The sequence below is a fragment of the Antechinus flavipes genome, chromosome 4 (assembly GCF_016432865.1).
Source record: "Antechinus flavipes isolate AdamAnt ecotype Samford, QLD, Australia chromosome 4, AdamAnt_v2, whole genome shotgun sequence".
NCBI classification, from domain to species: Eukaryota; Metazoa; Chordata; class Mammalia; order Dasyuromorphia; family Dasyuridae; genus Antechinus; species Antechinus flavipes.
Genome location: NC_067401.1, coordinates 66,296,249 through 66,406,366, shown reverse-complemented (window position 1 = coordinate 66,406,366; position 110,118 = coordinate 66,296,249). Strand labels below are relative to the sequence as shown.

The following is a 110,118-nucleotide window of genomic DNA, read 5'->3' as shown; positions in this document are numbered from 1 at the left end:
CATAAAGAACGAGATTATAAATAAATTAGAGGAACATAGGATAGTTTATCTCTCAGACTTGTGGAGGAGAAAGAAATTTGTGACCAAAGATGAACTAGAGACCATTACTGATCACAAAATAGAAAATTTTGATTATATCAAATTAAAAAGCCTTTGTACAAACAGAACAAATGCAAACAAGATTAGTAGGGAAGCAACAAACTGGGAAAACATCTTTACAATTAAAGGTTCTGATAAAGGTCTCATTTCCAAAATATATAGAGAACTGACTCAAATTTATAAAAAATCAAGCCATTCTCCAATTGATAAATGGTCAAAGGATATGAACAGACAATTTTCAGATGATGAAATTGAAACTATTACCACTCACATGAAAGAGTGTTCCAAATCACTATTGATCAGAGAAATGCAAATTAAGACAACTCTGAGATATCACTACACACCTGTCAGATTGGCTAAGATGACAGGAAAAAATAATGATGAATGTTGGAGGGGATGTGGGAAAACGGGGACACTGATGCATTGTTGGTGGAGTTGTGAATGAATCCAACCATTCTGGAGAGCAATCTGGAATTATGCCCAAAAAGTTATCAAACTGTGCATACTCTTTGATCCAGCAGTGTTTCTATTGGGCTTATACCCCAAAGAGATACTAAAAAAAGGAAAGGGACCTATATGTGCCAAAATGTTGGTAGCAGCCCTGTTTGTAGTGGCTAGAAACTGGAAAATGAATGGATGCCCATCAATTGGAGAATGGCTGGGTAAATTGTGGTATATGAATGTTATGGAATATTATTGTTCTATAAGAAATGACCAACAGGATGAATACAGAGAGGCTTGGAGGGACCTACATGGACTGATGCTAAGTGAGATGAGCAGAACCAGGAGATCATTATACACTTCGACAACGATATTGTATGAGGATGTATTCTGATGGAAGTGGATTTCTATGACAAAGAGACCTAACTGAGTTCCAATGGATAAATGTTGGACAGAAACAGCTACACCCAAAGAAGGAATACTGGGAAACGAATGTGAACTATTTGCATTTTTGATTTTCTTCCCGAGTTATTTTTACCTTCTGAATCCAATTCTCCCTGTGCAACAGGAGAACTGTTTGGTTCTGCAAATATGTATTATATCTAGGATATACTGCAACATATTTAACATATATAGGACTGCTTGCCATCTTGGGGAGGGGGTGGAGGGAGGGAGGGGAAAAAACGAAACATAAGCGAGTGCAAGGGATAATGTTGTAAAAAATTACCCTGGCATGGATTCTGTCGATACAAAGTTATTATTAAATAAAATAAAATTTAAAAAAAAAAAGGAAAATACTTAAAAGTAAGGGAATGTGCAACAATTGGAGAATGGCTGAACAAATGACAGCATATGAATGAATGAAATATTATAATACTATAAAAAAGAAGGCAATTTCATGGTATCCTGAAAAGATTTACATGAACTAATTCAGAGTAAAGTTGAGTACAACCAGGAGATAATTTACGTTATATCATCAACTTTGTGAAAATAAACAAACTTGAAAGATGAGGACTCTGCTCAATGAATTGATCAACCATGATTCCAAGGGATTGATGATAAAGAATGCTACCTACCTCCTGATTAAAATAGGAAATGGACTAAAATGCAGAATGAAATGTGTACATTTAAACATGACCAATTTTTACAAAGTTTCTTTTTGTGTATGTGAGTGGGGATGTGGAAAGGAAAAAAAAACAAAAACAAATGCTTGACAACTAAAAAAATCTTAATTAAAAAAAACTTGTTGAATGAAATGAGAAAATTAGGGGGGAAAGTTGATTTAAATATATATAAAGCCCAGTTATCTTTATATCTCAAAGAGATCTTAAAGAAGGGAAAGGGACCTGTATGTGCAAAAAGGTTTGTGGCAGTCCTCTTTATAGTGGCCAGAGGATGTGGGAAAACAGGGACACTGATACAATGTTGGTGGAACTGTGAACACATCCAGCCATTCTGAAGAACAATTTGGAACTATGCTCAAAAAGTTATCAAACTGTGCATACCCTTTGATCCAGTGTTTCTACTGGGCTTATATCCCAAAGAGATACTAAAAAAGGGAAAGGGACCTGTATATGCCAAAATGTTTGTGGCAGCCCTGTTTGTAGTGGCTAGAAACTGGAAATTGAATGGATGCCCATCCATTGGAGAATGGCTGGGTAAATTGTGGTATATGAATGTTATGGAATATTATTGTTCTGTAAGAAATGACCAGCAGGATGAATACAGAGAGGACTGGCGAGACTTATATGAAGTGATGCTAAGTGAAAGGAGCAGAACCAGGAGATCATTATATACCTCAATAATGATACTGTTTGAGGATGTATTTTGATGGAAGTGGATCTCTTCGATAAAGAGAGCCAATTCAGTTTCAATTGATCAAGTATGGACAGAAGCAGCTACATCCAAAGAAAGAACACTGGGAAACGAATATAAACTGCTTGCATTTTTGTTTTTCTTCCCGGGTTATTTATACCTTCTGAATCCAATTCTCCCTGTGCAACAAGAGAACTGTTCAGTTCTGCACACATATATTGTATCTAGGATATACTGCAACATATTTAACATATATAGGACTGCTTGCCATCTGGGAGAAGGGGGGAAGGAGAGAGGGGGAAAATCGGAACAGAAGTGAGTGCAAGGGATAATGCTGTAAAAAATTACCCTGGCATGGGTTCTGTCAATAAAAAGTTATTTAAAATATATATATAGTGGCCAGAAACTGGAAACTGAGTGGATGCCCATCAACTGGAGAATGGCTGAATAAATTATGGTATATGAATATTATGGAATATTATTGTTCTATAAGAAATGACCAGCAGGATGATTATAGAAAGGCCAGGAAAGGTGAAATGAGCAGGACCAGGAGAGCATTATATACTTCAACAACAATACTATATGATAATCAATTCTGATAGACCTGGCCATCTTCAACAATGAGATGAACTAAATCAGCTTCAATAGAGCAGTAATGAATTGAACCAGCTACACCCAGCGAAAGAATTCAGGCAAATGAGTGTGAACCACTACATAGAATTCCCAATCCCTCTATTTTTGTCCACCTGCGTTTTTGATTTCCTTCACAGGCCAATTGTACATTATTTCAAAGTCCAATTCTTCTTATGCAACAAAATAACTGTATGGACATGTATACATATATTGTATTTAACATAAACTTTACCATATTTAACATGTATTGATCTACCTGCCATCTGGGGGAGGGGATGGAGGAAAGGAGGGGAAAAATAGGAACAAAAGGTTTTGCAACTGTCAATGCTGAAAAATTACCCATGCATATAACTTGTAAATAAAAAGCTATAATAAAAAAAATTTTTTTTAAGGAAAAGATAAGTTCAGTAAGTTCAAGCATATGGTCCAAATCAACTGTACACTAAATATTAAAAGAACCTGCAAATGCAACTGCTGGACTGCTACCGTCTACAGTTTTTGAAAAGTCATGGAGAGGGGAAAGTGTGGAGAGGTTTCACAAACCTGGAGACAGATATAAATTACCATTTTAAAAGGTGAATACTTTATAAGCCACTGAGCTTAGCATTGATTCCTAGTTAAATAACATAAGTTAAAATTAAAGGGAAGGTTTGAAATAATTTTGAAAAGGAAAAGGTGGGTACATGTTGTAGATATTAAACAACCAGACATTTCTTCTCTGTCAAGACCTCAGAGCAGATGGCTACCCACTTTTAAGCTACTCTCTTACCTGTGGAATAATGAGTTCTTACAAGAGTTTGGGAAGAATACGCCTGTCTTCTCCAATTAAGTCACTCAATTTATTTGTCCCATTCACCAGTTCAGTTCTATTTAATCACTTCACACTATTTCACTGAGTCATCTTTATCAATGGCCTAATTTTAGAAAAGTATTTATCAATGGCAAAATAAACACAAAATAAATCCAACAAAAAAAAAATTTAAACAGTGGCAAAATCTGATAAAATCCTACTCCAAGCACACATCCCAGATTGCAGTCTTTATTTAGTCCTACTCCAACTGCTCCAAGCAACACAAGAGCAAAAAGTGTGGAAAATTGATAAAGAAAAGAAAGGAAAAAAAAAGAAAATTGCTAAAACAACAACAATAAATTTAATTCTTGTCACTGGGACCCCCCCCCCCAAAATTTTTTCATTTATGAACTAAGTCAAAGCTTTTTAAACTTTTCCCACTTGCAACTCTTTTTGATCTGAGAAATTTTTATCCCAGGTATATATGTATAGAAAATAGATATACAAATCAAATAATCATAATTTTGTGACCCCCACATTAAGTTATATGGATATATATGTCATATATATTAAGTTGTATTTGAACTAGATAACTGTTCATCCTGTGCAAGAACCTATTGAGTGCTTACTAATTAATTAATCAATTGATAATAAATTAATGATTAAAGAATGTCTCTAGGAGCTTACATTCTAATAGGAGAGACAGAGAAGTGCTTAAGGTTTCTTTGTTTCTTCTATTAGAATGTAAGCTCCTACGGGCATTATTTTTGCTTTTTCTTTATATTCCCAGCAACTAATACAAATATATTCAATTCAATCCAATACAACATATTTCCAGCAATTAATGCTTGGCCTACACTAAATACTTAATGAAAATGTTTATTGATTGACACACATTTGCTACAATAAAGGAACTACTGGGGCTTCATTTTGCTTTCTTTGCTTCTTTCTGTTTTCAACTCCTTTCAACTCTTTTCCCCTTCACTTGAGATCAGATCCAGACATTCTTCTCTATCTCTGGCCCTTCAATATTGGGACAGAGTTGATTAGGTTTCTTTACAAGGAATCAGAGTCCTTCCAAATGCAAACAGCATGAATAGGAGGAGCAGACTGGCTCTGACTTGATCACCATCTTCCATAGGTTTCTTTGGAGATTTTTTGGATAGGATTTATATAATGGTAGAGCAAAGGATTATGATAAACAAGGTATTACAGACTTCAGCAAGATATTTTTAAAATCTTAATAGTATTTTTGTGAACAAGATGCTAATTTTATTTGAATAGAGTTAAGTAGATTTAGAAATGACTTGAATAAAGACATAGATGCAATGCTTATATTAAATGGTAGAATCATGATCCAAAATGTTGACAGTCTGAAATTATGGGCTAAAGTTAAAAGGATGAAGTACAATAGAGATAAAATAGTTTTCATTTGAATTTTTAAAAATCAACCCTATAAGTTGCGGGATGGGGGAAGAATGGCAAAAAAGAAACAAAAAGGCAATTTATGTGAGAAAAAAAAAAAGATCTAGGGTTTGTAATATGCTACAGGTTCAATGTGAGTCAGAAGTAGAATGTTTTTGAACTGATGCTAAGTGAAATGAGCAGAGCCAGGAGATCATTATATACCTCAACAACGATACTGTTTGAGGATGTATTCTGATGGAAGTGGATCTCTTCGATAAAGAGAGCTAATTCAGTTTCAATTGATCAAGGATGGACAGAAGCAGCTACACCCAAAGAAAGAACACTGGGAAATGAATATAAACTGCTTGCATTTTTGTTTTTCTTCCCGGGTTATTGATACCTTCTGAATCCAATTCTCCCTGTGTAACAAGAGAACTGTTCGGTTCTACACACATGTATTGTATCTAGGATATACTGTAATCTATTTAACATGTGAAGGACTGCTTGCCATCTGGGGGAGGGGAGGGAGGGAGGGGAAAAATCAGAACAGAAGTGAGTGCAAGGGACAATGCTGTAAAAAATTATCTTGGCATGGGTTCTGTCAATAAAAAGTTATTAAAAAAAAAAAGTAGAATTTTTTTTTAAAGTAGAATGTTTTGACAGCCAGAAACACTAATGTAATCTCTAGCTGCACCCATAGAAATTTGATATCCAGAATAAGGAAGGTGAAAGATCTGCTACACACCTGTCCTAGTGAGGACACATCTGGGATGTGATATTCACTTCTGGAAACAAATTTTAGAAGAAATAAGATGGTTTACATCTTGAAAAAAAGGGAATCAAGATATTTGTAAAAAGTACTAAATCTATTGGAAAAAGCCATCTGCATCCAGAGAAAGAACTATGAAGACTGGATATGGATCAAAGCATAGTCTTTTTACCTTTTTTGTTTCTTTGTTTTTTCTTTCTTGTGTTTTTTTTCTTTAGATCTAATTTTTCTTGTGTAACATGACAAATATGGAAATATGTTTTAAAGGATTGTACATATTTAATTCACATCAGATTGCTTGTTTTCTTGAGGAAGTAAAGGAGGAAAAAAGAAAAATTTGGAACAAAAAGTCTTACAAAAATTTTTTATAAAAATAAATACTATTGAGGAAAAAAAATCCATGAAATCAGATTTAAGCATACAGGATGTTCTAAAAGTCTTAGTTCATTTTAAGCTGTTAAAGACTAGGTTAACTATATACCTCTCAGATTGACTAAAATGACAAGAAAAGATAATGATAAACATTGGAGGGGATGTGGAAAAACTGGGATACTAATACACTGTTGGTGGAGCTGTGATCTGATGCAACCATTCTGAAGAGCAATGTGGAACTATGTTCAAAGGGCCATCAAACTGTGCATATCCTTTGATCCAGCAGTGTCTTCACTGGGTCTGTATTCCAAAGAGATTATAAAAAAAAAAAGGACCTATGTGTGCAAGAATGTTTATACTAGCCCTTTTTGTAGTGGCAAGTAATTAGAAATTGGATGCATGTCCATCAGCTGAAGAATGGATGAATGTTATAGGATATGAATATGATGGAATATTATCGTTCTATAAGAAATGATCAGTGAGATGATTTCAGAAAGGCCTGGAGGGAATTACATAAACTGATGCTAAGTGAAATATGCAGAACCAAGAGAACACTGTACATGACAACAACAATATTTTACAATGATCAACTCTGATGTCAGTGGCTCTGTTCAACAATGGGGTGATTCAGGCCAATTCCAGGGGTCTTATGATAGAGAGAGCCATCTGCACCCAAAGAAAGGACTGTGGGGACTGAATATGGATCACAACGTAGTACTTTCACCTTTTTTGTTGTTGTTTGCTTGCATTTTTTTTCTCATTTTTTTCCTTTTTGATCTGATTTTTCTTGTGCAACATGATAAATGTGGAGATATGTACAGAAGAACTGCACATGTTTAACCTACATTGGATTATTTGTTATCTAAGGGAGGGGATGGGGGGAAGGGAGGGAAAAAATATTTGGAACACAAGGTTTTACAAGAATGAATGTTGAAAACTATATTTGCATATATTTTGAAAATAAAAAGCAGCTTTTTAATAGACTAGGCTAAATGAATGTGGGGGCAAAGAAAAGGCATGAAAGATATCTTCAACAATTTGAAGAACTGTCATTGGAAGAAATAATTGGATTTGTTCTGCTCTGCTCTTGAGAGCAGAGCTAGAAGCAATGGGTTAAAGAATTGAAATTACTTTGGAATCAGAATCAGGTTCAATATTTTAAAAATAATTGAGTTGTTTAAAACCATAATAAGTCATATTGGAATGTAGTTGAGTATCATGACCTTGGAAGTCTTCAGGAAGAGGTTAATTGATCTTTCGGAAGGGGGGTCATAGATAAGATTCATGCTTTGGGTTGGGATTGGGCTTGACCTCTGAAGCCCTTTCTAACTCTTCAAATCTGATTCTATGGCTCAATGTTGCTGTTCACAGCTCTGTGTTAATCATGTCAGCAATAGCTGAAAAAAGAATATCTCTTGGAGCCTTTCTGGCAGAGCTACTGACCACATAACTGAAATAATTTTCTCAGACATCACTTCTGTTTTAGATGTCAGTGAGACAGCTGTGCCTTTCAGTTCTACAACTCCACACTTCTAAGAGGGCTATTCAAAAAATAGTACCTTGTATTTTACAAGGTACATTTAATCATAGCCCTTTCGCATATATTGAATTGCTTCATTTTTAGTCAAATCCAATACTGTATTAAGTTTAAAAAAAAAAAGAAAGAAAGAAACCGGGGTATAGAACAAGTAAACTATAAATGATGTTGTGTAGTGTTTCTCTAGCTAATCTTACTTAAACCTCAGAATAACCTTATGAGAATGCTATATTGGCTCCATTTTGCAGATGATGAAACTAAATCTCATAAGTACTAAAAATGAGAGGCAGTGTGGTATAACCGAAACAACACAAGATTTGGGATCAGTGATCTTGGGTTCAAATGCCAGTTATTTCTATTACTTATAACCTTGGTGAAGTCACTTAACTTCGAGACTAGCTTCCCAAACCATAAAACAAGGTAGTTGGGGAAAGTGAACTCTATAATTCCTTTCAGTTCCAAATATATAATTTTATGTTTTGGCCACAGTCATTCTCCTAAAGTGTCAGAGATGGGATTTGAACCCATATTTTTCCTGATTCTAATTTAAGAACTCTTTCTACCTTACCTAATTTGTAAAATCTCATACAAGGCTAGTGGGTACCTATAGAGAGGGTATTCAAGTATAGTTGAAACAAGGTGTTAACTCAGTGGAATTAATGAGACAATGGTTATCTAGTTTACATATACTTAGTACTTAGCATGGTGATGTAATAGTTCTCTAGTTCATACATACTCAGTATATTGTAATGATGTAATTGTAATAGAGTATATAAACTGGGGACAAACTCAGCCACAGTAGAGAAGACTTGACTAGCCTCATGGTTGCTCTCCTGCCTTCATCACTTCTCCAGTAAGACCAAGGACTAGGGCTGGTCCCGAGGTCCTCCAGAGAGTTAGTCTGGACATTATATTTTAATCTGCCCTGGTGTAGGGGCTCTAGAAAGCAATGGTACACTTTGTCATGCCAACCTGGAGGCTCTAGAAAGCAGGACATTACATTTGGATGTGCAGACTGCTGACTAGCTGGCTGATTGACTCAAACTGGGAGACTGAAGGAGACAATAAAGACTTTAGACTTTATCCCTGACTATTCTCATGTTGATTATTCTGCTGAGACCAAGGCTGGTCCCGAGACCTCCAGCTAACCAGAACATTACATTTTGGCTCCCAAACATGGACTCAACAGTTCAACTGACACAATCATGAGTTCAGTGAAATCCCCATGACCCAGAAATAGGGTGAGTACAAAAATAGACAAGCAGGAAACTTTAGTAAGGACTACACTAGTGTTTCAGCTGAAATGGGACAAATGCTTAGAAAAGAACCTTCCCCACCCCCAAGGGAAGTGTGTAGAGTGCATAGTTAAGCTAATAAAAAACCAAGGTTTGATTGTAACTTGGAAAGAGATCATTGAACTCTTAGAAACTCCTAGAGGGCACAGACTATTATTTTTAATATTTGTATTCTAAGCTCCTTACAATGACTGTTACATAGTAGGCACTAAATAACTGTTTAATTTAAGTCCCTTTGGCATTCTGTAATATTCTCCATTTCTCTCCACTGCTAATTTCTATCAAAGACTTATTCATCCTTCCAAAATATCTGACCTGGGTCTGATATCCAAGATATTTTGACAAATAATATACTATTAAGAATAAAAGGCATTCTCCAATAGATATATGTTAAAAGGATATGAATAGTCCTCTAAAGAAGAATTACAAATTATTAATGACCATATAAAGGAATACTCCAAATCACTAAGAATAAAAGAAATAAAGAAACCAAAATAATTAATATTAAAGTTTTACTTCAAATCTGCCAAATTGGCAAGGATGATCCCAGAAAGTAGAATTATTAAGTATTGAATGGCATTAAGAAAAATTAAATACAAGAATGCACTGTTGTTATAGCTTTGAATTGGCATAATAATTCTGGAAAGTAATTTGTAATTATTTGAAGAAAATTCCTAAAATGTCCATATGCTCTGTTAAGGAGATTATACTAATTGGGATATTGGTGTGCAACAGGTTCTTGAAAAAAAATATGTCCAACATATATTTTATTTTTTATCTATAGTACTAGCATTTTTCTACCACTTTCTAAATTCTAGACAATCAACAAAATAATACATAAAATCCTGTTCTTTTACATTTGCTGCTTTCAAAGACATAAACACTCAGAAATTTACCAAGCCAGTGTCTATTGAATAGTATACCCCTGCATAATACTAAAAGAAGGTTAATAGCAAAAAAGGACCTCATATACATCAAAATATGTATAGCAGCACTTTCTGTAGAAGCAAAGAACTGGAAATAAAGTGGGTGCCAAATAATTGAGAGAATGGTTAAATAAATTTTAGTACAGGAGTTTAAATATTACAGTGGTATTAGAAATAATGAACACAATGAATACAGATAAGTATGGAAAGACATGAATTGATGAAAAGTGAAACAAAATCACTATCCACAATGACCATAATGTATATAGAAAGAACAAAAAATGGAAACAGAATATTGCAAAATGATGTATTATAGCCAAAGAAGAAACATGAGAAAATATTCCCCCTGATTCTTTACAGAAATGGGAAGCCATGCATATGTAATGTTTTTGACATATTGGTTAGTTTAACAGAATGCTTTTTTCTTTCTTTCATTAAAAAAAAATCCTGAGAGGATTCAAAGAGATATAGCTTATATAAAACAAAAGATGCCAGTTTTAAAAAAAATATATTTCTAAAAAATCCTACTTACCATTCAATGCTCATCTCAAAAGCTTCCCCCACCCCCACCATAAGCAATAGCACTGAGCCTGTTTTGGTATATGTCTTATCTCCCTTCAGAAGCTCCTTAAAAGAAAATCTGTCACTGCTCCCTCATTGGAGCCTTAGTTTCTAGATCTGAAAATAAGAGAGTTGAACTAGATGATTTCTATGATCCCTTCCAAATCTATAACCCTAAAAATCTATGCCTGTTTCCATAATGTTGTTAATAACCAAACCAGAACTGGAATTTAGCTTTTTTCTTTTTTTTTTTCCCAGTCTAGAATTAGATCATCCTGTTTCAAGTAACTTCATTGAAATCCACTGACATATTATTATTTGTAGAGGGCCAGAAATTTGGAGAAGTATACTTGAAATAAGGTGTTAACTCAGTGGAACTGATGATATGATGGTTCTCTAGTTCACATATATCAAGTATGATATAATCACTATAGTTTGATATAATAATATAATTACTATAGATTGGCTTATACTCAGTATACTGTAATGATGTAATTGTATTATTTATTTATTTAAGGGTATTTAAGGGCTTAGAGAACTGGGGGCAAAATCAGACTCAGACTGAGATTGGTTGAGACTGCCAGACTGTCAGACTGCTGGAGGAGACTGGGTCAGATTGAAACTGGATCAGACTATAACAGACACAGACTGTTCAGGAGACAAACTGTGAAAGAGACAATGAAAGACTTTGGATTTTATTCTTGTCCATTCTTGTGGTGACTGTCCTGCTGAGACCAATGCCCTTCTGGAGGACCTCGAGAAAGCTAGCCCAGACATTACAATTATTACCATAAAATATCATATGTGTATCTATCTATATATATGTACATGTATAAATAAATTATGATTCTATTATATATAATATTATATATGTTCTATATATGGTTCTATTACATTATATATATACATATAGAGGGAGGGGAGGGAATATAAGGAAAGGGTCTCTCCTCTCAAAGAGAAGAGACAGAGACAGAGAGAAAGTATTTACTGAATATTTACTACATTCCAGACAATGAACAAAGTGCTGGAAATAGTAATATAATAAAGTAAAATAATTGGCCCTCAAGGATCTTACCATATAATAGGAAAAGAAAACATATAAAAGGGAACTGACCTCAGGGATCTTATCTTCTTCTTTAAAAATAATAATAGTTTTTTATTTTCAAAATACATGCAAAGATAGCTTTCAACATTCACTTTTGCAAAACTCTGTGTTCCAAATTTTTCTCCCTCCCTTACCCCCAACTCCCCTAGAGAGCGAGTAATCTAATATATGTTATACATGTGCAATTCTTCTATAAATATTTCCACATTCATCATACTGTACAAGAAAATTCAGATAAAAATGAGAAAAAATGAGAAAGGAAAAAAAAGCAAGTTAAACAACAACAAAAAATGAAAATATTACAATGTTATGACATTGAGTCCTGACAGTTCCCTTTCTAGATGAAGATGATTCTATCAAAAGTCTATTGGAATTAGCCTGAATCACCTCACTGTTGAAAAGAGCCACATCCATGAGAATTCATTATCGTATAATCTTGTTATTGCCATGTACAATGATCTCCAGGCTCTGCCCACTTCACTTAGTATCAGTTCATGTAAGTCTTTTCAGACCTCTCTGAAATCATCCTACTAATCATTTCTTATAAAACAATAATATCCCATTATATTCATACACCATAATTTTTTCAACCATTTCCCAACTGAGGAGTAGCCATTCGGTTTCCAGTTCCTTGCCACTACAAAAAGGGCTGCTACAAATATTTTTGCACATATGGGTTCTTTTCCCTTTTTTATGATCTCTTTGGGATACAGACCTAGTAAAGACACTGCTGGATCAAACTCTTTTCTTCTTTAAAAAAAAATTTTTTTTCAAAACTTAAATACAAAACAGAAAAAGAAAAAAACATTGACAAGCACACAGCAGAACATGAGAGGATGCAAATATAAAGGAATAAATTTACATTTCAAGATAGCCTATGTAATAAATACTACATATTGTGTTCAGAGTTGTCCAACTTTGCTTCTTGGTATATTGTCTTTTGTTCTCTGCTGTGCATTTTTTACTTTATTTTTTTCACCTTCCTCCCCTGCTCCAAGAAGCCTACAATTAAATATGTGTGTGTGTGTATTTATAGTATGTATATATACATAGGTATCTATAATCATACATATATATACACATCTATATAAGACTTTATCATATTGTTTGTTCTCTGTTTCACTAAAGGTAGATAACATTTTCCTTTATAAAGTTCAAGTCCTTTCTATATTTTTCTAAAACCACCAACTCATCATTTCCTACACTATAGTAAAATTCTAACCTTTTACTATCTAGTTATTTTAAATAATCTAAAACAATATTAATTAATGATTGACATACATAGTTTTCTTATTTTTTCTCTTTTGATTAAATCTATTTTACGATGTTACCTTCTAATAGGGAAAGACAATATATAAAGAGAAGCTGGAAATTAGGAGGCAAAGCTTTGAAACTCATTACTATCTCATCACTTGAGATGGAATTCCAAAGATGATAAAGGGAAAGGTCCCCTAGTGGAGCTCAGGGTGATTCCTAAGATAAAGTTTAAGGTTCCTGAGGAGCAATAGTGAGGATATTGGTGGGAATTTAGTAAACATGGTTTAGAATTGTGATTATATGATTGGAAAATAAATCCATTCCTGCACTTTTATGTGTTAGGGTTTCTAGTCAAGTCTGGGTCATTTTACATATTGATTGAGTATTCCTTTAGGCTTGTCCAAACTATTACTGCAAATCAACATACCTTTCTGACTGGGTATTGCTCTCCAGACAGATGAAGAGGAAGAAGGGAGCCTTATCTACCAGAATCAATGTTGTGTCTTTACCAATCCTTTTTATTGTTGAGTAACTTTGTTAATACTTATCTCTGTTAAAATTTTAAAGTCCATAAGTCATTACATTCTTATCTTGAATCTAAATTTACCAGTCTGACCTAAGTTAAGCTTAACTACAACACCGAGTTAACTGTGAAAGTTTTTTTTTTTTTTTTAAATCAAAACCCAGTCATTTAAGAAGTGTAGGACATCCTTAGTCACTGATCATAAAGTTTAATGTTAATCCTTCCCTTACCTTACCACATGGATTGTGGGAAGGGAAGAATAGCTCCATAAAGACATGTTTGATACTAAGGATTAAATATAGATATTAGATAGATTATATATATATGTGTATATATATATAGATTAAATAGATTGTTCACTTTCATCTAAAACAGAATAATTCAACCTGACAGCTAGTCACTTCCATTTGCAAATGGATCACAGAAAAAAGCAAATTAAATAAGTTAAGCACCTCAGTCAACACCACAGAGCTGCTGATAACCAGTGGAAATAGCAGATCAAATGAAAGTGATTTTCTTTTTAGAAGTGAAGTACTCTAGAAGGCCATGCAGAGGTCATAATGTCTGATAAGAGTTATCCAAAGGGAAAAGAAGAGGACTTTGACTTAGAGCTTCAAGACAGAGGAAGAAGTCTGTCTAAGAGGAATTGATGAGTTTGAGGAGAGTAACTGGCACCACATGATGGGGTTTGGTGAAGAATTCACAAGAGCTTTCTCCTTGCCAAAAGTTTCATTTATTTAAGAGAAGCGGTTATGGACACAATGAAGAAGTAAATAGACATCAGAAATGAAACAGATTTAGGGGAGCATATAGTTAGCAAGGAAAGGAATTTCAACAATAATTCCCCAGTGGAACTCACAATTAACCAGGAAAAAGGGAATATATAATGAGGTGGGAGTATGCCATTAACTTTCAAGGCTAAATCCTAAAAGGGATTTAGTACCCTAAAAGAATTAAATTAATTATAAGGAGGAGAAAGACACTATAAGGGAGGGATAGAGTAAGAAGAAAAAACGCCATGAAGCATGGGGAAGAGGAAAGACACCATGAGGCAATATGCTATGACCAGCTAACCCAAAGGGATTCAGCAAAGATGGCACAGGCCATGGACAGATTTTATAGGATGTGAGAAATGGAAGGGCATTTTAGTTTCCACAGTTATGAAAATCAAATTGAAGAAATGAAAATTAAATTAGAAAACTGAACCGCACAAGGAGATCAAGGAATAATCAAGGGTGGAGTTTATCTTCCCCAAATGAATGTAAACTCCATGGGGGCAGAGACTAACTTTTGTAATCAGGGATGGTGGCCTGCGACTTGAAAAGAATCTTTTGTTCTTGTTTCTTCTAGCCTCCTCTGTTACCTCCACCTGCTGGAATGGAAGCTTCTCTGGAGTAGGGACTGGCTATGTAATGAGGGGTGGAGATTTATTTCTGTAACATCCAATTAATGTGATAAGGGAGGGACTTGTGCTTCAAGATAGGAGATAAAATGCTGTCTTTGGAGTTTCAAAGTACGTCTACTCACTTAGACACCCATTCTTCAAGAATGTAAAATAAATCTTTCCTGCATTCATGAGTGAGGCAGTGGAGTTCTTATTTTATTATTTTGGCTCTTACATAGGGGAAATATTACCATGAGGGAGAGGAGAAGGGAGGATATGGAGATTGATATCATCACTAGGCATTCTACTTGGATACAGTAAGGTAGGATTACCCAAGACCTCCACAGGAATGGGACAGTAAAGGAAGAAGGAGAAGGAAGAGAAGAAGGAGGAGGAGGAGAAGAAGAAGAAAAGAAGAAGAAAAAGAAGAACAAAGCAAAGGAGAAGAGGAAAAGAAGAGGGAGGAAAAGAAGAGGAGAAGGAAAAGGAGGAAAAAGAAGAAAAACAACAACTTACTATTGCTCATTCTAGATCTTAGATCCAGGTCTTGTTGAAGCTATAAGATAATGGGGAGGGGGAACTCAACTAGAGGAGCCAGGTAGCTAAAGGGAGCAGAATGAAATAGTGTTAATTGATAAAGGGGGGAGGGTAGGGGCAGTGGAGAAGGGCAGAAAAGAAGAGAAGGGAGGAGATAGTTGTGTGAGAAACAAACCCCATGATTGAGTCTCTCCAGAATGGCAGCATAATAAGACCCATCTTCTCATCCCCAGTTATTTAGTCACAGTCACTGGGCTCATGGTACAGCCCACTCCTCTGACAGGTGCACATATCTCCAATGTAGTTTCATAATTGTAGCTTACATCCTAAGGCTTCACCTTACATCCTAAAAAGTTCACAGTTGTTAACTGTTTACAAATGTTATGCTTAGCTTGTGGAGTCAGTTCTAGTACTTTATATGGAAACACCTGATCTGATCAGGGCTGGGATTTTTTGTTTTTTGTTGCAAAAGCAAACTGATGGTTTCTTAGGGTGATAAGATTTAAGAGTTATAAAGTCCTTTTTCTAATACCTTCCTTTCCCTTTAGAAATATCCTCTTACCTTGAAATTCCCACTTGATTTTTTTCTTGCTGCCTCAAATCCCCCAAATTAAGAGACTACTCTTTTAAAACTGAAATAGATCTCTGGGAAACTGGACTATTCAGTACTTCCAGTGAATTGGATGAATAGCCTTAGATTTGTACTCCCTATTATTGACAAAGCCCTTTCACCTACTTTTTTCCATTCAATCCCCGCAAAAGTCACACAACCCCATAGGCAGCATAACTGGGACAGTGACCCTCCTCCTCAGATTGCAGGATGAATGTACTTTTCACTCCAACATCATACATTTTGACTGTTTTCTTCCTAATGTATAGATGAAATCATTGACAATAGAGTACTGAAAGAATCACAGTTTTTAGGAGTCAGGGGCAAAAAGAAAAAGGTAATTTTTGGAATGTGAAATAATGAAAAAATGCTTCAGGGGGAAATTTGAGTAGCATGTTTTGGGAAGCCTAAGGGTAACACTAAGCCAGAATTTCCTCACTGAGAGTTTCCTGCACCAAAGAAATCACAGGCCTGATTAAAACCAAAACAAACAAACCCTATTATTTTGCATGCAATACATGTCAGTTTTTTTAAAATTAACTTCATAGGTACATGGACAAGAAAGAAGTTATTAAGAAAATTAGAGGATTTAGAGCAAGGAAAACAATATCCCAAACATCAATCAATCCGTACCCAAATTGAACATGCTATGCAGTATCAGTTAGCATAAAAGAAAAAGACACAGCTCTGGAATCAGAGGATTTGAGTTACATCTTACCTATGATGCTTATTGCTCAAGTAACCTCAACTAAAACATTTTCTCTCTCTAAACTACAAAGTTTCTTCATCAGTAAAATGACAGAAAGTGGCCTTGATGGCCATTGAGGTCTCTTGCAATTCCCTTTTGATCTATGATCCTTTCAAGATCTACAACCTACATTGAATATCCCATATTAGAAATTGGGGCTTATACTCTTCCTATATTCAAAGAGCCAACAAAGTGAAATGGATATTGAACTGAAATAGAAAAATTGTCCTTGTACTCCGTGCAAACCTTTGAACACTATGCAAATGTGAGTTCTGAGGGAGGAAAATGTAAGGGCAACATAAGAAAAATGAACAATTCAAGATGTATAAAAATGGGATAAGCTGCTTTAGAGAAAGTAAGATCCCAGTTCCTTAAGGTCTTTAAAAAAAGATTGGATAACTATTGTTGGAGATGTAGTAAACAAGATTCATGTTTTGTGTAGAATAGTCCTCAAAGTATGGTCCAAGGATTCCAAGATCCTTGTATGGGGTCTATTAAATCAAAACTATTTTCATAACTATATTAGGATGTTATTTGCCTATTCAGACTTTATTCCCTTTTCCAATTGCACATCTGTCTGAGGCAGGATTTTTTTCATATATTTCAACCAAATCAACATATCTCAATAGAATGAATGCAGAAGCAGCTATAAGAATCCAGTTATTTCACATGAAGCCAAATATTAAAGAAATTTGCAAAAACAGATAAAACAATGTTCCTGTTCTCACCAATTATTTTTGTTTTGGAAAATGTTATTTCTTCATAAGTATATTTATATCAACATATATTTACTATTTTTATTTTAAATGAATTAACAAATGTCTTAAAATTTTATCATTTTAGGGGAAGATGGTGGAATAGGTTGATAAATTACAAACTCTCCTGATTTCCACCACATACAAGACAAATTTATGCCTTGGGGCGAACACAAACTGATGAAAAACTAAGAAGATTTAGAGCAGAACAAGGGTCCTCCACATAACAACTCAACAAGATCTGAAGATTCCAGGCTGGGGATTAACCTGTCTGAAATGCAAACTCTTCCAGGCTAGCTCCACAGAAATCTCAAATTGGGATTCCTCAAACTAGCTGGGTGTAACTGGAGCCTCAGGACACTTTCACCTCCTGGACTGCTTGTCAAGTCGGGGTTTAAGTCTGGGAAGACTGAGTGAACCTCAACTGATTGGGAACACCCCAAGTCCAGCTGTGCTATGGAATGCAGCCCTGGGCAAGAAGAAACCAGCACTTGTTGAGTGCAGAAGCAGCAAGGCAGGGTCACTACTGGCTGTGGGCACTTATAGAAAAGTGAAGCTCTTGGTTTAAGGTTCCTGGTCAGAGTGGAGAGCTAAAATGAAGATTAAGGTATCATTCCCTCTATCCCATAATTAGAGGTATTTACACAAATCTCTTATTAAAAAAAAAAAAAATGAACCAGCAAAGAAGAAAGAACCTCATCCTTGAAACATATTATGGGAACAGGGAAGACCAGGATTCATCTTCAGAGGTGGACACTTTAGTTAAAAAAAAAAAAAAAAAAAAAAGCTTCTACAACAAAGAGTAATGTGAAATGGCTTCCTGGCCAGAGAGAATTTGTAGAAATTCAAAAAAAGAATTCAAAATTGAAATGAGATACAATAAGAAAAAAACTAAAGAAAAAAATTTAAGACTATCCAAGAAAAAAAAAGATTATGGAAAAAAAAAGTTAACTAATTAGAAAAGGAGGTATAGATAGGCAATTAGGTGGCCCAGAGGATAGAGCACCAGCCCTGAAGTCAGGAGGATGTGAGTCCAAATCTGATCTCAGACATTTAACACTTCCTAGCTGTGTGACCCTGCGCAAGTCATTTAACCCTAATTGCCTCAGCAAAAAAAAAAAAAAAGAAAAGAAAAGAAAAGGAGGTACAGAGTCTCAAAGATGAAAATAATTCTTTAAAAATTAGAACTGGGTAAGGAGAAACCAGTGAAACTATGAGAGACCAAGAAATAACAAAATAGATTATAAAGAATGAGAAAATAAAACAGAATGTGGAAAATTGCATAAGAAAAACAACAGATCTGGAGAACAGTTCAAGAAGAGAAAATATAAGAATAATTGGACTGTCAGAAAGTTTGACCAGAAAGAGAACCTTGACACAATAATGCAGCAAATAATCCTAGAAAATTGTCCTAGAATGATAGAACATGAGGGGAAAGTAGAAACAGAAAAAATTCACCAAATACCATCTTAAAGAGATCCTTTGTGTTAAACACATAGGAATATTATTGCCAAAATTTGAAATCCCCAGATCAAAGAGGAAATTTTTCAAGAAACATGGAAAAAACAATTCAAATATGCTGAGCTACAATTAGAATTGTACAAGATTTATCAGCAATTACAATAAAAGACTGCAGGTCTTGGAATCATATCTACAAACAAGCAAAAAAAACCCAAAAACCTAGGCCTGCGGCCCAAATTATCATATCCAACAAAATTATCTATAATTTTCAATGAGAAAAAATGGACATTCAATGAATTTGCAGCTTTTCAGGATTTTCTATCAATCAAATCTGAACTTAACAGAAAATTTAACATATAAGAGCCAATATCAAAGAGCAATTTTAAGGAACTCAACATGGCCAAACTGTTTAAACATTGGACAAATTGCTTATGGGTTTTTTTTTACATGAGAAATGTATGCTTTATGTTTAAGATTTATATCAACAATATGTTAAGCTCAAAAGAAAGACTGGCAGAATAAAGGTAAAAACAGTAATCAATTTATATACATTTATATATAAGGAGAGAGAGAAAGTTTTTTATTTTTTTTATTAGTCAATAAATATTTATTAATCATCTACTGTATATTAGGCACTTTGTAAATCACTGGGGATACAAAAAGGCTTACAGTCTAATGGGAGAGACATCATTCAACAGTACACAAATAAGAATAAAGATAATGATAGGCTAAATTGAAAATAATCCAAAGAGGGAAGACATTAATATTAAAGGGGGACCTTGAAAGACTTACTGTAAAATCAGGATGATCTTTACATTACCTATCTCAAGTGGGTGTGAATTAAGTATTTACACAACAATTTATAGCATATAAGGATGTGACATTATAAGCATTAAGACTAAGGAGTTTCCTCACTTACAGTTGGAAAGTCTATTTATACCAGACAAGCTTTTCAAACTTCTAAGAAAAATTTTGTGTAATTTTTTAAAAATCCAACTATTCCTTCTTAGAAAGTGCACTGATGTAACAATAAGTAAATATAGGACCTTCTCTGTCAGCATAAATTGTTACTGATTTTAGCATGCTGACATTTATGTCCCAAAAGATAAGCCTCCCTTATACCGACAATTAGGTGAATTTCATGCCCTCTGTTTCAACTTCAATGGGCAAAGTTGAAAAATGGGTATTAATTTCAGCACAGTCTTCTAGTGTAAGGAATTTTAATTGAGGTTAATGAAAAGATTTCAGGTGATCTGGAAAATTTTTTAAAACATATTTTGATAGTATAATTTAATTCCTTTGTAATCCTATATATTTTATTTTATGCATTTGAAAATATTATGAGAATGGTCCATAGACTTAACTTCCAAAGAGAACTCTGAAAGAAAAAAGATTAATATCTGACACTTGATAAAAAAAAAAACTTGCAAAAGGAAGAATAAGAACTATATATGATATATATTTAGTACTTTAAGGTTTGCAAAGCATTTTACATATATTATCTCATTTGAGACTCCCAACAACTCCCAATGAGATACCTATACTACAAATGATATCCCTGTTTTACAGATGAAGAGAGAATTGGAAAGAGGTTAAATGATTTGCCCAGTGATCACACAGTCAACAAATATTTATTAAGCATTTACTATTTCAGGCAAGAAAAGCTATGTAGCTGTGAATAGAGTACCGATCGTATATGGTTTAAATAGGAGTTTAAATTTCAGTCAGTCACTAGCTATGTGACCCTGAGTGAGCCAATTAACCATGTTAATCTCAGTTTCCTCATAGTAAAATAAGACGGAAAAGGAAGTGACAAACTACTCCAGTATCTTTGTCAAGAAAACATGAAATGGAATCATGAAGAATCTTAACAAGGCAGGGACTGTGCCAGTATCCACTGATCCACTAGACATACTATATCTGTCTCCTCTGTATCTTAGGATGGAGACAAAAATGAAAAGTCTTTGTCTTCCGGTAGCTTATCATCATCATAGGTAACATTTATATATGATAGGGGTCAGGAATCCTTTTTCAAAAAGGCAAGGGCCATTTGGATATTTATAACATCATTGGTGGATCATATCAACTTAAAGAAATCAAACAGTAAAAATGGGTGTATCTAGCTTTCAGCTCATCATCCCTTGTGAGTGAAAGGGGAAATTGAGGACTTCTCAGAATAATAACTTTGGATAATTCAAGACTCAGCACCAGGATCTATTTAATCTCTATGGCTCTGGGAAGAAGAGCAAAGACTTGCTCTTCCAACAGAAGATACCTGAGATAACCCCCTTGACCTTTACTCAATTGCTTAGAGAAGAATCTGACTAATTATTTCATGGCCTGGAGATATTTGAGAAGCCTCCAAACTAGCTATCTCTATTTGTTGACTGAGAAAGCCTGAGGTAAACTAAGTCTCCTTAGTTATTTTAGAAACCTTTAACCCCTCTGGTTTAGATTATTTACCTCTAAATAAATCTCCTTATTGTGAGGGATTATGTCACATAAAATCATTAACTAAAATAGGTTGAACCTATAATCTAAATTTTAGTTTAGGAAGGTCTGATGGGTTTGGGAAAAATGAAATTCTTTGAATAACATTATAATAGAGTACTCATATCAGCTCACACCAACATTTGCAAACATTGTAACAAGCTGACCACAGTAAATTTAGGCAAACACATCTGCAATAAATCAATTATATTGGCTTGACTAGAAGTTAGCAAACCTTTGCTACTTCCACTTGAGCAGGCAGTGAAAATTAACCAGATGAGAGGAGGGCTCATGGGTTCTGGTGGTTTTAGACTATTTAAATCATCTCTTAGCCTTTGTAAAATCAGCCTCTTGTCTCTGAGACCCCAGTGAGTGGACTGCCCGCTTCTCCAGAGATTCTAGTAAAGTTTCTTATCTTCACTTTGAAAAATCTCTGAGTAGTCATTTTGAGTTAGGGGTTTGCCAGGCAGCTGTCCCACCCACTTGTGATTTCCTTACCAACCATTTCCTGGACCTTATATGCCTGGGAACCTTACTGTTTCCCATCCCTGATACAAGAACTATTATATTTCTTATGTGGAACCACCAGTTACAGCAAATGGAGAAGTTTTGAATGCTGTAGATAAGTTCTCTTACCTTGACAGTATGCTTTCCAGGGATGTTCACAATAATAATGAAGTTGACACACGCATTACCAGAGCTAGCTCAGTGTTTGGGGGCTCCAAAGGAAAGTGTGGGACAGGAAAGGTTTTAAACTGACTACCAAACTGAAGATCTATAGAGTCCACGAGGTGATCTATCTCATTGTGGTATGCTGTGAAACCTGGACAATGTATTAGTGCCATGCCAGGAAATTGAATCACTTTCATTTAAATTATCTTCAGAAAATTCTGAAGATCACCTGGCAGAATAAGATACCAAATCCTGAGGTCCTTTCTCAAATTAAACTGCCAAGTATTCAAACGCTACAGCTGACAGCTCAATTCCATTGGGCTGGCCACATTGTTCAAATGCCAAATGTATGCTTCCCCAAAAGACTATTTTAAGGAGAACTCACACAAGGTGGTGAGAAAAAGCAATACAAGGACACTCTCAAGTTGTCTCTTAAGAACGTAAAATTGATTTTAAATTGAATTTATAATATGGAAGACCCTGAAGCGCCCTAATCAGAGATGGTATTGTGCTCAGAGTTTGCGGGAATAGAAGCAGCTCAAACGAAATATGAGATGGGCAATGTTAGAGAATCCACCCCAAATGTTCATGGGGATATTTCTGTCTGGCGTTTGGAGCTTGTATTCCTCTGACCAACCCCAGTAAAACACACTAACTTGACTCTAATGTAGTGCTATCTTTGTGATCCTCTTTGAGAAACAAAATCAACCACGAACCAAGTGCCAGACACAGTACTAAGGACTTTACAAATACCTAATTTGGTCCTTAGAATCCAGAGTGGTGGGTGCTATTTTTAACCCCATTTTAAAGATAAAGAAATTGAGGCAAAGAAGTTAAATGACACAATCAGTTATGGCTCAGGTCTTTCTGCTTCCACGTCCAGCAGTCACCACTATCACCTAAATGCCTTTGGCTAGTGACTTAAGGGGTTATAGAAGGACTTAAATCTGTCTCCCTAAAACCAAGTCCCACACTAAGCGTCAGAGTGCAAACATTTTTAACTCTACAGCCCATCCCGGCTCTTATTTAAGTCACCTGGGGGAAGGGAGGACACTAGGGCAGGGGCAGTTCGGGCAGGGAACTATCTGCAAGTCTTTTTTAACCACATCCTCAGCCACTCGGGTGGGTTTGAAAACTTTGCTGGGCTCAAAGTGAGGGGTGAGATGTGGAAGGCCATAAATACCGTACCGTGGGGTTTAATAAACCCAGAACCTCAGGACTTTTAACTTTCCAAACACAAAGAGAGGAGGTCATAAGAGATAGAAAACTCTCCTCCTTGACGCGGTTCCTAGGCTTGTCTTTTTCCAGGGAAAAGGCTGGTAGACTTTCCGTTCTCCCCCTCCTCCCTGCCTCGTATGGTCCGACCCGACTTGGACTGGGCCAGCGCCTCGGCTACACTGAGGATGGGGGTGGGGGAGAAGAAAGCAAGCAAGCTCCCCATTCTCGCGAGACTCTGTAGCCCAGGCAAGTGGGTCTAGTCTCTCCCGGATATTGACCGTAAGACAAGCGGTCGTTCGCGGAGAAGACAGTGGTCTCAGCCGCAGCTCCCGCCCTCCTCCCTTCTGTCTGTCCCTAGGACCGCTCCGTGTGCGTGCGTGTATGCGTATGTGTGTGCGCGCGCTCCGGGCAGGGACCTGGGAGCAAGGGGCGGGGTGGGACGGAGAGGAGGGGCTACTTTCGCCGCCCCTCTCCTCTGAGCCCCGAGCTGGCCCTGCCGACTCTTCCCTTGCCCTTCCCGGCCTCCCTTAGTGTCCTCTGCGCCCCTCCCCCCTCCCTCCGTTCTCCGTATCCGCCCCCCACCCCAGCCACCGAAGCCCCGCCTACCCCTGCTTCCATCCCTCGGTGTGCCGGCGGCTGCACGTACTCCTGGCTCCCTGTAAGTGCTGACCTCTCGGGGATATAATGCCTTTCTATCTATATCTTTCCTTCTGTACATTTTCTATCTATGGAAAGCATTCCGAGGGTTGCAGCTGTCTCCCCTTTCCCCACCCCCTCGGCGACCTCCTGCCCGAATTTGGAGTCGGAGGGGCCATCTCCCACCTGGCATCTCTGGGCAGGCTGTTAGAGAGCCGCGGGCACAGGTGTCACTCAGAGGCGACCAGATTATTTGTCTCCCAGCTCGGGTCTCCTCTGTAGCAGATTGCATTTCCATGCAAATTCGGAAGTCTACATTAGTAAAAATCTGTGGGTTTCTTATTGCTCTGCCCCTGAGGCTGTAGGTAAAAGCTGTTCGGGTCCTGTTTGCAGGAATTATTCTCTTTAACCTATCTGTGCTAGGCTTTTGAGATCATGTAAGTGCAACCATCAACTCTACGGAGATTAAGGTAGCGGGGGTATTTTCTTTTCCTCTTTGTTTTAATTTTTTAATTTGTTTTATAGGGACAATTTATTCATTTTTGAAGTAGTTCTCTTCAAATCATTTGGAAGCCAAAATGGGTGTCAGTAAGCAAGTTCGTATTTTACTTTTAAACGACATGGAAAAACTAGAAAAGACTCTTTTCAGGCTGGAACAAGGTGAGTAGGAAGCTATTTGCATAACTTTGTTATCTTAATTCTATTGGTATGAATGAAAAAGAATAGACTTCCAAAATAAGTTTATCAGAGAACGGAAAAACTACATTACTGAATGACTTCCTTTGTAATAAATGATTAGTTGTTAACTAAAATTATTGTTTTGCTCAAAAAAAAAAAAAAGATTTAGAAGGGAATTATGATAATCATGAAGCCATTTTGTGTCTCTATATGCCCGCTCCTATTAAAGTCTGTTAAAGGTTACTTACATAGTGGTAAGAATTCTATTATTGATTTCTTTTTAAATGACACTAATGCAAATTAAATGATTCAACTCCTAATTCACATTTGGGACTATAAATGTTTGTGGAATTTTTAAAATATATTTTCTTTCAGTTCCCCATATTTATTCCTAAAATTGATGATAGTAAAAGAACAAATCAAATTCTTAAATCCTTGAAAGCCTCTGAAAGTTAGGATAAAGTTAAATATAATTATTCTTTGAGTTAAATGAAATTCTTTCTTAAATAATGTTAAAAGTTACTCTTGAAATACGATGTTTAAACAAATTATTTCTCTATGAATATATATTTTCTTATCTGGACTTAAGATCATTTAAAATATTTTTAAGATCATGGTTTTTTCCAAAGTTTTATAACCCTTTGATACCCTTTGCCAATTTAATTTCTAAAATTTAAATTTAGACTTACCAAAAAATCCATTTCTTCATTATTGCACCTATTAGCTATCTTGTAATGTATATTGTATCTTAAGGTGTATCTTGAAATTCTTCAAAATATGCTGAAAGGATTTCAGTTATTAAATCAATATTATTGAATATGTGAATATCTCATGACCATTTTAAAGTTGACTTTTCTTCATTTCTTTCTTAAAGGCCTTCAGTGGCTCACAATTGCCTAGTCCAATTGCTTGTCAGAGAAGTTAACATTGGTGCTATAATACTAATTCCCAACCTTATCTCATACCACTCCCTCCAATAGGTTATGCTATAGTCAAACTATTCGTTGTCTTATACTTGTTCTCTGCTGTACTCTGGGCCCTTCCCTAAACTCTTATCTTCCCTTTTTCCTGCTCATACCCCTTAAAACCCTTCCGTCTCTAAAATCCAAATCAAATACTCTTTTCATGAATTCTTACCTTATTCCTCTAGTCATGATCTTTACTTCCTCAGATCATTCATTGCTTTGTACCTCTTGCACATATATATCAGTTTATATTTTAGTTATTTGTATGTGTTCTATATTGTAGCTCTACTTTTAGACTATAAAATCCTTGAGGATAAGGACCATGCCTTATTTTTTCTCTCTCCTTCGGTAGTTAGCTTAGTGCCCTTTCATAGAAGGCATTTGTTAAATACCTTGACTTGAATTCATTGCTTGACATTGTTGAACCCCTATCCTTCAGCTTTCACAATGGCTGCATTTTTCTAGTTCTCTTTCTTGGACTTTTATCTGTCTCTCCCTGTCATTTGTGTTCCAGTAATATATTGCCAAGAGTATTTTCCCACTTGGATATTCACCCACTGCCTGTTCAAAGCCATGATTTTGTCCAACTTCTCTCCTACTCTTAGACTTGGTATGCATTCTAGCTGCTGTCTTCAATACACTAATTTTTCAGTCTCCTGGATTAGAATAGAAGCCTTGGAGTTTTCTTTCACTTAACCTTTATGTCATTAAGTCCTGCTAATAATTCCTTCAAATATCTATCTCCCTCACCATATCCTTGTGTATTACTGCAGAAACTGTTTTGGTAGTCTCCCTCTTGTCTCTCCCAGTATGATGTGCATATAGACACTGCCAGAATGATGTTTTTGAAATACAGTTTTTAGTTTGTTTACCTGCATTAAGAAACTACAGTGGTTCTTTATTGTTTACCACATGAAGCCGGGCCTCCTTTGTCTAGATCTTAAGACTCTCAGTAATTTGGTTTAATTATCTGATATGATAAGCCATTGCTCTTGAATGTATACTCTCCTCATCATGAATGTTGGTCTACTACTATCTCCTATATATTCTATATTCATCCTCTTTTTGATCATGCTGTATTTTCCCATGTTTCTAATTACCTTTTATTTCTCCATCTATCTAAATCCTATCTGTCCTTAAAACCTCAAATTCTACTCTTTCTGGTGGACCTTTCTTTAATACTCCAGTTTCATGAGTCTCACCTTTCTCCAAATATATGTGTATATTTATATGTTTATACATATATATATATTCACACACACATATATATTGCACTTATAGTTATTACACTTTGGCATTTTAATTGTTTTCCAGTTATTTTTTCTGTGTTAACTCTCCCCTCCTGAATATTAACCTCTCTGTATCCCCACAGTAATAGTGCTTGTCACAATAGTAGTCATTTAGTAAAAACTTGCTCATTGACAAAAGAAATAAAGTTAAAATAGTTTTTGATGTATTGGTTACTGCAGAAATACAGTTCTTATCACAATAGTTAATATTTCGTAAATACTTGCTTTTAACTTGGTCTCTGTTTGAAGAATAGATTTTGGAGAAGAGGGGAGCCGTCTAGCCACAAACCCATTTGGGGATTTCATACACACTATAAAACTGAAATAACCGTGGGAAACTACTATGAAGCAAGTTATACCATATTTTCTAGAAACCACCCAAGTCTTATCTGACTTCTTTTTACCTCTTTGCCTAGTCTGCTCTATACTTTTAGTTTAGGGTTTACTTCTCTTAGTCACCTCATTTTCAATAAATTTGATTAAAGAATTTCAGAGGGAGGCCATTTAAATCCAATCTATATCCCAAAATGATAAAATCACAGAAATTGAGAATACCTGATGAGGGACTACCCAGCCTGTTTGAAGACCCCCAGGTAGGAGAACTTACCATCTTTCAAGTTACCTCATTTCACCATTAGCTTGAATTATTGGGAAGATTTTCTTGATCAATCCTCAATTGGAACTTGCATCTGTTGCTTCTGATTCTGCTTATTGGGGACAAATAATCAAGTCTAATCTCTTCTTTGCATTTCAGCCCTTCGGATCTTAAAGATAGCTATCATGTGCTACATGTCTCCTACCTTGCTTCCTCTTTACCTTCTCTACAGTTAACATACATAAAATCTTCAATAGAGCTCCATATGATTTGGAATCCACCTCCTTCACCATTCTGGTTGTCTTCCTCTGGACAATCTAGATTATCACTATCCTTCTTGAAACATAATTCCCAATATTATAGATGATTTCTGACAAGAGCAGGGTATAATGAAACTATTTCCCCCTACCTCCCATTGCTAAAAAGCTAAGTCTCTACTAATTTAGCCAAAGATTAACCTTTTTTTTGGATGCCACATCACACTGTTAATTCCTTTTAGGCTTGTAATACACTAAAAGCAAAAAATCATCTTCAACTGCTATTCCAGCCATACTAAACCTCTTCCATCTAATGCTTTTTTCTTTTACAACCCAAGTGTAGGACTTTAGAAGAAAAATCTCTCTCAAAGCATAAAATGAGTTGTTATTATTATCTAAACTTTTCTTGAAAACTTCCAGATTGGACATCCTCCCAAAGAAATCTATTCTATCTTTGAATGATTTTTGTTAGGAACTTCATCCTTTTATCAAGCCTACATTTCTTTCTTTTCACCTTAAAGCTAAGACTTTCACTTTTGCATCTTAGGACCAAGCAAAGAAAGTCTAATCTTCTATTGCCTTTTGTACATTTAATATTTGATAATAACTGTCATATTCCAACTATTATCTTAGCCAAATATCCCTATTTTCTTCAACCAATTCTTACATGGTATGTTTGCAGTATTCTTTATGATTCTTTCACCCTGCTGTGATTTGCCAACTAATCAATATTATTCCTAAAATATGGTACTCCTGATGTGCTATGACCAGGGATATTACTATGATACTAGCATCTCTGTAGTTCTGGGAAGCTATTCTTTTCTTAGTATAGCCTAGGTGTGTATTAATTTTTGGCTGCTTTTTTTCCCCCTTGCTTTGCTGTAAACTATATAAAAGGTGTTTTTCTCAACTTCCTTAAAAGATCGTCTAAAATGCCAATTCTACTGTAGAAACTCCCTTGATGTAGTTGATTGATGGTAGTGATTTTCCTCCCCCATCAAATATCTTCAGAAAAAATATTTAATGTACATTTTTATAAAATATAAATGTATATTTCTATTTCTGAATGTGGTTGTTCCTGATCGAGTTACTTTCCTGATTGCTGCTGTATATTTTCTCTTTTTATACCCTTTTAAAATATCGATACTGTCATAGGGATCAAATGAGAACACAAAACACATTCTTAACCTTAAAACACCACATAAATGTGAACAATAATTAAGAATTCCTATCAGACTTAGCAGGATAATTTATTAGAAAAGCCTGGGTTCAGATAATACCTACCTTGGCTCTTGTTAGCTATATGATTTTCAACAATTCTTTGTGTCTATTTTACTATGTGGTAGGGTATTCCATGTAGAAAGATTAATTGAGTTCAAATTTGGTTTTTACCTCAGTTTCCTCATTGATAAAATGAGTTGGACACAAACAGCAAACTATTTCAGTATCTTTGCCAAAAAAATTAATAATAATAATAATAATATTACATAGTCAGACACAACTGAAAAAAACTAATATAATCAGCAGTTATATTGATTTATCCTTTCTCCCTGAATTTGTACTACAATACTTTGTTAAACACTGTTCCAGGCACCATCCTAATTAGTGAGAGACAAACATGAGACTGACCCTATCTTCGAAAAGCTTGTATTCTAATGATGTAAACAATATAATCTTAGTTGCTCATAGACTCTGCCAGCAAAGCATGTAGCCTCAGGCAACTTCTTCTAAATTGTAAAGTCATCAACTATGAGCTCAACAAGAAATTGTATGCTCTTTAGTGTAAGACTTTCTAAGAATGATGAAGCCACAACGACTCTTGAAAATGTTACTCTAAAGAATTTCAAGTCTGCCTTACTGGAAAGAATAGCCACATTGATGAAGCAGTGAAAATAATTACAAAGAATAGCCACATTGATGAAGCAAAGAAAATAATTACAAATCAGCATGATTTCATCAACAAGTCATAATAGACAAGCTTCATTTCCTTTTTTTTTTTTTTTAAGACTTAATGAATTGATAAGTAAAGAAAATGTGTGCAACAAATATAATTTACCTAAGTTTTAGTTAAATTTTTGGTAAAGTATCTCATACTAAAACTATAGAGATGGAGAGATGTGGGCTACATAATACAATTACATAGATAATTCAAAATTGGTCGAATGGTTAGACTCAAGAATAATTAGTTATTAATTATTCTATTTCAGTCATGAGATCCAGTCCTATATCATTAATTGGACATTTTGAACTATATATATCTCATTGGCATTTCAAAGTCTCCATGTCCAAATAGAACTACTATCTTTTCTCCTGAAAAGCTGCCTTGATAGGTTTGTCAGTCATCTGGAAATTAATGTTCAGATCTGAGCTCTATCATTTAAAGAGGGACATTGGTAAGCTAAATAAGGTCTAGAGGAGGGCAGCCATAGTGAAGAACCTTGAGTCCATGCTGTATGATGAAGAATTGAAAGAACTGGGCATGTTTAATGTGAAACAGAGAATTCAAGAGGGATGTAATAATTGTCTTCAAGTATTTGCAGAGTTGTCATGTGAAAGAGAGATCAGACTTAACTGTCCCCAAAAGGCAGAATCAGGAGGAATGTACAAAAGTGACAAAGAGGTCAATTTAGGATTGATGTAAGGAAACATTCCTAAAATGTTGTTTTACAACATTGGATAAGCTGCTTTGATTTCTCATTTTGGGAGTTCTTTAGATAGAAGTCAGATAACCATTTGTCACACATATGTTGTAGTGGAAATTCCTTTTGTATAGTATAGGTTGGAATAAATAGCTAAATAAGATCCCTTCCAGTTCTTAGATTTCTATGATTTTATAAAATACTATTTAATAGTAGTGAAAGGAGAAGAAATTTATCACATATTGGACATTGTAAAAATCAAATTTCATTACACTTAGGGAGAAGAAATTTATCACATATTGGACATTGTAAAAATCAAATTTCATTACACTTTGGTATAAAAATTTCCAATTGATAGAAAATAGAATATTAAATCTTTATGATTACTACTGCTTGACATTGTTTTAACTTTTAAAAACATCTGGCTAGAATTATGCTATTTTACTATTACAGTTATGAAACATTAAATAAGGGTTTCCTTTTGCAGAGCTTGAACTGTAGTTTTAGGAAAAGAACATTTGAATAAATTTGGAAGATGATAGCTTTGAATTAACTTATTTGTTATGACCTGGAAAAAAAATAGCTAATTTCAGAAAAATGTCCCTAGTATAACTATGAGGAATAAGAAAATAGCATAATATACTGTGACCTCAGCTAATTTTAGCAAAATGACTTAACAGAAAGTTGATTGAGGTAAACTCATTTATTGTTTAATAGTTTTCATTTATTATATAGAGAGCACATGCAACTAAATATAGTGGCTCTCAATGATCAATTAACTATTTGGATGACTGTTAACCTTTGTACTATAACTTCTTTGAATTCATGTGTGATCCTGGAAGAATTATTTGTTTAAACTGAACAGGGGATAGGTTATTTAAATATGCTCAGGCTGCTGAACTCTGATACTTGCATTTGTTCAAAATGACACCATTTTCTCCAGTGAGAAAATGATCCTTGTATTGATATAAAGGACATTTTGAAATTTTCCTGTTTACCGAAATATTTTAATAAGTTAGTAAAAGTTTTTTAAAAATTATGCCAGTGAATTATATTACCTTTGCCCTTTGTCATCTTTCATGATTTTAATTCATTTGGAAGTTAAGAGATCATAGATTTAGAATTAGAAAAGGACCATAGAGGGCATTTTATCTTACCTCTTTATTTTACATATGAGAACATAGGCCTAGAGAGGTTAAATTAGTTTTCTAAGGTCACTTAGAATAAGTAAGAAGGCATGCTGTCCTTTAAACTTAAACTTTGGTATATTATAGAAAGTGAGAGATATGATGTAACATTATTAATCACATGTGGTCCAATTTTTTGGAAAATTGTGCATATTTCCATCAAATTGAGTGCTGTTGTTAATGTCCATTGACTTACTCCTGTTGAGTATATAAGTAAAATAAAATCATCAATTTCATTAGACAAATCCAGAAATGCATAAATACCTTTGGAAAATTCATGATAAACTCTGAGGTTTTCTGTATGTCTGGATTTAGAATAGCCATTTCCCTACTCTAATCCTTGTTAAAAAAAAAAAAAAAGAAAGAAAGAAAGAAAGAAAAAAAGAAAGAAAATGATGCATTTTGTCACAAGCCTGACAAAAATCATTGTGTTAATTAAAATGTTTGTGTGATCATTTAAATATGCAAATTTTATGTGATTATAGTAATTACAGTGACTTATTAATAACTGCCTTTTTCAGGTTTTGAACTACAGTTCCGATTAGGTCCAACTTTACAAGGGAAGACAGTTACTGTCTACACAAATTATCCTTCTCCTGGAGAAGAATTTAATAGACAAAAATTCCGTCCCCTTGCTTGGGAAAATCCAACAGAAAGGGAAGATGACTCTGACAAATATTGTAAACTTAATCTTCAAAAAGCTGGATCATTTCAATACTATTTCAATCAGGGGTAAGTAAATCCTTGTAAATGTGAAAAATGTATATAGAAAATTTTATGCCCTTAAGTTGCCAAAAAATAAATGACATTGAGATTTTTTTTCTTACGCTTTCTTGCCATCTGATAAAGGTCATATCATCTAATTTCTAATAATAGTTAGAATACTTTCTTCATAGTATAAAGTATTACTAGCCATTTGTTCAACAAGTGTTTATTGATGTATAAGATAGTTAAAATAAAACTCTTTGATATCTTACACTATCACTTGATAATTAAATTGATCAAGAATTTTTTTGTGAAAATAGATATTTCTTTTTTTTTTTTAAACTATGCCTACAATATAGTTTAATTTTTTTTTTTAATTCAAATTCTGGTTCCTGAAACTTTGTAAACATTTCACAGGATTTCTGAACTCACTTAATAGGAAAAAAATACACACACACACACACACACACACAATCAATTTATACTTTAATCTTTAAGTATTACATAATTTTCTAAAGAAATCTTACTGCTCATTATTAAGCCAAATTTTACCACAAAGTTATTAGTCAGATAGTTTTTATAAGTAAATGCTTATAGAATTGCAAGTCTTAACCAAGTAAAAAGTAAGAACAATATCATTTCCTTTGGTACTAAAACTTCAATTCTGATGGTAGTACATTTTAAAAATATACATATACTATAATAAAAGTATAGAGATTAAGGAATTGAAAAATAGTTTATTGATATGCTTACAATTATATACTATACATATAGACTTTTATAAAAAAATTAAATCTTTTAACTATAAAAAGAATAACATAAATTATATTCTCACTAAGTCTTTTCCTTTTTTCTTTTTCTTTTTTTTTTTTTTTTAAAGAAATGAGAAGAGTGGTGGAGGTTATATAGTTGTGGACCCTGTTTTACATATTGGAACCGATAATCAAGTATTACATTTGGACTGTGTTACTCTACAGACATTTCTAGCCAAATGTTTAGGACCTTTTGATGAATGGGAAAGTAGACTTAGAGTTGCAAAAGAATCAGGTAATAGTAAAATTTTCTTAAAATGTCATTAAAATCACACATACTATTGGTATCCTATATAATTTAATTTAAAAGTTTTGGATACTCAGTTTTAGTTCAGATCTTAGTGCATTACAAACATCATACTATGAAAAATAATAAAATAATGTCACATCATTTCCTAAGAATTTATTTTAAAACAAAAAATTAACATTAATCTGATAAGTGAGATCTTATTGAATAAATATTTTTAGTTCTCATTTTTATATACAAAATTTATATGTGCTTTATAATTTCTTGTAGTATGCATTTTATCTAAGTTTTTATATAAAAATATATATATACACACACACACACACACACACACACACACACACACACACATATATATAAATTTCTTAATTTTGTTTCCTTAAAGTTTAAAATAATATTTTTCAGGTTACAACATGATTCATTTTACCCCACTTCAGACATTGGGCCTATCTAGGTCATGTTATTCATTGGCAAATCAGTTGGAACTGAATCCTGACTTTTCTACACCTAATAAGCAGTATACTTGGAATGATGTTGGACAGCTAGTGGAAAAAATGAAAAAGGAATGGAACGTTCTTTGTATAACTGATGTTGTCTACAACCATACTGGTATGAACTTTATTAACTTGGCTTTATTCACTTATACAGATACTTAAAGCATTAATTTTATTATTGTAGGAAAACATTCTTCATATCTTTCAGATATTCTTTGTAGACTTTATGGCTAGGTCATTTTTTTCTTCTGAAGCTTTCCTTGGACTTGTGTATATTATTTTATTCTTCTGGCTTTCTCTCGGGTTTCACTCAGTCTGTTATGTATTTTAATTTTTCTTTGATACATTTTGTTTGATACATTTGTTTGATGTATTAGTTTCAGGTCTCAAATTGAGTTTTTGTTTTTGGGATACACTCTGCTTCTTCTCATGTTCTTGGTTGCTATAAGCAGGCGGTGATTGGTCCAGGATACAGTGGCTAAGACGAGTCCCCTCATCCTGCAGGAATTCCTGGGTTTAGTTTCCTGGTTTCTTGGCTTGGGTTTTAGCCTCAGTCCCTTTTGTCTCTTTTCTCTTTTCACAGTCACACACCTGGAGTTGACTGCCTTGACCATTGCCCCAACCAAATGTTGCCATTTGTGTTGGTAACAGGCTTCTGTCAAGACCCAAAATGTTTTTGCAGTGGCATGAACATGGCCTTGCTTGGGTAGGGGTTTGGCTTTGTCCCCCACTGTGAGTCTAGGCTTCTTGCATGCAGTGCCTTCTACTTACCTTGTCTTGTCTCCAGTCAGGGCTTCCGGCAGTCTTCTAATATAGTCCTGATCTGTATGGAGGCATTTACAGACGTTTTATGTGATGAATCTAGACTCTTCTAGGTCCTAATGTTCTGTCATCTTAGTTGAAAATCCCTAAGCTATATGATTTCAGGGTCTTTTCACCTCTAAGTTTCCATTAATCTATGAATGTCTTAAACAAAAATATTACTCTTAGGAAAGATTTAAAGAAAGTAGAAAATATCCAAGCTTGTACACAATAGCTACCTTGTCATTTAGGATGAAAAATCATAAGACAATAGATTAAAAGCTGGAAAAGATCTCAAAAGCCATCTAGTCAAACATGCACATTTTACAGATGAGGAAACTGATACCCATAAATGTTAATTGACTTGTCCAAAGTTACACAAAATGGGGAAAGATCAGAAATTGGCTTCATTTATATAAATAGTTAATTTGGAGAATAGTTTCTGGATTTTTCTTCTCAAATAACAAAACATAATTAGAATAGGATATGAATAAAAGTAAATAACAATTCAAAATAAACTTAGTAGAATCAGCATTTTCTCTCCCTGACCCATTTCATTCCCCTTCCCAGTCTCAATTTATGAAGTAACATTCTGCCTGAAAAAAGTCAGTGCTTCCAGATAAAGGTCTGTCTCACTTAAGTGAAAGGGGGAAATACATTGCACCATAGGCAAGCCAGATGGAGGCTCTTAGAAGCAACATATATTAACAACTGAAGCCCCTCTGTACTGGCTCAATAGGCCAGTGGCACAGCAAGCCAGCTGTGAGGACTCCAACCCCAATGCAGAGAATAATTCCTTAAAAAGTAGAATTGGCATTGGAAACAGTTATCAAAATCAAAAGAATAAAGCAAATGACAGTAATGAGACAAGCCAAAATTTATGAAATGCTGCAATCAAAGCAGTTCTTAGGTGGAAATTCTAAACTTCTAAATGCTTACATGAATAAAATAAAGAAAAAGGAGATCAATGAATTGGATGTGCAACTAAAAAAAGCTAGACAAACAAATTATAAATTCCCAATTAAATACCAAATTAGAAATTCTAAAAATCAGAGGAGAGATTAATAATAATGAAAACAAGATAACTATTTAACAGTTGAAACTGAGAGCTACTTTTATGTGGGAGAAAAAAAAACACAACAAAATAGATAGACCTTTGGTTAATTTGATTTAAAAAAAAGAAAGAAAGAGTCAAATTACCATTATCAGAAATGAAAAAAAAAGGGAGTAATTCAACAACAATGAAGAGGAAATTAAAGTAATGATTCAGAGCTATTTTGCTCAACTGTATGCCAGTAAGTCTGGTGATCTAAATGAAATGGACAATATTTACAAAAATGTAAATTTCCCAGATTAATAGAAGAAATAAAGTATTTAACCCCATTTTAGAAAAAGAAATTGAACAAGCCATCAATGAACTCCTTAAAAAATCCCTAAGACTAAAACAAGTGAATTCTACCAAACATTTAAAGAACAATTAATTCCAATACTATATAAACCATTTGAAAAAATAGACAAGAACTCCTACCAAATTCCTTTTATGACACAGATATGGTATCGATACTTAAACTAGGAAAAATCAGAACAGAAAGAAAATTATATACTAATTTCCATAATGAGTATTGATGCAAAAATTTAAAGTAAAATACTAACAAAGAGATTACAGCAATTTACTACAAGAATATTATACTGTGACTGAGTGGGATTTATACCAAGAATGCAGGACTGTCCAAATACAAGACTAATGAAAATCAGATGATTATCTCAATAGGTGCCGAAAAAGCTATAATGATGAATTGCAAAACACTTTTCTCACAAAGTCAAATCGGTACAATTGGAAAAATACTAATTGCTCATGGACAGGCTCTTTAAGATAATGTAATAAAAATGACAGTTCTACCTAAATTAATATACTTATTTAGTGCCAAATAAGTATATTCAATCAATAAGAAAAATCATCTTATAGAGCTTGAAAAAATAACAGTGAAATTCATCAGGAAAAACAAAAGGTCAAGACAATTGAGAATTAATGGGAAAAAACTGCAAATAAAGGTGGCCAAATCACCAGATCTAAAATTATATCATAAAGCAGCAGTCATCAAAACTATTTGATACTGACTTAAAAATAGGATGGTAGATCAGTGAAATGGATTAGGATTAGAATGAGATGAATGTCAGAGTAGTAAATGATTATAGTAATCTACCGTTTGATATACCCAAAAATTCCAGTTTCTAGAATAGGAACTCGGTATTTGACAGAAGCTGTTGGGAAAACTGGAAAACAGTATGGCAGAAACTAGGTATAGTCCAGCCTATTACACTATATATCAAGATAAGATCAAAATGGGTACATGATTTAGACATACAGATATAAAGAGTGATACTATAATCAATTTAGGAGAGCAAGGAATAGTTCACCTGTCTGATCTTTGAGAAGAGAAGAATTAATGACCAAATAAGAAATAGAGATGCAAAATGGATAATTTTAATTAAAAAGATTTTGCACAGACAAAACCAGTGTATCCAAGATTAGAGCATGCTATCCACATCCAAAGAAAGAACTATGGAATCGGAATGCAAGTCAAAGCACATTTTTTTCATTTTTTGTTAGTTCACATCATGACTAATGTGTAAATATGTATTGTATAAACATTGTGGAAGCATGTTTTACATGTATAACCTGTGAACCACATTAACACCCAGGATACTTTAGAATCAGCTGGAGTCAGGATAAGCAAAAGTCCTTGATCTTTATTCTTTGTGGACTTGCAAGGAATGGCCACACGAAGTGAGAGGAATGGCGACACAAATCCGTCCAGCAGTCACTCTGGCTTTCTTACTCCACCCTTTTCTCCCTCCTCCTCATCGCTCTATACAGCAACAGATGAGCCTGCACAGAATGGTGGAGTGGGCCATTTTCCAAGCAAATGCTAATAGAGTATTGTCCAATTGGTAATTAGCCTTAAGTGCTTGCTTGTCTAAACCTCAATTACAATAACCTATATTATTTTGCTTGCTGTCTTGAAAAGGAAGGGAGAAAAATTTGGAACTCAAAATCTTCTAGAAATGAATATTGAAAACTATCATGTAATTGGAAAATTTATGTAATTGGAAAAAATAAAAAACTATTAAGTGGGATAGGGAAGAGAAACAAAAAGTTAAACACGAACAACCATAAGGGACTAAAAACAAGGACAAACTGCTTACATTAGAATATGGACAAATGATCATGTGTCTTTTCTGTCATTATGGATTATAGACAGGATCTGTTTTAAAAGCCTGGGAGCGATGTTATTTAAAAAAAAAGAAAGAAGAATCCTGGGGGGTGTAAGGAGTGAAAAGAAATAGGAAGGTTGGGGAAAATATCTTACATAAGAGTACACAAGTAGAACTCTATACAAACAAACAGGTGCAGAGGAAAAATAGGAGGGAAAGGGAAGAAGGAATTAAAGAGGAAAAGATAGATTCAAATTAGTCCTAAACAAAATAAAATCCTAAGAATTTCCAAAAATATTTATAGCTCTTTTTGAGGTAACAAAGAATGGGAATCACAATGGGTGCCCTCATTTTGGGGACTGACTAAATAAGTTATGACATAGAAATGTAATAAAATACTATGAAACTTAAAAGTACTAAAGGACATGCTTTCAGAGATAGCTGGAAAGACTTGTATGAATTGATGCAAAGTGAAGTAAACAAAACTAAAACAATTTACATAACAACATTATCATTAAAGACAAACAACTTTGAAAGACTTAAGAACTTTGACCAATATAAAATTAACCATGATTCTAGAGTACTATTAATGATGAAACATGCTATCCTTCCCCAATATAGTTTAAAGTTTCTGTGCAGAGTGAAAAAAATACATATATATATGTATGTGGGAAAGTATATATACATCCATTCATATATATTCTTTTGACTATGACCAATACAGATAGTTTTGCTTGACTACATATAGGTTTTACTTTTCTTTCATTCTGAGTTGGAAGATGAAGAGGAGAAAAGGTAGGTTTTTGATTGGAAAAAATAATTTAAAAGCTATTTTTTAATTTAAAATTTGACAGTATGATTGCCAGTGATTTTTTAAAAATCTTAGAGAAGGGAATAGTTAACACAGAACTGGAGAAGGGGAAATTTTCTGATTTTCCAAAGAGAAAGAAAAAATATAGGCTGTAAATTATCAGCCAGTGATCTTAACTTCAATTTTTAACACAATTCTAGAACATATCAAAAAGGTGGTACAGAAGGAAAGAGGGAATCACAATCACTTACTTCATCAAGAACAAGTTATGTTAGATCAACCTCATTTTCCCTTTTTGACAATGTAAACTAAAAAGAAGGAATTATTTTTGTCTTTGTTCTCTCACAGTTCTTTGACCATAGTAGGTACATAATGCTTATTGAATGAAATGGAATTAAGTTACTAGATTGCTAAACTAAAAATGATGAAAATATAGTTTACCTAGATTTTATCAAAGTATTTGAAAGAGTCTTTAATGATATTCTTGTCAGAAGAACAGAGGGGTATGGGCTAAATGACAATACAGTTTCAAGTGGATTCAGACCTGATTCGAGACAGACCTAAGAAGTCATTAATAATTTGATATTTACTGGGAAGGACATCTCCATTGTAGTGCTTGGGGATCTTTGGTTGGCCCTGTGTTGATTAATGGTTTTGTCAGCGACTTCAATAAAGATATAATTGGCAGCTTTATTATGAAACTGGAAAGGGGGAAGATAACATTGGATGACAGAATAAAGGATCCCAAAAAGATCTTTGCCTTAACTATTAGATTAAATGTAATAAGTTGAATTTTAATAAAATGAATTTAAAATTTTTCATTTAGGGAAAAAAAAAATCAGCTCACATTATTGGAGGCATTTGACTAGGTAGCAATTTATTTGAGTCTTTTTTTTTTTTTAAATAACTTTTTATCGACAGAACCCATGCCAGGGTAATTTTTTTACAGCATTATCCCTTGCATTCACTTCTGTTCCAATTTTTCCCCTCCCTCCCTCCACCCCCTCCCCCAGATGGCAAGCAGTCCTTTACATGTTAAATAGGTTACAGTATATCCTAGATACAATATATGTGTGCAGAACCGAACAGTTTTCTTGTTGCACAGGGAGAATTGGATTCAGAAGGTATATATAACCCGGGAAGAAAAACAAAAATGCAAGCAGTTTATATTCATTTCCCAGTGTTCTTCTTTGGGTGTAGCTGCTTCTGTCCATCCTTGATCAATTGAAACTGAATTAGCTCTCTTTATCGAAGAGATCCACTTCCATCAGAATACATCCTCATACAGTATTGTTGTTGAGGTATATAATGATCTCCTGGTTCTGCTCGTTTCACTTAGCATCAGTTCAGTAAGTCTCACCAGTCCTCTCTGTATTCATCCCACTGGTCATTCCTTACAGAACAATAATATTCCATAACGTTCATATACCACAGTTTACTCAACCATTCTCCAGTTGATGGGCATCCATTCATTTTCCAGCTTCTAGCCACTGCAAACAGGGCTGCCACAAACATTTTGGCACATACAGGTCCCTTTCCCTTCTTTAGTATCTCTTTGGGCTATAAGCCCAGTAGAAATACTGCTGGATCAAAGGGTATGCACAGTTTGATAACTTTTTGAGCATAGTTCCAAATTGCTCTCCAGAATGGCTGGATGTGTTCACAGTTCCACCAACAATGTATCAGTGTCCCTGTTTTCCCGCATCCCCTCCAACATTCCGCATTATCTTTCCCTGTCACTCTAGCCAATCTGACAGGTGTGTAGTGGTATCTCAGAGTTGTCTTAATTTGCATTTCTCTGATTAATAATGATTTGGAGCATGTTTTCATGTGTCTATAAATAGTTTCAATTTCTTCATCTGAGAATTGTCTGTTCATATCCTTTGACCATTTATCAATTGGAGAATGGTTTGAGTCAATTCTCTATATATTTTGGAAATGAGGCCTTTATCAGAACCTTTGACTGTAAAAATGTTTTCCCAGTTTATTGTTTCCCTTCTAATCTTGTCTGCATTTGTTTTATTTGTACAAAAACTTTTCAATTTGATATAATCAAAATTTTCTATTTTGTGGTCACTAGTGATCTCTAGTTCTTCTTTGGTCATAAATTCCTCCCTCTTCCACAGGTCTGAGAGGTAAACTATCCTATGCTCTTCCAATTTATTTATAATCTCATTCTTTATGCCTTATCTTGGTGTACGGTGTTAAGTGTGGGTCAATGCCTAGTTTCTGCCATACTAATTTCCAATTTTCCCAGCAATTTTTGTCAAATAATGCATTCTTATCCCAAAAACTGGGGTCTTTGGGTTTGTCAAACACTATATTATTAAAGTTATTGGCTGTTTTGTCCTTTGAACCTAACCTGTTCCATTGATCAACTAGTCTATTTCTTAGCCAATACCAGATGGTTTTAGTAACTGCTGCTTTATAATATAATTTTAGATCTGGTACAGCTAAGGCCACCTTCATTTGATTTTTTTTTTTCATTAATTCTCTTGAAATTCTTGACCTTTTGTTTTTCCATATTAACTTTGTTGTTATTTTTTCTAGGTCATCAAAGTAGGTTTTTGGGAGTCTGATTGGTATAGCGCTAAATAAATAGATTAGTTTAGGTAGTATTGTTATCTTTATTATATTTGCTTGCCCAATCCAAGAGCATTTAATATTTTTCCAGTTGGTTAGATCAGACTTAATTTGTGTGGAAAGTGTTTTGTAGTTTTGCTCATAAAGTTTCTGATTTTCCCTTGGCAGATAGAGTCCTAAATATTTTATACAATCAGTAATTATTTTAAATGGAATTTCTTTTTGTAACTCTGTTAACTGTTGGGTTTTGTTAGTGATATACAAGAATGCTGATGACTTATGTGGGTTTATTTTGTATCCTGCAACTTTGGGTAGCAATTTATTTGAAAAAGATCCGGGGATTTTAGTGGATTGCAAACTCAGAATGTGATATGGCTGACAAAAAAGTTAATATCATTTTTGGCTACACTGAAGAAAGCATAGTGTCCCTGGCTAAGCAATAGTTCCATCATACTTGCATCATATCTGGGATATCTCATTCATTTATAGGTACTATATTTTAGAAAGGACATTTATGAAATTGAGAACATCCAGTGGTTGATAAGGGTGAACAATCCTTAAGAGTTATATCAAATGATAGTGAGGATAGGAACTGGGAATTTTTAACCCTGAATAAATTCTGGCTGGAGGAATCTGTTTGAAGACTTCTCTGGATAGGAGTGATTTAACTTGTTTTGTTTGTCCTCACTGATCCTAGATTCAGATTGCCAAAAGGAAGATTAAGATGATAAAAAAAAAAAAAGTCTTCTTAACAATGAGAGCTATTCCTAAATAGTTTGGGCTGCCTTGAAGAGCAGTGGATTCCCTTTTCCTTGGTGCCTTCATACAAAGGCTGCTTAAATACATTCTTTGGGTATGTTGCTGAGGGGATTCTTTCTCTGCTATGAATTTGATTTAATGACCTTTGAGGTCCTTTATAGCTATAGAATGTTGGGTTTGGGAGATGACTTCAATGAATTCAGGGAGCACAGAGATGGAATATGGATTTGAGGAAATCATTTTCCACTTTATCTGGGAAATGGTTAAGGATCAATGTGTCTGAGAAGGAAAAAAAAAGGATCAATATGAAAGAAGGCTGGAAAGTTAGAGTAGAACTAGCTCTTGGGAGAGAACTTCTGACTTTTTTTTTTAAACAGAAGAGTTTCATAGACTTGTGTCTTAGCTTTGGAAGCTATGTGGAAAGTTATTTGGAGAGAAGAGAAATTCAAAATAGAGAAGCCAATTAAAATTAATTGGGGCAATATAATATATAATCCCTTTATTACATTGTTGTTAAGTATCCAGGAAACACTTGTATGCTGCTTTTAACCACATTTGGTTATATTTTATACAATTTGATTTTACATAAAAATCATTGTAGTAAAGCACTGACCTGAAAATGTTTTTTTGCTTACTTTAAAGTTAGCATTTGATTATTATAAATGGCTCATAAAATATAGGTTTTATCCTCCTTCTTTGGTTATATTTCTTTTAACTAGCACTTTGCTGGTATCATTATTGTCCATCCTACTAAAGAACACTTTCAGTATTAGGTAGTAAAATCATGTGCCATTGCATTAAATATACAAATGAGCTTATGGTTTAAAAAAACATTTTTACCATGAGGATCATCTAGGCAGGCTTGTGTAAAATAGTAAATACTTGTATGGGTGACACTATCAGGATCTGTCTTAAGAACTTTAGAATCGATTGTATGACATGGGAGACACTGGCACAGGACCACCCAGCATGGCGTGCCCTCATCAGAGAACGTGCTGTGCTTTATGAGCAGAGTAGAATGGAGTTAGCTCAAAAGAAATGTGAGATAAGCAAAGTTAAATAATCCATCCAACTGTTTATAGGGACTATTTGTGTCTAACCTGTGGCAGAGCATTATGAGCTTGTATTGCTTTGGTCAACCATGATCAGACACACTATCTTCTTCGAGAATGAAGGACAAGAATCAACTTTTAGAAAATCCAACATATAATATTTTTAAAGGTATTAATAGTTTGTTGTAATTGTTCAGTCATTTCTGTCATGTTTAGGCTTCAGTATACTATTTGAGTAACACTATTTTCTTGGCAAAGAAACTGAAGTGGTTCATCATTTTCTTCTTCAGCTCATTTTGCAAGTGAAAAAATTATGGCAAATAGAGTTAAGTGGGTTTGCCCAAGGTCTTAATGGCTGAAGTTAGGTTTGAATTCATGTCTTATTGATTACTGGCTCTGAATTCCATCCACTGTGCCATCTAGCTGCCAAGCAGTAATAGTTTACATAACCCTAAAAGGTAATGTGTACAAACCAATAAAAAGTAATTTGTTATAAGGTTTTCCTTTTTTTCTCCCCCTTTTCTATTAGCTACTAACAGTAAATGGATCCAGGAACATCCAGAATGTGCATATAATCTGGTGAATTCTCCACACTTGAAGCCAGCTTGGATCCTGGACAGGGCACTTTGGCACTTAGCCTGTGATGTTTCAGAAGGAAAATACAAAGAAAAAGGACTACCTGCTTTGATTGAAAATGACCAGCAGATGAATGTTAGTATGTCTAAAGATAAATCTAACTGAAAACATAACAACACAATTCATGACAGAACAAAGTAAATTATTTGTTATAATTTGGAATTGATACTATATAAGATACATGTTTGCTTTTTTTTTTTTTTAAGTGCCCTGAGAAAAGATTTCTAAACTCTTTTTCTTTGTACTTTTTCAGTGTATTCGAAAAATAGTTTGGGAGGATATTTACCCCAAAATTCAACTTTGGGAATTTTTTCAAGTGGATGTTAACAAAGCAGTACAACAATTTAGAGCCCTTCTTACACAAGGTAAAAGACATATAATTACAAACTTAAAGAAATTTCATAAATGCTCTTTTCTATAAGGCTAGCAGTCAGTATAATTTCAAAGAGATTTGAAAAACCTAAATTTGTATTTTACAATTAAGAATTGGGAAATGAAGATTTTGAAAGAAATATCTATGCCTTCTTTCTATAGTTGTGGATTTTAACTTTTTACTATGTTATTTTCTTGTTCTTTCAGAAAACAGGAAAACAATAACAAAATCTGACCCAAAGCAGCTTCTTAAGATTATTCAGGACCCAGAATACAAACGACTTGGTTGTACTGTAGATATGAATATTGCTTTAGCTACTTTCATACCACATAAGTATGTAACTCTATTTTTCCTGTAAAATAACTATCTTAGTAATATTTTTGAATTTTCAGAGACCTTTAAATTAGTTGAATAATAAATTTCATGGGATTTCATTGATCTCATACTTCCTAGGGGACTTGAGTCCTAGTTGAACCCACTCTAGGACCTTGGTGCAATATTAATCTGTGCACCCTACTGTAATTGCCTTTCACATTCTCATTTTATCTGTAAGTTTTTGCTTTGAATTCTCTGTAACTCAATACCTCATTATACTTTCTTCTTTTAGACTTAAATTTTACAATCAAACATTTAGTTAAACTCTTTAGTAAGGGTTTGATAATTACAAGGGAAATAGTGAAGTTAAAACATGTAAAGAATTGAAAGTAAAAGTTAATGACCAATAAAGTAGTTTTTTATCTAAGCTTCCTAATTAAATGTAATCCCTGTTCATTTATCTAAGCCATTATTTTGGCCAGGACAAACTTATTATGTATGCTATCAGCTTCAGTCTTTCATTGCTCAGGCCATATGCCTAAGGGTCCTTGACTCCATCTCTTCTAAGGAAAGAATGCCTTACTTATATGCCATTTGTGAAGTATCAGGTATTTGTTATATAAATCTAAAGGAGACATAGATTATATTTATGTATTATTCCTATCAGAAGTATTGTTTCATCATATAGTTATTTCATAAACTCATTAAATAATAATTATTATATTTGTGTATCTCATATAGCAGTGGACCAGCTGCAGTTGATGAGTGCTGCAACTGGTTCCGTAAAAGAATTGAGGAATTAAATGCAGAGAAACTTCGTCAAATAAACTATCATCAAGAACAGGTCTTGTTTATTTTACTGCTATTTTGTTTCTTTCTTTGAATTTTATTAGTTTCTTATCTTTGCTGAAGTAACATATACTTTAATGACTTTCAGGCAGTTAATTGTATTTTGGGAAATGTGTTTTATGAACGATTGGCTGGCCATGGTCCTAAACTAGGTCCTGTTACTAGAAAACATCCTTTAGTTACCAGGTATTCAATTTTTTTGTCTCTTTAAATTGCATTTTAAAATTTTATATTATTTTCAAATGTACTTAAATATTTAAAGTGTGAATTTTAATAACTGAACTGGAAATAATTTGGAGAATATTTAATACAGTCATGTGTTAAATTTAGTAACTTACATTACATTCTTCCTTAATTGAAACAAGTTCATGAGTACTATTTATATTGTGGTTTCTAAATACTACAAAACTACTTTTTAAAAATAATTACTATTTTAATTTTTTTTTCTATTTTAAATTTTTAATACTTACTAATGGTTAATAATCCTAAAACTATTGTTAGGACTAAAAATTTCCCTATTCACTAGATTTTATAACTATATAGTTTTCTATATGTTTATGGTGGTAAGAATGGAATAGGTATACATGTGTCTATATGAAATTTGTGCTAGACTTTTAACAGTTAATGTGATGGTGAACGTGATACAAAATATCAGGAACCTGAGATAAGTTTGTAGAGGTTATTTACAATCTTTCTTCTTTCATTATTCTGAACTAAAACACCAAAAAAGATGATTTCCATACAAATAAGAGCACAAGAGGCTTCTTTATAAAATCATGAATCTCAGTTTCATAATTTTTGAAGTAGATAAGTTTCACTTATTACTTCCAGATCTGTTTTACTTGTCTGGGCTCCCATATTTTAACTTTTTTTATTTTCTGTGCATTTTTTAAAAGTTTCAGTGGCTCCCTCCCTCTCCCCTCCCCCGGCTTTTTTTTTTTTTTTTTTTTTTTTTTTTTTTTTTTGCCACCATTATTGCTGCGTTTCTTCACCTCATTAAAACCAGAGAGAAAGAAGGAAAAGAAAAATCCCTTGTTAAAAATGAGTACAGTCAGGTAAAATGAATCCAGGCAGTGGCAGTGTCCAAAAATGTACATGTCTTTTTCTACACATCATATCCATTACATCTCCATCAGGAAATGTCTGGAGACTTGGTTGATTATTTCACATTAATCCAAATTCTTAAAAGTCTTTCAAAATCTTTTCTTTTTCTTTTTTTTTTTTTTTGCCATCTTGCTGTCATTGTATGAATTCTTCTAAATAATTACAAAATTACATTAAGTATCTGGTAATCAATCTACCAAAGCAAACAAAAGACTTGTATAGATATATTTACAAACTTAAAAAAATAAAGACTCTTAAATAGCTGGAGGAATATTTGTTGTCCATATTTTGGTTGGGCCATAATAAAAATGATATTACTATCCAAGTTATTCTACTATACTATACCAATGAAACTATCAAAGGGATACTCTAAACAACTCAGTAAAATGATGAAATTCATTTGGAAAATAAAAGATTTGTAATATCAAAAAAAAATTAATAATAAAAAGTTGGGAATGAAAGTAGAATAGCCATTTCAGATTTCAAACTTTTATAAGGCAACAGTTATCAAAATCATTGTTGTTAAAAAATAGGGAAGTAGATCAATGGAACAGATTAGACAAGGGAGAATGAGGAACAATAGAACTAAGTTATTTAGGAAGGAACTTCACAACTTGATTCTAATATACTTTTCTACCTTTACACATTCTTGTCCTTGATGTATCTAATGGTTCAGCCTTACTAGCCGTCTTACTGATTCTCATGTGTAACACAATCACTTTCTTGTGTCTTTACCCAGACTTTCTCCCACACCTGTAATGCACTTCCCTCCTCATCTCTGCCTCTTAAAATCTTTTTGTTTTTGTTATTCAGTTTTTTTCAGTTATGTCCAACTCTTTGTGATCCCATTTGGAGTTTTCTTGACTAGAGTGGTTTGCCATTTCTTTCTCCAACTCATTTTACAATTAATAAAACTGAGGCACACAGGGTTAAGTGACTCAGGTCTTTCTGACTGCAGGCTCAGTGCTCTATCCTTTGTGTACTTAGCTACCATAGAATCCCTAATTATCCTCAAAACTCAACTCAAGTGCTGCCTTTTTCATATAACTTTTCCTGATTCTGCTTCAGCCCCTAGAGGTTCTCCACAAAATTGCCTGATACTTATTTTGTATATGCTTATTTATATCTATGTTGTCCCCTATTCTCCAAACCCAGCATAAAATAATGAAAGTCCCTTGAGTTGCAGGAACTATTTACTTATATCTAGGTATCCCCAATGCCTATAATGCCTAGTATATAACAGATACTTTATAAGTGCTGCTATTTTTCATTTTCTTTCTTTTTTTCCTTTTATTCAAATAAAATGACTAATATGGAAATACATAATTGTACATGTATAACCTATCTATCTTATAGTTCCTTCTTAGGGAAGGGAAGAAAGGGGAGAAGAATAGAATTTGGAAAAACTTTATATGTGTTTAAAAATTGAGGGGAAAAGACAAAAAATAAATGCTTATTAATTGTTTCACAAAGACTTGGAAAAATCCATTGGATTTAGAAATAAAAACATCATTGATGACTTTAAGTACTTTGAGCTGCATAATATTTTAAAGGGCTTGAAAATGAATGGGACGTGATAGTTTGTCAGACAGTAAAAAAAAAGTTTTCTGGGGAATTTTTGGCTAGAAAGAGGGGAAAGATATAGCTAGAGGAGATGTTAGAGTCTATTAGTCTCTAGAAACTTTTTTCTAAGGATGGGGCATGTTTTTCACCAGGGAAAGAGTTGTTGCATAAGAAGAAATTCAGAATTACGAAATGAGATTATTTGATTATCAAAGGAGCAAGCTTAGAGGAGACAGGACATAAATGGAAGTTGGAATTGTTAGGGAAAAACTGGTACCTTGTTGATACGCTTGTGAACAGAGGAAAGAAAGAGAGGTTAATGATGAATTTAAGATAATTTGAATTGAACAAAAGGGGAAATTAGTGAGAGACTGAGAGATACAAACAGAAAGAAAAGCTTGCAAATTTTGTGTCAGCCACAAACTAACTTGTAACCATGGATGAATCACATCACTTTTTTCTACCTTAGACACATCTGTAAGTTTCAGATATACTATCTCTGTTGTGATCTTTTTCTTCTCAAAACACAGCCAGGTGATAAAAGTTCAGATCTTTTATTATCCCAATATAGCCCGGTTAGCTTAGAGGCCTATCTCTCTGCTTGGTTCCAAGAGCTCTCTCCGAATGTCACCAAATCCAAAGGTCTGGTCCTTCAGCCTCTGCCTCTGCTTTCTTCAACCTCCAGCCAGCTCCAACTCTTCATGTCATTCCGCTGAAATCTCGACTTGTAGCGTCTTCACTCTCTCAAGAACTCTCCGACTGGCCCATTGGCCTATTTATGCTCCTTCCAGAGAGAGGGATTATGGGTAGTTCTACTTAGTACCTTGTTTCAGGTTCTGCCCAAAACATCTTTTTGTAAGATTAGATCAACTCTAACTACTTAGCAGTTAGTAAGGATTCCAACATCTCCCCCTTTCTTTTGTTTTAAAACATAGGGGGTTCCTGAGGGGGTACACATAAATCCATCAATATGGGCCAGAACTTTGTAACAGATATACATGGTATACATAAATCCATCAATATGGGAGGCATTATACATAATTTACAAAAGCACACAACAATATAACACAGGCTAGTGGTAATGTAACAAATAACATGAATCAACATGAAAATTTAACTACTGCAAAAGTCTCATCAACAATCTTTCATCTCAAGAAATCCAATGATTCTTGCAATTGCTTAAAATACATAAGCACATAGTAATATAACACAGGCTAGTAGTAATGTAACAACATAAATCGACCTGAAAATTTACAAATGTCCATAAGTCCTAGAAATAGTCCATAAGGAATCCATTGTTCATTAGTTCATGCGCCAGGAATCTAATAATTCCTGTAAGCTCTGAAGTACTGCAAAAAGTCTCATCAACAATTTTTCATCTCAGGGAACCCAATGATTCTTGCTGGTTTTTCAAGAAGTAAAACAGTTTCATCTTGTGTTAGGAAATCCAATGATTCCTGAACTTTTAAAAGTCTTTTTAACAGTTTCATAGTCAGCCATCTGATTTTTTCTCCATCTGTGGAAATATAAGCAGATCCTCTTCCCCAAGCAGTTAATCTAATTCCCTTCTATTTACCAAATTTGGGATTTCTCCTCATCATCTGGTAATTACATTGGAGTCGTTTGCATTGGATATTGTCTTGTTGTCTTAAAAGGCCTGTATTCTTCCCAACTGTAATCCTGATTGCTTTTCTGTTGGTTGATGACATCAGAATCCTGAATTTCTAAAGTCTCTCTGGGTGTAACCTCAGCTGCTATCATGCCCCACCTGTCCTTTGATTGATACTTTGGAGCTGGGCCCTGCCTCTCATTCCTCTGGATCAATATACATTTAGAGGCCCAGTGAAAGCCTCCGTTACATTTTGGACATGGGGTTTTAGGTTTTCTCTCACCCTGTCTTCTCACTCTATCTCCATATCTACAATGAGCTCTCAAATGTCCAACTTTTCCGCAATGAAAACATCGACGAGTTTCTCTAGAATTCCTCTGCCAAGAAGGACCTTGTCTTTCCATGTTCATCATAGTCTGGGCATAATAAGCATTTGTGCCCACTGTGGCACAGCGTCTTATGATCTCTTCTAAAGGAGCATTTTTGTCTAGCCCCCATATAATTCTTTTGCAAACCTCATTGGCATTTTCCTTAGCCAAATGTTTAGTCATTATTTCTGTTGCTGCATTGTCTCCAATGGTTCTTATTACAGCTGTTTATAAACGTCCCACAAAATCTGCAAAAGGTTCATTGGGACCTTGCTCTATTTTTGTGAAAGCATTATTTCCATCTTTCTGTCCAGGGAGAGAATTCCAAGCTTTTATTGCAGTCTTAGAAATTTGCTCATACACTGTTATGGGATAATAAATCTGTTCTGAGCTCTCTGCATACTGACCTTCACCAGCTAGTTGGTCAAAAGCAACTTGTACAATAGCTCCTGTTTGTCTATTGCGTTGGGCTTGAATCCTACATAATTCACAAAACTCCGAAAGCCACAATAAATTTTGTCCCGGTTCTAGACAAATTTTCGTTATGGATTTCCAGTCATTCGGGGTTAGGATTTCATAAGATAAATTATCCAGTAACATCTTCACATAAGATGATGTAGCCCCATAAAGAGTGCAACCCTTTTTCAAATCTTTAATTTTTCCCAAATTAAAAGGAGTGTATTTTCTCTCTTTTTGACCTGAGGAGTTGAGCTCTTCAATCACAGGATATGCATTTATAAAATCAGATATATCTTCTCCTTCATTTTTTGCTTTAATTAATGCTTTTTCTAATCTTGTCAAATTCTGCTTTACAAGAGAAGCTGACTGTGTTTCTGCCTCTCTCCCTCCCCCTTGTTCCACCCATGAAGGGTTAATTGCGGGGGGAGGGTCATGAGATGTGGAATCACCTAATTCCTCCTGCTGTGAAGTATCATACTCAGAATTGTAATTAACTCCATTCTCATCTGATTCATCCTCCTTTTCACCTAGTAAAGTTGGCAATTCTTCCTCCTGTACTTTCCTTTTCATCATTCTATCACTTAAATAACTTCTTATAGCCAATTGTATTACATTATATGTATTAATTATTGAGTTAGGCCCATTTTTATCATAGAATTGACAAAGATCCTCTCCAACCAATTTCCATTCATTTAGATCTAATTCCTTATCAAGAGAGAAACAAGGACATATGTCCTTTACAGTTTGTAAAAGTTCAGTGATTTGCTGTAAACTTATAATTAAACCTTGGCTTTCCATAATTTTGACAATGCTCTCTAAACATTTTCCTTGAACAGAAACAAGCTGTTTTCTAAATATCTGTCCCATCTTAGCTGAAATTCTACTTTAACTCTTCTAACAATTTCTTTGTTGTACTCACCCTAATTTCTGGGTTGAAGAGTCTTTTCCACTGGATCAGGATCAGAGGCTTTTCCACTTGAATCAGGATCGGAGCTTTTCCACTGAAATCCACGGAGGGGGTCTGTTTGCCCCACGTTGGGCGCCAAAATGTTGTGATCTTTTTCTTCTCAAAACACAGCCAGGTGATAAAAGTTCAGATCTTTTATTATCCCAATATAGCCCGGTTAGCTTAGAGGCCTATCTCTCTGCTTGGTTCCAAGAGCTCTCTCCGAATGTCACCAAATCCAAAGGTCTGGTCCTTCAGCCTCTGCCTCTGCTTTCTTCAACCTCCAGCCAGCTCCAACTCTTCATGTCATTCCGCTGAAATCTCGACTTGTAGCATCTTCACTCTCTCAAGAACTCTCCGACTGGCCCATTGGCCTATTTATGCTCCTTCCAGAGAGAGGGATTATGGGTAGTTCTACTTAGTACCTTGTTTCAGGTTCTGGCCAAAACAACTTCTTGTAAGATTAGATCAACTCTAATTACTTAGCAGTTAGTAAGGATTCCAACATATCTCCATATTGTCCATTTTCAAAGTTCTTTATGCTGATGAAAGTACAAATTTAGAACAAAAAAAAGAAATTATTCCTAGTCTTTTTTTTATCTCATTGCCAACTCAAAGTGCTACATGTTGAAATAATTCCTCCTGTGGTTTATATTGAAATTTATTTCCTGAAAATAATATTGATTTATTCATATTATATATGAAATTTAGATTTATAGAAATATTTATATATTATATATTATGTTATATTATCTGTGTTTAAATATTTACATAAAATAATATTCATCCTGAGGGCTGAAAAGTTTAATTTTTACACTGATCATTTAAAATTTTATCCTAAATTCTTTTTTTGCATTGCCTTACTATTGAATTATATCTTCATAGATACTTTACCTTCCCATTTGGAGAAATGACACTTGCAGAAGAAGAAACATTAATTAATCGGCCAGATAAAAGTTGTTTCTTCATGGCACATAATGGCTGGGTAATGGGAGATGATCCTCTTCGAAACTTTGCTGAACCAGGTATATCTTTGTTATAGATGTATGGATAGAACCAAGAAAAATTTATTGTAGTTCAGTAATATATAACTTTGAGTCATACTACTGCTGAAAGGATGATTAGGATAAATATTTTTAAAGAACCTTACAGATATATATATATCTTGGTTTTTTATAATGTAAGCTAGGAATTATTTTTAGAGTGTTTTTCTTTAATATGTTGATTTTACTTTCAACTTAACTACTCTTTCAGGCAAAACAACATTTTCCTTTACATTTTTTTGTGGTGTATTGAGCATTGAAAGTCACCAGCACATACAGCTAGCATTTATAAAAGCTTTACATTAGTTTGCAAAGCACTTTGTGTTATCTTGTTTGTCCTCTCAACAATCTTATGAGGTAGGTATTACTACAATCCATATTTTGTAACAATAAGGAAACTGAGTCTGATAAAGCTAACTCAATCAAATTCACAAACCTAGTGTCTTAGGCAAGATTTATATTAGTCATTGTAACTCTTAAATTTAACACAGTATCCACTGTACCACCAAATTACCTCAGCCGCATGTGCAAAGCATTTGCAAACGCAACCCAAGGATGATTTTCAGGTAATATAAACCTCTAGACAGAATATCAAAGTAGAAAAACTTGTCCTTGGTATCCTCAAACCTTTTTTCTTTACTCATTTTCTTTTGCTTCCACATAGCTTTATGCTGCCTTTTTTCTGTTGAAAGATCCCTGCTTTCCATGCAGACCTATTTCCTTAAATGTTCCCATAATTCAGAATTTCCTCCCCTCTTCTAACTTAGGTAAAATTAACTTTCTCAAAGATTCCAGGTGTTGGGCATCATGATTTCTAACATGATTTGATATAAATTACAAATGGCTATAAGGCTTAATGGTGTTGTGTTTGAATTTTTTAATTGCTTTTAAGATAATAGACTAATCATCAATTCATGCAATAAAAGGCTGAGATATATGTGAGTAAAAGTGTCTTCCTTATATTCATTGTCCATTTTATCAACACCTTTTGCTCATCAGTTTCTTCAGACTTTTCCAGAATAGGTTTTTCAGGGTGTATTCCCTTCTCTTTTAGACACCATTTTTTAAAAAATCTTTTTTATTTTAATGGTATATTATTTTTCCAGTTACAAGTAAAGATAGTTTTCAACATTCATGTTTGTAAGATTTATATATTTTTCTTATGTTCCTCCTTTACCTCTCCCTCTTTCCCAAGACAGCATACAAACTGATATGTTATACATATACAATCAATTTTTAGCACTTCCAACTGAGTCATGTTCAGAAAGAAAGATTAGAACAAAAAGGGAAAACCACAAGAATACAACAGCACAATAACAAAAGGGTGAAAATAGTGTGCTTCAATGTGCATTTACTCTCCATAGCTAATTTTCTAGATGCAAATGACATTTTCCATTCCAATTCTTTGATGACTGTGTTGCTGTCACAGTTAATCATCATATTCCTGTGTACAATATTTTCATGGTTCTGCTTACTTCACTCAGCATCAGTTTGTGTAAGTCTTTACAGGCTTTTCTGAAATCAGCCTGTTGATCATTTCTTATAGAATAGTATTCCATTACATTTATATATCATAATTTACTCAGCCATTCCCTAATTGATTTCCAATTTTCAATTCTTTGTCATCACAAAAAGAACTACAAACATGTTTGCCCATGTGGTAGACACCATTTTCAAAAGAGGTTCTTTCCTGTTTTATGTTTGAGAGACAGGGATACTGAGCCAACTTCCCAATACTTGATACTTTTATTTGTTCATCTTCAACAATCCTTTACTCTCTCATTTTGTGAGCTATCTAGTTTGGTAAAATGTTTTATATTTAATTATTAATTACCAAAGTTAAATAACTTGGATATTCCCTAAGGCCCAATTTTCTTTAGACTTAGTGGTTCCAGTTACATAATTATATGTTATCAAGTGTTTTTCAAGAATGGATCTCTGTTTGTCAGGATTTTGATAAAATTTATGTTCCCTACATGATAATCTCCTGTTTATTACCTATCAATCTCATAAAGAATATATTAAACGTGTATTAAGAACTTCATATATTTAAAGCATGTTTTATTCTCTAGAGAACATAGAAACTTCAAATAAATGATCCATGTTATATTTCTTACAACTTTAATTTGCTTGTATATTTATGGGTTAAAGTAAATTGTTATCATGTTCCCATATATTCAGCTGTTTCCAGTTTTGAATCAATGCCTGTTATTTATCTGTATCATTTTATTCTTTTTGTTGTTTCTCTTATCCATTAGTTGGAATTCTGATTCTTTCCATTAGCATGCAGTTATTAAACAATAAAATATTTTTGCCATTCAATATGTGCTATACATATTAAAAATATACATATTTTCATTTCCTGCTCAGACCCTTCACCCAGAGAATGTTGACATCACATATCAGTGTACATTCAAAGCCCTTTACAGTCTGGTGCCAACCTATTTTTAAGTCTCATTGGGTGCTACTTCTTCTATGCTGTGATTCAGCCAAACTGGCTTTTTTTTCTGTTCCTTATATAGAATTCTCCTTTCTTAACCTTTTTCTCATAGAAGCCTTTCCTTCCTTTAAGATGGCAGGTCAAGAACCATCTTCTACACCAGAGCTTCTTACATGTAGCTCCTAAATGAATGTGAGGGTCATGAAAAACTTAGTAGCAGTAAAAAATTTTCAAATGCAGCAACCAGAAATTAATTCAAAATCAAACACATAATGAATCCAAAGTGTTTCTGGCAGTACTTGCCCATTTTGTATCTCGCCACTTCACTGCTGCTGCCTTAGTTCTGAACATACAACATGTGCACTTTGTACTGTGCATGCATAAATGTTGCCAGAAACACCTTGGCTCAATTTCAGGATGGGGTCAGATAAAACTTTCTTGGATGAAAAGGGATCGTGAGTGGAAAAAGTTTAATAAATCCTGTTCTATATTATATGAGACCCTCTCCCCACCAAATGCTTGTATACTCCTTTCTGAAGTAGTTCTATTTCTACTGCAAATAGTTATATATGTACTCATTGTCTCCCTCACTATAATGTGAGTTCCTTGTGAGTAGAAATGGTTTCATTCTTTGTACTCTTATCTCTTGAGTTTTTCTAATTAAAGAATAACATATAGAAGAATTAAATTGTTATCTTGTTATCTGGTAATTTACTGGATAGAGTATTAGACCTGGAATCAGAAAGACTTGGATTCAAATTTTTATCTTAGGCAGTGACCGACCAAATAATCTTGGGCAAGTCACTTACACTTCTCTTTACCTCAATTTCTTCAACTATAAAATGGGGACAATAATATCTACCTCTCTTGTTGTAAGGATCAAATGAGATAATATTTGTGAATCATTTAGTACAGAGCCTGATACATAAGGGTAATATAAATATTACTCTTGGTGATCTTAGTAGCTTCCATGGATTTATTTATTATCTCTCTGCAGATGAATCTCAATTCTCTGTATAAATTTCCAGTATTTTTCTGGCATGTCACCAGATGTTTGATATTTCAAACTGCATATCTTATGGACTTATCAAGCTCAGTGTAACCCAAACAAAACTCATTATCTTCCAACCCCTTCTTCCTCCAAATCTTCCGCTCTTTTGAACTTCAATGTAACTGTCAGACACCATCATCCTTTGAATCACTCAGGTTCCCAAATTTGATATCATCTTCCATCTCACTCATCTAACATCTGGTTTAGTTTCAGATCATCTCTATATCTCTCCCAAGTCTCCTTACCACTGATATGGTCATCACCCTAGTTCTGCCCCTCATCACCTCTTGCCTGTGCTGTTATAATAGCCTCCTATTTAAATGCCTCATGTCTTTACCCATTATAGTCAATATCCCCAAAACTGTTGAAATGGTTTTCTTGAAAACAAATCCAACCAGGTCACACATAAATAACCCCCCTCTTTCTACCCAACACTTTCATTGAATTCAAATAGTTCCATATTACATCCTCAGTTCAAAAATAAACTGGCATTAAGACTCTCACAACCTGGCTTGTTATTTTCTTTCCAATTTTATTTCATATTATTGCCTTCCCCATATCCTACATGCCAGCCAAACTGGCATTCTTAATGTCCTTCATACGCAATATCTCATCTCTTCTCTCCATGATTTTCTGTTGTCTATCTTTCTGCCCTGAATGTTTCCACCTGTGCCTCTTAGAATCTGTGGCTTCCCTCAAGACTCAGTTTGAAGACCATCTCTTTCAAGAGATCTCTCTTTGTCACCACCTGTGTCTTCTCTAAGGGTTACTTTGAATTGTTGCACATCTTGTTTATTCCTTTTATGTTCACAATATCTCCCTCATTAGAATGTAAAATCCTTGAAGACAAGAACCTGGTTTGCTTCTTTTTTTTTTTTTTTTTTAAAGTTAGCAGCATTTAACAGAGTGCTTAGAACATAGTAAGTACCAAATAAATGATTATTTCTTGATTTAGATTTTTGTGCTATTGAAAGCAAGTTTTCTTCTTTGCAGGTTCAGAAGTTTATCTGAGGAGAGAGCTCATTTGCTGGGGTGACAGTGTTAAGTTACGCTATGGAAATAAACCGGAAGACTGTCCATACCTTTGGGCTCACATGAAAAAATATACTGAAATAACTGCTACCTATTTCCAGGGAGTACGCCTTGATAACTGCCACTCAACACCTCTCCACGTAGCTGAGGTACAGGAAATTAAAACGTATATGTTATAAGAATAAATTCAGGAAAGCTAGGGGAAAATACTTAAAGCTAAAAATAATATACTGGCATTTAATGATTGAATATTTTGTCTAACTTGGTTTATGTTTATTTTGTGATTGTATTGTTACTTTATGAAATATTTACAAGTTAATATTTTCAATTTAACTTTTAAATAATAGATAAAAACATACGCAGTATAGTTTGGCAAAAAATTTGCAAAGTACTTGTAGTTTATGTTTGATCTTAAGTTTATTTCTTGGTTGCTTTTAGTATTTTCTTAACAAAAGAAAGCTGTGTAGTGTATTCTATATTGACATATTTATTTAGTTAGATAGATTTTCTTTCCCCATTTGATTTTCCCAAGGGGAAATTTCTGATTTAATACCCTTGAAAGTTTTTTTGTTTAAATAGTGATTAAAGAGACATGAGCAAGTCACAATTCTATACTGGTTGAGGGATAACCATGCTAATGAAATCCTATATATACAGATACATTTTGAGTTTTATGTATGCATGTATTTATACACCCACATGTACAAACCCTATAATAGATAGTACCAATAAAAGGCTTAAACAGGTAATCCTTTTTTGTCAGTATAGCTATCATAGAATGTATGACGGCCGCTAATATTTATACCATTAATTTCCTAAAATCATACCCATATCTAGCCAGAATTATATTTTTTAGTATGTCTGTAGTATGTCTTACCATAAGATGAAATGACTAAGAGATTAAATTCTGTCTGTATTTTTAATGTAAAATCTATTTTAAAATGAAACTGTCAGTGACCTCTCTTGATGATTGACCCTTTGTAAAGAAGGACCATCAATTGTAATAATAATACTAACATATTTTGAAGCCAATTATGTTCTCATATTGAGTTAATTATCTTATTAACATGTAAATGTAAGTCTGCCTTCTGCTTTGGGCTTTTAGCAAAGCCTTCTTGAGCCACAACCAATAATTTGAAAGTATTTGAAATTATCAGGGCAGTGTGTGGAAGATCTGAATTCAAATACTGCTCCAGACACTAGCTGTCTGATTCTAAACAAGTCCTTTAATCTCTGTCTCAATTCCCTTATCTGTAAAATGGTGGTGATAATGTGACCTATTTCCCAGGGTAGTTGTAAAGATAAAAATGAAATAATACTTGTAAAGTACTATGTAAACCTTAAAGCACTATTGTAGTTTTGCAAATTTATTATTCACTTATTCTTAGGAGCCTGTCATTTTTCTCCAGGCTGATGTATATTTTAACAACCCACCAGTAACCATTATTTTAACTTGTTTAGTCTTATTTAATAGCAAATTTGTGCTTGTTAATAATCTTAAGTTCTACTATCTTTCTGTTTTGTTTTGTTTTTTTAAATAAAAAGAGTGTAGCATAGTGAATAGAGAATGGTCCTTGGCATCAGGAGGTCTTGGGATCAAGCCCACTAATTGAGCAAACTGGCTGTATGACCTAAGGCATGCTACTTAGCCTCTCTAAGTCATTGTTAAGACTAGCTTGGAGAAAAGGGACTAAACTGCATTGAAAAAGAGAATTCCTCACCCAGAGCTTCCTACACTAATAAAATCACAAGATTAATGCAAAAAAAATTTTTAATTAAGAATTTTTATCATATATTGTCAAAGAAAAGAAGCATAGAAAGTTGTCTCTTGATGATGGTGCTAAAAACATGCATATATATATTTTTTCAGATAATTAAAACAAATTTTTTTGCTTATAATCTGAAATTGTTTCAAAAGTCTTTTATAAATCTCATGACATATAATTAGGATGTGAGTTCTCCTTATTACTTGTTAATATAATTCAGTATGTTGATTAACCTTTGTACTTATTTTCTGGTAAATGCTTTTCTGCACAAGTCTGATAACTGATTACTAGATTAGCATTAGCTTCCTGGCTTGCACTAGCTTCAAGTGTGCCCCTGCACAAGTGCAGGTTATGTTTGTTAAGAAACTTTAAAAGTGTATTACAATCTGTAGGAGATGCTGGCTGCAGCCAGGTCAGTCAGACCTAATCTTTATGTGATAGCTGAACTCTTCACGGGCAGTGAGTACCTCGACAATGTGTTTGTCAATCGCCTGGGAATTACCAGTCTGATTAGAGGTATAAAAATCAATGGGAAGCCATGTAAAATGGCAATGTTATGATTCATATTTTTTTAATGTGACACTAACATTCTCTTTCTTTTTTCTTTTTTTTCCTTGTATCCTTATGTCTCTTGTAAATTCTAATGTTATTCTTTTTTGGCTGTGTATATTGATTAATTTTCATATTGGCTGTGTGTTGGGTTTCTTTGTCATTTTTATGCATATGTATATTTAAATAAATTTGGGGTTTCTTTTTGGCTTTCTGTTTTGTTTTGCTGCATGGCAATTCCCTGTGTGTAATCTATGCCTAGTCTTTTGTTCTTTTTATTTTTTTTGCCCTACTCATCTGCTTCTCTGGCTTTTGTGGTCATGCTTTTTGTAGTATATGCTTGATGCTGCTAGGAAATTACAGCCCAATTTGTATGTAGTGGCTGAGCTGTTCACAGGAAGTGAGGAGCTGGACAATATCTTTGTGACTAGACTGGGCATTAGCTCCTTAATAAGAGGTAGGCTTGCTGTAGTGTAATTTTTTTTTTTTTTTTGTCTAAAAAGCATGCATGGTATCAGTTTAGTTGATGAAAAGGCATTTGTTAAGTCATGCACATTGCTTAGCAGGTTGTAATGCAGTTAATTAAAACCAAAAGTTCTTGTAGTTATTCATTCAAAATAATAACTAGGGATAATTGGAATTCATCTTACAGTTTATTGTAGGATTATATCATTCGTAAAGTATTTCTGCTCTTGAATAAGATACCTCATTTTAAATTGAAAGATCAGTTGGAGGAATCAGTGAGATTCATTAATTGTGGATGTACATGATTTAAAACAGAAGATGTCTGTTGTTTTTTGTTTTTGTTTTTGTTTTTTTTTTTTTTAATCTCTTGCCTTGAAACCTGGTGGTATCCTTGAGTTTCTTTTAGTAACCACCTTTCAGTCAGATTCTTTGTGAATGCTGAATATTCACTTTATATGTAACATTTATTTTCAGTAAAATTGCATAAATATATCTCCTACCACTTAAATACTCTATATTGTTTTTTTTAAAAATTAAGCTCTTGGGTAGTTATACTCTTTGTGTAGATTGCATGGTATTCATACTATTAGTAAGAATTATTAATACTTTCTTGAATGTTGCTTGAACAAGTTGCCAATGCATATTTTTTCACTGCAGAGGCAATGAGTGCTTATAATAGTCATGAAGAGGGCAGACTAGTTTACCGCTATGGAGGAGAACCTGTTGGATCCTTTGTTCAGCCATGTTTGAGACCTTTAATGCCTGCTATTGCACATGCTCTGTTCATGGATATTACACATGATAATGAGTGCCCTATTGTGGTAAGCATCTAATCTGTTTCTTTTTTTGTTTTGCCAAGTGTCACTTGTAGTTTATTAAATTTTCTAAATTTCAAAATTCACTAATGATCAGATCCTCAGAATATTGAGGATTTGTGACATTGGTATAGGATATAGTAATGAATGCTGCTAACTTATTGGCAAAAGAATCTGTATAAATGCCTAATATTGTTCACTTACCTTTTTTTCAATGTTTTCTATGACACTATGTATCCCTCTGAAAGAAAATACCTTTTTTCCCCTCTAGCACCGGTCAGAATATGATGCTCTCCCAAGCTCCACAATTGTTTCCATGGCTTGTTGTGCTAGTGGAAGTACTAGAGGCTATGATGAATTAGTACCTCATCAGGTATGTATGTGTTCTATTTTAAAATACAATTTTATAAATATATTATTGTAATAAATTGGCTTTTTTAACTTTGATTATTTTTGTTAAAATAAGTTTTGTTATCTTTTGTTTTTACATACTTAAATTTCCCCATATATCCCTCTTTCTTCCTCCCAAAGAGCTATTCCATCTAACATATTTTTTAAAGGAAAAAAAAAATCAGTAAATTTGATTGGTGCATTTAAAATGTATAACAATATTTTCAGCATGCCAAAATTTGTCATTCTCCCCATCTCTAAAAAGTATGGAGAGTTGTATGCTTATATCTCTTATTTAAGAGTCATGTTTGTTCTTTGTAATTTCAAAACATTAATTTTCTATTGTTTTGTGATTATCATTCTTTCCTTTTACATTGTTGATTGTTATAGTCATGGTATATATTGTTTTCTTGACTTTATTTCATTTCATCCATCTATTCATGTCAGTCTTTTAATACTTCTTTATATCCTCTTTGTCATTTCTTACAGCATACTACCATCCCATTATATTTATGTATTACAGTTTGGTCATTCCCCAATTGATGAGCATCTAAATTCTTTACAGTTCTTTGCTATCACAAAAAATGCTATTATAAATATTTTGGTGTGTAGAGAACTATTCACCACTTCTTAGTCTAGAGATATTAATTTTGTTTGTGCAAAAACATTTCAATTTCATATAACCAAAATTATCTGCCTTTTGAAATTAGCTTTGTTAGGTGAAGAATGTATTTCCTACCTATATCAGTAAAAACTATATGACCTGTTTCTCTTGTAATTTTTTAATGATGTGTTCACTAATATTCATGTTTTGTATTTGCTTTCAACTTACTGTGGGATAGTTTGATTCTTATTATTAAAGATTCATCATTTTTCTTAATGTAAATTATATCTACATATCTATCTGTAACTGTATTTTGCCTTTTTGCAGATTTCTGTAGTATCTGAAGAACGGTTTTATACTAAGTGGAATCCTGGTGCATCGCCATCAAATGCAAGTGAAGTTAACCTACAAAGTGGAATTATTGCTGCAAGACGAGCCATTAATAAATTACACCAAGAGCTTGGAGCTAAAGGTTTTATTCAGGTATAAGATTAAATTATTGCTATAATTTAAAATATTTACATTAAGCTAAGCTTCTTGGGAAAATAGGTAATTTTAAAATTTACTTTCCTCAGGTTTATGTTGATCAAGTTGATGAAGACATAGTGGCAGTAACAAGACACTCACCTAGTATCCATCAGTCTGTAGTGGCTGTGTCTCGAACTGCATTCAGGAATCCTAAGACATCATTTTACAGCAAAGAAGTTCCTCAAATGTGCATCCCTGGTAACATAATTCAAATTGTTCAAATAACTGCCGTATGTGGCTAATATTTTCCATTAGATAACTTCACCTATCTAATAAAATTATCTATAACTAAATTATTTATAAAATATACATCTGTAATAAAAATTTTAAAATTATAAAAAAATTATCTATAATTCAAAAGTTATCTTGTAAAAACTTGGGTTTTTACTTCATCCAGGTTTGCCACCAAACTTTTATTTGTCTTATTATCTTTGGATTTTCATAGCGCAAAATTTTAAGACTTGAAAGGGATTTAATGTATCATCCAACACATACCTGTCCCCACTATAACTTATACAACAACAAGGAATCATCTGACCTCTCTGTGAAAATAATAAGGGAAAATCCCCTCCTTCCTGTGGCAATCCATTCCACTTTGGGACAGTTCTAAATGTTAGACTTTTTTTTGCCATTAGCCTAAATTTACTTCTTTGGAACTTTCACATGTTGTTCCTGGTTCTACTCTTTGTAGTCAAGTAAGCAAGTCTGTCTTGTCTTCTGGGTGATAGTTCTTCAGAAGCACAGCTATCATTTCTCCCTTGAGTCTTTTCTTCTTTATATTAAACCTCTCCAGTTCCATTTCACATCAGTTCAAGGTTATTTATTGTCCTGTCTCCCTTACTCTGTGTTACGGATCTTTCTAAACTATGGTCCCATACCTGAATACAAGATCCAGATGAAGGCTGACTAGGGCAGAGGACATTGGAAATACAACCTTGTTCCTGAAACTCTGAGCCTGTTAATTCAGCCTGAGATATCAGGGAGTTTTTACTGTGATAGCACATTGCTGACTCATTGAACTTGAAGTTAGATCCAAGACTACCCCTGGTCTTTTTCAGAATCTCTGCTGTCCAAACATTTCTTTCCTGTTTTACACTTAGGATTTTTTTTAAAGTTATAGGTAAGACTTGGCATGGCACAATCAAGTCCTGAATTTGGATTCTACCTCAGGACATACTTGATATGGTGACTAAGCAAAAACTTCTCTCAGCTTCTGTTTCCTCCTTTGTAAAATGAAAATCATAGGAGCACTTGCTTCATAAAATTAGACTAAGGATCAAATGGAATATTATATAGAATGTGCTATCCTATCACAAAGTAAATAAGAACAGTTTGGAATGACCTGCCCTTGATGCAACCTTCCTGTGTCTTTCTAATTACAGCTTTTTCTAGATGTTGCCTGTATCTCAAGTGACCTGTTAGAACATTTTCACATGAATTAAGGACTCTGATTTATAGTTTACAAAATCTGTTCTCTTCAGTGTGTTCAGTATTTCATGCTTGAAGATTTCCCATCCTTCCCATCTTTAGAAGGATTCACTTCCTTCTAAAAATTTTAGTCTATAATCTTTCCTACTTATTATCTGAACTCCCTAAAAACTATTTTCCACAGGTTAGGATACATCCACAGGGAAACAATGTGACTTTTCAAATCTTGTATATCAAGTTAGAATGCAAATATCAAACTTTCCAGACTTTAACTATCTTTTAAAATTAGTAATTATTTTGTAAATATTAACTTATATCTAGAACAGTGTTGATTGGAGATTTGGGAACTTTGAGAAAGTGTTCTAACAAAAAACAAAGGACCCTCTCTCAAGTAACTTCCATTCTAGGTGAGAAAACAAAGGTGACAAATTAAACCACTGGGGAATAATGTAAAATGAAGTAGTATCTATTGGTTCTTATAGTTATAATAACTACAATACTGTGAGATAAGTACTACAAATATAATTTATCCCATCTCACAGATGAGAAAGCTGAAGCTAAGAGAGTTTGTGATATTTCCAGGATCATCCAACTAATAAAGTGCTGTATATGACTGAACCTCAGAACTGTGAGGGACTTCAGAGTTTTCTGTACTTGAACATGAACCCTCTCTACCTAATTACATGATCAAAAATGATTGTGGTCCATATTGTATGTTAGGATGCATTCTTAAATCCCTAAGCCTGGCATTCAAAGCCCTATGGAATTCACCCCAACCTGTATTTACAGCCTACTCTCCTATAGTCCCTATGCTTCAACAGAACCAACATACAAACTCCTCAAAATGCCATGCCTGATGTGGGGACTGAGAGAATTGGGAGAGAAAAAATATTTTTTTGATTCATTGTTCATTTATTCATTGAAAAAATCAAATTAAAAACAATTTTTAGTTTCATGCCTTTCTATCTTTGCTCACATCTGTATCTTTGAATGTCATATATCTGGTCTATCTATCCAATCCACTAATGATCTCTGCATCATCTGATGCTTTGACAGTAATATATGTATTTTTTTTTAACAGTTCACAGTCTTTGATTGTAATTGTAAGATTTTTTAATTCTTTAAATGCTGTGGGGCAATTTTTACTTTTAAATACCTCTAAAAATGTGTCTTTTTAAAGTATAATTGACTGTCATGTGATAGTATATTGTTTAAACAAGTAACTTCAGAAATTATAACAATTTTCAGTAGAATTCTGGGATGGATTATTAAGTGGATGGTGTATGAGAACTTATAGAATCAGATCACTAGGAACCAGGTTGGGTTCACTAAAGTGAGTTCTTGTTTGACAATTACTAGATTAATGAGTTAGGGAAATTATATAGACACAGTGTATCTGGATAACAAGAAGAAATTTAATCATATCCATTGTGATATCCTTTTGGACAAAGATAGAAAATTGTGGCATGGATGATAGTAGAAATAAACACATAGTTAGTTGAAGAATGTTGAGTAACACATTGATGTCAACCTGGAAGAATATCTCTAGAGATAATCCCCCAGGGGTCTCTTCTCAGTTCTGTTCTGTTTGACAGTTGTACTGGTGACTTCTGAATGATATTAATAAAAGTACAGTTTACAAATAAAGTGAAGTATTAATCTCTCTGTACCTTGTACCAATGAGACTGTTTTAAAGTATTTTAAGATAATCAGACTATAGCGTTCCAAGAGCAGTGTATATTAAGGGGATAAATGGATTAAAAATCATCTCTTGAAAAAACGAAAGAAATTAGTGATTAAAGGAATTTACACATAATATCGTGGAGAAATTAATATCTTCCAAGTATACATGATAAATCTTCATCTCAAGAGGTTGTCCTGTAGAAGAGGGATTAATTGTAGTCACTAAAAAGATGGCCTTACAATTCGGAAATTTTAACCATTGCAGCTGTCAGAAAACAGACTAGATTACTTTGTGAGATAGGGAGTTTCCTATTACTGGAAGTATTCATCCAAAGGCTAGATGGAATCTTGAGAGGTTTAGAGGAGATTCATTTATTGTATCAGGGATTTGACTGGATAACTCTACACTTCTGTTCCTACAATTCTCTTTTTATTTCATTTTCATCTCCAAATTCTTAGTACTCCTATTTGACTTGTAATAGAGTTAAAATACGATATGCTTATAATTCAAAAAATTTAAAGGCATTAAAAATAGCTATTTCTGGGTTTTTTCAGGAAAAATTGAAGAAGTTGTTCTTGAGGCTAGAACTATTGAAAGAAATACAAGTCCATATAGAAAAGATGAGAATTCAATCAATGGGATGCCAAATATCACTGTAGAACTCAAAGAACATATCCAGGTAAATATGGCTTTTCTTTCGGCTATTATGTGTACCATATTAATGATATTAGGATGGACTTACTTGACAGTTCTACTAATTTGTTTTTAAGCTTAATGAAAGTAAAATTGTGAAGCAAGCTGGAGTTGCCAAAAAAGGTCCCAATGAATATGTTCAAGAAATAGAATTTGAAAACTTGACTCCAGGAAGTGTTATTATATTCAGGTATGTTTATTGCCATAAAATATTTAAACATATTACATACTTGTATATATAATTGAAACATTTTTATCAATCTTATTGCTTTTTAACAAGTTATTACATTTGATTATTTTTTCATTAACACTTTCAGAGTTAGTCTTGATCCTCATGCACAAGTGGCTGTTGGCATTCTTCGAAATCATTTGACACAGTTTAATCCCCATTTTAAAACTGGAAGCCTTCCTGTTGACAATGCAGATCCTATACTAAAAATTCCCTTTGTTTCGTAAGTATAGTCTTATTTAAGAAAATCTGGTCAATTTTTAATGGCTAATAACTGTTTACCTAATAGTATAATTTTAGTTCTCTACTGATTGAATAATATTAGTATATATCTCAGTTTGTCAAGAATGCGTTCTCTAAGGTTTAAAAAATATAGGCTTAACTGATCCTAAAACCAGGTGCCATATAATTAAGTGAACAGGCAAAAAAAAAGTAAATAATTGATAAGTAAGATAAACATCTTAGAATTAAAAAACTATTCTATAATTAACAGCTTTTGAACATAAGCTAGCAAAATCTATAATATTAGCTTTAAAATGAGAAATAAAAGAAGGCAAAGCATAGTAAGGTATGAATTGGGATAACCAGTGGTATGAGCACAAAAATATTGGATGAATTTAGACAACTTATTAACTCTCTCTGCTATGAATCCTCCAATTTTCCTTTGAAGCACTTTAGTGAGAAACCGCTTCCTAAACAATTTATCCCACTTTGATAGGTCTTAGTATTTGAATCTATATCCAAGTGAACTCTTTGTCACTAAAAACTTCCCTATCCATTCTGCCCTGTGGAGCAAAGCAAAACACATTTGACCCTTCTTTCATGTAACAGCTCTCCATTACTTAATGTTATTTATAAGTGGAACATTATGTAAAAGTAAGCTGTGATCTACATTTGCTAATTGATTGGAAGTTTTTACTAATTATTTATATACTGCTTGTTGTACTTTAAGTCTCCAACTTCATTTTAAAATAATTTTGAAAGAATTTGAGTATTATATAGTCTTTTGTTTGGAACCTAAAATACATTTTCTCCGAGAAATAATGATATAAATGTTTTTCGATTTTTTAAAAAAATCCTGGGCAAACCCTCAAATCTACAAAATTCACACAGCTACCATATATTACTGCAATACAAACATAGCAATTTGATAGAAAGAAATCATTGTTTATCTTGAATGTTGGCACTAAAGAGTCACCATAACAAAAGGTCTTTATCATTTCTCACCTAGCTATTGTAATGGCCTCCTAATTGATCTTCTGCCTCAAATCTTTCTTCTCTCTAATCTTTCATACAACTGTGAAAATAGTACTACTGCAGGTCTGCCCACATTAATAAGTCTCCTATTCAGTAGCTCCCTGTTTCTCTCGTGGCAAATACAGACTTGTTTTTACATTTAAGGCCCTTTATAACTTGGTTCTAATGTTCCTTCCTTACCTTACGTCTTTACTGCACTTCTGGACCTCTATGGGATGCTCAGACTAACCTTGCTATTTTCCACACACAGCCATTAATCTATTTTTCTATACCTTTGCGCACAGTTTGTCCCCCGTTCTTGTAATAGATTCCTTTGTTACCTGTGCCTCTTAGAATTTTTAGTTTCCTTCAAGGTTTAGCTTAATTGCCCTCTTTGGCCCAATATTTTTTCTTATCTTAACTCCAACCCCAAGAAATTACTTTTTATTTATTTGTATCTATTTATACATATGTAGATATTATCTCCTCTGTTTAGATATAAGAAGGCAGGGAATTACATAGATGTCTTTGTGTCCTCGGTACCTAGCCAATGCCCTGCATAGAATGTATGCTTAATAAATAGTTGTTGACAGAATGATTGAGAGGAGGTGAAATACTTTTGCAGAGATTTCAAAAGAGATTGTTATTTGTACATTTTCAAGGATGTTAGGATTTGATGACACTGATTCTTTTGTGATATAAAAAAAGTTCTATATACTGAGAACAGCCAACATAGAGAAATAGGAGGAAGCAATACAAGCCAACAACTCCAGCAACAATCTAAGAGGATTGTGAGACTAAAAAGCAATTGGGAAATCTAAGGAGAAACCAAGTGGGCATTGATTCGGCCCCAAAATCACAACCTACCAAAGTTTTAGGGACATAACTAGAACAGTCCTTAGGGGAAAACTCATATCGAAACACTTTCACCAATAAAAAAGAAAAAAAAAATAGATCATTGAATTAGATATGAAACTTAAAGAAAAAAAAAAAGCCTAGAAAACCAATAAATGAAGAGATACTATGGAAATGATACATGTAGCTGTGCCATTGCCTCAAATCTAGTTGATTCTTAACTTATCTGGGCTGAGGACCCAAGCATCTTGTGAGTGGCAAAGATAGAAAAGCAATGTGCAGATAACAATCTATGTGTCAATTATTTAGTATATGGGGCATGCCTTAATTAATTCTTTAATTAATAGCTTGAGGTAATTAGTAATAAAAATAACTGACATTTTTCTGGTCCGTTACAATTTATAAATTATTTTTCAGAAATACATTTCCTCATTTAATACAGTTCTATGAAACAAATAGGTGTTAATACTCCCATTTAAACAGATTTAGAGAGGTTATATAACTAGCCCAGAGTCACACAAATACCAAGTGGCATTGATTACTAATGGCAGAGCCAAGAGTCAAATTCTTTTAGCTCCAAAATCCTTTTTCATTTTCACTGTAATGCTATTAACAATAGCTAGATTATCTACACAAAGAACATGTAAGTAAAAATAACTTTAAAAGCAAAACTGGAAGATTTGGAAAAAAATAAAATAACTTTCCCAGCCTGAAAAGTCATGTGTTATCCCAAAGAACTTTTATAATATTTTTGCCTGTTAAATTTGGCACTTCTTGGCAGGGTTGTAGAAAAGGAAGGCACATGGTGCTCATAATCATATTATTTTTAGACAGTCCGTAAATTTTAATTTCACTTTGGATGCTTGACATGTGAAAACCTTAAAAACTTTACACCCCACCACACGTATATTTAATTCCTTAGTGCTGCTCCAAGAAGTGGCAACAGCACTAAAAAAAAAAAAAAATGAGAAAAGCATCTAGACCAGTGCATTTATTCATGCTGGAGGCACCATTGTTTTGGAGATATTAATGGACCAATTCTCAGATTATCTAAAAAAGTGGAAGATACCAGAATTTTGGGAGGAACTTGGACCTTTTACTACCAAAAAAAAAAAATGACCAAGAGAATATCAATAACTACTTTGTCTTTTTTTTCACCTAAATTTTATGAGAATAATCCATGGATTACTTCACCAAGGATATCCTTGATGAAAATATTTGAAGGGAATTGGTGTGCTTTCATAAATGAAATTCTATGTAAGGCCACGTTTTTTCTGTCATTAATTTGACAGGAAGAAAATAAGATTCCCCTATGCTATTTTTGGTTGGTTAAAAAAATTAATTTTACCCAGTAGAATAAAACTCCACTTTAAAAGCTGACTTCCAATAAGATAACTCCTATGCATGTGTGAAAACCTTACAAGATTTCATTTAATGTGTAACAACACTTTGCTCAATATTTTTGTTACTCATATTAAGTCAGACATGAAACAGGGATACGAGTATATACCCATAGGTGTTTGTCATTATTATGGAGGATGTCCAGAGCAAAGTGCAAGTCAAAAAAAAATTCCATACAGTTGGTAAGAATTTTTAGATGTTCATTTTTGCTAATAACCCTAAATTAATTTTATCAAACCCTGGAGTTATGTAGCAATGAATGTATTGTGTTCTATGATAATCATTTGGATTTTGAACACATAGTGCAAAGTTCAGTAGTACACATATGTACACATGAACTAATTTTGAACTGAACAAAAGAAAGTGGTTTGGATTGCCTTGGGATATCTTATAATTCTTGTAATGACCTTAAGCTTCTTCTGGAACCAAAGCAGTAATGAATAACTGCTAGTCACGAAATAGTGGTTTTCAAATAGTTGGAATTTAGGATTACCCAGAGAGCAGTGGAGCAGCATATGATGAGTATCAGAAGATTGCAACACATTACAAATGAGGCATTGTAGAAAAAACACTCTAAAGGACAGAATTGGAAAAATGTATGAGCCAGAAGAGATGAAATCAGTCAGGTACCATAGTAAAGGACAGCTAGAGAAACTGGTCCATAATGTGTCAAGAGATTTTAAATAAGACTCCTCTTATGTTGGGTTGGTATTCTGTGTGAAATCTATCAGAGTATATGAATGAGAATCATAAAGGGTGGGTAAATTGTTCAAGCTCCCAGTGTAGTCTTTGTATTTGAATTTGTTCACTTTCTGAACATACACATAACTGAAATGTGGCTTTAATGGACATATTTCCAGTGTTTTTTTTATATTTTTGTTGACAGGTAGTCAAGTTATTTTGAAGTTTGCTTTTTTGTACAATTAGTCCTACTGAGGTTTCCATGATCACTTTAAGATAGTATTTAAATTCGGAGAGATGATTTGGATGTTAAGGTACTATGAAACCTATGTCATTGGAATAATATTTGAACTTAGTGGATGAAATAATCATTTGCCCTTATTTATTTTCTTATTCTTAGAATAGCATCCAAATTAACTTTGGCTGATCTAAACCAATTACTGTACCGCTGTGAATCAGAAGAACAAGAAGATGGTGGAGGATGCTATAATATCCCAAATTGGTCGCCCCTTAAGTATGGAGGACTTCAAGGTAAATAAGTTGAAGAGCACTTAAGCCTCTTTTTAGTTATATTGTGCCTTCTATTTTGTGTTATAGTTACTTGTATATATGTTGACATATTGCAAATATGTCTTGACAGACTGCAAATTTTTAGGAGTGTTAGAGTCAAGTGTTATATAACTTAGCATTTTTCCCAAGTGGTAGTACTTTGCAAATTAGTAGGTCTTTAAATGGTTATTGAATTAGTTTTTATATTACTCTCCAAGAGCTCTTGCTATGTTTTGCCTTTTAGTAATTGGTTTGACTTAGATTTCTTTGAAACCAGAGATCGTTTATAGGTAGCACAATGGATAGAGTGCCAGGCCTGGAATCAGGAAGACTCATTCATGTTCCCAAGTTTAAATCCAGTCCCAGACTCATCATAACTGGGTTACTGTGGGCAAGTCACTTAACCCAATCTGTGAAATAAGCTGGAGAAGGAAATGGTAAACTACCCCAATATCTTTGCTAAGAAAACTCCAAATGGGGTCATGACACGTCACACGTGAGTGAAAACTAAAGAAGTACTTACTTTGTATGAGAAAATGAGATAAGTATAAAGAGTTCTGCCAGTTCTAAGGGGCTGTTATTAGTGTGATTTATTATGGGCTAAGTACAGTGTTAAGAGTTAGGGATGCAAAGACAAAAGGAAAACAGTTCCCTCTCCCAAGCCAGAAGCTGTCCCACATATGATGAGGATTGTGTGTGCAGACAGAACTTGAGTCTTTGAAAGAAATCATGAGTTCTTTGAGATAGAAGTAAGGATGGATAACATTCTAGAAGCAAGAGAAACATCTTAAAAAGGAAATAATAAAGTTGTTTAGGTTAATTTCTGAATTAGTGACATTTATGTTCCATTCCATGTCATTTTATGCAAGGTAAGTCCAGTAATGTTAAGTAAGCTTGTTCCATTGTCATTGCTTTGATATGTCATTGAACAGAGATTCTGGACACATAGGAATACTAGATATGTTTCATCGATGGCGAAGCCTTCCAGGTTTCTTATCCCTAGACCTAAAAGTAATCATGTCACGTCAGGAATCTATTTCATTCAATAGGGTCATCGTTAAGCACATAGGTTATGGTAGATATTACTTTTGGCCACTGGAAAGATAAGTTCATTATCTTCCTGTTTATCCTCCTATCCACACTGGTACTCTCTTTTGGGAAAGGAGATAGTTTAGTTTGGTCATCTCTAATAATGATGGACTGCAATCTAATTTATATAGGAATGTATAGTGTCTTGAAGAAAGCTGTACACACATTAATATTTCTTATCTCATGCCAGAAGCCATAAGGCTAGCCAGCCCATTTTACAGGAACACCCAAGTCATACAAAGCAAACCCTTAAAGATTTCCAGACAAACACACATCTTATTGATGTGAGATTTTTCTCCAGTCCTAGGGATTCTCAGTATTTGCAGTGCACCTGTCATTTTCATGGTCCATATACACAGTATCTGTCACATGTTCACAACCCAGATTTTAGTTTTAAATGGCATTGGAGGTTTTACAGTAGCCATCTTCTTTTAGATGCATAAAATGTCCTTTCACTGAACTTGAAGATTATTAGAGGTTAATGGCAACTCATTGCATAGCACTAAATTGTCTCTGCCCATAACAAGATTAAAGAACATAGAATCATAGCTTTTAAGCTGAAATGAAATATAAGGTTTCTCTCTGTTTTCAGGTTTAATGTCTGTGTTAGCAGAAATAAGACCAAAGAATGATTTGGGTCATCCTTTTTGTAATAACTTAAGATCTGGAGATTGGATGATTGATTATGTCAGTAATCGGCTAATTTCGCGCTCGGGAGCTATTGCAGAAGTAAGTGGAATTGTTTTTTTGGGATGGGCTGTGTTATCTTCAGATAAAAGTGCTCTTTGAAATCTACATATTTATATTTACATGGTTTTCTAATATGGGGCTAGTTAATTTTTTTTGTTATTTTCCTTGATTAATGAATAATGGAAAATCTCATTGTTCCTATGCATAGATAAAGTTATGTTTCCTCTTCTAAAATTTAACCAGCCTAGAAACACACTTAAATTAACTTTTCAATTATTATTCTAACAGGTTGGTAAATGGTTGCAAGCCATGTTCTTCTACTTGAAACAGATTCCACGTTATCTTATCCCATGTTACTTTGATGCTATATTAATTGGTGCATATACTACTCTTCTGGATGTTGCATGGAATCAGATGTCGAGGTATAGCCAACAAAACTAGAATAAATATTAATGTTTATAAAGAAAATACATGTGAAGTTACTTTATTATTCTCTCTTTTATAAAGGGACACAAAGGATTTCAATACTAAATTTTAAATAAGCAAGTAACAAATGAAAATGTTAATGAATATTTGTCTTGAAATCATAGTCTTATAAAGGATTTTGAGTAATTCATTCATTCATTAATGGGAGGCTAAAGGCATAAGCACATTTAAATAATCCCAAATATGATTGTCCTATAAGACTCAGAAAAAACCTCATTGAAAAAAGCTGGTCTAGTTGCAATTTTTCTTGTCATTTTATATTGTCATAGAACTTATAAAAAATATTTGCTTTTTTACTATCTTCACCTACTATTTTGGTCCTACTTTCAGCAGTCCTCAGATTTTTTCCCCAATATAATGATAAATCAGATTTGTAAAGATTTTGGCCTTAGAAGTAAAGGATAAATTGTATTTTCATTTTTATAAACACATAAAATTAGTAGGGAAATTCAGAAAATAAAATTTCAAGCCGAATTTTCTTATTTCATAAGCTTCCATGTAATTTTTTTTTAAATTAGAAATAAGATGTATTTTCTACCAGTTCTATCACTTAATCAATTCAAAATTCTAAGCTAGATAATTTAGTGTATTGTGTTAGATTTGGAGTCTGGAAAATTTGACTTTAGATCATTCCTCAAACATTACCTCTGTGCCCCTAAGATGAGTCACTTAAAAATCTCTCAACCTTAAGTTTTGTCATACATAAGATGGCAGTGATAACAACAGCATCTACCCAACAGAGTTTGTTCTAATTTAAAGTGAGATCAAATGTAAAACACTTTGCAAAATTTAAAGGTGCTATAGAAATTATAGTTATGCTTATTCAACAGAAATTTAATGGTACTTCCCCTATGTAATAGGTATTGCGAAGATAAAATTTTAGAATGGAGGAATGCAAATTAAATAATTACTGGGCTGTTTTTTTTTTTTTTTTAATTACAGCTTTGTGCAGAATGGTTCAACATTTGTAAAACATCTTTCACTGGGTTCAGTTCAAATGTGTGGAATAGGAAAGTTCCCCTCTCTTCCCCTTCTTTCCCCCTCACTTCCTGATGTTCCATATAGACTAAATGAGGTAACCGGAGAGAAGGAGCAATGCTGTGTTTCTTTAGCTGCTGGTAAGAAATGCTTGATGTTAAAATGTATTATTGTACTATTCTAAGAGAAATTGCAGGGGTTTTTTTTTAAAGAGGGTGTGGATGATTTATAGTTTGTGATATAAAAAAGTTGTGGCTTTAAACATAATCTATGTTTGGTTTCTAGACTAGAAAAAAGGACAGGACAAAGGAACCCTTGCCTTCTTCCAATGTAGATTGGAGTTTCATAAACAAAATAGCAACAAATGAATTGGTTTTGCCATGTGAGTGGTAGTCTTTTTTTTTTTTTTTTAGTGACAGGAATTTAGAAAGATATCTATGTATATTTTTATTACTCTCTAAACAATATACTATACCAGATTGTAAAATATTTATTTTATAGATTCAGAAAAAATAACAGTAATTCATCTGAAAAGATCAAAAATGTCAAGGGAACTTATGAAAAAAAATACAAGGAAAGTGGCCTCCCATGCCATATATAAAACTATATTTTAGGGGCAGCTAGGTGGCACAATGGATAATGCACCAGCACTGAAGTCAGGAGGACCTGAATTCAAATGTGGCCTCAGACACTTAACTTCCTAACTGTGTGACTCTGGGCAAGTCACTTAACCCCAATTGCTTCAGCAAAAACAAAAACTTATTACAAAGCAGCAGTCATCAAAACCATTTGGTACTGGCTAAAAAATAGAGTGGTGATTCAGTGGAATGGATTAAGTACACAAGACATAATAGTCAATGATTATAATAATCTACTGTTTGATTAACTCAAAGATTCCAGCTTCTGGGATAAGAACTCACTATTTGATAAAAATTGCTGGGAAAACTGAAAAATAGTATAACAGAAACTAGGCATATGTCAACATCTCACACCCTATACCAAGATAAGGTCAAAATGCTTAACTGAGTTTCAATGGATAAATGATGGACAGAAACAGTTACACCCAAAGAAGGAACACTGGGAAATGAATGTGAACTATTTGCATTTTTGATTTTCTTCCCGAGTTATTTTTACCTTCTGAATCCAATTCTCCCTGTGCAGCGGGAGAACTGTTCGGTTCTGCAAATATGTATTGTATCTAGGATATACTGCAACATATTTAACATATGTAGGACTGCTTGCCATCTGGGGGGGGGGGGTGGAGGGAGGGAGGGGAAAAAACGAAACATAAGCGAGTGCAAGGGATAATGTTGTAAAAAAATTATCCTGGCATGGATTCTATCAATACAAAGTTATTATTAAATAAAATAAAATTTTTTAAAAAAATTACAAAAAAAAAAAAAAAAGATAAGGTCAAAATGGTTTCATGATTTAGACTTAAAGAGTGATACTGTAAGCAAATTAGATGAGTAAGGGTTAGTTTCCCTTTTAGATCTTTGAATAAAGGAGAAATTTATCACCATACAAGAAATTGGAAACATCATAAAATGCAAAATAGATAATTTTGGTTACACTAAATTTAAAAGGGTTTACACAAACAAAACCAATGTGGCCAGGGTTAAAAGGGAAGCCAAAAGCTGGAAAACAATTTTTACAGCCAGTCTTTTTGATAAAGTTCTCACTTCTAAAATATATAGAGAACTAAGTCTAATTTATAAGAATATACATTATTCCCCAATTGATAAATAGTCAAAGCATATGAACAGTTTTCAGATGAAGAAATTAAAACCATCTATAGTCATTAAAAAATGCTCCAAATCACTAATGATTAGAGAAATGCAAATTAAAACAACTCTGAGGTACCTCCTCATACCTCTCAGATTGGTTAAGATGACAGGAAAAGAAAATGATAAATGTTGGAAGGGATATGGAAAAACTGGGACACTAATGTATTATTGGTGGAGTTATGAACTGATCTAGCCATTTTGGAGAGCAATTTGGAACTATGCCCAAAGGGCTATAAAATTGAATTCCTTATAATCCAGCAGTGTCTCTACTGGGCCTGTATCCCAAGGAAATCATAAAAGAGGGGAGAGGACCCAGATGTACAAAAACATTTTTCGCAACTATTTATGGTGGCAAGGAATTGGAAATTGAGTCAATGCCCATCTTGTGGAAGAATGGCTGAATAAATTTTGGTATATTAGTGTAATGGAATATTATTGTTCTATAAGAAATGAAGCATAGCTTGATTTTAGAAAAGCCTGGAAAGACTTACATTAATTGATGCTTAGTGAAGTGAGCAGAACCAGGAGAATATTGTGCACAGAAACACAAGATTATGTGATGATCAAGTATGATAGACTTAGCTCTTATCAGCAGTGCAGTATTCAAAAACAGTTCCAGTAGACTTGGGATGGAAAATGCCATCTGATCTAGATGGAAAGCTATGGAGATGGAATGAGATCAAAGCATAGTATTTTCACTTTTTTTGTTGTTGTTGTTTTTTTCTTCTTGTTTTTCCCTTTTCCAGTTTATCTTTCACAACATGACTAATATGGAAATATGTTTAAAATGATTGTACATTTATAACCTATATCAGATTGCTTTCTGTCTTGGGGAGGGAAGGAGAAAAATAAATTAGAACTCAAAATAATACAAAAATGAATGTTGAAGACTGTCTTTACATGTAATTGGAAAAATAAAAAACTATTGAGAAAAAAATAAAGTAAAATAAGCAATTTAGGATTTTCAAATATGACTTCAAGTCCCTAGATCAAAAAATGCAATTTCTAACGAACCATCAAGATAAAGAAAACCAGTCCTAGAAATAGAAACCAGGTGATTCTAAATGCTTTTGTTTCTAGTAATCTGTTTTGGTATCTGGTAAAGGGGGATGGGCAAAATTTAATTTGTTTTTTGCTTTGAAAAATTCTTTTTTTGTTTAAATTTTTTTGTCTTGTATTTTTTCCTACCTTCCTTGACTTGGAGGAATATCAACATCAAATTAATTACAGTAAAGGACAGTGGGCTAATTAATCTTTAGAGTTTAAATGTAGAGTACCAAGTAATGTTAAATAGTGACTTGTTATGGTTAGTAGAAACAACCATAATCTCAGACTCAGTTCTACCAGTTGCCTTTAAACTGACAAGTGACCTTCCTTCTCTTGAAATTTTTAATATTATGTATTTTCAGATTTTCTAAACGTGCTCTCAAAAAAATTGTAATATACTGAAAAATTATTTAAACGTATATACTTACATACATGTGTTTAACTTAGATAAAAATATTCATTAATAACAATGCTTTAATCTGCACTTTTTTCTTGCTGTAGCAAGGGTTCTCAAACTCTTTGGTCTTAAGACTCCTTTAAAAACACTCTTTAAAATTGAGGACTTCCTTCCCAACAAATTTTTGTTTATGTGGGTTGTAGCTACTAATGTTTATCATATTAGAAATTAAAATACTTAGTACTATTACAATATTATGTAGTTTTGACATTGCAGACCCTCTGCCATTCCATAATAAAAGGCTTGTTGGATGGGGCAGTGAACCTTCTGAGTTCAAATCTCACCTCAGACAATTACTATCTCTGTGACCATGGTTAAGTCACTTAATCCTGTTTGCTTCAGTTTCCTCATTTGTAAAACGAGTTGGAGAAAATGATAAACTATTCTAGAATTTTTGCCATGAAAAACCCAAATGTTGACATGAAGAGTCAGATATGATTGAAAAACAACTGAAAAAAAAAAGAAAAAGTTATTTGGTGAGCCTAGATTGTGATTAAAAGAAATTGATGTTTTGTTATGATTTTCTGTTTAGGCTTACCTCATTTTTCATCTGGTCTTTTTCGCTGCTGGGGAAGAGATACCTTTATCGCTCTTAGAGGTATACTACTGATTACTGGACGCTATTTAGAAGCCAGGTAGGATGTCTACTAAATCGCAGTTCATATGTTTACATAAATATTGATACTTAACATGTTATTATTTATTTCAATGCATCTGCTCTTGTTAACATTAGGGCAAGAGATTATTTTCAAGCACCTGTTGTAATATTTCATTTAGATCCTATATGATAAAAGTTTTTTTGATATATTAACTAAAACAGATGATTAGGTTACTTCTTTTAACATCCTAGGCCAGAAAATGTGATTTTGATTTCACATTTAAGTATAAAAATTGCTGTACTATAATCTGCTGTTTATTGCTAGTGTGCCATTTTGTCTTTTCTACAAGGAGACAATGGATAGAGAGTGAACATTGGAAAAAGAATTGGTAAACTTCAGATTTCTAATCCTATTTTTTGTTTGACCTCAAATATGTCTCTGAACTTTATGTTGCCTCCTAAGATTTACCAGTTTCAGTAATGTATAAAATCTAAACAGCTATCCTTAAAACAGAACCCAGAATTCCCACTAAAAGTTAGAAGCTTGTGTCTTTAAAAGATTTGTTTAATTTAAAAAACAGTATAACTCTTCATTTATTCAACATCTTCTGGGAGTGGGGTTTTTCTCACTGATTTTTCAGTAACTAAAATTATTCCTTTAAGTGTCAAAGCAATTTAAAAAACAAGGTAGAAGAAAAAAATATAGTACATATAATTCAGGCTTTTCTTAATGATGTAGAATTACATCAGTGATGTGAACAGTGAACTCCATTGTACAGTGAAGCCCCCCAGACCTGTGCCAGCTCTAACTCCCTCATTTAGCAAATCCCTGAACCTCTCAGTGCCTCAGTTTTCCCCTAGGTGAAATGGGGAGAGTACTAACTCCTCCCTTCCAGGATTGTCATGAGGATAGAATCATGTGTAAAGAGCAGCAAACCTTAAAGCAAACTATAAGAACTATTTTGAACATGTTAAAATAAAACCTTTATTTTATTTAATCTTCTTTATTATTTATTTATTAAATATTTATTCATTTTTATTATTTATTTATTTATTAAAGTGACCAAGGCATGTGAGTTGAAGAGTCCAGGGTTCTTTATATTAAAGAATTTCCAACTGCTTTGCTGAAGAACTAGAAAATAGGCATTCCCAAATCAGTTTGGCTAGGACGTTCCTTTTGCATCCAAGAAACTGGGGTGCTAGAGATTCCCTGACTTTGCCTTATTTCCTTCAGCATTGTAAAGGGAAAGATTACTTGTGATCAGAGGAACTGAATTAGATTAAGTGAGTGCTACCTAGTGCCTCTGTCCTGAGGCATGCTGTGGCCAAAAAGGGGGGGGAAAAAATCATCCACTGATAGCAAGCTATTGAAGAGTTATTGAAAAGTTTATTGAACTTAGGCTGCTCTTTGAACAATAAAGTCAACTTCTAAAACAGTACTCAAAATATTTTCAGCTTAATAAGACCCACTAGAGTTTTGTAATCTGCAAACATAGCTTTTTGAGAAATTATAGCCATCACCACATTATGATTAGTAAATAAGGCTTAAATGTATAACAACAACAACAAACTTTGATAATTAAGTTGATTCTCTAAAAAACTTAAGTCTGTATCACATTCTTCATAAACAACTTGTTCTCATTTATAGAATTGTATTCTTAGACATCTATTTCATTGTTGTGACTTTTTTTTATGTTGCTTAGCTATGCACTAATTTGCTGTGGGGCAAATTAAAAGAAAAGGGGAACATGAGATTGAGTCTAAGATAATGTGCTCTTATGTCTTCAATATTTAAAACTGATTTTATTAAAGTGTATGCTTAAATCTCTGGTTTCAGGAATATAATATTAGCATTTGCTGGTACCCTGCGGCATGGACTCATTCCCAATCTCCTTGGTGAGGGAACTTATGCCAGGTTTAATTGTCGAGATGCCGTGTGGTGGTGGTTGCAGTGTATTCAGGATTACTGCAAAATTGCTCCAAATGGCACAGACATTCTTAAGTGTCCAGTTTCCAGAATGTATCCTACCGATGACTCTCCCCCTTTGCCAGCAGGCACACTGGTAAATATAATTTCTAATAAACTATTCATGACTTAAAAATTAAAATAAAATAATATAGTCTCAAGAAATCAGTAAGTATTTATTTACCAAAAAACTGATTACTCACTTGGTGCAAAGGCACTATGATGAATACAAGAGTGACTGAGACAAACTTCTTGCTATCTTAAAGCTTACAGGCTATCTACTAAAGAGAAAAAAACATTTAGATCCATCTGTATGTCATTTTGGAGGCCAGAGTAAAGTTAAATGGAGTGATCAAGGGAATTAGGAGAAGAAACTTCTATTGAAATGCCATAGATATCAAAAGGGGGTGCTATAGTGGACAGCATACCTGGCCTGCTGTCAGGAAGATGCCTGTTCCTGAGAGCTAATGTGACCTCAGAGCTTCCTGGCTGTGTGACTCTGGGCAAGTCACTGGCCCCTGTTTACCTCAGTTTTTCTTCATCTGTAAAATGATCTGGAGAAGGACATGACTGGCAGTATCTTTGCCAAGAAAATTCCATGTGGGTTCACAAGGAGTCGAAACAACTGAAAAACAGCAAACAAAAAGTCCCAGAAAGGAAAGGCAATTTCCAAAGAGAAGTTACAGAAGGGGAAATATGGTCTATATTAGATTACAAAATAGAAAAAAACAACATGTTTTGGAAATTGATATAACAAGAATTTTTATAATTACCATTTATGACTCAGACCTAGAGCTTCTTGACAAAGTAAACAAGATAGTTGCCCTGTGCATCAAGATTCTATCTTGATCTTACATACATGCAACTTCCTTATGTGACTTAACAATGTAATTCTAATGATGTGGTTACTGACAAAACACAAATATTTGTTTTTGATCATTGTTTGATCATTGATCTGTTGCCTTTTAGTTCGGTTGGGCTTTTTTGTCTCTGAAACAGCAAATAATTACAATTATTACTTTATTTCATGCAGTTTTTATTGTTCAATAAGTTGCACTCTTCAAATTTGGTTTCTTTTGTTAGAAGAAACTATTGAAAAATAAGGTCCAATAAGGAAGTACATAATAGGTATTTAATTTTAATTTAGGGCATTAATTTAAATTTAATTTAGGGCATAAATGGATATCTATGTTATAGACAGATTTAAATTATTTAGTTGTGACAAATGGTCAGCCATTGTTTTCAAAAACCTATTACTGTATTTAGGTAGATATTGACTTTAAAACCATTTTATTTGGCTATTTGTAATCATGAAGAATTTTTTGCTAATATAGAAACCTTCAGTTTATATAATTATGTAAATTTGTTACATAATTTCAGAAATAACCATTTTGAGAATGATTGAACTTGATTACAGCTATATTATATAACAATAAATACAAACACTAAAAACAAATTATTTCTTCATTTTATTTCAGATGCCATTAGATTAGATAATACCTCATTATTTTGTTTTGTTTTTATGAATAAAATGAATAACCAGTGATTCTTAGAAAGGATAATTTATTTTTCTCTCAGTTCAATTAGGAATTTTTCTGGAATAAAGAAGAAAATGTGATTTCTCAAAGACTTACTGTGTATTCTTGTTTCAATCAGGATCAGCCATTATATGAAGTAATACAAGAAGCTATGCAGCGTCACCTGCAGGGTATACAATTCCGAGAAAGAAATGCTGGCCCACAGATAGATAGAAACATGAAGGATGAAGGTATAGCTGAAATGATTTACATTATTCTTTGGAAATGACAGTTTAGACTTTATAGTTATTTTGGAAGCTTATTTTGCAATTAGATTTAACTTATTTTTTTCCCCATTTCTGAGATGTAAGTTAATCATTTCTTTGAAAATCTAATTATGAATATTAAGTTTCAGAGTAGACGCAGTTGCATAATCTGGACAACATAATGCCTGATATTCTGACACCAAGATATGATCATCTTTTATATTTTCTTATTCCATTTAGCAAAAGTCAGAAAACATTATCATATATATCTATCTGTATTAGTATTATCTTTTATAATTAGGGGGAATTTACCTAGGGTTGCAAATTCAATAGCAAAATTTTGCTATAATTTAACAATTTCTTGTTTGTTCTTAAACATTCCATAAATGTAATTCCAAAAATGTACTCAGATAATAAAATAGAAGCTCCATAAATTATAAATAGCACATGCCAGTTGAATTGCACATTTTCTTTAATTTTGAGCAGAAATTTCTAAAATATGCAAACACTTTTAATTGAAAAAGCAACTTATGGTAATTTTTGGAGAATTTTAAAAGGCTTTATTTTCTTTTGAAGGATTTAATATAACTGCAGGAGTAGATGATCAAACAGGTTTTGTTTTTGGAGGAAATCGTTTTAATTGTGGTACCTGGATGGATAAAATGGGGGAAAGTGACAGAGCTCGAAACAGAGGAATTCCAGCCACCCCAAGGTACTATACTGCTTAATTGACTATTCAGAAAGTAGTTTAATAATGTCTAGTTTTTTTGCTTTCTTTAAGGAGAACATTCTAATCTTTGTATTAGGGTGTTACTACCAGTTTTCTTCTAGAAATCTTAACGTACATCTCAAACCAGCTAAGCCATTCTTTTCTTCTTTGTTTTTTTTTGTTTTTTTTTGTTTGTTTTGTTTGTTTTTTTGCTTTCTGGGGCAATGCTATAGAATCAGGCTAGAAATTAAGTACAGATACATTTATTTTCATATATGTATATATACATACACATACATATTTACACCCACATACATATCTCTATCTACATACTTATATTTACCTGTATATATTCTTACACATATGCATATACACATATGTAGATGTACATCTAAAATAACATTAATATGGCCGACACATAATGTAGATTTCTCTCTTGAGTGAATCTCTAAGTTGGACTTTGTCTAAAATCAATAATTACTAACCTTACTTTTTTTCTAGTAAATTCTACTACTGATCCTTGTTATATGGTGTCTCTGTATATTTCTTTATTTCCTATCCTTGTTAACTCTTCTACTTTAATTCTGCTCCTTAACTTGCCTTGCTATTACTTAACCTCCCCTTACTCATGGATCCCTTCCTTATCTTAACTTGCTGTAGTTTCACCCATCTCGCCTAATTCTCAGGCCTTCAGAAAACTCTCTGGCCACTGTCTCACACAGTGGTTCTTACCAATCTTACCTCAGCCAGAGGCCTTCAGAGATCTCTGGCCACCGCTTGAGCAGTGGTTCTCATGTTTAACAAAGCACCGGAGGACAGCTGCGTGCAAGCTCAAGGTCTTTATTCCATGTGTCCCCATCCTGCCCGAGCTGACCTCCTGCTCACTCCTGGTGAACTCGCTGCTAAGACTCCTAGTAAACTCCACCTGCTTCTGGTCCCCACTGCTTATATAGGGTCTATATAAGGTCTAACAGCCAGTTAGAGAAGAAGATGCCTCCCATTGATGATGTGATTTCAATGTGATCAGAGTATCCACGTCCGGGGGAAAAAAAGGCTCAGGCTTCAAGGCCTTTATACTTCCTGATTGCGCCATGGGAGATTCCTCCCCTGACTCTTACACCTCACCATCCCATTCCCTTATATCTTTATTCATGGTATATATGTAGTATTAACTATTTAAGCCATTCTTGATGTTAGTAGGTCTTCAGATTTCACTGACTTCAAACTCCTTTAATGCCTCTGTGTCTGTTCTTCCTCTGTAAAAATAATTACTATTTTTACCTTTTCCTAGACAGTTTTGCTTCTTAGAGTCAGATCATATTCAACTCTGCTCCAATCTTTCTTTTGAGCTACTCAGTTGCTGATGTCAGTCTTAAATATATGGTATATATTTCCCTGTTTAAAAAAAATAAAATAAACAATCTGTCCATGTTAAGTTCCTTGAAATTAATCTTTGATACTGGCTCTTATAGGTTAAATTCTCTATTAAGATCAGGTTTGATTGAAAGAAAATCCTGAAAATCTGCAAGTTCATTGAATGTTCTTTTTTTTCCATTCAGTTGTTATGGATAATTTTGCTGGCTTTGATATTTTTGTTCGCAAGCCTAGTTCTTTTGATTGCCAGTATTTATCATTCTAAGGTCTGCGATCTTTTATTGTGACTGCTAATAAGTCCTGTATAATTCTAATTGTAGTTCTAGCATATTTGAATTGTTTTTTTTTCTTGTTTCATGCAAAATTTTCTCTTTGATATGGGAGTTTTGAAATTTGACAATAATATTCCTATGTGTTTTCTACAAAGAAGCTCTTTGAAGTGGTGATTAGTAGATTTTTTTTTTTTCTTTTTCTACTTTCCCCTCATGTTTTGTTATTCCAGGACAATTTTCTTGGATTATTTCTTGCATTATTGTGGCAAAATTATTTTTTTGAATTTCTTTCAGGTAGTCCAGTTATTCTTATATTTTCTCTTCTCGATCTGTTCTACAGATCATTTTTGTTTTGTTTTCTTTATTTTTCTGGTTATACATGTACACATTTAAAGTACACATTTTTTTAATGAATCATGTTGGAAAAGAAAATCAGAGCAAAAGGAGAAACCACAAGAGGGAAAAAAAAAAAAAAAAAGAAAAAAGAAGTGAATATAGCATGTTGATTCATTCTCCATAGTTCTCTCTCTGGATGCATATGGCATTTTCTATCCAGAATTTATTGGGATTGCCTTAAATTACTGAACCACTGAGAAGAACCAAGTCTTTCATAGTAATCATTGCATAATCTTGCAGTCACTGTGTATTCCTGTTTTTACTTGTTTCATTCAGCATCAGTTTGTATTAATCTTTCCAGGCCTTTTTAAAATCAGCTTGTTCAGCATTTTTTATAGAATAATAATATTCCCTTATTTTCATATACCATAACTTATTTCTAATTCTAATAACTTTCTAATTCTTCACTACCACAAAAAAGGCTGCTACAAGCATTTTTGCACACATGAGTTCTTTTTTATAGGTTTTTTTTTTTTAATCATCTCTTTGGGATATAGACCCAGTAAAGACACTGCTGGATCAAAGGTTATGCACAATTTGATAGTTCTTTGGGCATAGTTCCATATTGCTCTCCAGAATGGTTGGATTAATTCAGAATTCCATCAACAATTCACTAGTGCCTCAGTTTCCCACATCTTCACCTGTTGTTTTTCTTTTAAGATATTTCACATTCTGTTCAGTTTTTTCATGCTTTATATTTTTGTTATTTCTTGGCCTCTTACAGCTTTACTGTTTTCCCTTTGCTCAATTCTAATTTTCAAAGAATTATTTTCATCTTTAAGACTCTATCTCCTTTTCTATTTGATGAACTTTTTAAAAAATAATCTTGTTTTTCTTAGATGGTTTCTTTTTAAGTTTTTCCTCAATGTCTCTCATTTGGTTTTTAAATTTTTGAGGTCTTCTATAAATTCTCTCAGAGTAAGCAGCCATTTCACGTTACTCTTTGAAGGGTAGAAGCTTTTTTTACTTCAGTATCCTCTGAAGATGAATCCCAATCTTCCTTGTTCCCACAGTAAGTTTCAATGGTTGGGTTTTTTCTTCTTTGCTGGTTCTTTTTTTTTTTTTTAATGAAAACTATTAGTGTAAGTACCTTTAATTCTGAGTTGGGGGGTGGTGCCTCTAATTTCACTTTAGGTTCTCCCCTCTGCCCTGGAACCCCAAACTAAAAGCTCCCCCTTCTCCCCTTTACAAGTGCTGTCACTTGCAAGATAGTGTCCCTTCCCCGCTGCTTCTGCACTCACTGGATGTGCTGGTTCCTTCTCACTCAGGGTGGTGTCTGCAGCACAGCTGGGTCTGGTATGTCTGATCAGCCAAGGTCCCCTCAGTCTTCCCGGGATTCAGACCTCCACCTCCTCACTTTGTTGGAGAAGTGAACATTTCTGTGGTTCCTTCCAAGGCTCCAGTCAAACCCAACTCTTCCCCACTTGGTGTTTCTGCAGAAAGGTGTTTGCACATTACCTTGACTAACTGCTGGCTTGTGCTCTTCAGGTCTTCTTGGGTTGTCCCAAGAGGACCCTGTTCTGCCCCAAATCTTTCACCAATCTGTGTTTTCCCTGAGGCACACATCACTTCTGTTTTGGGGAGAGAAATCTGGAGAGCTTGAAATTTACTGACCTACTTCACCATCTTCCCAGAATCCTTTTCTAAGTCATTCTTCTTATTCCAAATTGTACATTTTAATTTAAAAAGATAATCGTCAAAGAAAACATGTCATTAAATATAACAAGATTATTTACAAATTCTGAACACTTACTTTTATACATATCAAATGCACCTACAAGATATTTCTTGAAATTGCTTCATTTTTCTTCTATAGCCTTTGTCTTTTCTATAGGCCATTTTAGTTTCTGAATACCCTTCTAATGTATATGTGTATACACAAAGATGTATGTGTGTATATATACCACATATATACATATATCTTTTGTGCGCTCTACCTAAGACCTATTTTTGGCTATTACTTAGTAGGCCATTTTATTTCATACACATTTCTTCTTTTCTTCAAGAGGATGAAGAAATCAAAAGAATAATATTGAAAAGTGTTTCTTATTTGACAAGATCCCTGTGGGTAAAATATAATGAATTGATGTTCATTTAAAGATATTGACTTAAATAATTAGGAAATATTACATTTGAGAGGCAACATAGTAGTAATAGAAAGAAAATTGGACTTGGGAGTGATAAGAACTGAATTTAAGTGCTATCTGTGAGCAACTGGGTGACCCAGTGGAAAGAATGTGGAACTTAGAGCCAAGAAGACCTAAATTCATACCCTGCCTGGGACAGTAAGTAGTTGTGTGATCCTGGGCAAGTTACTTACCTATTCTCAGGCTCAGTTTCTTCTTCAGTCAAATTCTACAGAAATGTTCACTTCTCCAACAAAGTGAGGAGGTGGAGGTCTGAATCCCGGGAAGACTGAGGGGACCTCGGCTGATCTTACAGGGTTGTGAGGAATAAATGAGATAGTCTGTATGAATCCTTTGGAAACTGTAAAGTGCTTTTATAAATCCTATAATTATTATTATTATTAATTATTCTGCCACTCTAATAGTGGAACTTTGAACAATGCACTTAACCTCTCTGGGTCTTTTTTTTTATCTGTACAAAGAGAATAATAGTATTGCTGCCTGCCTCAGATAGTGTCGTTAGAATGAAAAAAGACCCCTCTCAGATTGGCTAAGATGACAGGAAAAGATAGTGACGAATGTTGGAGGTTTTGTGGGGAAACTGGGACCACTGATGCATTATTGGTGGAGTTGTGACTAGATCCAACCATTCTGGAGAGCAATTTGGAACTATGCTCAAAAAGTTGTCAAACTGTGTATACTCTTTGATCCAGCAGTGTTTCTACTGGGATTATATCCCAAAGAGATCTTAAAGGAGGGAAAGGAACCCACATGTGCAAAAATTGTTTGTGGTAGCCCTTTTTGTAATAGCTAGAAACTGGAAATTGAATGGATGGATGCCCACCAATTGGAGAATGGCTGAATAAATTGTGGTATATGAATGTTATGGAATATTATTGTTCTGTAAGAAATGACCAGCAGGATGAATACAGAGAGCCTTGGAGAGACTTACATGAGCTGATGCTAAGTGAAATGAGCAGAATCAGGAGATCATTATACACTTCAACAACAATACTATATGAGGATCAATTCTGAACGTGGCTCTCTTCAACAATGAGGATCCAATTCGGTTCCAATTGATCAGTAATGAACAGAATCAACTACACCCAGCAAAAGAACACTGAGCAATGAGTGTGAACCACAATATAGCATTTCCTCTCTTTCTGTGATTGTTTGCTTGCATTTTTGTTTTTCTTCTCAGGTTATTTTTACCTTCTTTCTAAATCCGATTTTTCTTATGTAGCAAAACAACTGTATGGATATGTATACATATATTGTATTTAACATATACTTTAACATATTTAACATGTGTAGGACTACCTGCCATCTAGGGGAGGGGATAGAAAGAAGGAAAGGAAAAGTTGGAACAGAAGTTTTTGCTAGAGTCAGTATTGAAAAATTACCCATGCATATGTTTTGTCAATTAAAAGCTATAATAAAAAAAGAATGAAAAAAGATAATAGATGTAAAATATTGTGTAAATATAAGGTAATATCTCCTGTACTAACTTGTATCTTGAGTAATCAAAGTATCATTTCTGTGAGATGCTTACTTATATCTTAGATTTTTTTTTATAGCTTTTTTGTTAATATGTCACAAATTTTGCATTTGATTTTAGAGATGGTTCTGCTGTGGAAATTGTTGGCCTGAGCAAATCTGCTGTTCGTTGGTTGCTGGAATTGTCAAAAAGGAATTTGTTCCCTTATCATGCAGTTACAATAAAAAGAAATGGTAAGCCACTTGATTCAAATCTGTATGTAAAGGCACAAAGAAATGGATTACTAATTTCCTATTAACATAGAAATTTTTGAAAGCATTTTCTAGAATTATAATTTTCACAAATCCCCATTGGTACCAGAGTCAGAAATTCCTTTAATATAAGGAAGACATTTTCCATACTTTAAAATACTATTTAAATGAGAAATTAACCAAAGAGGGTGGAGTAACTGAAAGAAATGCAGATGAGCTTCTCAACAATCTCTCCACAGAATCTACAAAATGAACAAAACTAAGTAAAATTGTCTCACATTATCAGGTTACATAAATAGAAAACCACATAAACAAGAAATAAGAGGATTGGGGGGAGAGGGTGGCACTTGAAAACTTTATTTTCATCTAAACTAGTCAATAAATCATTTTACTTTCCAGAGAAAACAAGGAAGAAAGGGAGAGGAAGTTATAAAGGGGATTGTAGATAAGAGGAAAAATTCATCCTAATAAAACAAGTTTTCAATTACTAATTGGGAATGTAGTTTTTAGTAAGAGAAAAAAATGATATGAACCCATTCTTGGGCTGTGGATGAGGAAAAGAGAAAGGGAGAAGAAACTTGCATCTACCCCAAAACACTGGTGCTAAACATATCTCTTATCTCTCATATCCCTTATCTGTCTGTCAACACTGTCTTCTTTATAAAAAGGGCAAAAAAAACAAAAAAAGAAAATATACAAGAATAACAATTATCATAACTATGAATAGGACAATTTGCCCATAAAATGGAAGATGAATTTTTAAAAGTCTAACAATAAGAAACATTTGAATCACAAAGATTCACAGTTAAAATAAGGTGCTATAGCAAAATCTTTTATGTTTCTTCTGAAGTAAGAGCAATTAGCAATAGATATCAAGACAAAGCAATAACAAAAGTAGACATAATTAAAAGAAACTATTATATGCTGAAAGATACCATGGACTTTAATATCAAAGCTAAACAGGTATAGTGAATGGCATAGCATCTAAATATCAAAAAGAAAAGTTAAATTAACTACATGGAAAAATAGATAATAAAGCTATAAGAGTAGAGGACCTCAATCCATTGCATCCTTAAAGAAAATTTAACCAAAAAATAAATAACAAAGAAATTAAGGACCTGCATAGAATTTTAAGAAGGTCCTCTGCAGAATATTGAATGGAAATTAAAAAGGGTATCCATACCTAGAAAAAGAACTGATATATCTGAATATAGATTGAAGCATACTTTTTTAAAACTTTGTTTTTCTTGGTGTTTTTATTTTTGTGGGAGGGAAGCTATGTTTTCTTTCACAATATAATTATGGGAATGTTTTGTATAATTTACATGTGCTTTAGTGGGAGTGGAGAGAATGGGAAAGAATCTGGAACTCAAAGTTTTAAAAACAAATACAAAAAATTTGTTTTATATTTAACTGGGGAAAATAAAAAAAAATTTAAAGACTACATATTCTCAGTTCTACGTAGAACTTTTACAAAAATTGTTCTAAAAAATCTCCTAAGTACAGGAAAACAAAAAACCAAATACATCTTTAAAACTATATTACAACAAAACTATATTCAGTAAAATGCTACTGAAGAAATAATTAATCCTAAAAAATGAGTAGGTAAAAAACAAATCATAGACACAAAAATTTCATTAAGGACTATGACAATGAAACAACTACCAACATTTTTGGAATGTAGCAAAGCAATCCTTAAGAGAAATTTGTATCTCTCTCTAAGCACTTTCATCATTACAACAAAGAATAAACTAGTGAATTGAACATGCAATCTCACCAACAAATTTAAAACTCCCAATTAAAGACCAAAATAGAAATCCTAAAAATCAGAGAAAAAATACTAAATTTTTAAAAATTAGAATTAATCACTAAAACCAGGAACTTTTTTTTAAGAAAAAAATAAAGGAGATAAGTCATTAGTTATCTGATTAAAAAAGAGAATATCAGAAATGAAAAAGATGAATTCACAACAAATGATGGAATAAGAAATACTGTTTTGCCCAATTATATGCCATAAAACTAGCAATCGTGATGAAAGGGATGAATTTGTAATGTAAAATTTCCAGATTAATAGAATTAGAATAATTAATCTCAGAAAAAGAAGTTAAACAAGCAGAGCTTTTCCAAGGAAAAAAGAAACCCAAAATCAGATGAATTTACATGTGAAATCTTCCAGACACATAAAAACCAATTAATTCAAATTTTACAAAAGTTGTTTTAAAAATGGGAAAAGATGGTTTCTTATCAAATTCCTCCTGTGATAGAAATAATCTTCATTCCTGAATCAAAATAAAGAAGGAAAACTATAAACCAGTATCCCTAATGAATACTTATGTAAGAAATATAAATAAAATATCAGCAAGATGTGGTATCATTAATTATAACAACATAATATTAATATTAGCAACTAGCATAAAACCAAGATAACATATCAAGCTGTTAGATTTATATTAAGAATATAGCATTAACTTAATATTAGGATTATCATTTTATTATATTAGAAGAGCTATCCTTCAAGAAAAATTAGAAAGTATAAAAATAAAAATCTTTCCTTAATATGTTAAGTATCTATCTTAAAACCCAAGAGTTGTATATAATAGGAATAATTTTCTGATAAAATTAAGGTAAAGCAAGGATGTCCGTTATCACTATTACTATTCAATATAATGCTAGAATCATATTAAATATAATGATTAAGGAAAAACAAAGGCAGAGGAAACAGTTATCACTGTTTATAGATAATATACTGATATACCTAGAATTCTAAAGAGTCAGCTAAAAAAAACTCAAAACAATTTATAGCTTCAAAGTTACAGAATATAAAATAAGCCTACATAAATCAGTGTGTGTGTGTGTGTGTGTGTGTGTGTGTGTGTGTGATTACCAAAACCCAGCAGGAAAAGATAAAAAGAGAAATTCCATTCCCTTTACACAAATAAAGTAGGACTAAGTAATTGCAGAACTTAATTTTCATAGGTAAATTGATCCAATATCATAAAAACAATGGTACTACCTAAATTAACTTATTTAGTGCTCCGCCAAGCCACCAAAGGATTACTCCATAAAGCTAGAAAAAATAATAATAATATTCATCTAAAGGAACAAAAAGTCAAGAATCTCATGGGAAATCATGAAAACAAAAAGTCAAAAGGAAGGAGGCCTATCTGTACTAGATCTCAAACTAACAAAAACTGTACTCATCAAAATAATTGGTACAGGTTAAGAAATAGAGAAGTCTATCAATGAATATTTTCTATACAAAATATTAAACAAGCATAGTAATCTAATGTTTGACAAATCCAAAGATTTCAGCTATTGGCTTAAGAATACTTTACTCAATAAAAACTTCTAGGAAAACTGGAAAGTAATTTAGTAGAAACCCATATAGGCCAGCATCTCATGCTGTAAACCAAGATAAGCTCTAAATGGGAATGACTTAAACATAAAAGATGACATCATAAACTGGCAAAACAAGGAAGAAGTTATGTCAGATCTGTGAATTGAGGAACAGTTTGTGACCCAAAGTATAAGAGGATCACAGAAAATAAAGTAGACAATTTTGCTTTAAAAAAAAAAAAAAAAACTAGTGATATTAAAATTAGAAGAGAAATATATAAATGAGGAAAAATTTTTGCACAAAGCAAGTTTTTTTTCCAGTAAGTCTCATTTCTAATTTATTTATGTGTATACTATTTGACAATTGTGTGCAAAGTACAGTGTTTACACATGGCAGTTTATGTAATGATGAATTGTCAAAGGATATGAATATGCAATTTTTGTAGAAAAAAAGCCAGGCTATCAATAGAATATGAAAAAAATGCTCCAAATCTAACTAAAATAAAATTAAAACAACTCTGCAGGCCCTTCTCATATTCATCTGATTGTCAAAGCTAACAAAAAAGGGAGTAACAATGTTGAAATGCGCGGGGAAAGAGATATGTTAATGCACTATTGGAAAGCAATTTGAAACTGTTCAAAAAAACTATTAAACTATGCATACCCTTTGATCAATTGATAATACTACTAGGTTAAAGAAAGGAAAAGGACCCACATGTACAAAATTATTTTCTTTTTGGAAACTGGAGGGATATCCATCAGTTAAGGAATGGATGAACTAGTTATGTTATATGAATGTGTTGGGATACAGTTGGGTAACAAGAAAAGATGAGGGGGATTATTTCAGAGAAATCAGGGGATATTTCTATGAACTGATGCAAAATGAAAGGAACAGAACTTAAAGGAACAATTTATGGAATTAATTACAGTGTTGTAAAGACCTTTGAAAGACTTAAGAACTCTAATGTAATAGCCAAACATGATTTCAGCTACCAACCTCCAGATAAAGAGGTAATAGATAGAGTGCAAATTGAGAACTTTTTTGAATATGGAAAAAATACTATATGAATGAATGTGGATTTATTATTTTTCTTCTATTACAGTAGTAAAATAATCATTATTAATACTTGTTTTGTAATTATACAGGATTTTTGAATTGAGAAATGTGAACTATCCCATTACCATGTTGTAAGATAAGTTTTTCCTGTGCCTGTGAACCAGTTAAGACTAGTGATGAAATATATAATTCTCTTTACTCAGGAGCCATGACTTGTCCATTTGATTTTACTACTATATTAATTTGCATATGGGATGCTTCTAATGTTCTACAATATATTTTGTCATATTGCAGGAAAAGATGTAAAAATCTCATATGAGGAGTGGAACAGGAAAATACAAGACCACTTTGAAAAGCTGTTCCATGTTTCAGAGGACCCATTAGATCCTAATGAAAAGCGTCCTGATTTAGTTCACAAACGTGGAATATACAAAGACAGTTATGGAGCTTCAAGTCCCTGGTGTGACTACCAGCTCAGGCCAAATTTCACCATAGCAATGGTTGTTGTAAGTCTTTTCAGATTTACTAAATAATTTGAAAATCCACATTTTCAAAAACTGTTCCTAAAGTACTGTGTTCAAGCTTATATGTATAAAGATTTGCTTTTAGTTCCTTAACCAAATGATTCATTTATTTTTTAAAAATATTTTTAAGAACTAAAAAAAAAGTTTTATTGTCAATTTGACATATAAATACATGTATTTATTTATATAAAGGCTTTCAACTTGTAACTATTATTAGAATAAAATTAAAATAAAGAAAACAGATATACAGTATGGGCAGCCTAAAACTTACCAGCAGGAACTGTTTGAAGTCCTTTCTCAGTCCCTATATTATAGAAAGTAGGTACTGAGGAAAGAAAATATTTTTTCCTTTTTTTGTGTATGTGACCATTCAGTATACTTTAACTTTTATTATTTTCTCAAAAAAAAAGTACCTAAACACTTTACTCTTTAGAATAATACCATAATAAATGTAACTTATTTTCATTTTTCTGTTGATTTTATTTTGCTAACTTTGCATCTTGCTAAACAACACTTAGCTGTGAAGATTTTCTTTGTTACTTCTGTCTCCCTCTCAAACTCAGTCATCCCCGACAAATTTACCATATCCATTAGAACAAAAGCCCTAGACTTTTCTTGGCAGAATGAAAAGAATGATACCTACCATTTGGCATCTTCTGATGTTATATCCTTCTGTTTCTTAGAAGAAGCTATAATAGCTTTAAAGAGTATTTTGATGATTAAATAAAAAAAAAATACTATCACCTGAATTTCTTCACCACTAAGAAACATATAGCCCCCTTCATTTCTTTTGGGATTGGTTTCTGTTCCTGAAAGCATCATAGAGTTGTCACTGTTCCAACTTCCAAAGCCCAAGGTAGCACCTCTGGACTTTAATTGCTTATGTTTTACTTTCTATTCCAAGTCAATGGAAAGAAAATTGTAGGGTAGTAAAAAGTAAAGCGGTTGTGGGGTCAGGAAACCATGTTCAAACTCTATCTCTCATACTTAGAACCTGTCCTGGGGCACACTATTTAACATCACTAGCCCCATTTTCCTCATCTATAAAATGAGCTAGGTAGCCTCAGAAGTCTCTCCAGCTTCAAATAGAGCTTCTCTGAGGTTCAGTTTCTACATTTACAAATTGGGGGAAATCATATCTTTTAATGCCTGTCTTACCAGGACTATTTTAAAAGTTTAAATGAGAGATTGCATGTAAGGACTTTTAAATTTTTGTGATTATTGTTGTTATTTTGAAGGACTTTTAATGATCAAGATGAGCATCAAAGAATTTTAACAGTTGTTATTTTTAAATATACATCAGGCCCCTGAGCTCTTTACTCCAAAGAAGGCATGGAAAGCCTTGGAAATAGCAGAGAAAAAGTTACTTGGTACCTTGGGAATGAAAACTTTGGATCCTGAGTAAGTTGAAAGACAATTTGCTTGTGGGGGGAAGGGGAAACGGATGTTGTCTAAAAGCTATAATTCTATAATTCCTCTCATTGGAGAAGCCCTTTAAACAATCAGATGACTTCATATCAAGTACTTTCCACCTTAATTTATGTCACTCTGGAAATCCTGTAATCTCTGATGTTCAAGGCCCTTCATTGTCTAGCTACCTCCTACTTTTCCAGTCTTCTTATACCTTATACTCCATATGCACTATGGGATCCAGCCACACTGACTATCCCTCTTGCCTAGAATACTCTTTTGCAAATCCCATCTGCTGGCTTCCTTGACTTTATTTGAGTTCCAGATAAAATCTGATGTCCTTAAAAGGACTTTTTCAATTCCTCTTCATTCATGTGCCTTTTCCTCTATTGATTATTTCTTGTTTATCCTATATATAGCTTATATGTACATAATTGTTTTATGAGCTTCTTGAAAGCAGGTACCATCTTTTGCTTTTCTTTGTATCCCCATTGCTTAGCAAGAGCCTGGCATAGAATTTAATAAATGTTTTCCACTCAGTTTTCCTACCTCTAATAGGAATAATTTTGCACAACTCACTATATAGTGTTATGAAGAAAGTGATTAAATATATAAATTTTTTTTGTACCCAAATCTATTACTATTGTAAGTGAACAGGAAATTTTGAACTACTGTGGACAAAAACAAGTTAAACATTTTTGTTTATAATAAACAAATGTGTGTTTTTCCACTATGACACAGTAATATTTTATCTTAGAAAAGTTTTCGACATCTTACTAAGATATTATGTTTAAGTAGACTATCTGTAAAATCAGGATTTCCTTACCCCTCTGCTTTACTAGCTGTCTAAATCTTGGGTTTTGAGAACTAGCTTTTGAAGAATGAATGCATGTGAATATATGTTTAATTGTATGAATGACTATTTCTCTGAAAGCATTCCAGATCCAGATTTTGGTTTGTTTTGTTTTTGCTTATCGTTATTGTGAAGACTGAGTTAGCACCCTGGATACCTTAGAATCAGCTGGAGTCAGGATAAGCAAACGTCCTTGGTCTTTATTCTTGGTCTTTAAGGATAGAAGTAAACAGGATGGACCTTCCTTTACTGCCAAAGTGACCCTGACTTGTCTTACTCCACCCCCTGATCCTTCCCACAATTCTCTGTATACATCAAAAGATTGAACCAGCACAGAATAGTGGGAAGGACCATTTTCCAAGCATATGCTAATAGAGTATTGTCCAATCAGTAGTTAGTCTTAAGTGCTTGGCTGTCCGACCTCAGTGCATCAACTCGGAGTTTGAGCCCTTTACATGTTATTGCTATTGTCTTTATTCCCTTCACATTAACAGGGAGAGTTAAGTATTTACCTGATTTTTAATCAACTTTTGCTTTTTAGCTTTTTGTTTTTCATGTTTACTCCCAGATCATCTGCTGCCTTTCTTATTTGATCTTTTAAATTAATAGCATTCTAGGAGTGATATATCTTGGGATCCTAAGGCATTTCATTTGGGACTAGACAGCCATTTTTTAACCTCCCTAAGACCTGATGTAGTCACTAGAAGATCTTTTACACAAACATGCTTTATTTCCCCTAGAGTGTGATGGTATATTTTTCAAGCATAGAAAGGGCAAGAGGATTTTAGAGGATATAAGATGCTTTTTGCCTAACAATATTATCTGTCAGGCTAGCACTTCCCAACTGATCTACTTTCCTGAGAATCACTTCTGAAGATACTCATTTTTAGGAGCTAATTTGTGTTGGCATTAGAAAGCAGTTTACTGGATATACCTTTAACATATATGTGTACATAAAAGAATTAGTTCATATGCAGAAGAAAAACAAGAAGCATTTTGGAATTCTTAAGAAGGAACCATTAGAGAGGAAATAACTGAAGATATATAGGAAGAGAATTAAAGGAGTTATACAGAATAGGACCAAGAACAGAAGTGATAACCCTAGGGCTTCAGAAACTAGATCTAACCGAGAACCAAGTGCACACTCCACACATAGGACATTTGGGTTTGCCCTCCCTAGCTGAAGAAAAAGCTACAGAATCAGCAGGACTTGGAGTTCAATCTAGCTGCTCTAACCAAGTCTTCAGCATTTATTGACCAAGCTCTTTAGACCAAACTCTTCCCCTCCTCTGCTTCCAGGATTTAGAAAATGAATGCCAACATTTATGATGCCTTCTATCATAAAGACCTAGGAGGATAGATTCCCTAATCAATAGGTATTTTTCAATTCCTGTGGCTGATAAATTCTCAACTTAAAACCTCTGAATCTCTCTGCTTTACTTCCTTCCCCTGCAGCTTCTCCTCATTCAGCTCACCCCTACCACACCTGTGATTTATTTGTAAAATAACTCCATCCTCATTCTCACCTCATAGTTTGCAATGAACCGGTGGAATATGCTTTTATCCTTAGGGGCTCAGTCACTCTTTTCAGTCCTTGGTGACTCCTTTCCCTTTGACACCCCTGTTGGCATCTCTGTTCCCCCTCCTAGGATTCACCCTCTTTTCCTACTTACCTGAGACAATGAGGATTACTGAACTGAGCTTCCTCATCTCTATCCCATACTACAAAGTCCTCTATCTCTTCACCTATATTTTCCTCCATTTAATTTTGTCTCTGAGAAATGAGCCTTCTCTTTTACCAAGGTCAACCCCTAAATTTCTACCAGTGATCTTTTCTCCCTCTTTTGTCTTCAGTCTACCCCCTTTATTGTTGCCTGTTTTTGACCCTATCAGTCCTGTCAGTCCTACTACTTTATTTAATTGTTTTTTTCAAAAGTTACCAATCATTTGTAGTTCCTTTATTCAGGCCTCATCTTCCTTGATTTCTCTACAACTTTTTTGATGTTCTTAACCACTCCATTCTTAGCTTCTATGATGTTGCTCTCTTCTGGTTTTCCTACCTGACCACTACTTCTCTCAGTCAGTTCTGCTGCCTAGATCAGCACCTGTGTCCTGTCCCTTTGCTGTGTGTTCTGTCACATCAGTCCTGTCTCGTTAGCATCCCTTTTCTCTGTATTCTCGCTACTCACAGAGCCCTTTTCCCAGTTTGAATTCTAATTATCTCTTGTTTGGACTATTGTAGTTAATCTTTTATTATTGGTCTCCCTGCCTTTTAAGTCTTTCCCACTTTAAATTCTTCTTCCAACTTCTGCCAAAATGATTTTCTTTAAGTGCAGATCTGACTGGATCATTACCTGATGCAAAAATTTGTCTCATTTATTTTGTATATGCTTATTTGTGTACATATTGGGCAACAGCCCAATGACTGTTCTATTTTTGTCTTTGTATCCCTGACTTTTGGCAAAAGAAGTCTGGCAATTATCTGGCATAAAGTAGATGCTTATTGATTAATAATTAAGAAGTTCCAGGGATTTCTACTTGCTCTTCTCCATGATTCTGGGAAAAAAAAGAGAGAATGCAAGACTGGCAGTTTTAAAGATGTAATCTGTTTAGGTTACTCAATCAAGTAAGAGATTATTCCACCCATATGGCTGGGCATATTTTTCCAGAAGCAAGTCTCTACTCTTTTTCCACGTGGGCATCTCCTAAGATAAAATACATTCTGTTTGACTTAAAAATTCATTGCAGTGTGGCTTTCAACCTTATTGCATATTATTCTCCCCACATTCTGCATTTCAATCAAACTGATCTGTTTGTTGTTTCTCATGTACAACATTCCATTTTCCACCTCCATGCCTTTTCACAGGCTGTCCCTTGACCTGAATTTTCCTTCTTCCTTGTTGAATCCCTAGTTTCTTTAAAGATTTCAGTCCAAGAAACACCTATACTCTACTTCATTGCAAATGTTCTCTTGCCCTGCCCAAATTATTTTGTCTTTACATTGTATATATTTTATATTTTCATGTCTGTGAACATATTTCTCTCCCTGCTCCATTTAAATGTAAACTTAGAACAAGAATGGTTTTCATTGTTATCTCTGTCTCCCAAATATGCCTGGCACATAGGCACTTAAATGTTTGTTGAATGAATGACTGGGTGAATGAATATTGATGCTGATAAAATGATATATTAGAACATTTTCTTTGACTCAAATCACTAAGTTAAATATTTAAGAGTTTGACTTGAGCTCTAGTAATTGGCAAATATTTTCTAGTGTGTTATATGTGGTTTGTTATGTTTTATTGTATAACCTAAATGTGTTGTATCATTTTGCAGTGACATGGTTTATTGTGGAGTATATGATAATTCCCTAGACAATGACAACTACAATCTTGCTAAAGGTTTTAATTATCATCAAGGACCTGTAAGAGTTTTCTTTTTTCTGAGTTTTCAGTTAAATTGAAATTTTATTCCCCACAAGTTACTTAAATGTTAATTAATTCTTTTTATATATATATTTAGGAATGGCTGTGGCCAGTCGGATACTTTCTTCGTGCAAAATTATATTTTTCTAAATTAATGGGCCAAGAAGCTTATTCACAGACAGTGTTTTTGGTTAAAAATGTTCTTTCCCGTCATTATGTTCATCTTGAGAGGTAGGTTGTGAAGTTATATGTTTAAACTCTTATAAATGTTTAAACATTTTAAATGCCAGTGAAGTGCATTCCTCACTTCTAAAAGTACTTCTTTTTATGCTGGAATTTTCTCAAGGAAACTGTAAATGGGTACATAGCATGGTGTTTCAAAAGGATTTTCATTTTAACTTAAGTAGTATAATTTTCCTAGAATATATTAAGTAAGTTATTTTATTTTTTCTCCCAGATAGAAAGAAAAAAAACTGTTTTGCTTCAGACTAGTATCCTGTAAGAATTGTTAGTCAGAGTACAAGTTTCTTTAGTATTCTCTAACTTTTCATCAAATAAACATTAAGTGTCTGTTTTGTACATAGCACACACAAGGTTCAGGCTCTGAGGATACAGAGACACACAGCAATTCAGCTGAATAGACATGAGATCTGTACAGAGATGTAGCGATAGACATATGTGTGTGTTTCATAGACCATCCTCTCAAGGAGCTTACACTGGAAAAACATCATCTGCATAAATAACTATGACTATGACTGCAGTAAGTGCAAAGGAGAATTCTGTGAGAAACTGAAGATGGAGAGTTTCCTTCCAGTTCACAGATATGAGAAAGTTGCTAAGGAAGGCTTCATGAAGAAGGAGCCACTTTATTTAAACACTAAAAGATAACAGCAGACAAAGGTGAAGGGGGATTAATCCTAAGTGTGGACAACAGTTATATGAATAGTGAAATAACCCTGAAAAGATCATTGCAACTAGATTATGAAAGGACTTGAACACCAGTGTTTGGAATTTGTATATGTACATTTTTTTCCAATAGGATATAGGGATCTACTGAGAGCTTTTAAGTAACATAATTAGAAAAAATGCATTAAAATATAGATAACACTATGAAAGATGGACTACATAAAAAATAGACCAGTACAAGAAGAAAAAGTAAGCAAGGCCTAAACCAGGGCATTTGCAGTAGAAGTATAAGTGATAGGACAGAGAAAGATATGTTGTGAAAGTGGATTCTGGATTAGACTAAGTAACTAATAATAAAATGAGAGATGTCAACAAAAAGAGCTCTGAGCATCTAGCAGAGGTTAACTGGTCAAAGTTTCCTAACAAATCTGAGTGTTTCATTGTGCTAACTGACAACAGAATGGAGAAGTTAGGGGAACAATCAGATTTTGAGGCACACTCACTTGTATGTGTTCTTTATTTCAGATCCCCTTGGAAGGGCCTTCCTGAATTGACAAATGAGAATGGACAATACTGTTCTTTCAGCTGTGAAACACAGGCTTGGTCAATTGCTGCTACTCTTGAGATTCTTTTCGACTTATAGTTGATTTTTGAAAGCTTCATAAAGTATATGCTCTGTTATATAACTACACATAATTTGCACACTCGGTTCATTTAAAAACAAAAATAAATCCCACTAGTGTTGTAGTAGCCATTTAATTAAAGCTTTGAATTCAGTTCAAGTTAATCAACACTTATTAAGCACCTGTTATGGGAAATGAACTGTGCTAATGTTTAATGAAAGCATTAATTTTGTATATTTAGATGAGTTGATTTATATTAGAAAGTAAAAATCATTATTACCCATAAAGTATTTATTTTTACTTTAAATTTAGAAAATATTCTTCAATTTAATGGAACATTAGATATTTAGAAAAATAATCATGGTCTCATTTCTTTGATTTGTGCATTTGCTAAACTTTTAAAAAACTAGACAGAAGTACTTAAAACAAATTAAAAAGGCATCTTTTTTATAGGGGTATGTTCTTATATAGTAATGCATTCCATAGGCTGTGGGCTCATTATTGCCCTTTTTGCATTTTGTTTTCAATAAAAATAAAAAATATAATTCCATTTTAAATACTTATGAAGTGGCTTCTAAAAGGCACTATACTAAGCATTGAGCTTTTTTTCACTGAAAAAAATGATATTTTGCATTTGATGCAGTTCTAATAAAAACTTTTTTCCCCACTCATAATATCCTAGACTCAGTGTCTAGAATAAAATATGCAGCCTATCAGATTTACTTCCTAAGATAATCTATACATTTTTCCTTCATCTCTAGGCAAGATAGACTCCTTTTAAATGATAGCGTGTGGCCTAGTAAAGGGAGAAAATAGTCAAATAGTGTTGAAAAATGAAAGGATCTTGATTGGATAGCTCTTAAATGTAAACAATTGAGTACCAGTTAAATATAAAAATAGTAACCAAATAAAAAGATGTTTTTCAAATAGACTCTATTGTAGAGATACTTGATATCTTTTCTTGGCATCTAAACTCAGGATATAGAAGTTATTAGCAGTTTTAATTTAGGGTCCTAATTTTGAGGGGAGAATTGTAACCTTTAAAATTTTAGCCTCCTGTTAAAAGAATAAATGCATTTTTCAGAGTATAAAACTTTGAAGAACATAGATTCTTAATTTTATGAAATCCATCAGTTTATATATTATGTAAAAGGTTCTGTTGGTCAATTATACTGGGTACTTTTTTTCCATTAAATATATTTCTATATTATATTCACTAGTTTTAGCCTTGTGAACAGTTTTAAACAGAAAAAAGTTTACAGTCTTGAATAAATGCATTTGTAGACGAGTTTTGCACATAATTTATTTTAATGTTTTAATTCATAAAATTATGTAGGAAGTATGAAGGGAAGAAAATCGTTTTACTTTACCAATTTTATTCTCTTTTCCCATAAGTATAAGTAGCTACTCATGCTTTAAAACCCTAAAATGGTAAATGTTTCATAGACTGACATAATTTGGAAAGCGAACATGAAAGAGAATTCATCTGTTTTGCTAGATATACAAGTAAAGACTGTCAGTAATGTTATTTTCCCAAATAATATGCAAATTTTTCAGTATAAAAAGTGATTAATAATAATTAGATTAGTTAGAATTATGCTTTCAGTGGCATTGGCCTCAGAAACAAATGATTGTCATTTGCATGCTAAATTTGAATGTCATCCTTAAGGAGAAATAGAAGCTGAAATTTTAAATGGCTGGGAGGATTGTTAGTTTGAGAAATATCATTAGGAAAAATGTTGTAGCAACACTTGGTGCCAGATTTCATCCCCAAAATAATTTTATAAAGTCAAATTGCAAATTGAACTATAAAACAATTGCCATTTGCAGTGTGTATGTTCTGAACCATAGTGTTGTTAAAGCGTCCCTGTTAATAAAAGAGTAGCCATTACTATATTATGTTTAATGAAATATTATTACAGGGACACTTCACTTATGCAGGGCTACTTACCTGGGAACCTCAATTGTCCATAACAGTAAGAACTAAAAAATAAAGGGGAAAAGGTCAGTAACTTTAAAGGCTCATGAATGGCATTTTTAGAAAAGCCCCTAACTTAGTCAGCACCCAAAGAACTTGTTCCATTCTATACATGATTCTAAAAAGCTTGGCTCTCTGGCTTCTCAGCCCAACCTACATTAAAATTTAATGTGATTCAGCAAACATTTATTGAAGCCCTGTCAGATATAAAAAGCATTCTATAAATTGAGATAAAGCATCCCTGCCTGCATAAAGCTTACAGCTTAGTTAACAACTACTTAGAAAAGAGAAAAGATAATTTGTCCAAGCAGGCTAATGATAAAAGAATCAAAAAAATGATAAGTTGACATAACTCAAAAAACAAAGTAGACTTAGAGCAAGCAGCCCTACACACCTCAATAGTTCCTGTTAATGCCATTGTATTGCAGCACAATATAATAGTTGTTCATAATGGTACTGAGAAAGAGGTGGTGAAATGTTACAATTACTCTTAAAGAAAGCCAAAAAAAAAAGTTTAAGATATTTTGGAGAAATGATGACTTAACGGTGATTAAAATGAAAACATCACTTCTAGAAGTATAAGCTTTGATTTTCTGGAAAATTCACTTACCATAGAATACCTCATTCCCCAATAATAATTGTGTGAAGTGTTACACTTATTTTAAGAAATTGTAATAATTCTGTGCCTTGTTCTTATACCAACTCCAGTGTTGCTACTCTCAAATTAATATAAGGGACTTTATATGTTACATATTACGTTACAATATTACAGACATTTTAATATGCGCTTATCTCTGTAATAACATCAGAAACAGTTGAGTAAACAAAGAAATTCATTAACTCTGTGTGTTGTGATATGAAAGTGATTATAAGTATGCTGTATATTTTCACCAATTACTGTATTTTGAAAAACTTGTGTTCTTTCAGTTGTCCATGTGTGAAACAAATAAAACTCTCCCAAAAGAACTATTTTGTTTCTGTTATAGATCTAGAAGTGAAAAGACACCTGAGATTCTGTCTGGTTCAGTCCCTTTATTTTCATGAAGAAATTGTCAGGGAGCTTCAGTGACTTGCACAGAATGATTAGTGTTAAGAGGTGGGGGGGAGGTCTGACCCCACCTGATTCGAAGTCCAGAACTCCAACCAGTGAACACAGCTGTCCCCAAAAGGTCCCCTTTGCCAGTAGATTAATTGGACTTTTTCTAGATCCACTACCAGTTATTTTGGTCAGTGTTTATTAGCTACATATTCAAAAAACTAAACTAAGGATTCTGAGAAACATTTTATAACTGCTTCAGAACCTTTATTTTGAACTTTTAAATCCATATCCTGCATTCAAGTGGAGACTAATAAATACTGGAAACCAAGTTAACTCTGTCTCTTTGAGCAGCAAAGGAGTGTGTGTTTGCTGGGATTTGTTTGTTTGTTTTTATCACTAGAAGAATCTTTGATTTTTCTTTTTTTAAATCAACCTTTGATTTTTATCTTTCCAGGTTAATTACACATCACTCTTTTGCTTCTAGCCAAACTGGTCTAGACTTGGTCTGATTTCACAGAATGCCTTCTTAGGCCTCCCTTCAAAGTTCACTTGAAGTTCTACTTCCTTCAAGATGCCTCCCCTGATTTTCCCTTGAAATTAATAGCCCCACCCAGTCACTCCATTTGTTTTATATTCATTATTCTATCAGTGAACAGGCTTCTCCTTAGATAACATAAGTTCCTGGATGTCAAGGACTGACTCACTTTAATATCTATATCCCCAGTGCCTAGCACATTTATTAACAGCTAGCATTCATGTGACGTCTACGTATATTCTCTCCTTTTATTCTCACAACAACTCTGGGAGGTATGTGATATTACTATCCTCATTTTACAGATAGGGAAACTGAGGCAAGCCAGTTAAGTGACTTGTCCAGGGTCACATAGCTACTAAGTGTTATGCCACAGTTTTCTTTAACTGTCCTGACTCAGTTTCCCTATTTCAGTTACCTTAACTGTTCTGTCTCTGCCCCAGTAAAACTAAGGATTATTCGCTCTCGGGTTATGAATTAGCAAGATAAAAGAGTAGATCTCCTGACTCTTTTAGGGATTTACAATATTCCTTTAGAATATTCCAAGACCAACCCATGATATCTTTACTTCTTTGTCTCTGGAATTTTTAGGTTTTATGGCTTCCCCTCCCTGATAAAAAAACTTTCCCTCCCTTTCTCTTCTTTGTCTCCAAAAATGTATTTAAGAAGTTGTTGTTCCTCCATTCATGGCTGGAGAATGGCGTCTGGCAGCTGTATGCTGGACGCTGGATTCTTTGGGTCCTCCAGCCCTGGGACCAATATGGATTCCTTGGTCCCAGTATACTTATCTCTGTCTGACTGGATAATCTGAGACGAGAGTCCTGTCCAGTCAATCTTACTCTCCCATTAATAAAATATTAAAACTCTCTAATCTCTCTCCTGCCTCAGTTTCTCCGGCATTACATAAGTATATGAGGTAGGATTTGAATTCAGGTTTGCCCAACAGGTCTATCCAATACGCAATTCTGTATGCCAAATTGCTGCTTCTTAATTGCAGGCTCTTAAATACATGTCAGTTGATTACCATGTTTGTCTTAAAAAAGTATGATTTGAGGAATTTCTTAATTTCTTTAGGATTTACTATGGGTGATTATTTAGAATTTCTTTTAGTTAAAAACTCAAAATTCTAGCTCAGAGAACTATGATTGTAGTTTTAAAAAAATGTTTACCTCATACTGAACTAAAACTTATTTGCCAAATTAGAAATTCTGAAACTCAAAGGCGAGATTAATAAAGTTGAAACTAAGAAAATTTGTGAACTAATTAATAAAATTAAGAGTTAGTTTTGTGAAAAAACCATCAAAATAGATCACCCTTTGTTTAATATCATTAGAAAAAGGAAAGGAAAAAAACTACCAGCATCAAAAATGAAAAGGGTGAATTTACCAACAATGAAAAAGAAATAAAAGCAATAATTAGGAGCTTTTTTGCCCAATTATGTGCCAGCCAGTCTGACAATCTAATAGAAATGGATAAGTATAAAAATATAAATTACCCAGATTGACAGAAGAGGAAATAAATTACTTAAATAGTTCCATTTTAGAAAAAGAAATTGAACAAGGCATCAATGAACTCCTTAAGGAAAAATCTTCAGAGGTAGATGGATTTATAAGTGAATTCTACCAACCATATCAAAAACAATTCCAATACTATGTAAACTATTTGGAAAAATAGGTAAAGGAATCCTGCCAAATTCCTTTGTGACACAAATATGGTACAGATACCTAAACCAGCAAGAACCAAAACAAAAAAAGAAAATTACAGATCAATCTTTAATGAATATTGATGCAAAAATTTTAAATTGTTAGCAAAAAGATTACAACAACTTCTCAGTGGGATAATACACTGTGACCAAGTGGGATTTATACCAGGAATTCTGAATTGATTCAATATGAGGAAAACTATTGCTATAATCAATATCAATAACAAACCTAACAAATCATATGATAATCTCAATAGAGGTAGAAAAGGCTTTTTGACAAAATACAGTATCCATTCATATTTTTAAAAAATTTAGAGAACATGGGGGTAAAGGGAGTTTTCCTTAAAATGAAAATCCACATCTATCTAAAACCAATAGCAAGTATTATTTGTAATAAAGAGAAGCTGGATGCATTTCCAATAAGATCAGGGTTGAAACAAGGATGTGCATTATCATCATTATTCAATACTATACTAGAAATGTGGGCTTTAGAAATAAGAAAAGAAAAGGAATTAGAATAGGCAATAAAGAGATAAAACTATGATGATATATTTAGAGAATCCTAGAAAATCATCCAAAAATTTACTTGAAACAACAGCTTTAGCAAAGTTGCAGAATATAAAATAAACCTACACAAATCATCAGCATTTCTATATATAACTGACAAAGCCCAGCAGCAAGAGGTAGAAAGAGAAATTTCATTTAAAGTAACTGTAGGCAAAATAAAATATTTGGGTGTCTACCTGCCAAGACAAACCCAGAAATTATATAAACAGAATTACATTACAAAATATTTCTCACACAAATGTAGTCAGATTTAAACAAAGGGAAAATATCAATTGTTCATGAATAGGCTAAGCTAACGTAATAGAAATGACAATTCTTTCTAAATTGTTCTACTTGTTCCGTGCCATATTAATCAAACTGCCAAAAAATAACTTAGTAGAGCTAGAAAAAATAACAACAACATTCATTTAGAAGAACAAAGGGCAAAAATAGCAATGAAAAAATAATAATATAAAGCATGGTAGCTTAGCAGTACCAGACTTAAAACTATAATATAAAGCCTCAGTTATCAAAAGCATTTGGTACTGGCTAAGAAATAGTGGTGGATCAGTGGAATAGATTAGATACATACAACACCTATAGAAATCTAGTATTTGATAAATCCTCAAACTCCAGCTTCTGGGATAAGAACTCACTATGTCACAAAAACTTCTGGGAAACCTGGAAAATAATATGTTAGAAACTCAGCATAAACCTACATCTCACACCCCATACCAAAATAAAGTCAGAATGGGTATTTATTTGATTTGGGTGTAAAGGGTGATACCATAAGCAAATTAGAAGAGCAAGGGGTAATTTACTTATCAGATTTTTGGAGAAGGGAGGAGTTTATGACCAAAAAAGAACTAGAGAGCATTATGAAATGCAAAATAAATACATTAAATTAAAAAGATTTGCACAAACAAAGCCAACATAAGATTAAAGGCAGTACAAAGCTGGAAAAAAAATTTTACAACCAGTGTTTTTGATAAAAGTCTCATTATTAAAATATATTTTAAAAACTGTCAAATTTATAAGAATACAAGATTACAGAAATGCAAAGTAAAGCAAGTCTGAAGTAGCACCTCACACTTCTCAGAGTGGCTAAGATGACAGGAAAAGGTAATGATAAATGCTGGAGGGGATGTGGGCAAACTGAGACACTAATGCATCGTTGGTGGAGTTGTAAAAGATCCAGCCATTCTGGAGAGCAACTGTGCCTAACAGGCTATCAAACTGTGCATACCCTTTGACCCAACATTGCCACTACTGGGTCTGTGTCCCAAGAAAATCATAAAGAAAGGAAAAGGACCCACATGTGCAAAAACGTTTGTAGCAGCTATTTTAATAGTAGCAAAGAATTAGAAAATGAATAGGTGCCCATCAATTAAAGAATGGCTAAATAAGTTGTGGTATATGAAGATAATAGAATATTATTATTCTATAAAAAATGTACAAACTGACTTTAGAGAGCCCTGGAAAGATTTACATGAATCGATGCTGAGCAAAATCAGTAATACAGTGTACACAGTAACAATAAGATTGTGCAATGGTCAATTATGAAAGACTTGGTTCTTCTCAGGGGTTCAGTGATCCAGGGCAATCCTAATAAACTTTGGATAGAAAATGCCATCTGCATTCAGAAAGAGAACTATGGGAGATTGAATGTAAATCAATACATTCTATGTTCACTTCTTTTTTCTGGTTTTTTTTTCCTCTCATGTTTTTTTCCCTTTTGTTCTGATTTTCTCTCCCAATATAATTCATAAAGAAATGTGTATTATAAAAGTTAATATATATATTCCATATAAAGAATTTTCTAAAACAGGCATTTTAAAGACTTGACCCTATGCTCTTTTGCCTTTTATATGTATTAATTTTGTTCCTATATCTTTTGAACACATCTTGTGTCTCTCACAAGCACAAACATAAAGGACTTCAAGACTTCCATTTGGATCAGCATTATAAATGTTTTAAAAAGTAAACATCTCAGCAATGAATCATTAGTCATGGGGAATGCTGTTATAAGCACAGACCCTCACCCCAAGAAGGTTTCACAGAAAATATACTTAAAGTTCATGATAAAATGCACTTTGAAGCTGCAGAATTCCTTGAGATACATTTAGAATCTCGGGAGAAAAGTAGACTTAGAAATATCTGCAGATCCTGGAAGTGCATAGTTCTTCCATACATAAGGATGTCACTAGTAACCAGTCACAATGCATTCCCAGTCTTGCACAACCCAAAGGCTGAAGCATTGACAGAATACTGGGATTCCAAGGTTGGGAAAGCATTTTGTCAGTTGGAAAACACTAGACATGTGAGAGGTAACCTCAGGATTAAATATTTGCATTCTACCTCTTCCCCAGAGGGCACTGAACAGACACCAGACTATTTTATCCAATCAATCACAATACAGTTCCAATTTTCAAGGGTCTGCCGAAAGAAAATTCGGAAAGAACTAGTGACACAAGTAATTGACATTTTTCTCTAGTAGCCTAAAAATATTCTAAGAATTTTAACCTTAAAAAAAAGAAATCCATGTAAGACAACCAAATGGATAAGAATGTTCATTGCTCAGATTTCAATATGCATATGGATGATAGCCAACATATAGCTGCCCAACAATGTGTATATCTGGGACAGACAAAATGTATTAGAACTTCTCATCCTTTTTTGGCAGCATGGACCCTGTTGCCAATATAGTGAAATCATGGACCCTTTCTCGGAATTATGTTTGTTGCCTTCTTCATCATTGAAGAAAATGCTAAATTTAATTTGCAAAACATCGTAAATAAAAATGTAATTTTTTTCTCATCCAAGTTCATAACAGCCTATTCTATTCCATTCTCTAATATATTCATATACCCCTTGAGGAATCCATAGGCCCCAGTGTTATGCCACAGTTCTCTTTAACTGTCCCGGCTCAGTTTCCCTGTCTCAGTTTCCTTAACTGTTCTGTCTCTGACCCAGTAAAACTAAGGATTATTTGCTCTCGGGTTATAAATTAGCAAGATAAAAGAGTAGATCTCCTGACTCTTTTAGGGATTTACAATATTCCTTTAGAATATTCCAAGATCAACCCATGATATCTTTACTTCTTTGTCTCTGGAATTTTTAGGTTTTATGGCTTCCCCTCCCTGATAAAGACTTTCCCTCCCTTTCTCTTCTTTGTCTCCAAAAAAGTATTTAAGAAGTTGGGGTTCCTCCATTCATTGCTGGAGAATGGCGTCTGGCAGCTGTATGCTGGACGCTGGATTCTTTGGGTCCTCCAGCCCTGGGACCAATATGGATTCCTTGGTCCCAGTATACTTATCTCTGTCTGACTGGATAATCTGAGACGAGAGTCCTGTCCAGTCAATCTTACTCTCCCATTAATAAAATGTTAAAAACTCTCTAATCTCTCTCCTGCCTCAGTTTCTCCGGCATTACACCAGGAAAGAACCCTTGGAATAAAAGAACATGAGCTGAACCTTGAATTTGTTTGTTTGTTTCTTTATTTTAATGGGCCGTCTTGCTTTTGGGAAATTGCAAAGCTTTTTGCTGACCTAAGTTTTCTTGAAGCAAAGACCTACCTTTAAATTATTAACATTTTACCTTTGTTTGCTATATGACAGAAAGACATAGATTATGTTTGCCCCCCAAATAACTAAAGATAAATATCACAAGACTCAATTGAAACATGTGTGGTAGATATGAACAGGTTGCAACATGAAATCAATAACCAACTCTGAAGAAAATAAAGAGCAAAGGATGTCATAAAGGAAGAGAAAATGTATTGGTCTCATGGCAAGAGCAAGGCAAGAGTAGTAGATAGCCAGAACGCTCCATTGGTACCCTTGTACTGTTGAGAGAAAGAAAAGGCCTCCACTACATTGGGTAAATCCT

General features: G+C 33.6%; 1 protein-coding gene across 1 annotated transcript; it reads left to right on the top strand.

The window, feature by feature from the left end:
• The first annotated feature begins 23,636 nt into the window (after positions 1-23,636).
• AGL (amylo-alpha-1, 6-glucosidase, 4-alpha-glucanotransferase) lies at positions 23,637-103,377 on the top strand. Its single transcript, XM_051993269.1, has 34 exons — positions 23,637-24,063; positions 24,567-24,701; positions 32,173-32,383; positions 33,237-33,403; positions 33,821-34,024; positions 43,661-43,842; positions 44,021-44,132; positions 44,347-44,473; positions 45,197-45,299; positions 45,393-45,490; positions 52,239-52,378; positions 56,881-57,068; positions 59,568-59,691; positions 60,357-60,520; positions 60,786-60,887; positions 61,836-61,991; positions 62,084-62,234; positions 65,703-65,827; positions 65,919-66,031; positions 66,159-66,293; positions 70,644-70,774; positions 72,474-72,610; positions 72,860-72,993; positions 74,000-74,175; positions 77,859-77,961; positions 79,762-79,987; positions 81,547-81,658; positions 82,250-82,385; positions 88,169-88,281; positions 92,987-93,198; positions 94,520-94,617; positions 98,816-98,903; positions 99,002-99,135; positions 100,336-103,377. Exons 2-34 carry the CDS (start codon positions 24,620-24,622, stop codon positions 100,451-100,453), a joined length of 4,602 nt encoding a protein of 1,533 aa, XP_051849229.1. The 5' UTR covers positions 23,637-24,063; positions 24,567-24,619; the 3' UTR covers positions 100,454-103,377.
• Positions 103,378-110,118: the final 6,741 nt, after the last annotated feature.

Excerpts from the sequence above, each read along its gene's own strand:
- AGL (XM_051993269.1), top strand. The coding sequence starts at position 24,620 with ATGGGTGTCAGTAAGCAAGTTCGTATTTTACTTTTAAACGACATGGAA. Across the intron at positions 34,025-43,660 it reads TGTTGTCTACAACCATACTG|CTACTAACAGTAAATGGATC; the intron begins GTATGAACTTTA and ends CTTTTCTATTAG. Across the intron at positions 60,888-61,835 it reads ATGAATTAGTACCTCATCAG|ATTTCTGTAGTATCTGAAGA; the intron begins GTATGTATGTGT and ends GCCTTTTTGCAG.